This window comes from Ictalurus punctatus, chromosome 5 (genome assembly GCF_001660625.3).
Source record: "Ictalurus punctatus breed USDA103 chromosome 5, Coco_2.0, whole genome shotgun sequence".
NCBI classification, from domain to species: domain Eukaryota; kingdom Metazoa; phylum Chordata; class Actinopteri; order Siluriformes; family Ictaluridae; genus Ictalurus; species Ictalurus punctatus.
The window spans coordinates 27157065-27301243 of record NC_030420.2 but is presented as its reverse complement, the minus strand read 5'-3'; the positions used below and the strand labels follow the sequence as shown (position 1 = coordinate 27301243).

At 39.0% G+C, this 144179-nt stretch overlaps 7 protein-coding genes across 13 annotated transcripts; 2 read left to right on the top strand and 5 right to left on the bottom strand.

Annotated features, from left to right (window-relative positions):
- The first annotated feature begins 34455 nt into the window (after positions 1-34455).
- si:dkey-72l14.3 (Glyco_hydro_56 domain-containing protein) lies at positions 34456-38477 on the top strand. Its single transcript, XM_047155684.2, has 4 exons — positions 34456-35012; positions 35135-35530; positions 35707-35796; positions 36795-38477. The coding sequence occupies exons 1-4, from the start codon at positions 34512-34514 to the stop codon at positions 37347-37349; spliced, it is 1542 nt and encodes a 513-aa protein (XP_047011640.1). The 5' UTR covers positions 34456-34511; the 3' UTR covers positions 37350-38477.
- A 3834-nt stretch (positions 38478-42311) lies between these two features.
- Positions 42312-52821, bottom strand: borcs6 (BLOC-1 related complex subunit 6). 5 transcript variants are annotated; one of them, XM_017468305.3, is made up of 6 exons: positions 52737-52821; positions 49347-49849; positions 47119-47587; positions 46667-46830; positions 43771-43854; positions 42312-43658 (listed from the first exon to the last, which is right to left on the bottom strand). In XM_017468305.3, exons 2-6 carry the CDS (start codon positions 49836-49838, stop codon positions 43533-43535), a joined length of 1335 nt encoding a protein of 444 aa, XP_017323794.1. In that variant the 5' UTR covers positions 49839-49849; positions 52737-52821; the 3' UTR covers positions 42312-43532. The 5 variants fall into 5 exon arrangements, with proteins under 5 accessions (XP_017323794.1, XP_017323796.1, XP_047011641.1 ...); XM_017468307.3 differs by having other exon boundaries at positions 47119-47470; XM_047155685.2 differs by having other exon boundaries at positions 49347-49846; positions 52737-52765.
- A 3329-nt stretch (positions 52822-56150) lies between these two features.
- LOC108265189 (crooked neck-like protein 1) lies at positions 56151-61557 on the bottom strand. Its single transcript, XM_047155786.2, is given in 3 exon segments — positions 56151-56548; positions 56551-57182; positions 61547-61557. Coding segments are annotated over 3 exon segments (1041 nt in total).
- Positions 61237-90556, bottom strand: sema3h (sema domain, immunoglobulin domain (Ig), short basic domain, secreted, (semaphorin) 3H). Its single transcript, XM_017468304.3, has 17 exons — positions 90006-90556; positions 82310-82464; positions 81143-81205; positions 80931-81050; positions 79702-79795; positions 79451-79570; positions 78410-78555; positions 78049-78163; positions 71693-71762; positions 67496-67640; positions 66847-67066; positions 66665-66753; positions 66536-66577; positions 65945-66099; positions 65747-65808; positions 64584-64726; positions 61237-63364 (listed from the first exon to the last, which is right to left on the bottom strand). Exons 1-17 carry the CDS (start codon positions 90103-90105, stop codon positions 62945-62947), a joined length of 2259 nt encoding a protein of 752 aa, XP_017323793.1. The 5' UTR covers positions 90106-90556; the 3' UTR covers positions 61237-62944.
- A 13007-nt stretch (positions 90557-103563) lies between these two features.
- Positions 103564-112109, bottom strand: rhoab (ras homolog gene family, member Ab). Its single transcript, XM_017468690.2, has 5 exons — positions 111965-112109; positions 107239-107396; positions 105417-105537; positions 104675-104805; positions 103564-104351 (listed from the first exon to the last, which is right to left on the bottom strand). Exons 2-5 carry the CDS (start codon positions 107392-107394, stop codon positions 104178-104180), a joined length of 582 nt encoding a protein of 193 aa, XP_017324179.1. The 5' UTR covers positions 107395-107396; positions 111965-112109; the 3' UTR covers positions 103564-104177.
- A 3814-nt stretch (positions 112110-115923) lies between these two features.
- Positions 115924-121820, bottom strand: tmem115 (transmembrane protein 115). 3 transcript variants are annotated; one of them, XM_017468612.3, is made up of 3 exons: positions 121032-121820; positions 119747-120746; positions 115924-118144 (listed from the first exon to the last, which is right to left on the bottom strand). In XM_017468612.3, the coding sequence occupies exons 2-3, from the start codon at positions 120601-120603 to the stop codon at positions 117919-117921; spliced, it is 1083 nt and encodes a 360-aa protein (XP_017324101.1). In that variant the 5' UTR covers positions 120604-120746; positions 121032-121820; the 3' UTR covers positions 115924-117918. The 3 variants fall into 3 exon arrangements, with proteins under 3 accessions (XP_017324101.1, XP_017324102.1, XP_017324099.1); XM_017468613.3 differs by having other exon boundaries at positions 121104-121820; XM_017468610.3 differs by having other exon boundaries at positions 121447-121820.
- A 17163-nt stretch (positions 121821-138983) lies between these two features.
- LOC108265188 (transmembrane protein 26) lies at positions 138984-143120 on the top strand. Its single transcript, XM_047155321.2, has 3 exons — positions 138984-139177; positions 140678-140819; positions 141956-143120. The coding sequence occupies exons 1-3, from the start codon at positions 138984-138986 to the stop codon at positions 142628-142630; spliced, it is 1011 nt and encodes a 336-aa protein (XP_047011277.1). The 3' UTR covers positions 142631-143120.
- Positions 143121-144179: the final 1059 nt, after the last annotated feature.

Genomic DNA, 144179 nt, shown 5'->3' with positions numbered 1-144179 from the left:
TAGCAGTGGTTTTCACCTCACCACTCTTCCAGGGATGCCATTTTTACCCAGTGTCTTTCTGATAGTGCAGTCAAGAACAGTGACCTTTATTGGTGCAAGAGAGACCTGTAGGTCCTTGGCTCTTTTGTGACTTGTTGGATGAGTGGTTGCTGTGCTCTTGGAGGAATTTTGAAAGGTTGGCCAGGTTCACTACTGTGGTTGTTTGGAGTCCCAGAGCTTTTGAAATAGCTTTGTAACCCTTCCCAGACTGATGTATTTCAATCACCTTTTCCCTCATCATTTCTGGAATTTATTTTAACTTTGGCATAGTGTGTTACTGTGTAAGACCTTTTAACCAACTTCATGCTGTTGAAAAAGTTTTATTTAAGTGTAGATTTGATTGAACAGGGTTTGCAGTAATCAGGCCTGGTTGTGTCTCATGCAACTGAACCCCATTATATATGCAGTTTCATAGATTAGAGGAAATAGCATCTTGGGGGGTGGTGGTATATTTTCACACAGACCCAGTTGGTATTGAATAACTTTTTTTGCTTCAATAACTAACATTATCATTTAAAAACTGTATTTTCTGTTTACTCAGGCGGCCTTTGTTTTTATCTTAGATTTAGTTTTCATTTCTGAAATAATTTGGTATGGAATACACACAAAAACAGAAGAAATCATACTTTTTCACAGCACTGTACAACTTCCATTTACTTAATAATGAATGTGTAATTCAAATGATGAAACTAACATAGTTTTCTTTCTTGTATTCTGTCCATTCTAGCATTGAACTTAACTCAGTCCTTTCACACCAACTACATGTTGCCACATTTGCCAAGATAAAACTTCTGTGACGTGACAATGGATAAACTGTTTATAAAGCACAATTTACATATCTGCCAATAAAACAAACCAGCAGGAGAATCGCCAAGAGAAGAAAGTGTGAATGCCCACGCTTTTTTTTTTTTTTTTTTTGCCAAATTAACGAATATAATGCTGGAAAGTTGCAGGTCAGACCTTTGTAGCAAAAATAGATGTTAATAGCATACATCATTATTATGTAATATTCATTAAAAACTCCACAGTAAAATCCAGTGCACAGAATAAACTCAGATCTTGGTCCTTGTTGTGACATTGTGAAGTTGCTAGATCTAAAAGAAGACATGTAATAACAAGCAAGATCATGCACATATTAACCCCCAGCTTCAGTTGTGTTCGAGCTGCATTTTTATTCTGGATTGCCTTGTTAGTACATTTAATCTTGTCAGGTCTATTTACCTGCAGATGTCACTGAGAATTATATACCAATGATGAAGAAGTGATCTTAAAGGTTTTATATAGTTGTTCCCTCAACACGGACTAAACTGAAAAAGAAGTTAAACAAGATACATATGCAAATATTCAAAGCATTATGTACAGATGAAGAATACATACAGATCGCAGGCCTTTGTCATTGCAGATGAGTTTGTGTTTTTGGGCACAGGGAAGAATGCATTGTAAATCCAAGCATTAAAATGGAGACTTTCTATCCACAGTGACCCTTGCCCTTTCAGTTTAGCTGAAACTAAGGATATAAAATCAAAGTTCTCAGTAACGACGTATTCCCATCTTGTCCCCAATGTTTCCCAGAACTGGTTAAGCTGTAATGGACAATAAATAAATGGACGAATGTATATTCGATACACATAATATGGTGTATGTCACACAGTTATTTTTCTTTCATTAGGATTTAATTAGGAAAATGTAATAAATAAGGAATGAAACACAACAGGGAGTGCCATTATAGGAAAAGAATCTCATGTGATGAGACCTGACAAGAAACAAAATGGGCTATTTTCCAATAACAGCACATCCTGAAGTGTTTTATTCCTCTTATACCACAGCAATTTGCCAATGTTACATTTTTTATGTACTTAATAAAGGCCCCATTCTTTTTATCTGTTTATAGTTATGTTTCATGTGGAACGTCCATGAAACAAGATGTTATGACATGCATTATCAACTATAACTAGTCATTCTCTCATGTTTTTTCTTGCTTTTTTAGCTCTCTTTTGGTTAATAAGACAAAAAAAAAATGCATCGCGTAATGTTAATGAGACACTGCAAAGCACAAAGTTACAAATTAAAAAGATTTTTTTTAAAAATGTAAAGTTACAGCTTTTTATCTGACTGTTACAAAACTCCTTCCAAAAATGCTAAATAAATATCTTTATATATATAAATAAAAACATGTATAATAAACAATCATACATTTTTAAAAAAATCCCTTTACGTGAAAACTGCTATACAAGTCCATGTGAACACACTGTTACAACAGAAATGATAACGCATTAAACCAATGCATTAATATAAACCTGTGATTTGTCTTGCAGCTGGAACTAATGTCAGAGCTGCTGTTATAGAAAATTAAATAACACCTTCTGACCTGTCACATTTTTTGAATTCTTCAAAGATGAATAAAACATTCAGTCTTAAGGTGGTAAATAAATAACATGCACTTGTGCTCCAGGGGTAGTGAATCATACTACAGCAAGAAGGATTTGAAAGCATAAAGCATGTTTCCTGCCTGGTGCATAAACGAACATTTTACACCACTATGTTCTTTGAAAGATATTTCAGTGTTAGTTAAATGTCATAAAGTGTAAACATAAGCTTCAAGAACCCTCCCATTGTGCCTTAAAGTACTTGCTCTGAAATAATCCACCTGAACTGAGGAGTGGATGAATGTCATAAATTATGTGCAAATAAATTGAAATCCCCTGTTGCGGCTTTGGTGCTAAAAGCAGTGTCTCTGTCTGTTAAACTAACTCTCACTGACATGAATCAGCTCCCTGCAGGTTTGCTTCACTGAGCCCGAGGCTGCACCTTTACTCATTAAAAGCTCAGCAACAGCCTGTGAGGTCGATTAGAATTGGTGTGTGTGTGAGTGTGTGTGTGTGTGTGTGTACCTGGTGCCGCTTGATGCAAATGAACATCTGTCTTTGTGTGGCTCTGCAGCAGATGTCCGGCTCCTGAGAGTGTGTGGGTGTGTGTGTGTGTGTGTGTGTATTAGGAATACTTCAGAGAGCTGTCTGTAAACTCGACTGGCAGCACAGTTTCATACAGTCTCCCTGCAGCAAGGAGTGCCCGGTGGGCATCTGGACCCGGACTCGTGCCAGAACAAGCGTATGTGTGTGTGTGTGTGTGCCTTTTAGTTGACAGGTGAAGACAGTTGTTTGGCACAAGAGCCATCAGACTCAACGCTGGCCAGTCTCCATGACGACGTAGGCTCCCAGCCCTGCATGGCTTCCATCCCTATATGAAACTCGAACTATCAGATAGGAATAAAAAGCCATACAGGACAGAGAGCAAAACTGAGACTATGAGAGAGAGCGAGAGAGAGAGAGAGAGAGAGCGAGAGAGAGAGAGAGAGAGACATGCAAACACATATAGTCAGACATTTACTTACACACATAATTTATCCAAACTATCCAGATGTTTTTATTAGCCTTTGTAAACCTGCTATGACATACACAAAGATGTCTCATTTCACGACAGGCCTAAAAGGAGTGTGTTTTACCAAATGAAGACGAGACATATATGAATGAAGGACATTACCCTTGAAGACACTACCCTGCAGTGGATTTATCCTTCCTGGTCACACTGGTCTCGCACCTGAAATAAGCTTTGCCACACCGGTTATCAGTTACCACCCTAACACTGACCTCAAATCTCCTATACAATTCATATAGACAAGTATTACGAACTATACTGATATTATGGAGCCAATACAGTAGCCATTATGTTGCCATTCATTGCACCAACACACTCAAAAAATAATAATACTAAACTATGCTTTTCCTGCCTCTATGATGATGAAGATGATGATGATCCTCAAGAGTACATTTTGTACCTTTAATATTTGTCTTTCACCTGAAAACCTAGATATGCTGCACCTTTAAAATGGACTGTAAATAGATCTTATAGTAAAGCTTTAGATTTGAGAGCTCATTTAGCTGACACTGTTCTCCAAAGTGACTTACGGCCCAGTTGTAAATGCGGTTGAAATAATGTCAGTTATTATTTCAATGTTGAAATAACATTGAAACAACCTTTAATGCTAAATTGAAAATCTACCAGGATCTGTACACTGAATCAACATAATGTCTTCAACAACATACAAAGAAATGTCTGCCTTTTAAATGATTATTATTATTATGTTTTGAAGAGACAGTATACAACTAAGATGCTGACGGTGAAAGGTCTTGCTCAAGCAACCAACAGTGGCAGATGGTGATGCTGGGATTTGAACTCACAACCTTCTTATCAGTAGCCTTAAATACTGCTACAAATACAACTTTGCCCTATAGCTAGATTATTGCTTGGTGCCACTCCTTAATGCTCTCTTGTCCCATGTCTACAAACCTGGACGCGCCGCTGCCTCAAACCAGATGATGTTAATTCACCTGAACATGCGCTGTAACACCCCTAGCGGTGGAGTTTGGTATTACAACGCCTTCTGATGGTCCACATGGACAGAGAAACGAGACTGATCACAGACACACACACACACACACACACACACACACACACACACACAAATGGCCATGTCCGAAAAAGCACACTACCACACTGAACAAGATGGCCAAATAGCTTGCTATAATAAATCGTAAATAGACAAACATTTAAAATACGTCAACAAATGTCCTACAATACATGATATAATAGTATAGTAGTGCGGTTTTAGACGTCAGCATCCTCACCTGATTTTTCCCTTTCCTACTCACCGTAAATTATAAATGTCCTCGTAGTAAAGGCACGAATATAAACGCATAAATACAGCGAACATGCATGCATACAGTCGATGATATGCTGTGTCTAATGCGCAGGAACGCTGGACGCGACATTTCTGTAATAGAGACAGATGATGGAGCTCGTAAATTCATTCATTCATTGATTCATTCATTCATTCCTGCGCACGCAGCGCGCGAGTGAGCACCTGTTGTCTGTCTGTCTGTCTGTCTGTCTTTCTGTCTGCCTTTCTGTCTGTCTGTCTGTCTGTCTGTCTCGCCACGAACTCCGAATTCTAAAATGTCTCAAAGACAGGCTAATCATCAGACCAAAAACAGACAGCATTGTGAACCGGTCTCGTGCGTCTCGCAGTCCGTGCGCAAAAGGAGTTTTTGCGTGATCAAATTTGGAAAGTGTTTAAAAAAAAAAGAAGAAGAAAGCTGCACCTGACGGAATGAATGCTTTTGCCATTTTGCCAGGTGAAACACGCTACCTGAATAGGACAAAACAACAACAACAACAACAACAACAGGCGCGTGATATAGTCTAGTCTAGGGCTACACGGCTGGTTGAGTACCTGCTGCGTAACATCAGGTATAACGCGGGACAAGCACGAGGGAAAACCGCAAAATCGCGCATTCTGCATGTACAGGTTTAAAGACTCGAGTTGGACTGTGATAGAGGACAGGATGGTCAAAGTGGAGGTCCCTGTCCCGGTTACAGCAGTGACCGGTGGATAGAAGGAGACATGGCGCAGCCGAACAGTCCGTGATGGACTGATGACGGAAAGTGACGGATGAGTCACCCGGTCCGGACCCGCGGGATGCGGCGCGTAACTGGAAAAGCGCACCAAGTTGAAAGTTTGTCCAAAAACGGCTTTAGTGTCCTTGCAGTGCGCTAAAGGGTCCGGAGGACAGAATGAGTGCCGCGGGTGGATGCTTCACTTGTCCTCGTGTGAACAGGGTCAGGCACGGTGAAGCGGGCCAGCTGAAGATATAGATGGAGCTGCAGCTGCATGCGCCTCCGGTCCGTTCCCTCGCGCAGACAGAGAGGGGGCAGAGAGGAGGAAGGCTGAGGGAAAGGCAAGGCTAAACCCCCTCCCCGCCCCCTTCTGGACAACCAATAGCAGGCAGGCATTGGGCCAAGTTCCAAAACGTACACCGCCGTATAAAAAGTCGTGTCATATGTATGGCGTATATTATTTTGCTCGACACTCATTTTGGTCTCGGTCCCGAAACGCACGTGTTAATAAAAGACCGCTGAACGTGCGTTTTTTTTTTTTTTTTTTTTTTTGTATCACACACCCACCAGTTTCAAAATGCACACTGAAAGCACTTTCATTCTGCACAGCCAGTGAGAAGCACCTGCTACACCTTTCCATATTCAGCTCACTATTGTAGACACTCAGTAGCCACTTTGTTAGAAGTTCATAACTACATTAGATGCAGTTTGTAGGGTAACCCATCTGCACCATTTCTACCCCATGCTTCAGTGGAAAGAATCCTGAGATTATCTGGGTGATTGATCATTCTTAAACATTGATCCTGACATGGTAGGCCTGTTTTCATAGTGGTGTGCTGGCATGAGTGTATCAGGTGCAGAAGTAGGCTATATTTTAAGTGTGAACATTTAAGGTCTCAGCATACTTCATGATGACATTCAGCTGAATTGCATGGACGATATGGTGTAATCGTGTAGAGAACGGACATCATGTGGAGGTTTTACTTGCCAAGGTTTCACATGGCAGCTGGCAAACTCCATGAAAGAACACTCTGTACAACAAAGCCTGTGATTGGAGCTTTCATAGCCAACGGCAGTACAAACCCGCAGAGAGTTTGTAAACTTGTGAAGGGGACTTCATCTTTGCGCAAGCCTCACAGATGTCATCTCTGAATAATAATAATAATAATAATAATAATAATAATAATAATAATAAGTTTAATTTATATTGTGCCTTTCTCATACATAAGGTTGCTTTACAATAAAACAACAACAACAACAACAACAACAAATAAACAGTCACCGTGCAGCACCATTTGGAATGTTGTGCCATGGATACATTGCCACACAGAGTGCTGAGCAGTCCCAAGAATGAGCACTCAGAATGATTGTATACAATCAATGAGAGGAACAGGCACACCGTAGTCCATAGCGATCAGGCAGACACACATCACGTATGGTGGGTCAAGGCCTGCGGAAACCCGCTGCTCAAGATTGGGCAACCTGTGGACAAAAGGACAAAAACAGCAAAACATTCCAATAGAAAACAAACAACACATTTACAAATAGCAATGCAGAAAAAAGCAAAAAGAAAGAAAAGAAAAAGAAAAAAGCTCTGGTGAGCAGCAGTAGCCAAAACGCACACAGCGTACACACAACCCTCTCTCAAGTAATCAGTTCAATTCAGTTTTATTTGTATAGCGCTTTTAACAATGGACAATGTCCCAAAGCAGCTTTACAGAAATATAGACATTCAGGATATAGATTTTAAATGTATGAATTTATCCCTAATGAGTGAGCCAGAGGCGACGGTGGTGAGGAAAAACTCCCTGAGACGATATGAGGAAGAAACCTTGACAGGAACCAGAATCAAAAGGGAACCAATCCTCATCTGGGTAACAACGGATAGTGTGACTATAAATAAGTAAATCCCTTCTATAAATGTACTAATACTACATGGTCAAATAGTGCAGTTGTGTAACCAGGAAAATTCATTACAGTTTGTACATGAAGTATGACAAAGCAGAGGCCTTCCCTAGGTGCTTGTGTACAGTTAGACATTTTATTCCTTGCAGAATCTGTGTAAATCATTGTCTGACTACATTACTACTGTTGGCTGGATATTTCTGGCTGGTGGACTATTTTCAACCCTGTAGTGACACCGAGGTGTTTAAAAATGCACTAAGAGGAATTCATTCATTCATCCATCTTCATATTTGCTTTATCCTGGTTAGAGTCATGGTGGATCTCAAGAACACTGGGTGCAAAGCAGAAATACATGCTAGTCCATTGCAGGGCACGATACACACACATTCACACACTGATTCACTCCTAGGGACCAATTTAGAGTCTTCAGTCCACCTACTAGCATGTTTTTGAGCCTGAAGGAATCCCACATGAACACAGGGAAAACACGTACAGATCCACACAGGTGCTAAGATGGCATTGCAACATAATATCTGGTTAGAGGTGGGCCCTTTTCATTGATAGACAGAATAAAGTTCAAGGGAGGCAGATAAATTGTGTAAAAACATCAGATGGTCTACAGTAGTGCACTTATAGGATATGTCTGTGTGATATAAGGGGCAATCAATGATGGTATAAACAAGATGTGCCTAATTAAGTAGCAACAGAGTAAATATAGGAAATCAATATGTAGAAGCCGATGCATACTAGAGCGGTTGAGAGAAAGACAGCTATCTACAGCGAGAAGAAAAAACCCCACTGCAGAGCAGAACGAATCCCCTCCCCCTCCTTGGCACATTCCACAATGTTTCCTTGCGCCCCGTGTCCCTCTGTGCCCGGAGTTGCTAGGTGCTGAAAAGTTCAGCTCAAGCTCTCATACGTCTAATATCATCTTCGACTTTAGTGCAGATGATGGACAGCGCTAAATGAGTCTAACACTAAAATCAATACTCTAAATCTAAAATAACCTTTTGAAGGGATCATATGTATTGGACAGGTGAGTAATATGTGATTATGAAATACATGTGAAGATGAATTCAAGTAAATGTGACTAATATGTGATTCAATCCTATCGTATGTGGAAACAATACAAAACACACGCACCTCATGCAAAACGTCCACATGTGACAAATGTGTGAAACGTAACACGTGAAATGTCACAAAACTGTTTTCATGAATTCATTTTCATTGTGTAATTGTGCAAGATTAAATGTCGATATTAATATCCTCGGCCTACAGATTAACATTTTGCAGAAAGGAGGTATGGAAAAGAGGAGGCGGTGCAGGTCCATATGCAAAGGTTTAATTATTTTCTCCAGACATTTCAAGCAAATGTCAAATGATCTCACCCTTCTATCTGCCTCCCTCTGTCTGGTGGTTCTGGTCTCGTGCCAGCTCAAAGTAATTGTTTGGGCTCATAAAGGGAGCCGTGGAGGAGGCCGTGGTTGGCTTTATTAGTCATTTTTACTTCTCAAAGAGTCCGTACAAGGGTTCTTGTCAGCATTTCACATGGCCGGTATGTGTGTTTTCTCTGAAATAGGAATAGTTGTAGGGATCAATCATTTAATAATTTCACATCTTGTTGATGAGAAAAATATCTGCCATTCTGTGAACACTTCAGGTGAGGGGCATCGTTATGGCTCGGTTAGGACCAGTGGGCTGCCCTGAGGCTGGAAGACTGAGCTGGAGTGTGCATGTGTATGTAAATGTAACAGTATTTCACATTTAACACACACACACACACACACGCACACACACACACACACACACACACACACACTAAGCAGGTCTCTGGGGGCCTCTGGCAACTCAGGGCTGACCATTCATTGCATTGGAAATGATGTCACCTGCTCTTCCTGACCATGAAAAGGAACTACTGCAGAATGCTGAGAGAAATGTCTGGCGATTTAATGAAACCCTCAACCTCTCACACACATACACACACAGCGATGGATGAAATCCAGCTTACATGAACAAATAGAGGCACACTATAGGGCAGTCTACTTAAAGGAAAACTCAAATTTGCATAAGTTCCACTACGATCGGATGAATTGAAGCGGCAAATTGATTTAAAGGCAATGACTGAAATGAATCTCAATTAATCATAAATCAATTATTATCAATGATAAATGATTACAAGTAAATTATTATTAAAAAAAAAAAAGTCATATCTGCTGTGCAATTCAATTCAATTCAATTCTATTTTATTTGTATAGCACTTTTAACAATGGACATTGTCTTAAAGCAGCTTTACAGAAACATATAAACACAGGTTACAGATTTTAAGTGTGTGAATTTATCCCTAATGAGCAAGCCGGTGGTGATGGTGCAAAGGAAAAACTCCTTAAGATGAAATGAGGATGAAACCAAACAATTCATATTTTTTAAACTGATAAAAACTATAAATAGGCTAGCTGGTTGATTTGCCCGTAACTCTTAGGCGTAAACTAAATCAAACATGCTCTATAAGAAAGAATACGAATTAAATGTGCATAATTTCAAATTGTTTATATAATTTTCCATATGCAGCTGTGTACACAAACATCACTGGATGTGCTGGATTACTTTCATAATTTGCGCAGATCCGCAGCGACATCTAAAAAGACTAAAACACCGGAAAATAATCTTACAGAACAGTGATTATAGATGGTTTTACATAACATCTGCTAAATGAATAAACGTTACTGTATTAATTTAACCCTTGTGGGCAAAGGAGCAGTGCCTCAGGCCCTAGCCACCCAGAGCACGTACTAGTACTACAGTGGGATTTGAAGAGAAATGGATGAAGAGCGACATAAGCTGCGTCTTTCTACATTCGATAAGGAGGATCAGTGTAAATTATGAAAGTAATAAAAACAATTTGAAATTATGCACGTTTAATTCATATTCCTTATTATAGAATATGTTTGATTTAGTTTACCCCTACATGTCAATTAATACATTAACTAACAACCATGTACTAACATGTACTTAAGGTGGTCATTATTCATGTATGAATTCATAAGACTCACGTCATGTAGTTAAGTATAGCTCTTCATTAGTTCCTGATTAGTACATGGCTTAACTCATCATTAGTTCATATTTAAGTAAGTATTAATTCAGGTATTAGTGCATGTACTGCTATTGTAAAGTGGTACCATATATTCTTTACATACGTCATAATCATTGACGAATTAACAGTAGGCATACCCCAGATTCTGAACAAAGACCATCACATATTTATTGGAGATGACTAAATCGAATCATATAAGCAGATTCAGTGAAGTGTTTTCTTATGAACTGAAATTGTATCGTATTGTATTGTATGGTATGGTATGGAAGCCTGACGTTTACACCCCTAGTTCCTACTAACCTTAAATATAGTCAAGAAAGACATGTTGGCCAATGTCCCTGCTGAAAATTCAAAAATACAACAAACATCTGACATCAACATCTACTTATGCAACATTGTAGACAAGTTATTATTATTTTTAAGAACATACAGTAACACAACAGTAAGGTAATTACAAAATCTATTCAGAAGTTTAGTCAAACAGTAAGGAAACTGGAATATAACTTACCAGCTGACAAAGATTGTCTAACAGTATGGTAGCTGGTTAGACCAAGCTGGATTTTTTTCAGTGGGGAAAGTCAACAAGTAATGAAAGTTTCTCTCACGCTAAATCTTTTCTATAAATATCCACCATAGTTCTGCAGTTCTTCAGAGATGACACACAGAGATGACTCGCTGACGTGGTTTAGGAAGCAATGCGACTTACTGTGGTCTATAAACATGACAAATCTTCACCATGAAGCTGAGCACTGTAGTGTTATTGTTTGCAGGCCATCTTGACAACCAAAAGCACAATTTAGTGTTTGAAAGCACATTTTAGTGCTTGCAGGCAGAACTTCCTGAAACTTGGAAATTATGTGGATTAAAACAGAGTTCTACATTGAACTTTAATTTGCAAATATTGTCTATATTACGTCTGAGATTTATAATTATTTATTTAATTAAGAATGCAACTCCATAGTTTAACTATAATTTAATATAGCAAGATTTGTATTGCATTTATTTTAGCAATTTTTTTTTGTTATAGACTTTCCTTAGCCTTGTAGCTCACTGTAGCATTGTAACTAACCAGTGTCCTAAGTGACCTGGCTTATCATCTACTTTTGAAGTAAGTAAAAAATTGTGTAAATTCACTTATTCTTTTAATAATGAATACATATAGGTACAAACTCAGCTAATGCATTCAGAATGAAAAATTAAAAGTATGCCTTTGTTATAGTACAGTAATTCTTGCATATAAAGCATCAGTTTCATGGCATTTCAATTTGACCAAGATCAAATTGAAAGATTTGTCAGTCAGTGTTGTTAGCATGTAATATTTTCCATACCTCATTTCTGCAAAATGCTAAACTGAAATATTTGAGTGGTTCTACTAAATCATGCCATTTACAGTCAGGGATTAAAATTATATTCCCAGATAGAAAGAATGTAAGAGCTAAAGATAGCAATGCCTAGGAGCTGTACCCTCCGATATTAAGAAATTATACCTGTGTGCTTCCATGCATCCAAATATCTCAGGCAATCCCAGTGGCTTGATTTGGGATGCTGCATGACCCACCTAATCTTCTGACACACAGTGATTTGAACGAAATTCTTCACAGAGCTGTCGCATTTCACTTCCCAATATAATGTGAAGAATCCAATAACCTATGAATGTCTGGCACACTAAATATGTGCCATTTCGTATTCAACAAAATAGCAAGAGTAGACTCCAGGACATCACATCACATAATGTGTGGGTGAGCTTAATCGAATTTGTTACTTTACTTGTAGTGCCTTCTTTTACAATAATTTTGTAATGTAATTTATAATATACAGTACTGTGCAAAAGTCTTAGGCACCCTATTTTTTTAGTCCAAACTTTGTTAGAGATTTTTATTTTATGATTCTATTATGATTATTTATTTTTATTATTTTATTTTATGACTTTTTTATGATTATCGAGTCCCTACAAAAACATTTTAGATTCCCAAACATTAGTTTTCCAGCACAAAATGAAATGTTACAGAAAAATGTTTGTACGTCAGTAAAGAAAGAAGCATATTGAGTGGTAAGAGACACTTTTCAGACAAAAAACATAATGAAGGCTGATGGGTTTTGCTGCAAAAATAAGAAACAAGTGTGACAGTCAAAGTCTCCAGAAGAACCGTGGCTGGTTCTGCAAGATGCTCAATAAAACTTACAGCTCATTTAATTATAAAAGGATCGTCACACCAAATATTGCCTTTGTTTCATTTATTACTGTTTACTACTCTCTATAGTATTTTTTTTTAATGGAGAAACATTTAAATTCATTATTTTTGAAGGCACCTTTGCGCTACAGCATTTCTTTGCATGTGCCTAAGACTTTTGCACATTACTCTATGTTAATGTTCAGCTGTGTGAGAAGGCAGTGAGAGTGAAACCAGGAAGTGTAGTCCTGATGGGTGTCCGAAATAACCTAAGTAACAGGATGGTTTAATGAAACCGTGGCATGTGAGAAGAATTGAGGAAATAGCACGGGAAAGGTTTTAGGCCCAAACAGAAATAGAAGAATGTGATGTTAGAAAAGGAAGCTGAATGGAAATGAATATATATATATATATATATATATATATATATATATATATATATATATATATATATATATATATATATATATATATATAAAACACTGCCACTTATCATGATATAAATCTAGTCCTTTACTAACCTGGAAGCATTTTACAATAAGGTCCACAAATAAATAATGCTTTCATAATGATGATCTAATACGTGTAGTAATCAGGAAATAATGAAGGGTATTGTACTGTATATTTCATTCTGAGTCATACAGAAATAGCCATTGACAATGATAATAATCACATCTTGTGAACACTTTCTGTAAGTTAATGCAGTGACTTGCAGTATTAATAAAGATAACTTATACAGGGTGATTAAAAAAAGACACTATAACACTAACACTGTGATATTACATATAACACAATGAGGTTAGGTTACTAATTACAACATAATTTCAAAAATGTACATGTTCAACAGTACATGTAAAGAAAAATGTTGCCAGTAAGAGTTAGGATTTTTTTTTAATCAACCTGTATTATAAAGAGTGTATAATTTAACCTATATTATAGGCTATTATGTCATTTTGTTCAATTTCAGAAATTTTTTTCCTATCCCAGTAATGCTGGGCACGAGGCGGGCTACACCGTAGAAGGGATGCCAATCCGTTGCTTGGCACAATGCACACATCCATCCATCCATCCATCTTCTATACCACATATCCTGCACAGGGTCGTGGGGGAACCTGGAGCCTATCCCAGAGGGATTTTAGGAGTTTGCATGTTCTTCCAGTGCTTCGTGGGTTTCCTCTGGGTACTCCAGTTTCCTCCCCCTGTCCGAAGACATGCACTGTAGGCTGATTGGCATTTCCAAATTGTCTGTAGTGTGTGAATGGGTGTGTGATTGTGTCCCCCGCCTCATGCCCAGTGTTCCCTGTGATAGGCTCCAGGCTCCACCGTGACCTGTGTAGGATATGTGGTATTGAAAATGGATGGATGGATGGATATTGCAGTTCATGGTATTACTTGACAGAACAAGTTAACACAATGTTAATAATACATCATTATTAAATCATCGTCTGTTCATATACAGTTGTGCTCATAAATTTACATACCCCTTGCAGAATCTACAAAAATGTTAATAATTAAAAATAAACAAGAGGGATCATAAAAATAGCCTTTTGTTTATTTGTTTATTTAGCACTGCCCTGAACAAGCTATTTCACATAACAGATGTTTACATATAGTCCACAAGACACAATAATAACTGAATTTACACAAATTAACCAGTTCAAACGTTAAAAAAAAAAAAGAATATTTTTCAGATTCTGCAAGAGGGGACATAAATTTATGAGCACAACTGTATGACTCAGAGGGTGTTAATAGACTGTAAATGTTTCATTATTTCCTGATGCATTAAGGATTAGTGCATGTATTAGTTCATCATCATGAACGTATCAGTCACGCATTTGCTTATTTGAGGACGTTATATTAAAGTGTTATTACAAACCCGAAATATTGTCAGAGACAGAGAAAGTAAGCCCCCTGACTGATCCGAGTCAGACACGCTATGGGAGCTAGATTTAGACTCAGCACCTCTTTGATGACTGTGAGTGGAGGTACCTGTGTGTGTGAGGAAAACGGGGCGGAGGAATGAGTACCGGGCTGATCCAATGGCCAGAACAAAAAAAAAAAAAAAAAGAGAGGAGAAAAACGTGAACGTCATCTAGTCTAAAGCGGGGCACCGTGGCAGAATTCTGCACTCAGCTGTCTAAATGGCGCTTCAGCACAGGACCACAAAGAGAAGTGGAATCAACCGGGATTTAGACAACAAAAAGCCTACAGCCACCCTACTGCTGTGCTCTCTCTCATATGCACACACACACACACACACACACACACACACAGGTAATGAAATACATGCACACACACACATTCCAGAATTACTGATTCAGCAGCTAAAACATTTCTGGTGGAATGGCATACACACCTGAATTATATACTGTATAAAAACACACATACAAAGAATAAGCACACCATCATAAATAACTGCCTACATAAGATTAAATAAGACATTCTGTTCAATTCTCTCTCTCTCTCTCTCTCTCTCTCTCTCTCTCACACACACACACACACAAATATGCTCCTGCAGCATGGCTGATCAACACAAAGCACTTAAGAAATTATTATTCTATTAATATTCACTTGAAAGGTTAGCTGTTCTACCTGTTGCCATGTGAATTTTGCGCATGAGAATTTTAATAGTGATTACAGTTTCAAATTTCAGCCTCGGCTACTTCTACTTTGCCCTAGAAGAGCTTTCACAGGCAGCAACATTCAATAGATACTGTATGAAGTTCAGAATCATTAACCAGTGATGGGCTTCCAACCTCAATCCATCACTATCTCCAAAAAACAGCAATAGACCCACCTCTTCCATGAACACTTAATAAAACCCTAACCTTCCTCCACTCAAAAAAAAAACAAAAAAAAAAACCTGCACTTACACTGGCTCTTACACCTCTGTGCACTTTGCTCCTCTAGCACTCAATTATAAATCTTGTATAGTAGCACTACTTGGATTGTTCTCTGCTTGATATATCGCTTCACTTGTATTTCCTCATTTGTAAGTCGCTTTGGATAAAAGCGTCTGCTAAATGAATAAATGTAAAAGTAAATGTACCACAAGCGGTGGTAAAAGTACTCAAATTCTATTACTTATGTAAAAGTGCAATTATTCATCTAAATAAATGGTAGAAGTTGAAGTGAAGCATCAAGTTAAAGTAGAAAAGTATACATTTTATAAACAATAAATTGACTTAAATTATAAAAGTAAAAGCACCAGAAAGATGTACAAAGGAAAAAGATTTCTGTTTCAAATCACACACTGATTTCAGTAAATAAATCAGTGCCCCCTTCACCAAGGAACCAACATTTGCCAACGCTAACTAGCAGCAGCTGTATTGCTAATCTCACAAATGTGAGCTAGCATGAGAATACTACCTTGTTAAAGTATTAAGTGTACATAGCGGCAGATAGATGACAGTAATTAGGGTATTAGGTCTGATTCTCACTGTCACCTCTGTTAAAGTTAAATATTAAAGTTAAAGAATTTAGATCATTAGATAAACACCAATCAGCCATAATATTAAAACCACTGACAGGTGAAGTGAATAACATTGATTATCTCGTTACAATGGCACCTGTCAAGAGGTGGGATATATTAGGCAGCAAGTGAACAGTCAGTTCTCAAAGTTGATGTGTTGGAAGCAGGAAAAATGGGCAAGTGTAAGGATCTAAACGGCTTTGACAAGGGACAAATTGTGACATCTAGACGTCTGGGTCAGAGCATCTCCAAAACAGCAGGTCTTGTGGGGTGTTCTTGGTGGTTAGTACCTACCAGAATGGTCCAAGGAAGGACAAGTCATGGGTGCCCAAGGCTCAATGATGCGTGGAGCTAAGGCTAGTGTGGCCGTTGTGAATAAGTGTGTGATTGTGTGTGTGCCTGATGCTTTGTGGTAGACTGGTATCCCATCCAGGCTGTATTCCTGCGTCATGCCCAGTGTTCCCGGGATAGGCTCCAGAGCCACTGCAACCCTGAGCAGGATAAAGCAGTTACTGAAAGTCAGTGAGTGAGTGGCCTGTTCATGATGGTCTAATTATATATTTTTCTAATTTAGTCTTGGGTAATTCCCACCCACCAGCCCGCTTTTCCTTGTCATACGTCAGCCACCACATGCTGCCTCCGAGACACCAGGGAGCGAATCACCTGCAGCTTTTGAACTGCTGCTCATACTGCATCACACAGAGCAAAGAACTAGCTACCCTCTTCTACATATAGACAGCCATATAGAATGAGCTAGTATGCCATCTCTCTCAACCACCCAGAAAGCAAAGCCATTTTTTCTGTATTGGACTCAAATGGCTATGGCATCACTGGGATTCAAACTCATGATCTATGGGCGATAGGGCAAACTCTTTTCTGTTGTGCCTCTCAGTAACCCTGGCTAATTATATTCTGTCCTGTTTCTGTTGGTATTTAATAGAAACCAGAAAATCCCTAATGGAAACCTTCAGGAATCTGGTAGAACCCATTAAGCCTTTTATGTGAATGAAGGAATGGCATTTTCCTAATGGAATATAATGGTTTTTGTTTTTGCTTTTTTTTTTTTTTTCTTCAGCCGGTGATCCTTGGAATCGACTTCATTGTTTCCCGACACTTTGACACAAGATCCAAAATCTTTGGCGCCAAACGACCCAAACTGCTGCACTGTTCATAAACTGTTTACAAACACACCATCCTTTTTTATACACCGTCGGTTCAGCAGGGACTTTTTAACCTTGGATCAGGTCTAAAATGCAGCAAAATGCACAATGAAACTGAATACGGAACAAAAAGGGCATTTTGATATAAATCACACATCATTAAATATTCATGACCAAATATTATCTCTCATATATATCTCACATACGCGTGTAAAGAAATATTGCACGACCCTTTCCATCTTTGTATACTGCCACTAATTGCTGCCACTAATTGCGTGCGTGTCTGTGCGCGTTTTTATTTTTATTTATTTTTAAAATTTGCTATTCATCTGTGTAGATCCCTCTGAATAAAAGAGCCACATGGATGTGATGCCATATGTTTACCTTTGTGCTGTGACTGTATAATTAAGGTGTATGGCTCTGTGTGTGTGTATGTGTGTGTGTGTGTGTGGATTGGTAATGTGTATACCTCTTGCTGAGCACACACTCTTATTCAGCACTGAAGCCTGAGTGAAATGTAGCTGACGGTGAACATTCTGGGCTTAAAAACACTAATGGCACATGCTGATGACCCTGGGTGCATGTGACATTATGCGGAAAATGATCTGCAAACCAACATCAAACTAACTGATTTTAGCTCACAGGGCTGTTTGTGTGTGTGTGTGTGTGTGTGTGTGTGTGTGTATGGCTGGCGATTTGGCTGGAGATGGATTTTCTCTAGATGGATTTGCTGTAGATGAGAGGTGGTGTGGTAGGGGGTCCAGCAGTGCTTTGATCATTACCGCTTGTGGAAGAAGGGTTCTGACAGAGAAACGAGCCCCTTACTTACACACGCATAAACACATACACACATGCACACACCTCTAAGAAATATGATTATAGCAACTGTAGCAACTACCATAGCTCTTCAGAGATACAAAGACAAACGGTATGACATTCTGTCTCTCTGATGTCTCCAGTTCTTCCCACTCTTTTCTGTTTTCAGGTCTTCCGTTCGTCGGGTTCTGCTCTTCCCCATCAAAACAAGTCATATTTTTAGACACCTATAATGTAGAAAAGCTGCATGAGTTCACTTTCACTTTAATTATGTGCATTAATGGTATGAAAAGCAAACTGCTTACATAATTCAGGTATCGCTTTTTCTCTCACACACAATCTGTATAAGATAAATGCAGAGAAATAACATCCTCCTTCCTGTTCAAGACAGATCTTTGATTTAGACTGTGTGTGTGTTAGGAAGTCTGTACATAGTCAGGATATGTCTAAATGATGGATACTGATATATTTGTGGCTGTAAAAATTTACTTTAAAGAAATACTCCAGTGTATTTTTTTCTCCACAGCACATGTGGTGTGTGTGTTTTTACCACAGATGAGAATTTTCACATTTTTCTGTTCTATTTACTAAAACTTGCTTATAATAGAAGGAGTTGTTGAATACTGTTAACAAATGTGTGTATATAAAGAAAACTCGAAACTACAATCATTACACTCAAATAATACAGTTCTTATGGGTGAGACAGTCACCAGAGAACATGCTAATAAAGTTCTGTTGAATTCTCGAACCTGATTGATCAGAAGGTGTTGGTTCCTTTTCTATAACCGCAGCTGTAATTCAAATCAAAGGTTTATTTTAATGCTGTTGTTCTAAAATGTTACCATTTTATGGTAAAGGCTTACACAGGGACTTTTATGGCAGACTCACCACATAAGCTAAGATTAATAATAAACAGATTAAAGAACCTGTTGTAATAATTGAAATAGTAAAGCTTTATTTAAGGAGATTTTCATTAAAAAAAACAAAAAAAAACATTTTTTGGTAAGGAGTTTCCAGTGTCAGCGCTTTGTAACACTCAGAAGTAAAGCTTTGAAATTCTCTGCCATGGGAAAGTCTTCAGGACAGCTGCTGTTGCATTTTCTGGTTTCTCAGTAACCAGCGGTATTATTTATTAAAAAAAAAAAAAAAGAAAAGAAAGAGAGAGAGAGAGGAAAAAAGAGAGGTGTGAGGAGCATCTCATATTCATCTTCAATTCAAGTTCCACAAAAGTGAAAGTAAGTATAAATTGATCAAATGTATTGTTCTTTATAAAATAAAATAAAAATTTGACAAATAATTCATGCAAATAATTCCCTTCATTGCTCATTATTTTCCCATAACACCATATTCTGTTCCTTCTGTTATAACTATTAACTAATCCTTTAAAACAAACGAACAAACAAAAAAAAAACACTAGTTACAGTTTCCCTTCATTGGCTTTCAGTTAATATTAGGATTCAATATACAGTTTTATTCTTTATTTTTAAAGCCTCAGTCTCGACTGAAACAGAAAAGTGCATTTGTCGTCTTTGCACCAAGGCTCTATAACAGTCTACATTGTCAGTCATGCTTCTCCTGTGTATATTTTTAAATCAAAACTTTTATTCTTTTGTGAATGGTTGAATGCATGTTGTGTGTGTGTGTGTGTGTGTGTGCGCAATGTTGGTCAACAGCATTTAAAAAAAAAAGTGCTTTATAATTAAAATGTACATACTGTCTTACTACTTACTCGCTAACTACTTACTCGCTAACTACTTACTCACTCTCTCACTAACTACTTACTCGCTAACTACTTACTCGCTAACTACTTACTCACTCTCTTACTAACTACTTCCTCTCTTACTCACTTACTAACGACTTATTCACTTACTCTCTTAGTAACTACTTACTCGCTTTCTCTCTTGCTAACTACTTACTCGCTTTCTCTCTTGCTAACTACTTACTCGCTTTCTCTCTTGCTAACTACTTACTCGCTTTCTCTCTTGCTAACTACTTACTCGCTTTCTCTCTTGCTAACTACTTACTCGCTTTCTCTCTTGCTAACTACTTACTCGCTTTCTCTCTTGCTAACTACTTACTCGCTTTCTCTCTTGCTAACTACTTACTCGCTTTCTCTCTTGCTAACTACTTACTCGCTTTCTCTCTTGCTAACTACTTACTCGCTTTCTCTCTTGCTAACTACTTACTCGCTTTCTCTCTTGCTAACTACTTACTCGCTTTCTCTCTTGCTAACTACTTACTCGCTTTCTCTCTTGCTAACTACTTACTCGCTTTCTCTCTTGCTAACTACTTACTCGCTTTCTCTCTTGCTAACTACTTACTCGCTTTCTCTCTTGCTAACTACTTACTCGCTTACTCTCTTGCTAACTACTTACTTGCTAACTACTTACTTGCTAACTCACTAATTACTTACTCGCTAACTGCTTACTCGCTAACTCACTAACTACTTACTCGCTAACTACTTACTCGCTAACTACTTACTCACTTACTCTCTTACTAACTACTTACTCGCTAACTACTTACTCACTTACTCTCTTACTAACTACTTACTCGCTAACTACTTACTCGCTAACTACTTACTCGCTAACTACTTACTCGCTAACTCACTAACTACTTACTCGCTCTCTTACTAACTACTTATTAACTACTTACTCACTTACTCTCTTACTAACTACTTACTTGCTAACTACTTACTCACTAACTACTTACTTGCTAACTACTTACTAACTCACTAACTACTTACTTGCTAACTACTTACTAACTCACTAACTACTTACTCGCTCTCTTACTAACTACTTACTAACTACTTACTCGCTAACTCACTACTTACTCGCTCTCTTACTAACTACTTACTAACTCACTAACTACTTACTCACTCTCACTAACTACTTACTCTCTTACTAACGACTTACTCACCAACTACTTACTAACTACATACTCACTTATTCACCAATTACTTACTCACTAACTACTCACTCTCTTACTCTCTAACTACTTACTCTTTTACTCACTAACTACTCACTCACTTATTCTCTTACACACTTACTATCGACTTACTTACTCACCAACTACTTACTAACTACTTACTTTATTACTTACTACTCATTCAATTACTTACTCACTTACTGCCTACTTACTTGCTTACTTACTACTTTCTAACTACTTACTTACTCACTAACTACTCACTAACTACTTACATTCTTACTTACTACTTACTTACTTACTACGTACTCATTACTTACTACTTACTTACTACTCACTCACTCAATAGTAAAAATACTTGACTTCATGAACTAATTCAGGAAAACATACTACAAATGTTTATTGCCCATAGACTCCCATTATAAGTGAGGCTCAGTAAGTGCAGGGATTTCTGTCAACATTTTCATCCATAGTAATCACACACATGCTCCAAATAAGGTTGAAAAAGGTTGGAGTACACCTTTAACAGGAAGCTCCATAGTCTTGATTTGAAGGGCATTTTCAGTGGAGAATCACGTCAACGTGCAATTCAGTCAAGGACGAGACTAAATCCATGATCAGGAAAACACCCAAGAGTAACCCGCAGTGCCTCCACTCCTCTCCATTAACGTGCGGCTGATGCACACACACGTGTACCCTTGTGTGTGTGTATGTGCTGAAATGAAGCTCTGCCCACTGAGGGGTTGTCATGACTACAGAGAGGAAATGGAATGTGGTAAATATCTCAATTTGCCAATCAACCCCCTTCCACTGTCATCAAATACACACACACACACACACACACACACACACACACGGCTCCATGTACAAACAGTATACACCTATAAAGTATTTGACTTTTGGGTCACTTTATACCACACACAAAAAAGAAAAACAGAAAGAAGTTATATTTCACTCTGTGGCTATTACAAACTTTGTAATATTTGTGTGCACATTTCTTCAGAAATATTTTAGAACTGAAGATTGTAGAGAAATAAGTGATAACACAATAACCAAAAAACACACGTGTGAGAAACCTGCCTAATATTCACAAAACTTTTGCACACAGTTCCTGTGACAGTAACAGGAGAGAAAGAAACGAAAATGTAAAAAGTGTATGTGGGTGGTGATCAGGGTTGTTTGAGAAAAGAAGCTTCCCCTTCTCACACACACACACACACACACACACACACACACACACACACACACACACACACACACACACAGAAGCAGGAATGAGGTTTAAATGAGTAGAAAGAGACAAAAGAGGAAACAAAGACAGAAAGAAAAAAAAGAGAGACAGAGCACAAGGAGAGAGGCGGTCACCTGGAGATGCCGGCCTGGCCTGGGCCGAGCCGCACGGAGGGGGGAGCCGTCGCCATGGAGAGGGGCACTGGTCACCATGGCAACCGCTGGGCCGGGGGTCAGCGGCCACAGGAATGTGTTTGCACACAGAGGTGCATGCTGGGAGGAGAAACCTGCTGTGAATGTGTGTGTGAGTGTGTAAGTGCGCGAGTCACGATGTTGCCGTTACAATGAGGTGAAACGAGGGCCGGGACTGTGGGGTACTTACGGAGTGTTAGGAAGTCATTCGAAGAGAGGAAAAAAAAAAAGCTTTTATGCACATGTTAGATTAAAGCTCACATTAGTCTTTATTTACTACATGGCTCATCACACACACACACACACGCACACACACAGAGAAGTGAAGTTCACCAACCACTGTTTTCTTTTTCATTCTCAGAGTCACTAAGTGTTTTCACTACCCAAAATCTATCTACCACTTCTCACTTAAGCATACTGTTTAAACATTTTTTTATTTCTCTCTTTATTTTCTTTATGATACTCATTTCCAGTTGTTTATGCTTAGCACTATTAGACTCAGTGTTTTCACACCAACTGCACGTTGCCATATTGGCTGCGCTGAGCATCTGAGAGTGACGATGCATCAATCACAGTTTACTTATCTGGATATGAGATAAACCATCATGGAAAGTAAAGAAAGTAGGAAAACATACTAATACAAATACACCTCTTTTTAAAAAAAATAAATAAATACAATGTTGCAGGTACATTAGCAACACAATATAGCATATCATTTTGACCTTGGAGATTGACCCTGCATTCACACTAGCAAGGGACAAAATGGCAAGTGACTGCAACACAGATCTCATGATTCCAGCCCCTGCAGCAGGCAACATGCAAATCACATGATACACCAATCAGCCATAACATTAAAACCACCTGCCTAATATCATGTAGATTCCCCTTGTGCTCACAAAACAGCACTGATCCGTCGAGGCATGGACTCCACAAGACCTCTGAAGGTGTGCTGTGGTATCTGGCACCAAGACGTTAGCAGCAGATCCTTAAGTTCTGCAAGTTGCGATTTGGGGCCTCCATGGATTGGACTTGTTTGTCCAGCACATCCAACAGATGCTCGATCGGATAGAGATCTAGGGAATTTGGAGGCCAAGTTAACACCTTTGTCATATTCCTCAAACTATTCCTGAACAATTTGGCCAAAAGTATGTGGGCACCCATATGTGCTTGTGGACCATCCCATTCCATATTTATTCCCCTTTTTGCTGTTATAATAAGCTCCATTCTTCTGGGAAGGCTATCCACTAGATTTTGGAGCTTGACTGTGGGAAAAGACCAAGCTACATTTAGTCTTCATTCAATCGTATTTGGAACTTAAACACTGAACAGAAATCAGTGTCATAGAAAGCACTATGTACAGTCATGTGAAAAAAATAAGTGCACCCCATGGAAATGGTAAATTTGATCCTCTTTGAAACAGGGCCTAGTTCTATAAGGCCTTCAGAAAAAAAAGGTTATGGATTCCTATGAGTCTGGCAAGGGATTTAAAACGATCTCCAAATTATTTGAAATAAGTCATTCCACTGGAAAATATTCTACAAGTGGCACAGATTTCAAACGACTGCAAATTTATCCAGGACTGACCGTCCCGGCAAATTCAGCCCAAGAGCAGACCATCTGATGCAAAAATAATTCTCCAAGAACCATAAAATTTCATCACAGGATGTGATGCTTCTACAATCAGAAAAAGATTGCACAAATTTGACCTGCATGGGAGGTGTGCCAGGAAAAAGAATTTGCTGTCTAAAAAGAACATTAGAGCAAGACTACAGTTTGCCAGTGAGGGTATAGGCAAAGACCAGGCCTTTTGGAATAGTGTGCTCTGAGACATGTTTGGCAAAGACCAAAGACAGCTTTTCAGGAGAAGCACCTCACACCAACTGTGAAGCATGGTGGTGGGAATGTTATGGTTTGGGGTTGCTTCACTGCCTCAGAGACTGGACTCATTGATTCAACTATGAATTCTGCACCACATCAAAGAGTGCTTAAAGATAATGTGAGGCCATCTGTCCGAAGGTCTAAGTTGAACTGAAAGTGAACCTTTCAACAAGATAATGATTCTAAACGCACGTGCAAATCCACCATGGAATGGCTCAAAAAGAAGAAATGGAAAGGGGAAAAACTAGCTTCTGAAACCAAGAGTGTACTTTCTTTTTCCATAGAAGAATATCTATTGATATTTCTGTTGAATAAATGATTTAAAAAGCTAATTTTCCTTGTGGTTTTGTTCAAGTTGATCAATTTCATTAATAAGCACTGTTTCAAAGATGATTAAATGTCTGCTTGTCCAAATATGTCAAAAAAAAAAGCTAACAATTTCCATGGAGTGTACTTATTATTATTATTATTTTTTTTACATGACTGTATATAATACATTTCTAACAAAGATGACGTACACAGATTCACAGCACAACATATTTATTTTTGCTACCATCTCATATTAGAAGTTAAAAAAAGCCAGCCTGGCCACACCCACGACTGACAAGATCCCAAAGCTCTAATTAATGGCTCCTTAATTCCTTACACCTACATCTTTCAGACTGTGACCAGGAAACTGATTAACAGTTAAGGATGTAGAAATAATTCTATGTAATAATTCTATGTATTCTAATTCTATGAAATAATAAAAAATGCACTTGGTGGAATCAAGAAGACATCTATAAAAGATCACTGATGCTTCCTGCACAGGAAGTACATTTTAATGGAGATGTGAGTACATGGTTTGAACGCTCCATCTCTCCATACCCCCCCCCCCCCGCACCAAAGAAAACACAACAAAACTAATTCCAGTCAATGATATCATAGTAAGCATAATAAATACAAATTGTACAAAAATTTTAATTCATTAAATAAACAGAGTAAATACAAATAAAACTGCTGGATGAAAGTCAGTTAAAATGTACAGTGCTTTACAAATGGTCGTATGAGAAGTCAGAGAGTTTACGTGAAAACATCAGCATTTAACTGTGTGATGCACGTTTGTAATGTTTTGTATTAGGTTAACTCTCAGTATAATCACTGCAGTGTAAATGCAGATCTGGTCACAGTTGTCCTAACACAACTGGGCAAATGAGCGAATTCACTGAGGCTGCTTTGAAGTGATGCTTCAGTGAGCTTGGACGTTTTATTTGGCAAATCCGTTGGTTCTCTCCTTCTGCCCTTGTTTTCGTTTCTTGACCCTTTCCTGTCTTCCTCGGAGGGAAGAGCTACACAGCAAGGAAAGGAAACAAGAACAATTCACCCTAATCATCAACCAAGTCGAGCTGAACCAAACCAAACATCTAGAGAGACGCAATCTTGTGAAGACCTTCCATTGACATAATTATGCATACACCTTAATCTAACACTAACTGTATCCTCAGTAACCAAAAGGAAACACTTTGGGTGTTTTGTTTTAAATGAAAGCTGTAGTTTTCATTAAAAAAAAAAACCACACACACAAGAAGAAGAAAACAAAACAAAAAAGCACAAAAGAACCAACCCAGTTTTTTTTTCTTGTGGGAACCAAACAAATGTCTCCACAAATCTTAGCAAGTCAAAAGGTCTTGCATATAGGCAAACCTAACTAACATTTTTCTTCATTAGATTGTTTTTAAATTAATAGAAGATTACTAGGCTTATTTCTAGTTCAGGTTTGAAGTTTGAAATGTCTTATTTATTAAAGCAGACAACTGTGCTTATTTCAAATGTTTATTATGCCAGTAGAATAAAATAATTATGCGCATGAAATGAGTAAATATGTCTAATGGTCATATATTATACAGTAAAATAATCTCATAATGAGAAATAATAGATAACTTTTACTATATTCAAGAAATCGTCATTGAAAGTCATTCCTATCCTTGTGGGGACATTTGGATGGTCCCTGCAAGGGATATGAAACATAGAAACATAGAAACACACACACACAAAATGGCTAAACTACAAAAATATATATTAACCCTTGCTGGAGCTTGTGCTCGGTCACTTGTATATAGTGTAATTAATTGCTCTCAGCGTTGTGTAGTATGTGAGAGGAGTTGTCTCAGAGCAGCTGGAGAGGAGCGCAGATCAGCATATAATTAGCAATGACCAACAACCTCAAAGCAAAGGCCATATGCTGCTCCAGTCCCCCACACAGCCCCCCCCCCCCCCCCCCACACACACACGGGGAAGGTAGAACCACAATCATCTCCTCATGTTTTAATGATGAATTCAGAAATTAACAACTTTGTAAGTTCTATCTGAACTCATGCATACTTTGACACTTGGTTTAACAAGTTCAAATCTCTCTCTCTCTCTCTCTCTCTCTTTCTTTCTCTCTCTCTCTCTCTCTCTCTCTCTCGCTCACACACACACACACACACACTGTTCAGAGTTCAGATGATTGTCCACAAGAGATGCAGTGAGATGGAAACCTTTAATCGCATTAAAGCCAAAATCTTCTTTCATTTGGAAATTCCACAGTTTTCTCCTCCACTCTTCACCTCTCTCTCTCTCTCTCTCTCTCTCTCTCTCTCTCTCTCGCCATGGTCGATGTTCACAAACCAGGCTGATTCACCTGACCACCCCCTCCACCAACATCATGAAGGAATCCGTAGTTGCGCTCTCTCTCTCTCTCTCTCTCTCTCTCTATCCTGTGAACCTGCTCCTCCTCTTCCAGTAAGGGACAGATCAAAGCATCCCCCCTCCACCTCCTCCAGACGCTATGGTTCCCTTCACTCTGTCATTCGCGCTTTGTGTAACTCTTTCCGGTTTCATGCCAAACTCTCCTTTTGTCATCTGGCCCAGCATGCACGCGCGCACACACACACACACACACACACACACACACACACACACACACACACACAAACCACCTGAGGAGTATGGGGATTAGCAGCAGTACAGTTCAAAGGCTGAGTGAAGGAAACATTCAGGACTTCAATAGTAGTGAGTAAGTTTGACTGTATGACCACTGGTTTGGTTTCCATAAACATTTCTGAATACACTACAAAAAATGACATCTTAGCAAGTGAAAATATCTTGCAAGTAGTCAGATTTATGTAGTATTTCCTTTTATAGGATCACAATAAACCAAATATGAGATTAGTAAACCTATTTCTAGCCTTTTTTTTTTTTGACTAATGTCAAGTTTTAGATTTTCTTATTCTAATTTAGCTTCTTTCTAGTAATAAATCCTTAAAATAAGCTAAATTATCTGCCAATAAAACAAGACTTATAATGGAGGAAATTCACTTATAATGGAGGTCTAAGGGCAATAACCATTTAAAACATACAAATACAAGACACATTTAAAACTACAGCTTTAAACAGCCATTCATACCAAATTTGAAGCAACTCAACATCACAATTATTATTATTATTCAGTCGGTGCAGAATTTCACAGAAGAGTTTTTTTTTTTTTTGCGGCCAAAAATACTTGATCGCACTAAATTGTTTTGCCCGGTGTTTTGCAGTGCAGTTTGTTGATAAATGAGACCTTTTAGCCGTACTCACACTTGACACGTGAATCTAAGAGGGCTTTGGATGAATGTGTGTTGTGATGACGCCACATGATGCGTCTTGGCCCAAATTTGCAGAACATCTGCGATAATTTTTAAAAATGGCAAGCTCCTCTGAATATTGCAGAGTTTCCTCGATTTCACGTTAATATCTATGATCGCAAAATCACAAAATCCTGGAAGGACTGATTATTATTTTGCATCATGAACTTTCACACCAATTCCCAATGTTCCAGACAGCGTGAAACAGAACCACAAACTGAAAGTTTACAAGCAGTAACAATGTCTGGGTTTGTTCGCAAAAGGAAAGAAAAAGAAATGCCAACACTGGGTAATCCAATTTAGGAATACCTACACTGACTGGTTTCACCATCAGAATGACTGAGCACCACTGCCTACTGCTGCACCATCCATGAAAATACAACTGACAAGTTACCCATGAGTGTTATTTTTTTAACCACAGTGCTGTTGAATGCTCGATTCTGGTTAGTCAGAAGTTGTTGATCATTTTTTCTATAACAATAGCTCCAGCTGTATGATTTAGATTAATGTGTTCCTTCTAATAGGTTATTGTTTCTATAGCAACAATGGTCTCGGTCAATTCCGACCCACCAACCAGCTCTCCTATCATATGACAGCTACCAACCAGAGAGGGTTTTTTTCAAGACATATGAAGCCAACCAACCACATATTTTCACACTGCTGCTCATGCTGTGTCATATGGCAGCGTACAACACCAGGAAGAAAACACTATCCACCCTCTTCCTCATACATGAGCTCACAGATTCCCACAACTGGCTAGTGATTGGCGGGATTCAAACTCCCAACCCTGGAGGTGTGAGACAATAACCTCACATATAACCTTATATTTTTCTTTATGTCTATGTCACAGTCTGGTCACTATGTTGTGAAAAGGTTTTATGTTCTGCTTAGTATAGAACTGAGTCTGTGGTTGGCATGGTGGTCCAGTGGGTAGTGTTAGAACTGCACAGCTCTAGTGTCCCTGGTTCGAGCCTGAGCTCTGGTTACTGTTTGTGTTAGAATAAAATAAAATATCCATGATTGTACCTTCTACCACAATTTACACACTTGAATGGCCATGTAATACGAAGCAATGAGATAATATAACATTAAAAATGACCTTAAATGGCCATGGGCATTGTTTCGTCTCAGGATAGCTGTCAAGCAACTGAATGATGCTGTAAACAACAGTGCTTCACCTTCTCGGAGTAGGTCAATAGTTGCTGCAAGCCTTTTATAATCACCCAGTTGGTGTGCAAGAAGGTGGGAATTACAGAGCGGGGTTAAAGCAATGCAAATATATGCACACATGATGCAGTATTAGACCATAAGCACATCATAATGAAACTAGAGCCGAATCCTGAACATTTTCTCAAATTTAGAACTCCCGGCTGGACCAAAAAAAAGAATACATTAAATTGGGAAATACTGCACCTATAATCATAGTGGTGAACATTACACCTGATACATAAGAGTTCAATTCAGCAGAGAAGTGGCTTCCTAGCTCCAGGTGTGATGGTTGTTTCCACAAGAGGGTGGTGCTGAGCCTTTTATCGACCAGTCTCATGGTCGAATGGTATACATCTGTCCTTTAGAATTGGAAGAAACTAGTGAAAGCTAGGCTGTAATCCATGATTCCACAATTTAAATGGGTTAAAATGTGACAGAAGAAAATGTCTCGGAGTGCAGCAACAAAAAGTAGAACTTTTTAATAATAAAATAAAATAAAATAAAGATTGTGTGTGTGTGTATTATATATATATTTTATATACATATAAAAAAAAAATTATATTATATATATATATATATATATATATATATATATATATATATATATATATATATATATATATATATATAAAGCCATTTTCTGCTTGGAGTTTCTCACATTTCTGTTGTCTGTTGTTGATGGTCTAAAATAACCCAAAATGACACTCAGCTCCATAAAACACAAATCCTATCAGAAACACTCTCTTTCGGTTCTTAAGCAGACTGCCCTGAGATTATGAGTAACATGCCCAGCAAAAACACGTGTTTGTCTCACCAGAATGAGTGAGAGAGTGAGTTTTTGTTCTACAACATTTAAACATTCTTTGATGATCTGCTCATCAGTAAATGGGCCATTTGCAGTGACAGGGCTCAATTCAGAAGACGTTATATTGCAACAAAGAGTCCCATTTACCTTCATTGTACAAATCATTTGTCTTATCAGCTGTACCTGTTTGTATGGGCCCAATCTGCGCTCGCATCAGTCAGCGATGGTAAACCGCACGTCCATCTCCCGTACTGCTCTGCAATCATCACCCGTACCACAAATCCAAGATAAAAATGCATCATGTGTGCCTAAAGTGTACCAATGTTTGCCACATAACTGGGTGGTTCACGCTCACACACACTGTCCATCCTGTTTCGACATAACATCAGTCATGACATGCCCTACCACACACACACTCGCTCACCCTACCTTGTTCCTTAATGCTGTGTGGGCTTGGCTCATCTGAGCCATTTCTATGATGACCGTAACCAGATAATTGCAACTCTGTTCTCACATACACACATCGCTGTGGGGTATTTAAATCGACGTGCATTAATGTAGCTAAATAATACTGTGTGTAGCTAACATTAACTTCTGGAAATTAACCCAACATCATCGTCAGTGTACACCAGTAAATCTTTTCGGTCTTTCAGCCTTTAAAAGAAAAAGCTTTATAGAGACTGGCCACTAATATCAGAATTTTCATGTACTCCAATCTTAACAGGGACACACAAAGACCTAAAAGTCTAAAGAGGCTGTAAAAGGTGAAATACATACACAAATACAAAATATTCAAAATATACATACATACATACAAACAATAAGGCAATTAAAAACAGCAATTTATATATGATTGCAAAGAAAACACATTTTAGTGTTTACTATTAAAAAAAGTGTTTTTTGCATTTTTTTTTTTTAAATTGAGGCTAAATTCCTAAGTGTAGCAAATAATTCTAATTAAATCTAATATATTTCAGCAAACAAAAACAAAGTGTAGGTACAGATATTGTGTCGATGACGTACAAAACCTTTTCTATTGTAAGATACAGTATATTGCAAATACTGGGAGGGAACAGCGGATTAAGGAGTGGATAATGTCTGTACGTCAGAAATGTGTGCACACTACAGTGACCTTGTTTCCTATGCTGAGAGACTGAGAAATAGTAGAAAAAACATGTCTCCATTTTCAGGCTAGTCACAGACTAGTTTTAGGTATTTTGTGTGGTTTTTGAGATGTAGTTGGGTCATGAGCTGCTGCTGTCGAGGACAAACATAATTTTCAAGGGTTATTTTATATTGTGTTTTTTGTTGTTTTTTTTGGTAGAAAGAGATTCAAGTATGTGCATGTGTGTGATCTGTGCATTTGGCTATTTGCTGGATTATAGGATTACAATCAGACTGGTCATGTGACATGCAATGACCCTACTTATTACCCAGATTATGCAGGAGCAGAAGAGGCAACCTCTTCTATCTCTTCTTCCATCCATCCATCTGTATATGTACTTCACATGTTCTCTCCTGATATCTGCTCATATTTAACTACAGAAGCCTTCACACTCACCATCATCATCATCCTACTCCTTTTCCAGAGCCAAGTACTGACATGGAGGTAAGCTTGACTTTCAAACCTTGCAACATCCTTCACCATCCTCCTCCTTACAGGATTTTCACTAAAAACATTACTCATATAGTAAGACTGGATTCTGTGTGGTAATATTGTAAACAAAAAATAAATAAAAATAGCAAGTCATCCTGTCAGTTTGTGATGGAAAATGGAGAGCTTTGTAATAAAAGATTGTAATTTACAATGTGCAGTAAACTGATGTCAATCTAATTCAAAGGTTTAAGTCTGAGCTTGTATTAGCTTTTTTTGTTTCCTTATAGCAGAGGAGGGAAGTGACCTAAAACTATCACTAGCATCAACAGAAGCGAGTCTGGCTGCCAAGTTTAAAATGGGCTGAGAAAAACCATGACAGCTCACAGAGGCAATGTTTGGCCCACAGAGATCAAATCCTGTTCCCAATTCACATATCTTCCTCATTCAGCGACTGCACTCGGTTCATTAGGTTTGCTGGCACGAAAAGGCGCTGGCTCTATAACTGTTTCCTCATAAGACTTAAGCCTCCAGGCATACATTTAAAAAACTTACTTCAGCATAAAAACTTTGGTTCTGTGCGCCGAATTTAGCAATATTGTACGGTTTTTAGTTTCAGTCCTCTGCTCTAAACTCAGAAGTTTAGGTAGGCCTCTCCTCAGTCAGAGTGGGATTTAAAGGACGTGTTTGACAAGCAGAAAAATATCTACACTTACCTTCGTGGCATTATGCAGATCTGTGAATTCTTTATGCAAAGGCATCTTACATGGCCCAGAAATGTGGCATTCATGAAATGATGAATTCTACAATGACTTTTACAATAGGGTTTCCTCTGGGTTCTCCCAAAAACATTCAGGTAGATGGATTGACTATGCTAAATAGCTCCTAGATGTTAATGAGTATATGCTTATGTACACAACAAAGGACTTGCGTTGCATTCCGGAATGAATGATGATGTTTTATTTCTATTGGTTGTATAATTTGCTCCATCTGCATTTGTATAAACAACTTGTGAAATTTCATCATTTCAAATGCATACAAATTTTGCAGGAGATCAGGTTCCATTGTTATTGTTGTGGTGGGACAGTAGCGTTGTCACCTCACAGATGCAGGATCACCAGTTTGATCCTGATCTTGGGTTACTCTCTGTGAAGAGTTTTGCATGTTCTACTAGCATCCATGTGGTTTTCTTCTGATTCTTCAATTTCCTCCCACTTCCCAAAAACCTGCTGATAAGTAGTTTGGGTACTCTAAATTGCCGTATTCAGTGAATGTGTGTGTGTGTGTGTGTGTGTGTGTGTGTGTGTGTGTGTGTGTGTGTGCATGGGGACCTGCAATACACTGGAATCCCATCTTGCACTCAGTGTTCCTGGGATAAGCTCCGGATCCACTGTGACCCTGATGAAGATAGAATGGTTAGTGAACATGAGTAATACGAATGAGTGAGATTGTTTACGAATAATGGCGAAAAAACAAGTAAAAACCAAGAAGTTCAACCTTTTTTTGTGCTAAATTTAGTCATTTGTCTATGGTTTCAGACACTTTTTGAAAGAGAAGGTGATATTTAGTTTGGTAGGAGTGACGTTAATGTGCCAGAGAAATAAAAGTGACTAAATGTCTGAATTATCCACCAAACATTTACCAATTTGGATACATTTAAATTTTACTAAGCTGTTACAAAAACATAGTTTATATTGTATATCCAAATGTACACCATCAACTGTAGGTATAGTACAGAATTTCAGGAATAATTTGTGTGGCACATTGCTGCCCTCTATTGCTAGCTTGGGAACCAACACGAGAACATAAGTGGACATCTTTGTAGTCTTGACCTCCGAGTGTGAACAGCACTGACTAATCTCATTAGGGTACCACTAAATATCTTCATTGGTCTGTGTTTTGCTCCTTCTCCTGTGCTTTAAATATTTCCACATGACATTATTGAGAATTATTAGATGAAAATCCAAGTGAAGATGTTCCCAACTTTCAGATAAGACCATATCGAATGTGAATAAAGCATGCAGGTCTGAGACGTGCTGGTCCATCCACCTGCAGATTCTCACCTTTTTCAGCCAAAAGAAGCTATTCTTTCTCTGCAGGTACAGAACAGGACAAGCAAACCTCCATAATATGTATATTTCACATAATCTCAAAGTAAACCCTGGACTAGCTTAGAATGGTTTAACAGCTAGGTCCCGAAAAGTAACGGTTTATGCTCCCCAGCTTACTGTGTTTCTAGGGAGCACCCTTAGTGTTTTTCCAGATAGGGGCTGCAAAAATGTGAAAAGCCTTCCTGTAGCTGTCTGCATCAGATGGAAGACAGTTATGCTTGCTTACAAAGCCAAAAATGGACTGGCCCTCACCTTCCTGAAGACACCATTCACATACCACACTGCACCATGTTCCATTTGAGCAACAAACCAGGCTCGACCACCATGCCTCGATGTAGACATGCATCAAAACTTTTCTCTGTCAGGTGGTAGAATGAGCTCCCCCTGGTTGTCCAAACATCTGAGTCACTAGTTTTCTTTGAATAAAGATTGAAGAGTCAACCTATTCACCAAGTACTTAAATTAGCAGTGACTTGTAGTGTTTCTGTTGCTGTGCTACCTCAGTGTACTAATTTCCAACAGAGTTTTAGCTTGATAGTATTCCTTAGACCATGAGCATTAGAATACAGTATATTTTTTGCTGGAGACTACAACGCACTTATTAGTCCCTCAGGATAGGTAATCTGCTAAATGCTGTAAATGTAAATAGTCTGATGTAAATGTTGTTTTTTAAAAACTGAAAGATACTAGAAAGACTTGGACCAAAAATCAAGCATGAAACACAAGCTGAGTGTGTTATAACCCTTTCTCTGTCTCAGGTGGAGTTGGAGGGGGAGTGTGGATGAGGAGCTTGGTGACAATTCTCGATCACCTCCATGGATCATAGAAGAACCTCCAACCCCCTTTTCCCTCTCCTTCTGCTCCTCTTTGTCGCCTGTCCATGTCTGAGTGGGCCAGCACGCTCTCCTCTCCTGCCTGGTCAGCCCTTCCTGATTCTTTGGGCCGTACCAAACAAGGACTGTCTTGGTCGCCCTGATCCGTCAGCTTTCGGAATGGAGTGGGAGGGACGTGTTGCTGAATTTTATGAGGACTCACTGGGACTTTACCCATATTTCAATACAGAGGGAGAGCCTGTGAATGGCGGCCTGCCCCAGCACACCAGCCTGGAGCGCCACCTTCAGAAAGTGGAAGGGGACCTTACAGCAACTTTGCCACAGACAGGAATGCCTGGCCTCGGAGTGCTGAGGTGGAAGGAGTGGGAGCCACAGTGGAGCCGAAACCTGGGGAATCAGCGGAAGTATTTGCAGACATCGCGAGCATTGCTCCGGGGTTTTTTCCCAGGCTGGAGCACAGACGAGGTGGAGAAATGGGCTCAGGTGAAACTGCTACCACAAATAAAACACATAGGACTACATCTTATTCCCATATTTATCATTGAAATGGTGTACCCAATTTGTCTTAAGCAGAATGTCGACATACTGATGTCATTTCCTGCTAGGTGGACTTTGAAGCAGCAGCCCAATTCATACTCATGGAGACCCTGAGAGAGCTCAAGAGACTCCGCCCACAGAGACTGTGGGGCATGGCTCCATACCCAAGCTGCTACAACTCTGATCCCAATCAGATGCTGCTAGGCAATTACACGGGCCACTGCCCTGCTGCAGAGATGGCACTAAATGATGAGCTCATGTGGCTATGGAAGCGAAGTGATGCACTTTACCCCATCCTTGCACTGGAGAAACTCCCCGATGGAACTAAGGGTGCATGGCTGTATGCATCCAATCAGATCAGAGAGGCATTAAGAGTGGCAGCTCTAGCAGGGACAACATTTGAGCTTCCTGTTTTTCCACTGGTCAAGAGTATGTACATCTCTTCCAGTAGCTTTCTCTCCGAGGTAATAATTTAAGTGGGAGTTAATTCATCTGCTTTTTGTTTCAATGATTAGAAGTAACTTTGTAATTCTTTGTGTAACTGTGTATATGGTAGATGGGAATGTTTTGACATTGTGTATATGTTTTTGTGTGTGTATCCATTGTGTACATAACTGTGTACACTGTGTATGTGTGTCAGGCTAATTTGGTGAATACTGTGGGAGAGAGTGCTGCACTGGGTGCAGCAGGAGTCATTATCTGGGACAGATTCCTTACTACTAAAACACAGGTATTCATTCATCCATCAGCTCCATTAGTCAGCAATCCATCCATCAGCCCATAATCCATCTATCCATTAACTCACAATCCAACCATCCATCAATCCGTCAGCCCATAATCCATCAGCTCACAATCCAACCATCCACCAATTCATCCAACCATCCACCCATCATTATTCCAGGGAGTCTCAACTCCAGCCATAGACTGGAAGACAAGTTTCAAGGTTCTATTTTAAACACCACTTTACTCTAGCAGTATTCAAATCATTATATCAGTACATCAGTTTTAGCTTACACTACTATCACTATAAGTACACGTTCCATACGAGTTACAATGTATAAAATTTAGTGTTTTTGCTGAGTACATCTATTCACATTCATCATTTAAAGGAATACCTTGGTCAATAAAATTTCCCATGTACTCCAAACGTCCCTAAACAAATATGGCTACGTTCATGGTACAGAGTTTTTTGTGATTTTATATATATATATATATATATATATATATATATATATATATATATATATATATATATATATATATATATATATATATATATATAAATATATATAAAAATATAGTTTGAGGGCTATATTTATGGTGTGTGGGCATATATTTACAGAAAAATATTTTGGATTTCCATGAGCTGTAAGCCATAATCATCAAAATTAAAACAAAAAAAAAAGGTTTGATGTATTAAACTTTATGGGTAATGAACCTAGAATATATGAAAGTTCCACTTTTTGAATTAAATTATGGAAAGAAAAAAAAAAGAACTTTTCCACGATATTATGAGATGCACCTGTAGACTGCAAAAGAGTTGGACACAAAGATGTGACACTTGCAATTAATGACAAAGTGTGTAAATTTGATTGTTTGCCAAACTCATAGTTTAAGCTTGTATACAATATTACCACATTTATTCATATTACAGTTATTAGCTACTTTTTTAAATACCTAGTCATTTGTCCACACCCAATTCACATATGCATGTCTTTTGTCCACCAGAAGTTGTGCTCTGATCTTACCTCATACGTGCAAGAAGTCCTTGGCCCCTATGCTGTCAACGTAACCATGGCAACACGTCTTTGCAGCATGTCACTTTGCAAGGGCCTTGGCCGCTGTGTACGCAAGAAAGCAGAAGACCCTGTCTACCTGCACCTTCCTCCTGCCCACTTCCTGCTGCTACGCCGGGGAGCAGAGGGCATCCGAGCAACGGGGCAACTCCCCCAGTATTACCTGGATGGGTGGAGACGGGACTTTCACTGCCATTGGTTTGAGGCATTGGAAGGAGCAGCTGCTGATCAGGAGTCAGTTGGGATTGAGAGTGGTGGTCAGAGGTCACTGCCCACAATAAAGCCAAACAATATTGCTATTCATATTGTGGGCACATATGGTCAGAGTGAAGGGATTGAGAAGACATTTGGGCAAAGTGAGGAGACAGTGGCTCCCATGACGCCTGCTGAACAAGAACCGTCAAAAAGTGGCTGCCCCGCCCACTTTGTGACCATCATACTTCTCTGTGTTCCGACATTCTTCAGCTTCACAAACTTTAACTTCTAAATCTGTCTTCCTGACAGATGGGGCATACAAAAGGAACCATTTGGCCTTGATTTTATTTGTTTAGCTTGAATTGTCTATCAACACTAATGATAGCTACAACATAAGAGAAATTAATATTGTTTAATGGTAGCAGAGACAAAACTGTGGGAAGGTGAACTGGATTCTCAGCATAGTCAGTTTAAAGTAGTGAACATCTAGCTAGTCCATCTAGCTTGAGATCCATCAGCTTTACAAACTTTTCTTTGGCCATTTTTTGTCTAATTTAGCCATTACAAATCCCCACCCCTACCTAGATCTCCTCGATCACGTGACAGCTACCAATCTAGGAACATGAGGGCTAACATATGCTTCCTCTGAGATGCAAGAAAGCAGAAAGCCAGCAAACAGCTCCCTATGCAACGTCATAGAGAAGATGACAGCACTTACAAGACAACACTGGGTGCCCTTTTCTGTATGTTTGAGGAAAGCCATCTTTTTCATTCAATTATACTGTCTTGGACTCCCCAGTCAGCTATGACAATCAGGATGCAGAGCATCACAAACTTTGACCTTTAAGAAGACAAGCTTGCTAAGAAAGCCAGTGTGTGTTAAAGACAAAACACAGACACAAATGCAGGTATGCACTGAAAAACTCAACAATTTCTTATTGTTCTGCTCAGTGAGCAGTAAGTAATGGCCATTTAAATCTGCTTTTTGTAAGACATTGTCGTGGGCTTGTAAATATTTAAATTGATTAATAGTACTCATTTTCTGTAGGCATGTGACTATGATAATATAAAATAAAGGTTCAGTAATGTAGTCTCACACCATTTGTCTAACATTTCTGATGTAATTTACTGAGATACGAATGTGCACGCCACTCCTATGGAAATTTGCCTTAAAAGGTTAAAGTGGCATTTTCCTGGACAGGATTCAAATTATGCCAGAAGTAGACCGAAGAGATAATTAATGCATTATGAAAGAAAATGTAAGATTATTTACTTCCAGACTATGAAGGCCTGAACTAAATTAAACTAGCCTAAACTTGTACTACTGTGAATTAGTGAATCATAATATTATGTGGAATGGAAATTCAAATTCAGCTAAATTAATAGCCAAAAAAACCCAAAAGAAAAACAAACAAACAAACAAAAAAACACAATGGATGAAAAATCACTATTGGGAAACATATTACGCAAAAGATTTCAAAGCACCACATGACTGAAGACAAAAGACACATCAGCTGCAGAAGCCTGGATGTCAGTTTGAAATGAATTTAGCACTGATGAGCACAAATCTAAAAAGAACCATACAACAATTTAAGAACCTTAATCATTATTTGCCCTTTTGTGGGAGTACTTCAATGGCAATTGTACTTATTACGGAAAACAGATATTGTAAAAGAACATGAAGATACATTTAAGACCAAAATAAAGTCACTGACCAGCCAACAATCCAGATGATGATCAGACGAGAGGGACACTTACACTGGTTAAATAAACATTTGAAATGCTCATACATTAAATATGAGCTCTACTAGAACCCCAGTGCAAATATGAACCTGGTTGTAGTGCAGGTGTCTAAGGGTTGCTGGTTGTAAGCATGGTCTGAGCATCATCACGGTCATCAAACAAAATCCCACCATGCCGCCTTCTTTAAAACAAAGCACACAGAGACAAGTGTAGTAAATCATGAGTTTTAACTTGAAGATTTTGTTTAGTAGTGCACACACTGTACATTAATCGAGAACAAGTTCTCATATCTGAGAGAGAGTGAAAATATGGTGCAGGAGGACATTTGGGGATATGGCATCCATGTAAACAGTCTGCTTCCCCTGGGAAATTTCCATATTCATAGACACTTGTAGCTTGTGCTGCATCAGGGAACCAGCATTTTTTTAAAAAAAACAATTTTACATAATTTACATCATGATGAAAGGTGCCACATGTCAAAAACCTCCAAGATATGTACATTTGAGGACAAGGTCATATAAGTTTTTCTCTTCGGCTCACAGACGAGAGCTTTTGCACCAAAAGTAAGAAGATCGCTGCTTTTACTTTATATTTGCAAGCATAAAAGCATAATCGTAAATCATGTAGCGTCAACTGTCACTGCTACTGTATGTGCGACTGTATCGTCTTCGTATTTACTGATCTACTGCAAATAATCCATTTCCCACCTTTAACAGCATTAGACTGAAGTGAATCCTTTAGTTTACACCCAGATATACTCCTGGAGTAACTTCATTACTCATTTGGACTCCAAATGATGAGATGAATTATGATTTTCAATTTAATTGCGTTATTCCAGTTTAAAAGAGCAGTTTAATCTATGGCTAGGTCTGGGAAGCCGAACTAAAGAGCAATAAAACTGAACTGGTTGGAATAATAAACAATCTTGGCATGCCGTTCTGTATTATACGGATAGTGAAAATGGATATTATGACCTTGCTTAACTTAGTGTACGGCTGCAATGCAGATTTCAGCTAGATGAAAGTCATGTGATCACACGATAACGGTCATGGGTCATAAAATTCCATCTGCGCAAGATACACAAGGGCAATGCTCTGTGAAGGAAAACAAGTTTTGACATGATTTATGAAGGTTACACACAATAAAAACATCCCTAAAGGTGTTTGTGTAAACAAATATCACATAACTGAAGAATCCATATGCATGCACATACACTTACCCACCCCTCTCTCAATAGAATTTGATTTAAAAGATAAAAAGGGTTTATCGACCCGGGAAACTAAATGTACTTTTAATTTTGCACTATTATTGTGACCATTTTTTTTTTTTTTTTAAATGTTAGAACTGAATTGTAATTTTCCACTTCTTGAAACTTTAGTTCTTTCTTCTATGTGCAGCTGTTCTTCTTAACAGAAAGTAAGTGTAGGGACACATTTGCACATATGAATAACCAGCGTCTCCTCTTTGACGCATGTACACACGCGTGATCTAGTGTAAAACCCGTATTTGGTGGCTGATGGGTGATAAGTGCATCATCAGATTTACAGAATGCTGTAGATCCGGTCAGCCGGTCCCGTCACCTCTATCAGTCCATCTGTCCAAGCTGTCCAAACTAACCCTTAATCTCATGTTTAGTCTTCGTTTTATCGTCAATCTAGGACAGACACGCAGATCTAGCCATGTTTAAAGCAAATCGGAACCATCTGCTACACCACCACAAAAAAGCATGAAATGATACTGAACAATAGTAAACAATAAACAGCGGTTATAAAAGCAGAGGCTTACTGTAGTCTCTCACCCTTTCAAAGGCAAAATACTAATTGTTATAAAATGTTATAAATGTCAGGTTTAATTACAGGCTCTCAGGAAGTGAACTGAGTTGAAGTGAGTGGATGATGAACAGTGCCGTCGGCAACAATATGTAAGAAACACAATGATGTTTTCAGATTTAAACTCTTAATAACAAGTTTGTGCTCTCACTGGGAGTTTGTGGCCTTCCAAATGCCTTAAAGTCAGAGGCCAAGAGAGAATAAACACTCATTCACACACACATCTCTAGTTAAGACACTATAATGCAGAGCAGCACAAGGCAGAAGCAGTAGTCAGCTGATAGGAATGTGCTGAAGTTCACCATGAGTGTTTTGTCTGTCATCTCACTTCAGATTGTACCATCGTTTGAGCTGTAGTGCTTCATGCCACCTGACCAAGACTAGACACACAATGGGAGATTCGGCCAAGACGCATCATGTGACATCATAACAACACATATTTAGCCAAACCCTCTTTGACTCGAGTGCGTCGAACATGAGTACAGCTAAAAGGTCTTATTTACCAACAAACATCACGGCAAAAGACAATTTTGCCAATTCAAGTTGTAAAATCAAGCATTTTTGGCTGCAACAAACACAAAAAAACTTAGAGAAATCATGTATGCACTGCCTGGAAGATTTCATGCTTGTCGCTTGCCTATCTTATTTGACTACTCTGGATTTGCTCTTTGGTTCTGATATTACTGTGGGTTACGGAGTCGGTCATATTAATTCATGGACTGTTGTTAATAAATCTCCTGTATATGGATTCACAATACTCTCTTGAGTCCTGTTGGCTACAGTAAATCAGCTATACCATGAACAGGCTCGAACATTTACAAAGAAAATCAGCATTGGCAAAACAATCCTTTTAAATTTTTTTTTACTTCAATTGGCCCCACAAAAGCATTTACAAATAACTGCACTAAAAGCTTGATAAAAATTAAGCCCAATTATGTTTTTCCACTCAACTAAAAATATTGGCACCCTTCATCAAAATGAGCAAAAGTATACAACATGCCATGAGTAATCTTTCACAATATTTGAGTTCAAGCCTACTGTAAGGAGGCATTATACTGCTTTTATTTTATTCTTCAGAAACCAATTTAGCTTGGGTCACAGTGAACACTGAGCCTTTCCCAAGATCACGGTCACAAAGCAGAAATCCACCCTGCAGAAAACACTCCACTGCAGTGCTATAGTTTTATTTGAACTCTGTATTTTTCTAGTGTTTGGAGGTTAGCTAAGCTGGTTTGGTTGAGTCAGCTGCATGGCCAAATGGTCCAGTTGTGCTCTCATCTGACCACATCACATGATTCAAACTGAAGTTCCCATGAAACTGGTTCTTTCTTGCAACTCTCCAATGAGCTTATTGTTGTTATGGATGTGGTGATTTGTAGCTAAATTTAAAACTAGGCAACCCAAATTATCAACTGAATACTGCAAACAACAAAACAGTTCATAACACACCATTATCCTTACTGTGCACATAGAAAGTGTGCTCATGAATCCTGGCAAATAAGAATGCATGAAATGTCAACAAGAACCACGTAGGATAGATGACAGAGATTTTACAGGTGCATTATAGCAAGTATAGAAATGTTTTGCAGTGCCAAAAATTTTGCCAAACTATTAAAAAAAAAAAAAAAAAAAAAATTCTTATGAGAATTAATGCTCTTCAATGGACTAGCATCAAATCCAGGCATTTTTAATATTATGTTTATTTCCAATTCCAATTATTTTCCCCCATTCTGGATGTCAATATTTCTGGAATGAAATCAATGTGCTAAAAAGGTACAATTTATAAAAACAGCTCTAACTTATAAAGCATTATAGAAGAAGAATATCATTCACACTACAGTTTCCTATTAAAAAGTAAAGACTGTACTTTATCTCCAAATAAATGTTTGCTTTATATTCTCCAATCCTGTTTACCCATTTAGTTTCAAGCATCAATTATTTACTTTTCAGAGCTGAGCTGATGTATTTGCTTGAGGCTACCAAAGGTTTCATCTTAAATATGATAAGCATAATTCTAGATCGTTCTAGTAAATTTATTGTTATATTGCATTCTTTAAAACATACACATATGCCAGACAGTTTAATAAATTGCCGTACTGGAAGCAGACACGGAACGAGACGGACAAGGGCTGGCGATCAGGGACTGTCCCGCACTCCGCTTCATTCCCTGTCCATTTTTCATCTTATTTTACTCACACACCCGTCTTCAGTCCCAGGGTTTGTTTCAAAACGACAGCACGCATAGCCTCTATGATAATGTCCCTCATGAACATCACCGTGGCAACAGAAGGTCCAAAGCTCTCAGGACGATTAATAGGTCACACGTGTTAGAATTGATCAGTGGTCATGGTGGAAACAGGGGATACATAGCATCCAATCTGTAGACACACAAACACCCAGAGGGAGAAAAATACAAACAGAGAATGGCTTCTAGAACACGTTTCCATAGTGACAAATACAGATGTGACACATCTGACATAATTTAAGGATTTCAATGCCATTACCAACTCGTCTCTCAAAACACAGACACACACTATAAATAATCCCAGTACCATGTGTAGAGAAAGAGAGAGAGACAGAGAGAGAGAGAGAGAGACAGAGAGAGAGAGAGACAGAGAGACAGAGACAGAGACTCTTCTCATGGTCGTGACATCAATCTGTTGGACGGTGTGAGCTCACAGACTGGAGTCCATTGCTCTTTCCAATCATTCTAACGAAGTGGAGCCACAACAAAAGGATCATCACCACTGAGAGGCGATAGAGGGTAGGAGCGCAGCGCTCACGGAGCGTTTCTAGGAGACATGATCGTTAGCAGAGTGATTCGGTCGCATTATAATTAGCAGAGGGCGCAGTCGTTACAGAGCATCTCCTAGAGCTACATGGCGTAGTCACGCTCATGTATATTACTTGCAGATGGCTTCCAGAGTGTCCAATGTGCGCTTGATGTCTCTGATCTGAGCCGCGAGCGTCTGGATGGGCTGCATGGAGCGATCCAGTTCCTCACAACGTGCCATCAGTGTGTACATTCCCTACGTACACAGGCGTAGCAAAATATTTCATGAGGAAAAATAACAAAAAAACACAGATGATGAGATGAGTAATAAATAAAGATTTATAAAGATTAGTACAAATTTCCCTTACCTTTATGCTCATATCTACCGATTCCCCCAAACTGTCCACAGAGTCTCGGTATGTCTGAATATAACCCACACTCAATGCTGTCATCTATATAAGGAGAAAGAAAGTTTTAAACACTTGCAATTACCATAACATGTTCATAGCACTATAATTACGATAACAACATGCAAGGTGCCAGCCTGCCGTCGGGGTTCAGTGTCTTGAGCAAGGACACTTCGGCATGTGGGCCAGGAATTGAACTGTCAACTCTACGGTTAGTGGACAAACCACTCTACCACCTGAGCCACAGCAGCCCCAAGTAGGCTCCTTGGCTACTAGAACATTCCAAGCTGCACTTTTTTGTCGTATTAGAGAGAAAAAAAATGAGACCGGTGAGGAAAAAATGTGTACAGCTGCTATAATGTAAGTGATAACAGGAATGAACTTGTTTCTTGGACAACAATAAAAGTAACTATAAATGTTAGAGACATGCCATTCTTTGCCATTCTTTAGAGGAATAATAATAATAATAATAATAATAACAATAAAAGTCAGGACATGGTGCTATAGCAAAATAATCAAATTCATGGTAGTAACACCAGCCCATTATCATGTCCTGAAGTGTCTTATTCTTTACATATCTAGCATTATAGCAAATTCAAGAGGCCTGATTGAACCATGTTTGAGTACGAGTAATTAATAAAGAAACAATAGTGAATTTCTGACACTTAATGCAGCTTTACAACATATTAAAAAAAAAAAAAAAACAGGCACAAGGGAGAACACCAGCTAAGGCGAGAGGAACACTAAGACTTGAAGCAGGACAGAGAAACTGTCATGGTGATTCTGTGGGAAGGAATTCCAAAGTCACTGAACAATCGGCCTCCCACTATGGGTAGTCTCATCCTACAGAGCACCAGTAGCTCATACCGGACCTTAGAGGGCGAGCGGAGGGGGTAAAATACTCAAAAAGATAAAAGGGAAGGAGAGCATGCAGTGCTTTAAAATTACATGAATGACACTGGCAGCCAGGGTAACTGACTTGGCTACCATCAGGGTTTCTGGAGCAAACAAACAAAATTTTCTTAGGAACATTAAAGTTGAAACATTTTTAAATAGCAGACACAGTTAATGATGTAGTGAGCCTAATACAATAATCTGACCTAAGATCTGAATGTCACTAAATTATCTCAGCAAAGTGGAGGATATGATGAAGAGGAGCAGACCAAGATCTCAACCTTGAGGGACTCCTTGTGTAATGTGTGTGTCTGCTCACACATACAAAGTGAAGTTTCCCATAGAGATTTAAAATATGCTAGAGTTGTGTCTGACGTTCCGATGAAAAAGAAACAACAGATGAGAATGAGTCAGTGTCAAAGGCTGCACTAAAGGCATAAGGTCAACAGAATGAACTCAAATTGGCAAAGTAATTATTATACCACTCTTGCAAGCAGCTTGGATGAAAATGAAAACTGGATCTATTTTTCTTCAGACATTAACAGAATCAATGGGAAGTTTCTAATAGAACACAGAACTAAGCAAGAGGCTTATTAATTAAGTAAGAGACAGGGCATGAAATAGCAGATGAGCAGGTGATGGCAGATGAAGGGATTTGATTTAGTGAGCAGCACTTAGTGTACTTTATCAAAAGCTTGCAGTAGGCCTTGGCATAAACAGTAAGACCAGTGCTCAAGACGCCTACCTGCAGATTGAATGGAACAAAGTTCAGAGGTAAACCAAGGAAAGGTGTCAGCAGAGTCTTAACAAGAGGGCATAACAACAGGATTTGTGAGATTAGTGATGTCAGTAACGGGGGCCGACTGTGGTGCAGCCCAGAATGTGGAAGAATCAACAGATATAGTGTTGTGGGATGCTACATTGTGTAGGACGAAAATACTGTATTGTATGTTTCTGAGCTGTGAACAGCTCTATCAGTCATGTAATAGTAATTCAGCGCTATATCAATAGTGTCTGGTCAGAATTGCTGGGAAATATGTCATATGCCAGCTTAGATAGGTAATCATCATGCACGCCCCAACTACGTGACAAGAAATAAGTCTACAGAGTGACAGGCAAGAGCTGGCAGCTAATCAAGAGTGGGAGAGAGAGAGAGAGAGAGAGAGAGAGAGAGAGAGAGAGAGAGAGAGAGAACAACAGAGTGAAATGGTCAAATATAATCAAATTAGTGGAAAATGGTTTTTTGGCTTCTTTTATTTTTTTCCGAACAGATAAGGCTTCGGTAATTTGGTAGAAAGTTAGTGAATGATAATCATTTGTTACGTTCTCGCTGAGGAATTTATATCACCGCCTAGGTGCAAATTTTTTTCAGTTTAAGAGATCATGTTAGCAGGATAGTGGGCTTGTGTTTATGTGTATTTTTATATTTGGTCCACCAGTCTGTGTCTTTTAACAACTAGACGTGATGGTTTTGTTCTCTATACTGTATTTTATAGAATTAGAGAGCTTAATAATCAGTAAATGGGACAGACATGCTGAAGTTCTGCATTTCTAATACCATAATGAAAGTACATTACTTAAAGATTTGTGTACACTTGGACCCCATCCCAAACTGCATACTACAGTACTATATAGCATGTCTTTGGTGTCATTACTATTAGGAATCCTGTTTAGTGCACATTATGTGGTTTGTGATGCTTGACTTGAATGTGTAGTGATATTGAACTGGCAGCTGTGAGACTGAGCCACATTGTGGAGAATGGTCTATACTATATCTGTACTTGGTGCAAGTACTGACGTCATCTCACAAAGGTAGTGTAGCAATATTTTACTGGAAAACGACTGGTTTTCCTCTTGTCAAATTAGGTCAGTGACATATTGATTTGTATGTTTAAACAAATGTGAAAAGGATTTGTGTGTATATATAAGAGTTGTGTTAACGCTCTAGTGTGTTAGAGCTTACATTCTGGATGGTTCCATTGAGGCTGCGGAGCATCATCTCCACGCTCTGTGCAACCTCCTGAGTGTGTTTGTGTAGGTCCAGTAGCACACTGGGGTCTATGGGCGGGATGTCAGCTGGTCGACGCAACGAACCACGACCTCGCACCACTGGGCCTGAGCAGTCCGCTGTACACAACAAACACACACACATGCAGATATCTGACTGATCAGTACAGCTCGAGAGCGTGCTGCCTGCTCTCACAATCAGGTTAAAATGTCTACATTTAATTAATAAACTTTCTGCCATTACTTACTTTACGTTTTAAATGATAAAGGACTGTTTAGGATTGATGTAATTGCGCAACCTTACCAAAAGTTAAGTTACTGCAGTCATATGTTATTGCAGTCAGAATGTTTAATCAATAAGGATGACAGGAGAAAAATCGAAAGGAAAATGGACTGTCACACACTCACAGTCTGTGTCAAGGCTGGGGCGCGAACTCATTTTGATTTTCTGCTCCAAGTTCTTGGCAATGAAGTGGGTGAGATCTCCGTCACGGCTCACTGTTCCCTCCAGTTCCAGGGCGCTGGAGATAGTGGCCCTGCGACCCTCGCCTGCCGCCGCCCGCATGCCACTTCCGCACGCTTCACTGATGCCGTCCAGACTCTTACTGTCCTGCATACCACGCACAACCCGCTCTCGTCCAGGAGCAGAACGCACCCGCACCTCTGCCATCACGTGAGTCGGCCGTGGCCAATCATCAGGTGCTGGCAGCAGGGGAGGAGGGACTGAGCTCGGGGGAGGAGCTGGGACCAGAGGCGGGGCCTGGTCAGGGGGCGTGGAAGCAGACAAATGACCATCATCATAAGAGATACAGTTGACCGGTTCTGTAGGTGGCATTTGTGAAGTGGTTGAGTCTTCAGACGTGGTCTCTTTTACTGGCTGATGAGACAATGCAGTTCAAATGCACAGAACATCTACTTACACAGACTTTAGACATACCGACTATAAATACCAAGACTGCAATCTGATCAAGCTCTTGTTGTTAATGAGTATGGAGCTAAATAAAATTCAGGTTGTAAAAAGTTCACGAGATCCCAAACAATCCTGGAACTAAACGCAATCCTGGCCAATCACAAAGCATCTCAGAGGTGAAAGGTCTGCTGAAGCCAGCAGCAGTCACTTTTGTAACACTTTCCTCAGCCAATCAAATGTTAATTCTGTGCACAATAAATAAATGAATTAATAATCATAATTCCTCCTTATTTTTAAACACTATTCAATCAACATATTGTTTTAAGTGGGAGTAAATACATTCGCAAGAAGTTGTTTGAGATAAATGCAACGAGGTTGCATGCATTGTGTTTGACAAGTGCCCTAATTATGATCAGCTTAACTTTGTGGACTAATAAGTAAGCATGCTTCGAGGCAGTGAGGTTCTTACTCAAACTTTCTACTCTGTATGCTACTACCTCTGGTGCTGACACCTAGTATGCAAGAAGAGATAGTGCTCATAATGAATATTAAACCAAAATATCTCAGCACACCGCAGAGAAGAAAAATCTGTCTCACCAGTATTTTGTATCGTGATAGTTGAGACAGTGAATTTCTGTCTCATGCTTTGTAATTACGGTTGGAATTTGATTTTTTCAAGGTTAGCTTCTACATGATCATCAAAGGACTTTAATGCCATAGTGGCACCTACACAGAATTATGGCAAGTGAGTGCAAGACGGCCATTGTTTTACCTACACTACTGAAAAGTCAGTCCATACAGGATTCCACCGAGTTTTTAGTGATTATTGTGGCAAAAATACTTGATTATGCTGCTGCTTTTTTCAAAGTTTTTTGTGCTTTTTTGGTGGAAAACTATTAGAATTGCTGAAATTGCTATTCCACAAAATATTTTGCTATCACAGTGATGTCTGTTGGTAAATGAGTCCTTTTAGCTGTACTCATGTTCGACACACATGAATCCTAGAGGGCTTATGCCAAATGTGTGTTGTGATGACGTCACATGCCATGTCTTGGCCCAAATCTGCTGAAAATTTGCTGTAATTTTGAAAAACTGCAAGCTCCTATGAATACTGCAACATTTCCTTGAATTTGCAGTAATTTCTGTGATCGCAAAATCGTGAAATCCTGGAGGGACTGAAAAGTATCAATCAATCCATCCATCCATTTTCTGCCCTGTTTATCCTACACAGGGTCGTGGGGGAGCCTGGAGCCTATCCCAGGGGACTCGGGGCACAAGGCGGGACACACACACACACACACACAGTCACACACTACGGACAATTTGTAAATGAGCCTACAACACGTCTTTGGACTGTGGGAGGAAACCGGAGTACCCGGAGGAACCGAGCGAAGCATGGGGAGAACATGCGAACTCCGTGCACGCAGGGTGGAGGGAGGAATCACACCCCCAACCCTGGAAGTGCGAGGCAAATGTGCTAACCACTAAATCGCTGTGCCCACGCTTTAAATTTATATACATTTAAAATATAACAAAACGAGATACTTAAAGTTATATGCTTTTTGGAATAGTGTTTCTGAGTTTTGGAGACACTTCAGAGATACGAAGTTTTTTTTTTTTTACCTCAACAAATAAACCTCTGAACGTTGACAGTTGGGATTTATTTTGATTAGTTGGCTTTTTAAATAGGATCACATTCAGCAGACACATTTTGCTGAATTCTCACCTGCACAGTAAAGTCTGCTGTCTGCTGATTCTCCTCCCTGTTTTCCACTTCCTCACCATCTCTTTCATCATCCTGGCTTCTGACCTCCTCCTCCTCCTCCTCCTCCACTCCTCCCCACCCATCACTTGCTTGTGTGTGTGGCATGCTGGCAGTTTCCATGTATGGACTGTCTTTGGTTACGGTTTCTGAGTGAGGTGTGTATTCGTCTGTGTGTGTGGGGCCATCTTCGCAGGCGTACGTGTTGGTGTGAGGCGCTGAGTTTGTGTGTATTTGTCTGTACGCAGGGTCCATGCTGTGGCGTGGGTGTGCGTGAGTCTCAGGAGTTCCTTCCTGTTTGTCTTTCTCCAGGCAAGCTACTCCATCCCGACATTTCTGCATGTGGGAGGCGGAGCCATTAGCGGCTGTCCAATTGCAGACCTCTGGAGAGTCAGGACTGTCCGTCCCATCGGTCTCCTCCTGCACATCGTGGCCAATCCCAGAGGAGTGGCTCATCCCTCAACCTGCTACATAAAAAATATTATCAGTGCACCATCATCGTAAACTCCATCTCTCTATCTCCTGTGTCAGTTTACTTTTGCACGTCCACATTATCATTGTTTCTTCCTTGATAGGATGTTCGGAACAAATGTATGAAAACAATTCTAATCTTACTTATGCATGCCGCAAGATATGTGAAACAAGCAAACATTTTGTCTACGTAGAGTTGCCAGTTTATAAGGTACGCCTACCTTGAATCTATAGCTTCTGGGATTTTAAAAAATAATAATACAGGGTATCTCCATACATAGGGGAAATGAGCACTTCTTTCATACTTACTTTGTATTATACACTTTCGCTCATAAGTTAATAAAGGTGCCAACACTGATGGTCAAGAAGGCAACATGATACATTAAGAGCCAAGGGGGTGTAAACTTTTGAACAGGGTGATTGGTGTAAATTGTTATTTTATTTAAAGATCTTTTTTATTTTACTGCACTTAGAAGTTACATAAGATATTTACATGTTTCCCAGAAAACAAAATAATAACAATATACACTGATCATCCTGTTCAAAAGTTTACACCCCCGAGGCCCCCCCCCAGCTCTTAATGTATCGTGTTGTCTTCTTGGGCATCAGTGAATATTTGCACCTTTTGTAATAGTTGTTACAAGTCCCTCAGTTGTCCTCCGTGTGAAAATATACATCTCAACATCACATAGCCGCTGTTAGAAAGGGGTCTAATATGCAGAAGATGCTGGAAAAGTGAAGATTGTGCAGGACCTGGAGGATTATTCTGAAGAACGGGGCAGTTTAACTGCTCAGGACAAACAAGGGACTCATGAACAACTATCACAAAACATAAACACAGTCATAGATCATCCAGGTAACAACACACAGTATTAAAAATCAAGCGTATGTAAACTTTTGAACTGGTCCATTTGTGTAAATTCAGTCATTATTGTGTCTTGTACTACATGTAAACATCTGTTATGTGAATGTTTATTCATGGAAGGACTATCTATATCTATCTCTCGCTCTCGCTCTCTCTCACTCACTCACATATATATACACACACACACACACATACACACACACATATAAATATATATTTTTTTCAGACAGCTTTTAAGAACGCCTTTGACAAAACAAGAACATATTCAAATCATTCTCATGACTGGATCGGGAAGTTGTCGCAATGTTGCGATGGACAAATTCAAAAAGACTGGAAGTGTTACAGACCGACCGAGAAGTGAACGTCCACAAACATCCACTGACGAAGGCACAACCGACATGGTGCTGGCAAACATAATCCCCTACGTATGCAGACTTTTGGAACACCCTGTAGATACTCCCATCATATTTGTGCACAATTACTATAGACATCCTGCACAATACTCAGTCCCTCCAGCATTTCCCTATCGCAGAAATGAACACAAACTCCCGCAAACTCAGCAATATTCGGAGGAACTTGCAATTTTTCAAAATGGCTACAGATTTCCTGCAGATTTGGGCCAAGACGTGTCATGTCACGCCATCAGAACGCGTAATCATCGAAAGTCCTCTTCGATTCACGTGCGTCGAATATGAGTACAGTTAAAAGGGCTCATTTACCAACAAACAACACTGCGAAAGACCTTGCAAAACAATTTCGCCAATTCAAGTCGCTTCCCACAAAAAAAACCCTCTGCAAATTGTGTCGCAAATTTAGAAAATATAAATAAATAATCGAGCGTTTTTGTCTGCAACAAGAACAAATAAACGTTGCGAAATCCTGTATGGACTGAATATGTCAGACCCTTCTATCCCTGTACTAGAGAAAAGGGTCAGTAAGACGACCAGATCATATTTGGGTAGCGGACAATTCTCAGCACAGTGTTGACAGTCAAATGGTAGTGTGTGCCACACTGGCATGAGAATACAGTATAAGGTGTAATAATGGTGCTGGTATTTTGTTTGAACAGACACACTGCAGAGCTTCCCTTTTTTACATGTACAATGTGTGCACCATCATCCAGCCCTAGATCTACTGCTGGCTGGCATGCTGTACTCAATCCAAGGTGTCAACACTACTGTCCCTGATACATTTATACCAAGACTTGGTATAAATGTTATACCCCCATAGACACACCCATATCAGTGTCACACCCAAATCATATCTGTCCATACCCAATGATGGAAAGGTTAGAGAGTTGTTGACCTACAAAGTGCACCTCTATAGTAAGCATATACAGATAAACTGGCAATGTATGCGTGGTATGAAATCACTCAATGACACTGCACTATTACAGCCATAGCTGATCTATAATGAGTTCGTCAATCACATCACAGCTTTCATGACACATACACTAGTTCAACATTATCCACTACATCCAGCTCTTTAAATAAGGGCTAAATTTATCGTAAAATATTTCGTGAGTCCCCAGACAGCACGCATTTCACTGTATTTCACGTGACCGGATCTTCTTAATCAGCTACAGTTACCTAGATTGAGGAACTGAAATCATATGACGACATTAGCCAGCTAGCTAGCATTAGCAACCAGAATTAATTGCCTTAAGCAAACAAGCTAGATAACTGAATAGCTAAGAGAAACGCAATTGTATTCCTGAGCTGCAAAAATAACAAATAAATGCTAACAGAACTCACTCAGAGTTGAGTAGAGGTACTATTTCAGTGTTGTCACATAAGTCATCTGACGTTAAGTAACGCTTCCTGGCTGACGTGAGAAAGCAGTGGCGGCTGTGGAGCCTGTTAGCCAGCGTTAAGCTGAGCAGGCCTGTAACTTCTCTTCTCGCTAACTTAATGACAGGATCAACGGCTGTTAGGCTTTGGCCAGCTGAATTATTTAATCTGCCAGGAAAACGTGATATACACACAGTGTTGTGACAGACACACCAGATAAATATTTACCTCTTCGGTTCTTTCCGGAGGATGAATGTTGCCAGGAAACTTGGTCCGTTATAAATATCCGCCGAGTGAAAACCGCGGAATGAAAATTTGGTTCCGTATTAGTCACTTTCATGGAAGCAGTGACAAGTAGTTTCGTCACTTATACAATACATTTTTTAATATGCAAGTTGTGTCGTCTGGTGTATAAAATATATGTATATATATATATATATGTGTGTATAAATAAAATGTAATTTTCGACGCCACTCCTCAAAAAATATGTACTAGTTATGTAATGAATATGTAAATACGAATTGGGTCATAAAGAAAACAATAACAAAAATAAAGCTGTGTAACCAAAATGTCTTACAAATACATGATACATGAAAAAAACCTGCATGACAAAAAAAGAGATCAGTTTGGTTCTTCCCCAAACTGTTACCACAAAGTTGGAAGCACACAATTGTCTCAAATGTCCCTGTGCACAAAGCGAGATCCATGAAGACATGATTCGCCAAGTTTGGTGTGGAAGAACATGAGTGTCCAGCACAGAGCCTTGACCTCAACCCACTGAACAATTTCTGGATGATTTGGAACTCAAGCTCAAAATATATCAGAGCTGTGTTCTTTCCACCCTGCTGTATGGAGCAGAATGCTGGAGAATGACAGTAGGTGACCTGACTAAGCTGTCAGCATTTCTCACATAGAACCCTAACCAGGGTAAAGTAGCTACTGAAGATGAATGATGAATGAATTTATTAATATATTTTATATGTTGTCCTAAATGTACAGTATGCAAACTTTTGCACTTGGCTGTATTTTTTTTCTTAGGTATTCAAACATTTTTTTTTTTAGCAGAGTTGCTCATACATCAGCTAAACTTCATATACCAACCACCTATAACAGTACAAAATACAAGCGCATAAATGACAAAACACATATTTGGTGCAAATCACACAAAAGAACCAATCCCTTGTATTGACAATAATGAAAAAAGTAACGTTTCAAAAAGTAGAGTACATGTGAATTTTTCTGATTATAGCCCCATAAATTGTCTGTAGATCTCACTTTCCCATTGTGTCTGCTCAGTGTAAATGTACAATCTGGAATCAAATATATTATTCATTCATCCTCAGTAACTACTCTATCCTTGTCAGGGTCATGGTGGATCCTGGGTATAGCCTATCCTGTGAACATAGGGCACAAGGTAGAAATACACCCTGAATGGCACGCTAGTCCAGCCGGGCACACACACACATTCACACTTATTCATCTCTAGGGACACTTGAGAGTAGCAAATCTGACTACTGGACTGTTGAACAGTGATAGGAAGCCAGTGAACATGGAGAACCTCCACACAGACAGTAACCTGAGCTCAGGATCAAAACCGGGGACCCTGGAGCTGCTTCACCATGCTCCACTTGATGTTGGTCAATTATCAAACAACAAAAATACAGAATACAAAAATACCTCCAAAATACATTATTTGTTATATATTATGTTCTTTGCAGAAAGGGAACAGTACAGAGAATATTCCACCTGCCTGAAGTTGGCCCCCCACCCACCGCAAAACGTCAGCAAAATTGTCTCAATCGTTTGTGCTCCGTTTGTGCTGGTTTGTGCCATAAAAATTTTGTTTGTGCTGATTCGGTTCTGGAGATATTATAATAATATTTATAGGTCATTCTGGGGTCATTCAGCCCCCCACACGCTCCAACTTCATTCCAATTAGTCTCAATCGCTTGTGCCGGTTTGTGCCACTAAAAGTTTAGTTTGTGCTGCTTTCGTTTTTAAAATATTTGACATTGAATTATGTTGCGGTGACATCACCAGCCCCACATGCTCCAAGTTCACTCCAAATAGGCTCGTTTGTTTGTGCTCCGTTTGTGCTGGTTTGTGCCGATAAACGCTTCGTTTGTGCTGCTTCGGATTTGGAGATATTAAAAGAATATTTATATTCTTGGCTTGGCTCAGGATCTCCAAAATCAGCTTTGTTGCCTCTGATGCCCTCCATACATGGGGTTCCATTCTACCCTCACACAGTTCTTTGGCTATCTGCACACGCAAGTTACCAGACATTGCACGCTTGGAACAGTCAGTGTGCAGGGAGGCATCAGTGTTTTTAATTAAACAATTGAGCACCATTGGGCTGTTCATTTCAGGCTCTCTGTCACATTTTATGTGAATGTGGCCATGACATTCCTTACAGTTGCCTCTGATTTCTATGTATTTCTCTGTGGCTGATAGACCTTGGCTCTTTTAAAGGCAAATGTGCAGGGGCTTTTCACTTCTGGCCAAATGTGATGATTTATCACATGCATCCAGATGCTAGGCTTCAAAATAGTGAACAAAACCCTTTTTTGTGTTTTAGAGAACTTGTTTTTGTCTTGAACTGTTTCAGGCATGAATTCAATCCATTTCTGAAATGGAACTTGAAGATCAAAAGTCCAGCAATCTTTGGTCTGGGGGAAAGGGACCCTGGCTCAAAATCAGTGTCCTCACTACTGCCACTTGTTTCATGAGCACTTTGATAAATAAACCCTAAAGCAGTCCAGATGTTGTGTCTGTTCAATTTAACAAAAGTATATAGAGCCTTTGCAGTGATCTTGTTTTCAAGCTGCTCACTAAGCTCTATCCAGATGCTCTGATTAGGAGTAGCTATGTTGCCATTTTGGACTATGGCCTCTTTTGATGAACAGAGGACTGTGAAATGGAATCCTGTCTACTGCTGGTTTCTTTTGCATCTGGCATAAGCAAAACATAATTACCCACTGAAATATACCTGACTAAAACAATGTCATTTACAGTATAAACCTGTTTTCATGTATTACTGTATTTGTCAGAATACAAGGAAAATATATTATAGTAATAATAATATATAAGGATATTATATCTTATATTAGGACCAATATGGTAATGTTGACCCCTAGATGCACAACATATTCAAAAAACTAACATGGGTATCATGTGCAGCTGTAATTAGCATTTCATAGCTACATTAGCCATACTAGTATTAGCAATGAGTTTTCTGTTCAATAAACATTGTCAATCTTAGCTCTCTTGAATGTTGTACCATTATGATTGAAGTTAACTAATAATATTGTAACTGACAGTGTTAAAACATTGTACTTACACTGGCCAGAATTTTGATTTAGTAACTATATCGACTTTTTCCAAACTAACTTAACACTAATTTCCACAAGAGCATCGTGAACAGAAGTGTCACTTGCACCTAGTGGTGGCAGTGAAGTGTAGCAGATGATTCTCCTTGTGAATAAATGAAATGTTCAATCATGAGAGACCAGTGAATGAAGTAATGATAATTGTTTATTGAACAAATAAACATGAGGTTGGAGAATACATGACAGGGATTTGAGATTGTTCCTCCATACAGAATCTCTCCAAAAAGATCAAAAGTAAATAAGTAAATTTTATTTATAAAGCACATTCTGTCCCTCGTTCCTCCTGAGGCTGGTCCTGTTGCTGCTGCTGCTTCTTCCACATCTTGGCCATGGCCAGCAGTTTGAAGTTGGGCTGATTGGCAGCATCCTCCGGGAAGATGTAGTCGTAATATTCTTCCCATTCTGCGTCCGACCCATCCTCTACCGTGAGCTTCCTCCTCTTCTTCACCTTCTCGGGCATGAGCTTCCTTATTCTGTCCTTGTTGGCCAGGGTGCCGAACTCCTGCTCGAACTCATTCCATGCCTCGAGCAGCATGAGCCTCTCCTCCTTCTCCTCACACGTGCACAGGTCGCGGTTAGCTTCCTCGTATACCTGCCTGCACCGCTGCAGTTGCCCCTCTTCAATCGACAGCTCAAACTGTGCATAACTGACCATACCTTGACATGCTATGTGCGCTGCAAGAGCCTCTTATAAAGCCCACACGTGTTCTCATACTCCTTCTGCTCAATTCCAAAGTCGATATAAGATTTCCATAGCACCTCTGGCATGTCGAGGTAAGGCTGACTGATAGCCAACTCGAATATGGCCCGGACTCTTTCGATCTCTCCCAGGATCGTCTCCAGCTCGGCAAACTTGATCCAGGCGGTGCATTTCTCCGGGCTGAACTCCAGGTACTTCTCGTAGAGCTTCCTGCAACGGTCGAACTCTCTGAGCTGCAGCTCCAGCTCGATGTAGCCCTTAAACAGCTTGTTTTTTGGGTATTTCCCAATGCCTGTGCCCAGGCATCGTCTGGCATTCTGCAGGTTCTTCTGGCGGACTTCAAACTGGCCGTAGAGTAGCCAGATTTTAGCAAAGGTAAACTTTTGGTCTGGGATGAGCGCCAGACATGCCTGATACACCTTTCTTGTCCTTTCAGGGTCCTTGACCTCCAGCTCCTCAAAGAGAGCGTACTTGATCCACGAGTAAATGTAGCGTCTCCAGTGTCTCTTCTCCATGATGAGGAGAACGTTGGCGATGGCGATGGAACGTTGGCGATGGAGGTCAACTTCACACAGGTGGAATATCCTAAACCAGATTTCAGACTTGTAGTATCATCATTTCGCCAAAGATGGCGACAACCACTTGCATTATCCTAGGGCTCAGAACTAAAACCCAGTTTGCTTTAGCTTAATGTGTCTATCTATAAGTGTTAAAAAAAAAACCTTTTAGATCAGTTTTGGAGTTTTTGACAATGTTTGATAGGTAAAAGAACATTTCGAGGCGTACAGTGTCTTTCCAAGCCATAGGTCAGTTTCAGTTTTGGTCTAAAGCCCTGTGCCTGACATACTCTGAAATAAAAGTGTCTGTTATCACTAATCCTTGCTGCTATGAAGGCAGACGCTGACAGTGACCCATGGACCACACCTATGTTCGTCTCTATCCTTCTGAGGAACTTCAACTGATATAATTATTAATGCAGCTAATTAAGGCTATGCCTACATCTAAATCTAACCCTAACCTTAACCTCAGTAACCAAAAGGAAACCCTTTGGCTCTTTAAGTTTTTTGTTTGTTTGTTTTTAAAAAAAAATATTTATTTATTTATTTGTTTGTTTGTTTGTTTGTTTTTATGAAAGCTGCAATAGATGTTTTCTTAGTGGGGATCAGTCTAATATCCCCATAAATTCAAACAGTCAGAGATATCCACTGAGGGATATTTAGTCCACCAAGATACAAACACAAACACACACACACACACACACACACACACACACACACACACACGCTGTACTTAATAAACTGGAGCAGGGAGATGAAAGGAATGTTCATGTCTTTAGGTCCCTTTCATCCTTCTGCACCGTGTTCATGTTTAACTATAACGTTTCAGCTTGTAACATGTGTCAGCGTGGGCAGATGTGATGTTGTTATAATTAACATTGGATGAGGATAAAAAAGAGAAGGATCTACACATTTTTAAAAAACGTCTTTCCATTTATGTTTATTCCAACACTGTGTTGTTATTGTTGTTGATTGTTGTACATAATGTTGTATTATGTATGTTCAGCTGCAGTAACTCTAAACACACTCTCTCTCTCTCTCTCTCTCTCTCTCTCTCTCTCTCTTGTTGGCTCTACATTTAATATTCATCTGTGTGCATGCTCCTATAGAGTTCTTACGTATCCAAGGCAACACGCCTAGTTCATTTCACAGTCTCCTGTTTTGAAGGCGGGTAGAATATAATCTCACTGCAGCAAGCTGAGCCCACATCATATTCCAGCAGGTCACACAGAGTTCAAGGAAGTCTGCCTCCACAGGCGCAACCCGATCATTTACACACCACCACTGCAGATACTGTGGGTGATGCACAGTGATCCAGTCTGAGTAAACTGTGTGTGTGTGTGTGTGTGTGTGTGTGTGCTGCGGGAGGTCTTTGCCATTTTTGTTTATTGCATTGCCATAGTTGTTTGTGTGGGTTGAAGTACAATGATTAGTGCGAGTCATGTAGTATTTAAAAAAAATTATTTAGATGTGTGTTTAGTGTTTCAAGTTTATTTGTCATGTGCATAAAATGTCAGCGATCATTGTACATTGAAATGCTTGTTGTGAGGCTCAGGTAATCAACAGCTGTGCAGTACACACACACACACACACACACACACACACACACACATATATATATATATATATATATATATATATATATATATATATATATATATATATATATATATTTGGTACTAAATAGCTGAGGTGCGCACCTTTTGTTTGGCTGCTGGCCCCATTCTATGATTGTGTAGCATCTTGACATAAGTGTAATAGCAATTTGATGTAAAACTGTGTGTGAAACTGCTGCATGTTTTCCTCACAGTATGAACTATTACGCATGAGACACTGTGAGTTTGTTTTAATGACAGCATGTGCACACAAACAAACTCTGTTTGGTACGTGCTACACGCAAAACGACTAGTTATGTCATAGACTTAATCTAAATGTGAACATTTGGAAGTAAAATATTTACATTTTGGGTTCAGGAGAAGAACAAATAAAGACAACCACATGCAAAACAGTCAGACTGGAGACAGTACTGTGGTTGAAAGTCATTGAATGATCATTTTATCCATCCATCCATCCATCCATCCATCCATCCATCCACAATCGCTCTTAAACATTTGATATTAAAATAGTGGGTGTGGTAAGATTTAATTATGCCGATGGTTATGAATCATTCTTTCCTATGTAGCGAAGATTTGCATAAAAGTACAAAACCGACTTGTCAGGTTATAGAGGTGACTCAGACACTGAGTGTTTTTGTTAAGTGACTATAACTCATGGTTATTTAGTAACTGATATCTTTACTCATTTACTTCTCAAATCTGACACTTTATCTGTTGTCCTCATCAGTGTGCGTGTGATATTTTATATCTTGGTGGGGATCAAATGTTCCCACAAGGAAAGGAATATCTGACAGTTTTGAGTTTATGGAGACATTTTTTATGATATCCCCGAGAAAAACTCAATCAAAAACTACTGCTTTTATTTGAAAACAACAACAAATAAACAAACAAACCTAAAAGGGTCAAATGGTTTCCTTTTGGTTACTGAGAGATAGAGTTAGATGATTTAGATGTAGAATACCATTAATTAGCTGCATTAATAATTTTATCAGTGGAAGGTCCTCATAAAGATAATAAGGCAAATGTGTCTGTGCGCGTGCGTGTGTGCGTGCGTGCATGTGCGTGTGCCTGTGTGTGTGTGAGAGAGTTTAAAGGTTTAAAAGGACCATTTTTATTTGGACAAAACAGTTTTAGTAGGATTGCTCACATAATAAGTACTTCGTACTGAACATCCTACAAGGAAACAAGCCAAAGATCCCAGTTGCCATGTACAATAGGACATCATTTATTATTGAGGAAAGCTGCTTTAAATTAGTCTATAAAGATATTGGTTATCTAGTTATTGCTGTTATTTACCCTTTCTATTACTTCTCTTTCTGGTCACTAGGGCAACATTATACAAAAATTATCACACAAAATTCAGATACCACGTTGTTGTTATATATCATAGGGGGAAAAAGATAAAACATCTTTATTTCTACTTTATTGCAACATAAGTAACATCATGATATACCACTATTGGCATGAACTTCATGTCATTTTAAGTAAAGTTTACTTAAGGACAAGATCTGCATTCACTTTAATATTCTTCATTTACCCCACTCTCTCTCTCTCTCTCTCTCTCTCTCTCTTTCTCACTCACACACACACCCACCCACCACCCATAGATCCAGTATAATTGGAAGTTGTTGTGCTCTATCACCACATTTCCTCTGGACAATTGTGTGTTTTTTTACATATCAAAACTCATAACTCATTGTCTCTGTGATTGCCAGCCATGACTGTGTTTAAGGGTGTGCACATTTGTGTTAGCTGGCATCTTTGTACACACTTCACAATTCTCAACAAATTGAGATCGCATGCATGAAAGATTGAGTGATAGAAAGAAAAAGAGAGAACAAATGAATGAATGAATGAATGCCTATTCTGGCCTTGGCATTAAGAGCATGAGCATAAGCCCAGTTTTTGCCTTTTTCATGACCCAAGTGAAAACTGATCCGAAAATTGGTATTCTGACTCAGACACTTGATATACACACCACCCAACCCAAATGTACACAGAGGTTCAACCAAATCTACTTATAAATCCACACAACAGTTTATTGTACAAAGCAGTTCTACCTCAATGACGTTGGAGAATTCCAGTGTTGGGGAGCGGCTGAGTTGCAGATCGACCCACTTTTTCAAATGATTTCAATTTTGAAGAAATGAAAGGTTCTTTTCTTTTACCCAAGCAGTGATGTGGTTTGGTCAAAGCTGAGGGTGCTGTTTTGTTATTATGTTTAATATAAATTACAGATGAGAAACGTTACTCTTACAGTGGCTCAGTATGATCGTTACACGTTTTTGATATAGTTACAGGATGAAATGTTTGACTAAATATGATGAATCTAATAGCCAGTTGAAAATGTCTACAAGCTCATGTACTGTACATACTCTTAAAGATGTTCTAGTTGAAAAAACGTCCGTTAAAGGGTTCTACAGAGCCTTGAAGGGATTCCCACAAAACGACAAGCTGAAGAATACATAAGGAGTCTAGATTTAACCTTTATTTATTTATTACAGAACAGGCAGGTTTATACTCTCCTCCAAGTGTGTTTAGCTCTCTTATAATACAGTGATTGGACCATGTCTCACCATGTCCCATGTCTCAGTGTATGTTATCCCTCTCCCTTCCAGATTGTTACCTGTTGCTTGAAAGGTGAGAACTAACTAGCAGGCAGGAATTAGCAATGACAAAACCAAGAAGGTGTGGAGTTCCCAAAAACACATCAGTAGGTGGATCGGGGACTTTAAATTGTAAATGGATTGGTGTCTTATCCAGGATATACTCCCACCTTGCACCCATTGTTCTCTGGATAGACTCCAGATTGACCCTGACCTTGACCATGAAGATGAACGAATGAATAAACTGAGAGAAAATTGTGGAACAACTTCAGGAAATGCAGCTGATAAGTGCTCAACATAGGTGAGATGTTTGTTAAGAGCATTAGAAAGGTTGCTCCTTCATAAAGCTGGACGATCGCAGTTCCTTATGGTTAGTGTAAAGAATCTGAAATATAGCTTTTGAATGTCTTTACTGTTGTTTTAAAGTGTAAAAATAGTACAAATGAAGCCTCCTTTTATAAGCAGGTGAAGAAACACTTTCCACTGGTACTGTAGATGTGCAATGCAACAGTTAACTGCTTAGATTCAAATATTCATAAATTCATAAAATTCATAACAGTAGCCTGCACCTGGGTGAGGGGATCCTGCCTAACCTCTGTTACAGTAGGTAAAGGGTTCAGTTGCTGGCCCTGCTGTCATCATGAAGCTAGATGTTATCATGTACATCATGCGTGGTTGAAATCAGTTCTGTTTTGTTTTGCTTGAAGTGCTCCTATACCAAACAGTGCATGTCCGGTTAAGTAGAAAATGAATTTTGAGTTGTCTGTCCTTGTTTAGTCAAGTCCATTCTAAAGCAGTTCCCATTGCCAGGAACCGTTAAGCAAAACATCAAGCAAAAGTTTCCACATATATGTGCATATTGCAAGTCTCTTAATATTTAAAGGAGAGTCCTTCAACAGCAAAGATTTGCCTAAGTATTTAACCACCTAGAAAAGGTCATTGTAGGACTATTTTTTGTTCATTTGTAATGACTGAAGAAAATGTTCACAGCAAATATACAGCTTTTGTTTCTCTCAAAGGAAGTGAAAATAAATACAAAGATAAATAAGAACAAAGGGGAAAAAACATTCAGAACAATACATTTAGATGCAGCTAATATGCAATAACTGTCAAATTTGTGCTTCAAAGCCAGCAGTCTTTTTAAAACATAGAGCTTTTACAGGTGCTCCAGAAATAATGGAGTCTTTTTTTCTATTTACACAAACTACAAGAATGTCTGAGACATGTTGTATGTTTGTAAGGGGTTTCAGCTCTGCAAGGCTCTTGACCATAATCAGGATATGTCCATGTGTCTGTTGATTTCGAGATCATCCCTCATAAAAGCCACGCCCCTTGTCATTCATAAATCGCTGCTTACAAACAGTCCTCTCATTGAGCTTATTATTATTATTATTATTATTATTATTATTATTATTATTATTATTAACAAAACAATATTGTCACCAGTCTGTGTATGTTGATGTATATGCGAGTTCATGCTTAAGTTTGTGAAGGTGCTTGCTATTCAGTTTCGTATTGTATTTATGGTATTGTTGGTAGAGTTTCTTTTGTGTACAGTACGAACATTACTAGGTGCTTCTCGGAGACCTTAAGACAGAGCTCCCCATTTTGCTTCTGTTCTTTCTGCCTTTCCCCCGCTCCTTCTCTCCCCGCTCCCCTCCAGGCTTCTTTCTGTCTCCTCTCTTTCTCTCTTGTGCCTGCTGCTTTTCCCTGGACTTTTTGTGATCATGATGCTGTTTGCCCAGTTCTTTGCAGTAGTGCTCCAAGTCACTGTGGCGAATCAGAGTCAACGCATCCTGGTGCAAGGGCTGGGTGGAGTCTGCGATAGCGGGCTGGCTGGGATGCCACACACTCAATCGAATCGTTACGGCCGTCCAACGGAAGCCATGCTCTTCAAGCTGACAGTGATAAATCCCACCGTGGTTAAGCTCCGCCCTTGGAATGAGAATGCCCCTGTCAATCACTACCAGCTGATCCCTTGAGGTCACCTGAATAAGAGAAGGAGATATTGTTTATGTGTATTTATACATGTGTATTATGTCTGCCTAGATGTATAGAGTTGAGGCCAAATGTTTACATGCACCTAGGCTAAACATATTCAATCTCAGTTTTTACACAGTTTCACATGATCAAAAATGGACATATATTCTCTTCCCCTTCTATTACATCTGATGCTACATTTGATGTTACCATACATTTCTTTTGGCGAGTCCATTAGGGCATCTACTATGTTCACATCAGAGGGAATTTTAAAACAGTCAATTAAAGACAGATTTATTTCAGCTTTAATTCCCTAAAGTACCATAGGCATCTGTACAAACAATTGAATGCAAATATAAAAATCTTGTGACCACACATACACCTGCATTATTCAAGAAACAGACACAAAATAGCTCCCATGAATGAATGAACATTGTTTGAAAAGTTCAACCGAACCCACAAAACACCACCAAAGGAACTGGTGAAGGACTTGGAGGCATCAGCTGCCAAAGTATCCACTATTGAGAGAGCCCTACATCTCCCTGCTCTGAAAGACTGTTGCATAAGGGAGAAGCCCTTACTCTAAGACCAGCATAAAAAAAAAACATTCTGAGGTTTGCAAGTGATTACTAGCCTTTTGAAGGAGTGTTCTCTGGTCAGATGAAACAAAAATTGAATTGTTATAATGGCCATAATGATGAGCCTATGTATGAAGGAAAAAGGGTGAGGCTTTTAATCTGAAGAACACCATCCCAACTGTAAAGCACGGGAGTGGCAGCATTGCGTTGTGGGGCGGTTTGCTGGAATGAGGACTAATGCACTTCATGTCATCATGAAGAAGGAAGATTATCTAGAAATATTGAAGCAACACCTCAAGAAATCAAACAGGAAGTTAAAACTTAGTCACAACTGGGTCCAGGCCTAAGCATACCGCAAAGGTTTTAATATTAATTAGTAATCGAGTGGTCATTACAAAGCCCTGACCTGAATCCCATAGAAAATTTGTAAACTGAACTAAAAAATGTTTTTTGTAAACTCTTTACTCACTGAATATGTGATATAGTAAATTTAAAAAACTACAATGAATCCGTCTTTTAGCTATTATTTTGAAATGACCTGTTACAGAGATAAAGTATATACCATGTTTGACTTAATGCAATAAAAGTTGTTGTATGTAAGCACTTGCCCTCAAATGTATGCATGTACATGTATGGGTTGTGTTTGTACCTCGTATTGTTCCAGACTGTTCTCTCCGATCTGTTTAAACCAGGTAATTTTGGCATGGTGTGAATTAGGCAGACACTCCAAGTAGGTACTGTTCCCTACGGCCACCACTATTTCCTTCTCCTCTGACTGCACCTCTAGACCAGCTATGCAGACAGAAATGAAAATGAATAAATCTGTTTTTTCATCTAAATTATATATGTGTATACATATATATATATATATATACATATATATATATATATATATATATATATGTGTGTGTGTGTGTGTGTGTGTGTGTGTGTATATATATATATATATATATATATATATATATATAGAGAGAGAGAGAGAGAGAGAGAGAGAGAGAGAGAGAGAGAGAGAGAGAGAATCATACAAACCATTATATATCATAATTTATGAGAGTCAAAACAATACTGGAATAGTATCACAGTTATAATATTGTGTTATAATACCAGATGTAGGTTGAACTTTTATTATTTCATTATTGACCACTTAGTTTATTACATATGACAGTCTAATAACTTGTTGTGCCTGCTTTGGCTTTCAGAACAGCATGGATATGACTGGGCATGGATTCTCCATAACGATTGATGGTTTGTGCAGGAATATTATAACATGTGGATGTGATTGCTTTGCACAGTCACAGTGTGTTTCGGCAAACAGCCCTGTCCATCTCATTCCAAAGATTGACAGTCTGTTCAAGAGACCAGAAGTGTCCATCTTACACATGATAATCACTTACCATGCAACAATGTTCTGATAGCCAGTTCTGTATGAACACTATTTAGTAGGTATTAGCAGTATCCTATGTGCTATGTGCCCTATGACTTATATTCCTCATACAAAAATTCTGAAGCTTCCATCATCATGAAGCAACAGCAACCTGAATTTGTCTAGAAAAGTTTTGTCTGCTTGCTTTTTCTGTTCCCAGCACACAATGTGGTCTTAGGCTGTTGTCAATTTAATAAGTGGTGCATGCTGAGATTCTGCTTGTGGCGTTGGATATGATTTGTTAGGTTGCTTGCATTATTCATGCCGTTCTCCTTTGATGCACAAGCTGTTTTTGCCCACATGATCGATGTTAAGAAAATGAACTAGGAACTCGGCAACTGAGAACTGAGTATAAAATAAAACAACTTTTAGAACTTTCTGAATCTTACCTCCCTGTCTGACACATTCAGTTAAAGGATTTCCATAATCACCAACATGACGAGTGTTTCTCCTATAGAGAGACAGATAGACAGATAAATGGATAGATAGATAGATAGATAGGCAGACAGATACATAAACAGGAGCTGTGGATTATAATAAGAAAGCCAAATGTATGTACATGCATATGTATGTGTTCCGGTGCTTACCTGCGTGCAACTGGCATATAGGGGCTGCATGCATGGCCATCCCAGTTGCAGTATGGGTCTCTGGCCAGACAGCACTCTGCACACACCTGACCGTATAGGTCACACTGATACAAAGCCAACTGAGACACGCCCTCTGCAGATCCCACAAACAGCCACTGCTCAAGAGGAAACACACACATGAAAATATGCACATACATGGACATAATTTGCACATATATATGCTCTGTCACTCAAGCTTTCTGCTTTCATGCTGTGCCCACATATTTGGTTTGCAGTACACAACCTTAGAGAAATATTTCAGAGAATATAAGACTAGGAATTATATACCGAATATCTAAGACACACAAACTCAGGCATTCACTCCATGCTTTAGCCTTAACCAGTGAAAATGCCCTGCTGCTTTGTGTTGTCTCAAGTGCATTCGCCTGCATGTTGCCTTACTTAAATGTGTGAAAACTCACACTCCTGGAATTGATTCTCATCTGCCTAGTCTCAGGTTGCCATAGAAACACTGTATAAAAGATAGTGGGAATAGGATATTGCTGTTGCTTATGTGTATATGTGTTTGTCCACGTTCCACAGTAACCGTACCTTCTTCTTGGACAGTGTCAAGGCGGTGACTGGTGACTTGTGCTGCACGGACAGAGACAGATCAAAGGTCAAGAGTTTTATGTTACAGAGGGTATACAATCGCATTAGGAATGCAAACACACTCTGTACCTTAAAGACCTGCAGCTGTTCCAGGGTGACCTCTTCACTCCGTCCTTGCTCTTTGGGGAGGTGAATGGACTTCAGCACCAGGCCAGAATCTAGATAAGACACACACACACACAACAAGTGAATTTTTACAGTTTCTTACATAATAATATATGGAGCCTTCACACACACACACACACACACACCTGTCCCGATGAAGAGAACATCATATTGTCCATCCACAGCCTCCACTCTGTCCACAACGATGCGGGTCAATTTGTAGTCAACACCAACTCTAATTAGCAAAGGTCGGCTATCCACAGGACGCACCACTTCCTGCAGCAGTGGGTGGGTGCGGCTAAAGAAGATGACATCATCGGGATACTCCCGTGTGGAACGGAAACTTCCATAAGTGCTGCTTGGACACTAGGTGGCAACATGGAGAACACACGATGGTTAGCTACGTGTAAAGCTATCTGACACCTTCATAACATCTTCATTCAGAATAGATAGGATAGAACAGACAATTTATAGAGTTCAAATGCAGTATCTGTCGTTATAACCTAAAAAGCAACCTTCTTACATTGACTTATCATCCAGTAAGTACAAAGCAAAACAATTACGCTAATATAACACCGTAAAAGTGAGGTAAGAAATATGTCAAACCATTCACAGTTACTCAGAGTGAAGAATGGCGAGTGTTAAGAAAAGTACCAGACTCTGAGTCTCTCTTAATGAGGTGCAATCACATGCCACACATGACAAATTAAGAGTAAACCTCAAGGCCAATAAAGGCACATCATGGTCAAATTACGTCTCGCTATTCTAATCTTCAAAGAAAGAATAAGAACTTACTGTTCCAGGTCTGGGATAGGGCACTCTGCCCGTAAACTCCGCCCACTTATACTGTGGCCCCTCCCTGTGGTAGAAGTTTCCTTTGAAGGCACGAATGATGTCTTGCATGCGGTAGACACACACTGCTGATCCATTTAACACATCACTGCGTGTGAAATAGAGGACATATGCTTTAAAAGATGTTTTGAATGTTAATATTTACAGTATGCTTATACCTTGGATTTCAACCCCAAAAACTGATGGAACTACAGGCTATTAGTTTCAGTGTAGGTTCTGTATAATTCATAGCATTTACTAAAATGATGTGCTTTAAGATGAATAACTGAATAATAAGCTTGGATTCACTATATATCTAATACATCTTCATTATAATAGGTTTTTAATGGGCTAGCAATACACTATGTGGCCAAATGTATGTAGACACGCATCCTAATTATTTAGTTCAAGAGTTTTAGCTATGCCCATTGTTAACAGTTGCATAAAATCAAGCGCATAGTCATCTCAATAGACAAGCCTTGGCGGTAGAATGGATCATACTTTAGAGCTCAGTTACTTTAAACCTGGCACTGTCGTAAGATGTCAACTTTGCCACAAGTCAGTTCTGTCCTGCTAGATCTGCCCAGTCAACTGTGAGTGCTATTATTGCAAAATGAAAGCATCTATGAAACAGCTCAACCTCGAATCAGTAGATCATGCAAACTCACAGAGCAGGAACACTGAGTACTGAAGCCTATCCTCTGTCGTATCTCTCACTACAAAGTTCCAATCTGCCTCTCAAAGCAACATCAGCACAAGCAGTGTGCGACAGGAGCATCGTTAAATAAGTTTCCACAGCCAATAAAAATCCACACAAGCATAAGGTCACTATGTGCAATGCTAAGCACCAGTTTGAGTTGTGTTTAAGCATGCCACCACTGGACTTTGGAGCAGTAGAAATGTGTTCTCTGGAGTGCTGAATCATGCTTCACTATCTGACAGTCTCACTGATGAATCTGGATTAGTTGGATACCAGGAGAATACTACCTACTGAAATGTATAACGCTAACAGGAAATTTTGGCAGAGGAAAGATAATGGTCTGGGGCTGTTTTTCAGGGTTTGGGCTTCACTTAGATCCAGTGAAGGGTAATGTTAATTCTACAACATACAAGGACATTTTAGACAAATTGATTGAACAGTGATTGCGAGCCTGGCCTTCTCATCAAACATCATCATCCTCATCCTGACATCACTAATGCTTTTTTGACTGAATGGGCACAAATTCCCACAGATACACTGCAAAATCTTTTAGAAAGCTTTCCCAGAAAAGTGGAGGCTGTTATACCTGCAAAAGGAAAGCTGTAAGCGTGATGGTCAGGTGTCCACATACTTTAGGCCATATACTGTAGTGTATGATTTTATGAATCAGTACAAGTGCACCCGATAACAGAACTGTAGCTAGTGTAACTTTAATTCCTGCTGAAACTATGATCTGCATTGCATATCATTTGTTCTACTAAGACTGTATACATTTTAGAAATTGATTATTTTTGAATTCTAAAGTATTTCATCAATCTTATATTACAGCAATTTGACAAGGTTTTTTTTTTTTAATTAAAAATGTATTTCTTTTTTTTTATCCATTTATATTGTTACAAGTTAGTTCCTATTATTGCTTACATTGCAGCAGCTATAAACAGTCACTCTCTTGCCAGCTTTTCTTTTTTCTCTCTCTTGTTAATGAGTTAATAAAACAACAACAAAAAAAGTCACCTGGAAAGTCACCTCTCTTGAAAATTATCCCATGGCGGAAAATTTACTGACTGTGTCAAAGTTTGGACACTGGAGACTCCTTACATAAATGTTAAGTTTTTATAGACAACATCACCTCATCAATGATTCTATGTTTTTTTTTTCTTAAATAACAACACATTTATTATTAGCCTTAGATTTTGTGGAGCATCTGCCATACAAGCCCCTGTGATTAAGCTGTTACTATAGAAACAATAACGTATTAGAACAAGCATATTACTATAAACTTATGATTTGTCTTGCAACTGTAGTAAGTTGTTTCATCAGCTACTCTAGTCCAGTGTGTTTTAGTGTGTGAGCCTTGTAAAGACTTTACCATCAGTCTGACTACTACACTCACTGTTTCCATTTGCCTAAGTCTGAAGCTGTATTTTAGAACCTTACTCCACCCTTCTGCTTGATTCCGTTTCCTGATTTGGTTGTTCCAGCCAAACCGAAACACACACACACACACACACACACACACACACACACACACACACACAAAATTAATTCAAACAGATGTTGCCAGGCTCACATCTGTACAGACACACACACGCATACACGCACACGCACATATACACACACACACACACACACACACACACACACACACACACACACACACACACATACATGCACACACACACACAAACACACCCACACACACACAGTCCATCACAGTAAGTCAAAGTAGAATAAGTTGCCACACCCATACTCAAGTTTGATCACCAGTGTGATGCCCACAGGCAGGGTGTGTTATATGTTTTATATATTGGAAATATATGGAAATGACTTGTAACGGCTGGTTGGAAAATATGAATATGTGATTGATCTTTGCTACACACATGCACATATGAACTACACAAGCACATGTACTGTATCGCTGTCTGTCTCACACACAACTGCAGAAACCACAGTAACTCTAATAGTGCTGGAAAGAACAGATAATGTGTTCTAAACAGATACAAATATAGATAAAATCATTTCACATGGCATCTGTTTGAGACTAGAGGAGTATAACTAGTAAAGATGCTCGGATAGGATTTTTGCGGCCGATAACAATTACCGATTTCTTGTCATCATGATCGGCTGATACCGATACCGATCATTCGAGCTTTATATAAGTGACATGTAAGCTTTTTTTGACCGTCACTGTTAACCTTTTTTATTCTTCAGACAAAGTAATACCACAGATGTTGCCTTGGTTATATTATTTACATTAATGTTATTTACAGATTGTTGTTTTAATTGAGAATTAAATAAATAAGCACAACATATATTCATTTTACAGTGAACATTTCAGTAGGCCTTTAAAAATACACAGCAACTGGCGAATTTTTCTTTGTTTCCCGAGACCTCGTAATAATTCCACACAGGTGATCACATGACTGCAACGCTAAAGTTGAACGGCATCACGTGTTTTGTGTCCTCACATGTTTTACATCATCGAATTGCGATCAGTTCACGAGATCGGCCAAATTTAGAGACTATCCATAATTACTAGTTAGAAGTATTTACTTTTATGCATATGTGGACAAGTGGTCAGATATGAAGCTTGCAGGTCAATGACAATGTTATTAACGTGTATGTGCTCTGCTGTATAATGCATTTACAGAATCCTTAATAACCGCCATGGTCAGGGTTCCGGAGGTTTAAATGAGGCTAATACGTTATTTATCATTTGGGAAAAAGAATCAACTTAATCCATTATCATAGGTCGCACAAACTAAAATAACTGCATGAGTGGGATGTAACCCCCCCCCCACCAAAAAAAAAAAAAAAACAACAACCCAGTGTCATGCTCATCTCTAGTTGAGACCAACTAGAGTGACTTGAGTCATGTAGCTATGACTGAGAAACTGTCAGAACCAGAATGCCCCGACCATGCTGAAAGTGTTGGCATTTCCCCAGTGTTTTCAAGTGTTTCTGGAGGCATAGACGCAGGGTACATGTCAACAAAAAAAACTGGTATAGGCTGAAATACAGCTACAAATACACATATTTGAAGCACTGAACAGATACAGTTACAAATAATGCTATTGCTTTACACCCCCGCAGTAAACCTCTGACAGATTGAAGTAAAAAGCAGTTTTCAGGCTTCGCTTATGGTGTAAATAAGGGGTGAGTCAGAGGCTCCTCTTTTTGTATGTGGGCCACAAAAACACTGCCACCTGCTTCTCTGAATTAAGGGATTAGCAACCGTGTTCAAGCCGAGGAAATAAAAAAGCAAACATGGGCTCATGCTTACAAATGTCTCCGAATTTCAAACCCAGTTTGCATGAAAATTTAATACTGGTATTATGCGCAAGGTTAGCGGTCGCACTTTCCAATGTCATTCCTAATGGATCTAACATATTGTCATTGCTTAGCAAACTTTTCTGTATTTTGCATGAGCTCAGGTTTCTCGGGTGAGTGTGTGAGTTTACCTGGTGGTAGTAAAGAGGCCGTATATCAGCGGGTTCCTCTCGTCTTTGCCGTGCTGAATGAAGATGTCCTCTGTAGAGAGAAGTCAGTGCATTGTTAGAATAGTAAAAAGATCTTGCACTTTATAGCTTGATTTACGCCTTAATATGTATATTACTTTCAGGAAACATGTCTTTTATGTGCCATTGGATGACAAAAGATATATCCTGTGTTTAACAGAGGTATTGAGAGTGGAGAGGAAATGTGAGACGATGGAGGGAGTCAGTGAGAAAAAGACAGTAGGGGACAGGAGGAGGTGGCTGAATGTAAAAACATTTCTCCTGCATATACATGCAAAAGGAAAACAAAGCTTTCTCACCTCTGTCACACTCTCTTTCTTTGCAAATAAACTTGCACAATGTGACATACTTGTGGTTTCATGCATGCTTTCTGGCTCCCTCCCCCAACACACACCCGCGCACACACACACACACACGCACACGCACACACACACACACACACACACACATTCATATGATCAGAAGGCACGTTGGTACATATCCGCATTCTCATGGTCCTACCATTTCAGATATAATCAGACCTTCTCTCTCTCTCTCTCACACACACACAGACACACACACACCAGTGGAAACTGCAGAATAATCTGAAGAAGCTGTATGTACAGACTCTGCTCACAATGTTCTGTTATATATTCCATTGTATAATAATAATAATAATAATAATAATAATAATAATAATAATAATATGAAAAATAGATAAAACAATAAAAGTTCTAGTAGCTAAATATGTCAGGCTAAAAACTTTATTTATTTATGTATTTATTTATTTGACTATGGATTTAGAGAGGTTGTGTTTCTAATATTCTCTGTAAAACAATTCTGGAGTTTAGGGGTGATGTAGGGAAAACAGCAGGTGAGCACTAACTAACTGAAGTAGGTCTGTCTTAGATAAGTGCTCAGGTTGGACATGACTGCTTCAGGAGATCAGCTAAACCATTTATAGCTGTGTTAAGACTGTGAACTAAAAAAAAAAGTGACCCAGGCATGGTTCTGCTCTGAAATGAGACTGAAATGAATAGTGACAGATTTTCATCTGGGTGATCAGAATGGATTATAGTGCTTTTACACAGTGGTGCTTTGTGCCTAACTGACAAATATAAGACAGACCAAAGATAAAGACAGTGTTGATCCTCCTGATTTCTTCAGTCTCTCTGGGAAAAAAAAATCTTCAACCCCACTCTGCAATTTTCTCACCCCTTCTTTCCATACTCACTTTTCCCCTCTTCTATTTTTGTTTCCCACTTTTAATTACTTTCTCATATCAAAATAGTGGTGGCTTGGCAGTTAAAGGTTTGACCTTGTATTTCAAATCACAAGACTTGAGCAAAACCCTTCAAGTCTTCAGCTGTATGCTTTGACTGTAAATGAATAAACTCTACATCTTTTCTTTTGCTTCTCTCTCTTTCTCTTCTTCCCTTCTTTTGCCCCTCATTTCATTGGGAAACCATAGTGGTGGCAGATTCTCTAAGCAAAAAGCCCAGTTCTTCCTGAAAGTGAGATAGTTTTGTCTGACCCGCACTCATTCACCCTCCATCCTGCCCCTATTTTCTACCATCGCTGTAAACAACCCCCTCTCATCCCGTCACTCTCTCCACCGTTCCCTCCTTCCCGTCCCTGCTAATCTATCTGCCCCACATCCAGGCAAACTGGAGACAGGATGAGGGTGACACACACACACACACACACACACACACACACACACACACACATACACACATACACACATACACACACACACACACACACACACACACACACACACACACACACACACATGCACACAATAAAACAGTTGCAAAACCTTCACAATCGCGCACACACAAACACCTATGACAATACAGTAATCCCAGACATGCTTCAGACAAACAACTAAAATTCTCACCACTTCCAAACCACAAGCCACTAAAAGCCACTAAAATATCTGCTATCTCACACCACACATATTCAAATAAATACACAGTCAGTATAAACTCTGAACTTGGGCAATGGCAGATTTTCTTGCATCATACATACCAACACCTACACTCACACACAACAAACACAAAACCTTCAAATAAACATTTTCCTGAATGAGAATAAAATATTCTAGAAAATAAATAAATCCTAAACAGAGATATTAATTTTGAAATGAGCTGAGATTAAAATAAGGCAAATTCAATACTGTCATTTGTGTTGTTTGAGTTTTTTAAATTAACAAACAGCTGGTAAGCGCTGGTGTGCTATGGTAATATTTTCAAATAACTTTCTTAGCTGAAAAAGTATATAAACTAGGTTTCTAATCATAACCCATTGTATGGCACATTATGCAGAGTTGATATATTTTGTGCTAAAGCTAATTTTGTTAATGTCCTTGAAATATTCATTTATATTATGGACTTGAATGAAAACCTCAAATCCACCACAGGTCTCAGTCACCCTGACAGGGAACATACTTTTTAGGCCAATAATAATACCTTAAACATGTTTTGCACATTCCAAAGATGTTACACATATGCCCTGTAAAGCCACCTCCACAACTGTCACTGTTTCCGCTAACAGTAGATTTAGTACTAAAACTAAAACTGAAAACAAAATATAGAAAAAACTACCAAAAAAAATCAAATTATATATATATATATATATATATATATATATATATATATATATATATATATATATATATATATATAAAGCTTATAGTCACTTTTAATGTTGTGGAAGATCCACAAAATAAGTTCCTGTTATCACCGTTATAGCAACTATAAAGAGTCATTCCCTCACCAACCTCTCTTTTATCAATCTCTTGAAATTAATACAACAAAAAGTGCACCTTCGTCATAAAACCTCTCCCGTGTCAGAAACTTTACCGCTGACTGTTACAAATCACTTATACTGGAGATTCATCTATAAATTATAAATAAGTTTCTCCTCACAGAAAACCTCAGAGTTCTGTCGTTATAAAAACTAACCAACACTTTCTGCAGAATCGAGCATTCAGCAGTTCTGTAGTATAACACTGAAGTGCATACTGTACACTGAAGCACGCGCACTAAAGCATGGTTCTACTTTTAATAGCATCAACAGGCAGATGGCTATTCAAACTGGAGCAGAAATGAATCCACTCAATCATGACTTAATTAAAAATGTAAGTGAGGAATAATAAATCTATGTTACTAAATAAAGTAGGCACAATCTGTTGCAGTGGAAAAGTCATTATGAGAGAGACAGCCCACAGATGCCACATCACAGTCAAAGCAGGTTTGCTCTTAGTGAGGTTTTCACTAGTTGTGGTATAGGTTTGCTCCCCATTCTGGCAAAATCTTCCTTACAAGTATATAAACGGATGGAGCTTTTTGTGGTAAAGTTTTCAGTGATGGTTTTATAGCAAGCTAGGATCAACAATTACATTTGTAGCTCACATGCCAATTTTGGCTCTCTGATTTATAAATTCAGTTCTCACTAGACAAAACATCACCACCCCAACTCTAACTATACACATCTTCAAGGACTCTTTCAACCTTTAAACTTAATTTCTGTTTACTGCATCGATAGTGTATTTGATCTGCTTCCTTACACTGAGGAAATTGGTCTGATTAGCCTGTTTAGCCAAAACATACTTTATTTATTTTATTCAATGCTTAATCATGGATGTTTTAGGGCAGATGTTGACTTCTCCAACAATCGTTCCATTCTTTCTTAGTACAGGGGAAAAAAACCTTACATTTCTTGTCTGTGGTAAGACACTATGTTTAAAAATGCAGAAGTATTCCTTTACATTTCTAAAATGATTCAAAAGTGATTCAAAAGTGCCAGAAGGACATGCTTGTGTTTATGCGTTTATGAATGTGTGTGATTTTTAATCATGCTACGATGGATGTAAAATAAGTGAAAAAATGTGTGCTAAATTAATAAAAGAATAAACCTTATATGACCTTCGAATTGTCAAGCTGAGCACATAAATGCCTACAGACATGATGCAAGAGATATACGTTGTTGTTGTTCTTTCAGCTGCTCTTGTTAGGGGTCTCCACAGTGGATCACTGGTCTCCATATTTGATTTGGCACAGGTTTTACGCTGGATACCCGTCCTGATACAACCCTCCCATTTTATCCGGGCTTGAGACTGGCACTGAGTGCAACCCCCAGTGGCTAGGGTTCCCTACCTGGGAATCAAAACCAGGTCACAGTGAGAGTGTTGGATCCTTAGCCACTAGTCCACCAGGGAACTACTGCAAGTGCAAAATATAAACTATAATACTATACAGGACTTTTTTACTAGGTAAGCAGCACCATAACCCACCAAGTAGGCTGGTAAATTAAGTGAATTTTATATATGACAGATGGATGTTATTTATAATCCTTGGTTTTATTTATATGTGTTAAAATCCAGATTAAGATTTTTCATCTAGACCCTAGCTCTAGCAGCCTTTACAGTACCATTGGCCACACACTGAGTGTAGTGTGGTCTATCCATGCACCGCAAGCTCTGCATCATGAGGGCCCCAGAGCCACAAGAGCCTGCTGGGAGATGTAGTTGTTCCAGGCAACAGAGCATGGTGTAAATATCACACTGATGGAATTTTCACAGACACGCTGATGGCGCCGTAAGCACAAGATGGTTGTAATAATGTTGTCATGGCTATGTAAGATTAAGCGATTGGAAGCTGGGACTTGATTTTATTGGGTTATGTAGTCATGGAAACTTTAGTAAGCGTATGAGATATTATTTAGTCTTTATATTATCAATTGAAAGGGTGTATCAAGGCTGTTCAAACCTGCTCTGAGATCTTTAACACTGAAGAGTGTAGCTCAGGCTCAAAATAAACACACCTAATGCAAGCAACCAATGCCTTCAGGAGCATCTTAATTTAGAGACAGGTGTGTTTTAAGCAAAATCCACTAAAATTTAACATGCACCAAACAAGCTTAAAAAGCTAAAAAGATTAACACTACTTTGCACTATTGGCGGATAGTGGTAGTGAAAGTCCATACCACTTTACATAATCAACACTTAGTTAATACACAGCTAATACATAGCTAAATCATAGCTAATACACCACTAAAATTCACATCATCACTGCTGGCAGCCATTTCCTGTATTTAAAATGACATTTCCTTCCAGTGATTCATGAGTTTAAAAAAATACAGTCCTTCATGTAGTGACAATAACATTGTATGAACATTTAAAATGAATAACAATCATACAATGAATAACAAGTCTTGTTAGACAGTAAGGTTTCCAGATTTGCTAGTATTTTGGATTTCGTCAAATTGCTAACATTTAGCTATACATTTTGCATGTTGCATTTGCGACATTTCATGAAACGAGTGAATTTGTTTGTTCAACATGGGAGGTTGAACAAAATTGAACTCGCTCTTCAATTATAATATAATTATATAATGAAGTTATAAGAAAACCCAATGCTAGGCAGCTGGGAAATGAACAAGCTAGCTAGCAAGACTAAGGGTAATGATTTATAGCTAGCTCTTAAGTAGCTCTTAGCTGCTAAGTAAAGGTGAAATGACAATGAAAACAAGACAAAATACTTGGAAATATCACCATATTCCTCAAATGTGTTTGCAAGTTACTAAGAAAAGACTTTATACTGTATGACAAAAATAACACCATATTTACCATTTGCTTTGACTTTCATGGTTTCTGCCTTATTGTGAGCATTGTGCCACACCACTTAAACTTGAAACGGAAAAAAATAAACCTCCAAAGTTGCGAATACCACAAGACTGGGTTGTTCATATGGAATCTGTTAGAAAGTGGTCACATGCTTTTCTTTAATGCTAACCACTAACCACTATGCCTCTGCACGACTGGCATGATCCTTTTACATTTACATAGAAAAGATAGAGGGAGAGATTGTGTAGAAGCAGTTATGAGATGTGAAAACACCTTATACAGATATCAAACCAGAGCTTAAATGTTTGGTGAAGGTATAATAAAGGGTTTTTGTTGGAAGTGTATTTGTGTTGCGTATGTGTGAGTGTGTGTGTATGACTGTGTGTGTGCATGTTTGATATAGTTCATTTAGTCTAATCACAGAAGAATTGTTTATTCTACAGCTTTTGCTTACAGAGACTGAGTGATAAGAACCTGGTTTGTGTGAATGTGTGTATGTGTGTGTGTGTGTGTAAACACTGATCACGGAGCTTTGATATACCTTGGCATGTTTTCTAAGCGTTATCTGAAGCATAGGTATATCTTTCAGACCGAAAATACACTTGAACATTCATTATTTTATGCTTAACATTCATTTTATTTTTGTTTTAATTAGGAATTATTTTAATTATTAGTGTGCACTACTTACGCAGTTGGTCAAAGTGTGTCTGTAAGCCATCAGGTCCGGGTACAGAACAGATCATTCGAGCTTTCTGAAACGTACTCCACTTATTCACCAAACTGCGCTGGCCACCAATGTCATTCTACATAAACACATACACAAACACACAAACTTCACAAAACATACCAAAACTGCGGGCAGATGATCAGATGATCACATCAAAATGTAATCTGTGATTTCAGGTATTTGATTAAAGTACAGTGATGTACTACTCAAACATATGGGTCAGGCAGAAATGCAGACGGGCACGTCCACCTCCATGCATGTAGGTAGATATGCAAGTGCACAGTCCCAAAAGAGAAGGTATGCACAAACCACACACACACACCTTGCAGACGCGGGCGACTCGAGTGTACAGGACTTTGCCGGCGGGCCCCTCAGCCTCCTGAGCACGCTCAGTGAAGAACAAGTAGACCTTATCATCTTCCTCATTATCGCTCTCCTTCATCACGGCCACACGCACAAACTCAGCGTCTGAGACAGACAGAGAAAAACAGAAGGGAGAAAGAGAAAAAAGAAAGTGAAAAGGTTCATTGATTTAGAAGAAATGAGACTTTTGATACGGCCATTTCTTTGTATGTCAGAGTACTTACGCATGGATTAAACAAGACGGGCTATGCTGTTGTAGGAAAAAAATAATCAATGATGTGCGTGCTGCGATGTAGAATTACTTTTACCAGTCAAACGTGGATTATTTTCCTATCACAACACATCCCAAATTGTTGTATCCCTTTCGAACCATTCACAATTTTTGATTTGTTAAAGAACAACATTTCATAGTTACCATTAATGTGGTATGTCTCCCAAACAAGTTAGTTCCTGTTATCACTCACACTGTAACAGCTATAAACTGTCATTCCCTCACTTTCTCTTGAAACTTAAAGGAATAGTGTTCCGTCTACTGTTATGGAGCAAGGACACTCAGAATTGAGAATTAACAATATTAAAGTGTAGTTCATCTAATAATAAAATTTATACAACTTTCCACTTGCCACAAATGAATTTGTTCAAACAACAAATGACTGCCTCTTTATTTATACACTGGAGCTACAAGGCTAATGTAGCTAACAAGTAGGGGAAGCATAGCTTCCAGATCAGATTAGCACTGTGCAATAATTATCCTTGTTTAGCCTCGTAGAGCTGGTGCAAAAGCAAACTTCAGACATTAAACTAAACCACTACATTTGTGGTGAAAATGTGTAAATGTATTTTTTTTAAATGAGTCGTAACAGGCGAGTTTTGCCTTGTTGCGTCTCTGTTTTCAAGTGTTCCTTTCTCTGTGTTCCTTTCTATCCACCTGCTACTCTGTACTGATTTATATTGATCTATTTATTTTTCTGTACATGTGAAAGTGTGGGAGTGTGTGTACCCTGAAGCCAGGTTGGCTCATATTGCTCTGTGCGGATCACATGACGTTCTCCCAGACTACGAAAAAATGCAGAGTCGCGACTCATAAAGTCAGAAGTGATTCCAGCATACAGCTCTCCATCTGCAATGACACACACACAAGCACAAGCACAAACAGTAAGTTTAAAGGACATCAAACTTAAAAATGAAGATTAAAGGTTACACACACACACACACACACACACACACACACACACACACAAACTGCAGTACCAATGATGGCAGTAGCAGTCTTTTGGTGGGGGTCATAAGGACACTTTCCTTTTCCAGACTCTGTCTGTTCATACTGCAGCGTCTGATCCTCAGCCTGCAACACACACACACACACACGCACACACACACACACACACACACACACACACACGCACACACATACACATTATACTCATCACGTCTGTGCATTCACTACCATGGATTGCAAACATGGTTATACCACAGTTACTATGGTAATTACTACTTGTTATAATACTGTTACTATGGTAATTACTACCTGTCATAACACTGTTACTATGGTAATTACTACTTGTTATAACACTGTTACTATGGTAATTACTACTTGTTATAACACTGGTATTATGGTAGTTACCACTGGTTATAACACTGTTACTATAGTAGTTATAGCATACTAGTAATTACAATAGAGAGAATTCTTGAAATTCCTGGTTCACTGCTTTCATAGCCACAACACTGATTTTCAAAACTGTAATGGTTTAGCCTTGAAGGAAGTTCATGCATCACCAACTTTCTATGAGATTATGGCAACGCTCCCAAAATAGTACACTATATAGAAAATACAGTGCGTTTTCAGACACACTTAAAGTGAACGCATTACTAATGAGTGTGTGTTTTTTTTTACCATCTACATATTGTCTATTGCATGGCGAGGAGGGGAATGTCAGAAATATCATATCAGGATATATGGTATGCTAGCAAAATAGCAGTGCAGCATTTAAAAAAAAAAAAAAAAAAAAACTTCTAAGAAACAGAGTTCAATGTCCAACCAGCTTGTTGTGCAGCAAATGGAGTTGGTCAGGGTTATACTAGGACTGACAATACCCCAATCAAATAGTATTGTGACATCATTTATGTTGAATGCTTGATTCTGATTGGTCAAAAGGTATTGGAAGGTACTGCATTTTTGCCTTGTAAACTTATAAATGTGATAGAGAGAAAGAATATTTTGGTAAGGGAAGGACATAAAAGTAATAACAGTAACTAATTTGTGTCACAAACGTTCCACAACATAAAATATAACTATGAATACTTTAATAAAAATAGTTTGATGCACTGTTTTTTAATGAATAAAAACAGTAGTTGTCTGAAAATTACTCTGCTATAAGAGATAGCTTCGCCGATTACTTCGTTGATTACAACAGGACATCCTGAAGTGTTTAATTCCTTATATATCACCCATCTTACAGCCATAATATAGCATTCTGTACCATGAGGAAGAGGCGGGTGGGGATGTAGGCACAGCGAGGGTTGAAGGCTCCCGTTCCACAGGCGTACAGGTGCGTTTGGTTATAGGGCTCCAATACACGCAAGAAATTGGCACAGTCCAGCTAGACCGGGCACAACAAAACAGGAAATGAATATATGAATATATTACATGAATATGAAAGTCTATTTAAATAGTAAATAGTGTGTATTTTACCTTTAAGTCTTTTCCAGCCATCAGACAGTCCTGGATTCGATCTGGACTCGCAGGCCAGTAAATCTGAAACACAAACATAGAAGCAACAGAAGTCATAAAAAAGAAATGCACACAGTCAAATGTAGTAATAATAATAATAATGATAATAATAATAATAATAATAATAATAATAATTCTGTTAGTGTAAATGATTGTGTAAATGATTGTTGGCTAATGTATTAAAGATGGATGAGTCAGTGCATGAATAACAGCTCCCACTCCTGAGACCTTATTGAACTGGCATTCCTGTATCTTTCAGATTTAATCTGCATAAATGTACAGTTAGTCATGTAGGGTAGGGACACACACACACACACACACACACACACACACACACACACACACACACACACACACGGAGTTAGTCACTTAAATGGAAAGGGCTGGACTGAAATGGCAGTTTTGATAAGATAAGGCAGTTTCTGCTTCTGGATTCCTGCACATATTTTATAGATGTCTGTGTGTGTGTGTGTGTGTGTGTGTGTGTGTGTGTGTGTGTGTCTGTGCGCGCTTGTGTGCGCATGAACATGTTGCAACACAATGCTGCAGTATGACCTGCTGTTTAGGTCTTTATTCATATGTTATCTCACTTAAAATACTCAAATACGCCATTTTAACCTTTCAGATAAACATTATCTAACATAACATTTTACATTTATTCATTTAGCAGATGCTTTTATCCAAAGCGAGATACAAATGAGATATAAGCGAAGCGATATATCAAGTAGAGAACAATACAAGTAGTGCTACCATTCAAGATTTTTAATCTAGAGTTCTAGAGAATCAAAATGCAGAATGTTTAAAAAAAAATGTTTTCTTTTACGTCTTCAGACAAAGTGATGAGCATTAAACTCACAGCCTTGTGGTGACAGAACTTTAATGACCGAGCTCTTGCCCAAGTAAGCAGTACTATTTGCATAAATGGCACCTCATACTACATGGGTTCTTGCCTTTACTCGCACGCATGCACATACACATATACACACACACACACACACTCACAGAGCATAAGGTGGTGTCACTGATGTAATGCGACAGTGGCAATGCGGCAGGACTGAAGTCCTGCTCCTTTCATTATTGCTGTGAGCTGTGTGTGAGACAAAGTGAGGACTGAGAATGTGTGATCACCTTGCGATGGGGTTGTGTAACATCATCCAGGCTGGCTGACAGTAAATAGTCCTTCATGCTGATGTACAGGCTACGGCCATCTTCATCAGGGAGCAGAGAGTTCAGATCCCCCGCAGAGAGCGGCAAAGACATCAACCTGCCACTACGGACTAGCTCTGAGAGACACAGACAGATAGGGACAGACGTTATGAAACGTTTTCCAATAACGCTGTTTCACATCTGGGATAAAACCCCAGGACTACAATTGCTATGTTAGCTTTAGAACTGCAAACAGTTTCGCACTCAAGTTTCCATGAGTAAACAGTTGACAATGTCAACAAATTGTGAAAACTATAACGAATTTCCTGGTTACACATTTACACATTTTGACCATGTAGTACACAGTTACTGGGAATAACTGGGAATTATATATAATTGCACTATCCGGTGTCACCCAGATGAGGATGGGTTCTCTTTTGAGTCTGGTTCCTCTCAAGGTTTCTTCCTCATATCACCTCAGGGAGTTTTTCATCGCATCTGTAGCACACAATTACCACATACAGGAAATTCCACACATTTCCCTGAACTGAGAAAAGAGTGAAAAGCACGCTTATAATGGAAGACAAAAATTAAGGAATTAAGTATGGACCCACAGCCAGATGTTGGGAATGTAAAAATTTACATTTTAAACATGTAGAATATGCTCTTTCATTGAATTTTACAGAGGAAAGAATGGTTATGTGCTTAGATAGCAGATACAGTACCAGATAGCAGTAAACCTTTATGTGCATGAATACCAGAAAACCTTCAGGGAAGTGTGTGTTAACAAAATTATTTTGTACTACATTGCTCTAGTTGAATAAATGTACATGTTTGTTAAGACTTTATCTCATGTAAGCCTCATCATAATGCATTTATTGTTGTAGTGAAACAGTTTTGGGTTCAGATTTTTATAGTCATGTGTTTTATTTTATTAAAGGAATTCAACTGCCTTTAAACGTACAAACATTATAAACAGGGTTTGTCTATTTTTTGCAATACACGGAAATGTGTCAAAATTCTTGTCCATGGTAATTGCCCATACACTCCAGATGCATGTGTCATAAGCCAAGAAGCGGGAGAGGGAGAGGGAGTGATTTAACACATGTTTAATATAGCCAGCCCAATATTACATAATACAAATGGCATAAGCAAAGGAAATATTCCTGAAATATGAAAAGGATTTGAGTCAGAAAACTGTCCAAAATTAGAAGAGAAAGATAGACTAGTTGTAAAACACAGACTCTATGTCTTGGATCAATACACTCTAGAGTAGATCAGAACTGGAGAGAAGAATGCTGGGCTAAAATGACAGAAGAATCTGGATTTGTTTAGTCTGTATTATGGAGCAGATCTGAGAGAAGCACGTCCAAAACGTGCATTTTTCAAGCGCCCCGTCTCTCTCTGTAATATCGCATACATTTTTGAGGTTACTGGAAGACAACACTACCACACACAGACACACAAACAAACACACAAAAAATCAGACACATTCTAGGATGTCTAAGGACAAGAAGCTAGACAGCTGGACCAGAAAAACCAGCTCTGAAATCCAATAATCTACAGACTCATCCTGCCTGCTGATGACCGAAGGATGAACCAATGGGTCAAAAAGATAAAGATATGAAGCAATGAGGATATTACACACACACACACACCCACACCCACACACACACACACACACACACACACACACACACATACTAGTATCCCTGTGGTGAGTTTAGCAATTGAACACATCACTGTTAAAACCTGACAGCAGTAACGCAATCTACATGCATGCACACACACGTACAAAACACACACACAGAGTTTGTAGCTGCCTTGGATTTGTGGTCAGCTGACAAATATGACTTTTGCAGATTGTTTCATACACACACACACACACACACACACACACACACACACACACCACACACACACATACCTCTCTAAAGCGCAAAACATAGTTCCTTAATTAGAATTATTCACAGACTCTTCTTGTGTGCCCACAGAATAGTATTACCCTCACAACCTCTCCACACACACACACACACACACACACACACAGATTCCTGAGTCAGTGAGAGCAGCACCAGCTGCGCCCACCCCACCCTTGCCGGTGGTGGTGGTGGTGGTGGTGGTGGGGGGGGGTTCGGGGGGCCGGGTATGTGCAGTGTGTGTAAACTAAAAACCCCTCCAAAGGATTATGGCTGGTATTCCACCTGTCTCTCAGTGTGTGTGTGTGTGTGTGTGTGTGTGTGTGTGTGTGGCCTGGGTTCTGGGCTCAGTTTCATATGACCCCTTAATGACTAGTTACTAAAGCCAAGTAACCTTTGACCTCAAATGGCTTAATTTAAAAAAAAAAAAAAAAACTAAACTTTTTAACCTTTATCACATAATCAAACAAATACTCAGATACATTCATCCTTTCATCCATCTGACTGTCCATCCCTCCATCCACACATCCATCATTCCATCCATTTGTCTGTTCATCCATCTATTTCCATACACAATCTCTCTCTTCAATCATCCATCCATCCATCATCCATCCCTACACCACTTCTCCACCCATCCTTACATCCACCAACACGTCTTTCCATCCATCCATCCACCCACCTTTCCATTCATCCATCCACCAACCCATCCATCCATCTTTCATCCGTCAATCCATCCATCCATCCACTAACCTATCCATCCATCCCTCCATCCCTCCATCCATCCATCCATCCACTAACCCATCCATCCACCAACCCATCAATCCATCCTTCCATCCATCCATCCATCCACCACCCATGTAATCATCCATCTATACACCAATCATCCATCCATCCATTCATACACCACTTATCCATCCATCCATCCACCCATGACCTATTCATCCCTACACCACCCACACATCCATCCATCCATCCATCCATCCATCTGTCCACCACCCATTCATCCCTCCACCACCCATCCATTCATTTACCCATTTATCCATCCATCATCCAAAATGTCTGTCAATTTATCCATTCTCTTCAACAACCTGTCCATCCATCCATCCCACATCCATCTGCTTCCATCATTCCATCCTGTCTGATTCCATCACACAGCAGCCACCAATCTATCTATCCATTAATCCATCTGTCCCTATGCCACTCATCTATCCCTATCAGTTCATCTATTCAGTTCTTTCTTTGTTCAAACTTTTCACGCACTTGGTAAGAGGAAGCATTTCATATTCAAATCTGGGTGGGAACATCAGCAGAAGATATCCAGTATTTAACCTCTCTCTCTCTCTCTCTCTCTCTCTCTCTCTCTGTATGTGTGTATCAGATTACCTTAGTCATGGGGATGCTCATTGTAGAATATTTGATTATTGCAAATGTGTTCTGTGTGATACTGATAAAGATATTTTTATATCAGAGACAACACACACACACACACACACACACACACACACACACACACAACACAATACACACTTATTATTTGACCGAAAGGCCTTAGCGGTCTGATATCTTTCTTGTCTTCAGAAAAACTTGAGATGTAATGGTCACTGTAACTAAAATAACACCTACAAGCACATAAATTAAAATAAAATAAATAAAAATAAATAAATAAATCCTGTTGATGAGATGGAATGTTTGTTTCGAGTTTATCTAGTGGGAAAATATGCATGTGTACATGCATAAAAAAAAAATTTAAAAAAAAGTTTAACCTAATGAACTCCTCATATATCCATCTGTCAGTTAATTCAACCACTATTGTGCAGTCATGTCATCTGCTGGGCTAAATGACAGAGTAGCATGAAAAAAAAAACTGATGCAGGAGTCAGTTTGTGGCATAGTCGCTCTCAACCATGTCATTATGTGGAAATGGACTAGTGTGTCCGTTATGCGTGTGTAGGTGTGCGTGAGAGAGAGAGAGAGAGAAAAAGAAAGAGAGAGAGAGAGAGAGAGAGTGAGTATCTGAATGTATAGCCTGTCTGGGCAGTGTTCCCCTGGGGAAGAGTTTTCCTCCTGCGCTGTAGGGGACCGCTGGAAACGGGACACACTTCCTGTGGAAATGGGGTTATCATTTCCACAATTATGGCCTAATTAGAGAAAAGAGGTCTGGAGAGCAGGGCTGGGAAAGGCACACATTCATACACTCTCACCCACACACACACACACACACACACACACTTATAACTACATCCATGCATAAGCCACAGACACATACTGATATGCAAACACATATGTAAACATCATAACACACATTCCTCATGTCTGGAATTTGTCAAATGTCACTCAGAAACACCTTTTCAACATAACCTACAACCTTTCTTAAATATGAGCATACATCATAATTATAGTCCTCACACGCGCACACACACACACACACACACACACGTCTTATAATGAGGTCTCTGTTATTTTTCGCTGCCTGTCACACCCAAGTATTGCACTTACTTCTGAAACTGTAGATGGTTACACATTCTTATTACACAGTATTAGTTTAATCAACTTGCTTTATTTTTCAGATCGTTTCTGGAAGCTTGAGTGCAGTCGGATTTATAGGATATTTCGCATTTTCTCATTATTATGAGAAAAATATGAGATTATGAAAAATTAATTATAAGATTACGTACACTTTAAAAAAAATTAATTTCAAGCTTAAAATGGTCGTTTTTGTATACGCTTTGAATTATTTCTGGGAAGTTATCTGCCAATAGAACAATATTAAATTAAGAACAGATCATAATAAATGTACTACAATACTATATTAAATAAGAAGAGAAAATATTACATTTAGAACAATACATTTAGAGATTAAGTATACATAATTTACATTCAATTTATATTAAATAAGAACAAGTAATAAATCCCAAAGCTGAAATGATTAGAAATGTGTAGAAATAGGCATAAAAATCATGTGGTTTTTTTTTTTTTTTATCATACTTCATAATGAGAAATATCAGATAAATTCCACTATATTCAACATATATTCACAAGAATATAATATCAGGGATATAACAAAATATCAGGGATAATATAATATCAATTATCAATTATCATATTCTAAAATAATATGATAATAGAAATTCATTATAAAATACCAAACTATATTTTTAAACTGAATAAATGGCAATGAGAAGGAGCATAAACAAGTCAATATATGTACAGATTAATTTTCTTGAATATCATTATTTTGTTCTTTGCTCTCTTGCTATCACACGCTCATTTCATTCTCTCAGTGCTGCACTTTGTAAAAGCGCTGTTGTTGAACCCTGCAGCTGAAAAAGCAGAACTCAGCTTCTCACCAGCTGTCCAATAAACACTGGCAACCTGGCACTTTCGCCAATGACTTTGTCACATAGCAGTAGCAGTAAATCATCCATCTGCTGATTTACTGAGCTTTAACAGCTCACTGAGTGTGCTCAAACACTGCACAATGCTTGTAAATGGTGAAAACTCAAACACAAACTAATCAATAAGTTCATTACTGAAAGCAACCGGACGAGTCAAATCTATCATCCTCAGCTACTTAAGCAATCAGATACAGTGATTTAATGCTGATGGTCAACTAGACCCAGCAAAGCATTACTGAAATGTCTAGGGGGGCATTTAGTTGTGGGAATACGTCATGTCCAGTTTAGAATACGAAAGATTTTTGATGGATAATCTGTGCTGATTGCATGGATGAGTCAGAACAGAGGGTTACACTGTGCCTGGGAAAGCAGCTCAGAGCACTGAGCAGGATTGGGCAAAAATATATAGACATGTATTTTGATACAAATGACAAAATAGGTCAAATCAATAAAAATAATAAATACAGAAATACATTTTATTTGGAGGACATGACAGGAATTACTGCTACAGATAAATATCCATCAAAAAACACTGATACAAGTATTTTGGATCAGAGATGTTCACCTGTGGTTTTGGTGAGAGCATAATATAGTTACAAGATCTTAGCAGCTTCGCCTGCTAGTAAACATCTAGTAGACTACTATCTAGAAAAACGCATGGTGAATAATAAAGGAGATTACTGATAAGGTGGGGGGCATGGCGGCTTAGTGGTTAGCAAGTTTACTGTGTGCATGGAGTTTGCATGTTCTCCCTGTGCTTCGGGGGTTTCCTCTGGGTTCTCCAGTTTCCTCCCCAAGTCCAAAGACATGCGTTGTAGGTTGATTGGCATTTCCAAATAGTCTGTAGTGTGTGAATGGGTGTGTGATCCAGGGTGCCCCCCATCTTATGCCCCGAGTTTCCTGGGATAGGCTCCAGGCTCCCCTGTGACCCTGTGTAGGATAAGTAGTATAGAAATGGATGGATGGATAGTGATAATTCTTGAATCTGATTGGTCAGAAGGTGTTGATACATTTTCTATAACAGCAGCTCTGACAGCAGTGCCAGCTGCAAGGTTTATACGAATGTGCTTGTTCTAATACATGATCATTTCTATAGTAACAACTTACACAGGGACTTGTATGGCTGTGACAGCATACAAATGGATTTTTAAAAATCGGGTATAATTGTTTATATGTTTTCAGTGAGAAGATGTTTAATTAGCATTGTTGCAAGGAATATCCAGTGTCAGTGCTTTAGATAAAGATAAAGCTTTAACTTTAGGTTTTCCAACATGAGAATAAGAGAGAGCGAGAGAAAGAGAAGAAGAGAAGAGAAGCTAGTGAGGGAACTGTTTAAAGCTGCTATAACACAAGTGATAACAATAGTTCCTGATAACAGGAACTAACTTGTTTCGAGGACGTTCCAGAACATTAAACAGAACTATAAACAGATAAAACTTCTGACATGTCATTCTTTAACAAATAGAAACTGTAATCACTGGCAAATTGCTGTGGCATAGGAAAAATCAAACAGTATACTCTTATTGGAAAATAGGACGTCTCATGTCTTTTCCTACATGATGAATCCAATCAACACATTGCTATGTCTCCATTTGGCCAGCTGCGCTATTCATGAACACAAGGTGCCTTTGAGAAGATGGTGCTGCAGAGAATTTGCATGAGTATCTGCTCTACCAGAATCACATGAGAGTCAGTTTACACTGTTATGCAATGTATGTTGATAGTAATTACACTGTTTTGTTTTGCATGGACCAAATTCAAAAACGGTAAATAGTATTTTGGATTTCAAGCGTGTATTACAAGTGTATATATCAGAGGTACTGCTCATCCCTGTTGCTGAGAGAGAGAGACAACTGCATACAGTATTTAAATCCCTAATAACAGGCATGAGTTCCTGTGTGATTAGTCATAACAAAACCATGCGTCCTAATGCTGTCAGTATGAATGAGTGTTTCAAGCATATGTATGTGTGTGTGTGTGTGTGTGTGTGTGTGTGTGTGTCTGTGTGGCATAACACAAACCACCAGATGTCATTTATCAATTAGGAAATCAGGCCAAAATCCCCTGGATAATATACTAGAGCCCCACGTACACATGTGCACACAGACAAGCTCACGCTCACTCACTTACTCACTCACACACACATTCTCATGGAACAATGAGAGGGATCATCAAGTAATTAAGACCTTAAGGTCAGAAGTTGGAGTGCACTGATTATGTAATCTCTCTGTGATTAGCTCACATTAACACACACGCAAATACAAACACTTATATACGCTAAAAGTAAAAAAGGCTCCAATCAGCAGTGGTGCAGGGAGAGGGAGAGAGAGAGAGAGAGAGAGAGTGTTAAAGCTGTGCTCTTACCCGAGTATGTGAACTGCAGTCTGGGCTGAGATGATCTCCATGCTCCTGATAAAGTAATCACCAGCAGCAACACATAGGTGATAGATAATATCCTCCTCATGGCTATGACACACTGTACACTTTACGCCGTAAACAATCTGAACACAAACAAACAGCACACAGCTAACGCAGACGCTCAGGCAGGGTGCATCACACACTTCCCTGTGTGTGTGTGTGTGTGTGTGTGTGTTTCTCCACAGTGCAGAGAAATCTAATCCAGCCTGGTTTAATATCTCTCTGCTATTTCTTCTTGTTTGTCTTCTTGTCTGTCAACTAACAGTATCAACGGCTCCTTGGATAGTTCTCTCTCTCTCTCTCTCTCTCTCTCTCTCTCTCTCTCTCTCTCTCTCAGTCTCTTTTTCACACACGCACTCTTGGTCTCATTTTTTCCCTTTTGAATATCTAGTGGTGTTGGTTAATCCTCTATTTGCAGCTGATGCTTCTCTCTCTCTCTCTCTCTCTCCCTCTCTCTCTCTCCCTTGTTCCTCTTTTAGCCTTCCCTCTCTCCTTACATCCAAACACTCCTCTGTAAAGAAGGAGGGAACTATACCACGCCTCTCTCCCTCCTCAGTGTGCTCTCAAAAAGAGGGCTATGACAGTTGGTGTGTGCCTTTCATCTCATTAAACATCTCTCTTTCTCTCAGTCTGACTGTGCTCTGGACTCCTCACTGACTGATTATGTCTCTAAACCCTTTGCTCATTTTCTCTGTATTCTTATCTGGACTTTACAAACACTTATAAGCTGAGCACACAAAATCACTCCCTGATACAAACACAAAATTCCAGCTAACCCGTCTGCACCAACAATGAGAGCATTAATTAAATACGCAAACAGGTCCTGAATGAGAGATTAGAAAGGAGAAGTGAGCCACATGGCAGTGTGTGGTGCGGCTCCCGAAAGAGACTTAGAATGGGGGTCCAGCTGCGGATTAAACATTATCTCACACTAAAACGTCTCATTACTAGGAATTCACTACTGAAAATCTGCCCTGGGCTAAAACTAATCTCCACCTGTGGACAGTTTTAATGTTCAAACAGACAGACTAACTGCGGGGTAGTAATGGTGGGTATTAGAGTTAGGCTCACAAAGCCAGTTTTGATCAGAGAGAGATACTATTGATTAGAAACAGGGAAACTAAGAATCAGAATGGTGAAGGTAAATTATACAATTACTAACAAGACTAAAGAGGCTTGAGAGAAAGAGAAAAAGAGAGAGAGGGGGAGAGAGAGGAAGAGAATGAAAGAGAGAGAGAGAGAGAGAGAGAGAGAGAGAGAGAGAGAGAGAGAGAGAGAATATCAGGGAGATTGTTGAAAGGGAATCAGTGACTCTAGCCTGAGAGAGAGAGAGAGAGAGATGGAGAGAGAGAGATGGAGAGAGAGAGAGAATATCAGGGAGATTGTTGAAAGGGAATCATTGACTCTAGCCTGAGAAAGAGAGAGAGAGAGAGAGAGAGAGAGAGAGAGAGAGAGAGAGAGAGAGAATCAGGGAGATTGTTGAAAGGGAATCGGTGACTCTAGCCTGAGAGAGAGACAGTATTAATGTAAAACAGAAAGAGAATTTGAGAGAGACAACACCAGAGGTGGGCAGTAATGTGCTATATTTACTTTGTTACATTTACTTGAATAACTTTTTGGAAAAAAACAAATTATTTTAAAGAATAGGATTAACTGGCCATACTTATACTCTTACTCAAATTCATTTCTAATCACAGAAATGTATTTTTACTTCGCTACATTCAGTGCTGTTCCTCCACTATTGATAAATGGTAATGAATATATGTAGATTTAATAATTAGGTTATATCACATATAATGAGGTCGCGAGTCTTGTGATAAGCTGCAGTGGTCTGAATGATGACGCAACAACCGAGCGCTTTCACAAGCGGCTTAGTCCTGGAAGATAATGGCCAAAGACGTGGAAGAAGCAGGCAGGACACACACATGTGCCACACACACACACACACACACACACACACACACACACACACGTGTGCCACACACACAAACATACTAACATACAAACACACACGTGTGCCCCCCTCCACACACAAACTAACAGACACACACACACACAAACACAAACATACTAACACACACAAACACTCTCTCTCCCTACACACACTTTCTCTTCTGTTCCATAGTCTGTTCTTTTGTTCTCTGTCATCTTGTTTAAATGTAGATGCTGACAAGTCCATGTTGTTAACATGTTGTGAAAATAAAGACAGTCAACCGTTGGGAAAATGTTTGTTTTTTTGGGATGTGTGTGAGATTTTGTGTTGAAAATAACAAGTTGTGTGTTTTTGTACCCATCATAGGACTGGGATATGCTGCTTCATCTTGAACCCAGGTTTTATATCATATAAACAGAACAGACAGACTTTCCAGGAGATGTGCAACTTACAGTTCTACATGTAGTCTGAGATTCAGGATTTTCCCTTCATTTTAATCAGATCCGAAGTAACTAGTAACATACTACTTGAGTAGTCTTCTCACTGGATACTTTATTACTCTTACTCAAGTCATTATTAACATTATTACATTTTACTGTTACTTGAGTAATTGTTTTTATAAGCAGTTTTACTTGTGCTTGAGGAAAGTTGTTTGCTACTCTACCCACCTCTGGACAACACTGACCTGATTCACAAAGACTGGATCACGGGGTAATTTTTCATGAGGAATAAGAGAGAGTCTAGAAGAGACATATATAAGGGGAATGAGAGAGACAATCAGAGAGACAGGGAGTTACCTTTCAGAGGAATTACAGTAATGGGGGTAATAAACATTTTAGAGAAATTAATGAGAGTAACATCTCTGTCTTGAGAGAGACAATATTAATGTGCATTGGACAAACAGACAGTCTCATTGAGAGAGACCACTTCAGAGGAATCAGAGAGACAGAGGAATCTGAGGGAGAGACCTTTCCAGAAAAATTAGAGAGAGTCTGAGGGAGATACATTTTCAAAGGAATCAGAAAGACAGTCTGAAAGACCATTTTCAGAGTAATTAGTGAGAGTCTGAGAGAGACACTTTTCAGAGAAATTAGAGGGGAGTCTGAAGGAGAGATATGTTTAAAAAAAGAGAGAGACAGTCTGAGGGAGAGACTTTTTAGTGACATTAGCAAGACAGTCTGATTGAGAGAGAAACTTTTCAGAGGAATTGGAGAGACAGTCTGAGAGACAGACACTTGTCAGGACTTGTTCAGAAGAATTAGGGACACTGGTTGAGAGACACTATTAATGTGAAATTAGACTGTGTGATTGAGAGAGACACTTAGGGGAATTAGAAAGACAATCTGAGAGAGAGAGAGAGAGAGAGAGAGAGAGAGAGAGAGAGAGAGAGAGAGAGGAAAGAATAATTAGAGAATTTGAGTGAGAGATCTTTTTGAATAAATAAAGAAACAAGTTTAGAGAGAGATCTTTTTAACGGGACTCTTTAAGGGACAATCTGGAAAAGAGATAATTAGAGAGACACACTGAGAGATGGGTGCTCTAAAGAAGTAACCAGAAAGACTTGCTGTGCAATGCAGTTTGAGAGAATAAATTCACTAGAATCTGAGAGACAGAAAATTAATAGAAATCTAAGAGGCAATCTAAACAAGAGACACATTTCACATGAATCAGAGTGAGACTGTCTGTGAGAGAGACAGCACTATTAAGGAATACAGCACAATTAAACTGACTGTACGGCATAGCGTATCCATGTCGCCATCTAGTGGACAGGGCGGGGACACAACATGACAGTACACTCACTGAACACTTGATTGGGAACACCTGTACACCGAAGCAGTCATACAATTATCTATTCAATCATGTATATAGTATAATGCATAAAATCACGCAGATACGGGCCAGCCACTTCCGTTAATGTTCACATCAACCATCAGAATGGGGGAAAAATGTGATCTCAGTGGTTTTGACCATGGCATGATTGTTGCCCAGATAGAAAGGTGATATTGAGTCAATGTTGAAATTCCATCAGAATTGTCATTTTGATTGAGGTTGAATAGTCAATGCTAAATAATATTAAATCAATGTTGATAATTCATTGCTTTTCAGTGTTGAAAAGACAAACAGTGAATCAATGTTGATTTTTGGTCAGCTTCACTTCCCCATTGGTAGGGCTTAGATTTTATGTCAATCCCTCCGACCCCTCATTCAACACAATGCAAATCAATTGGGTGCATTTCTGTGACATTTAGTGAGCATATTCATGGTCCTTAGAGGGTTCTCTGGTGGTCCAGCAGCTAAGAATCCCACACTCCCACGGCCTGGGTTTGATTCCCGGGCAGGTACTCAGTGCCGGTCTCAAGCCCAGATAAAATGGGAGGGTTGTGTTAGGAAGGGCATCCAGCATAAAACCTGTGCCAAATCAAATATGTGGACCAGTGATCCTATTAAGTTTGTGACCTCACGACCCTTCCCTATAGTTGAAAAAATATTGATTTTTTGTCCATCTTGATCTATTTTTCATTGTTGAAATAACATTATTTCAGGATGCAAACTTGATGAAAAATCACTGTTAAATTTCAAATTTTAACATTGGTTCAGTGATATTTTGGTTGATGCATTAACATTGATTCAGTGTTGATTCAGTGTTGGTCTGCTATCTGGGTGGTGCCAGTTGGGCTGGTTTAAGTATTTCTATAACTGCTGATCTCCTGGGTTTTAGAGTTCATTCAGAATGGTGCAATAAAAAAAAAACTTCCAGTGAGCCAACACCATGAATCCATGGACCCAACACGCCAGCACACCAGTGATAATGTAACAGAGAGACAATGCAAAGAACAATACATTCGTTGCAAATTAGACACATCAAGGAGCAGCAGTGGCTTGGCGGTTAAGGCTCTGGGTTACTGAGCGGAATGTCAGGGGTTCAAGCCCCAGCACTGCCAAGCTGCCTCTGTTGGGCCCTTGATCAAGGCCCTTAACCCTCTCTGCTCCAGGGGTGCTGTATCATGGCTGACCCTGTGCTCTGACCCCAACTTCCTTACAGGCTAGGGTATGCAAAGAAAACAATTTCACTGTGCTCTAGTGTATATGTGACCAATAAAGACTCATTATCAAGGACACTGATTTTGAAACAAACAAACATAACCAGGGTCTATGATATTACAAATTTAACCTGAAAAATACTCAAACTTATCTGGTCCAATGAAACATGAACTCTTCTGAGAATTTCATTACTGTAAACACACACCAACATTTTCAAAGTATAAACAAATAGAGCAGGTAATACAATTTTTTAAATTACATTTTTACTTCTTAAATCAGTTATTTTCTAACTACTATAAATGTGAGCTTTAATGTTAGCACATTCTACATTACTTTACCTAATGGCTAATAGATAATAGCCAATAAAGATAACAACAAAGAACACTAACATGTAATATTATACATACTGTATACAGTATGCGTGTATATGCACATATGTAACTAAGGATTGATTAATTAATAACTTACTAAATGATCTACTGCTACTACTACTAATTAACTATGCAAGATAATAATACCTAAAAGTGACATTTGGTGAACGTCAGTTTTCACATAACTGTATAAAAAGAGAGAATATTTCAGGAACAGCACTGACCTTGTTAAACATCATAAAACATTCTTGCAACAGAAAGGGAAATTTCATATGTTTTTCTTTTTCATACCTTTTCTCTCTCTCATAGCCTGATGACATGGTGACAACATAAATACATGGTTTGTTTTTTAATAATATTAATTCTTAAATTCAGACAGATGTTTCTCATCCAGTCAGAGTCCATGGTGTTAGTCAAAATTGGTAACATGAAGCGGCACTGTGAAAAAAAAAAAAACCATTTCAGCGTATTTATAGTCATAAACGGTAATAAAACGTTAACGTGACTGTTGTCACTATTCAGTCATGTTATCTGCTTATAAGGAGTTTTCTGTAGCTGGACCTTTACATACACTATATGGCTAAAAGTTTGTGGACACCAGACCCTCACATCCATATGTGTTTCTTCCTCAATGTGTTGCCACAAAGCTGGAAACACACAGTTATATGATTGTCATTTATGTGATATATGTTGTGTCTTTATATGCTGTTGTAGCATTACAGTTTTCCTGAAGTTAAGAGACCCAAATCTGGTTCAGCATGACAATGTCCCTGTGCACAAAGCTCCATGAAGACATGGCGTGCCAAGATTTGTGTGGAAGAACATGAGTGTCCCAGAACCCTCACCTCAACCTCACTGAACACCTTTGAACATGATGAACTGGAACACTGACTACACCCAAGGCCTCCTCACCTGATATCAGTGCCTTACTAATCTTACTAATGTTCTTGTGGTTGACTGAGCACAAATCCCCAGAGCCACCATTTAAAAATCTAGTGCAAAGCCTTCCCAGAAGAGTGGAGGTTAGTCTAACAGCAAAGAGGACTAAATTTGGAATAGGATGTTCAAAAAGCACATATGGGTGTGATGGTCAGATGTCCACAAACTTTTTGCCATATCCTGTATCATAGTAATTGAACACACCTGACATGTTATGGACGAGGCTGAAATTTTAAACTCGACCGCCAGGTGTCGCTTTAGGATAAAACATGATGATCATGAAGAAAAAACAATGATCATAAGAGCTTGCTGGAATCGTTTTATATACTGTATTTAAGACGTGTTCGGCGTCCTTTCTGTGCTTTTCACATTAAAGAAATGGTTAAGAGATGGAGAACAGACTGTGCAGTGGACTGGGGAGATGTTAAACAAGTATCAGACCTACATATATGCCACAAACTGACAAACAGACCAAGCCAAAGACGAGTTTCCGCTGTCACGCGAAGAAAATCCGTGACGTCGACGAGAAGTCCGCGAGCCGTGCGCGCGCCCGCCGGCCCTCGCGCTCTCTACCAGCTGTCCGCTCATCTTTCTCTCTCTTTCGCTGTCGATTTCTCATAAACACGTGTTCTCTTCTCTGATTGGCCGCGACGGAAAACCATGAGCTCATTGGTTAAAAATAGTCCCACTAGCTGGTAGCTAAAAATAGCCGCGTATAAAAGGCTGGGAGTCTCGCAGAGGCTCGCTGCACTCCACCGTCGGAGCTAGTTGAGAGTGAAAAACGCCCCGGAGGACGAGAGAGAGAGCGACAGAAAGAAAGAAAGAGAGAGAAAGAGAGAGACTGTCCCGGTCTTTAGGAAAGACGCTGTGTGTAAACGCCTGCAGCTTTTTAACGCAGCTCGCGCAGGCGGCATCGTGACGAGTTCCTTCCTGAAGTGTTTTTTCCACCACTAAGAGCAGGTTCTGCCTGACTAAATCATAATACACTTTTGTAGGCCCTTACCCCATGTCATATTCACATTAAAATCAACTATATGTAAGAATAAAGTCTAAATATATTAATTATATACTGTATGTTACTTATTGAGACACGAGCAGAGTTTTCGTGGGTTTAGGTGTGGTCCTCTGCTCAAATAGTGTTTGCTGTTAGCTAACTTCTGAATCAAGGTGTTGGTTTGCAAGTTACCACTCTTGTTCTATTGTCACCTGCAGGTTTGAGAAGCAAATCCACCCCATTACTTTCAAGAAATGTCCTACCTTCATTCATTCATTTATTCATGCAGTCATTTTCAGTGCAAAACCTGTTTATTTTGGTCAGAGTCACTGTGGATCCACAACTTATCCCAGGAAATGCGGGCGTGAGATGAAAATACACCCTAGATTGGACATCAGTCCATTACAGTCCAACTGCAGAACCCGGAAAGAACCCATGCAAACACAGGGCGAACATGCAAAACTCCAATTGGAGCTCAAACCTTGTATACAAGGAATGTCTAACTTGTAGGTATACAAGGCATGGCTTTTGCTCTGCTTAATGACCACCATTGAACCAATATTTGGGTGGTGGTTCATTGTACATTGGTGTCACTGTTCCAGGATTTTAGGCATAGGAGTGTTGGTGTATAAGCAGCAAAAAGCTGTAGATTATTTTATTCCTTCCACATGTTAAAATACTCCTTAAGCCTTCGTAATCAGCTTCTGACCACAGGACTGCTGTTAAAAAGATATATTCTGTTGTGAACTCAGCAGTGACATTAAGGTGCTTCTAATCCCCAAAATTACTGCTGGGTCTGACACTAAGGCACCACATCAGTGTCACTGATATTCTGAGAATGATACATCACCCAAATAAAATGTGGTCCATGGTGGTTCTTTCCCACTGATCATCAGGGTGTATTGAGCAGACATCTTGTGCGGTGCAACAGATAGGCTACAGCCAGTTATTGTGCATCTATTGTATGCTAGGTTTAACTGATAAAATTATCAAGGAGTGTAGGTACACAGTAGGTAGTACCTAAACAGCTGGCAACATGGGGTATTATTCAGAGTGGGCAACTTATGGTGCATCCAGAAAGTATTCAAAGCACTTCACTTTTTCCACATTTTGTTATATTACAGCCTTATTCAAAAATGGATTAAATTCATTATATTCCTCAAAATTCTACAAACAATACCCCATAATGACAACATGAAAGAAGTTTGTTTGAAATCTTCACAAATTTATTTTAAAAAAAAGCAAATAATAATAATAATAATAAAAAGCACATGTACATAAGTATTCACAGCCTTTGCTCAAGACTTTGTTGCAGCACCTTTGGCACCAATTACAGCCTCAAGTCTTTTTGAGTATGATGCTACAATCTTGGCACACCTATTTTTGGGCAGTTTCTCCCATTCTTCTTTGCAGGACCTCTCAAGCTCCATCAGGTTGGATGGGGAGCGTCGGTGCACAGCCATTTTCAGATCTCTCCAGAGATGTTCAATCGGGTTGAAGTCTGGGCTCTGGCTGGGCCACTCAAGGACATTCACAGAATTGTCCTGTAGCCACTCCTTTGTTATCTTGGCTGTGTGCTTAGGGTCGTTGCCCTGTTGGAAGATGAAGCTTTGCCCTAGTCTGAGGTCCAGAGCACTCTGGAGCAGGTTTTCATCAAGGATGTCTCTGTACATTGCTGCATTCATCTTTCTCTCGATCCTGACTAGTCTCCCAGTTCCTGCTGCTGAAAAACATCCCCACAGCATGATGCTGCCACCCCCATGCTTTACTGTAGTGATGGTATTGGCCAGGTGATGAGTGGTGCCTGGTTTCCTCCAGATATGACGCTTGCCATTCAGGCCAAAGAGTTCAATCTCCGTTTCACCAGACCAGATAATTTTGTTTCTCATGGGCTGAGAGTCCTCCAGGCAGGCGGTCATATGCCTTTTACTGAGGATTGGCTTCCGTCTCACCACTTTACTATACAGGCCTGATTGGTGCAGTGCTGCAGAAATGGTTGTTCTTCCGGAAGGTTCTCCTATCTCCACAGAGACACGCTGGAGCTCTGTCAGAGTGACCATCGGGTTTTTGGTCACCTCCCTGACTAAGGCCCTTCTCCCCCGATCGCTCAGTTTGGCCGGGCGGCCAGCTCTAGGAAGAGTCCTGGTGGTTCCAAACTTCTTCCATTTACGGATGATGGAGGCCACTGTGCTCATTGGGACCTTCAATGCTGCAGAAATGTTTCTGTATCCTTCGCCAGATCTGTGCCTCGATACAATCCTGTCTCGGAGGTCTACAGACAATTCCTTGGACTTCATGGCTTGGTTTGTGCTCTTGTAGCCGGTCTGTCCTGCCTAGCCCGGCCACACTGCGTTGTGTTCTTGTGCACAATAAACACCGGCGTATCTTGTTGAAATCAGGTTTATTCGTCCTGCAGACAAGCTCAACGTCTATTTAGAGTTCAAAGAGAGCAAAACGTCATCATACAGGAGTTATCTTCACAACATACCTCTCGCAGTCAAACTCAACGCCGACTCACTATTTAGAGGAGACGAACTCAAAACGTGTTAATAAAACACAAAAGGATATAAATAACAAATGCCATTACTTTGTATCCTATTACCTTCAATTATATTGTTAATAACAAATAGCTTTTTAACTTTGTACACATTAACATGAAATATAGATCATATAGATGCACATTTATCATCAACTGGTGCATAACTTAAGTTTTATATATTCCATGAAATAAAGAAATACACAAGCACCACAGCAATCATGAAAAATGTCCTGCACCACAATAGCCTAATACAGTGAACTTGACTAAAATAACACATTTACTGAACATGGTAATGTGAGTATAGAACACATGCACATACCTGTTTAGAGTTCAAAGGGAGCAAAACATCGTCATACAGGATTTATCTTCATAACACACCTAACATGAGAAAATAACGTAAGTGTGTACCTCGACACGAAGATAAAATGGCGACAGCTAGCGCGCGCGCGCGCGCACACACACAGGGGCAAACGTGTCAATTTGTTCACTTTACAAGTAAAATAGACAGCAGAAACGACACAGTCCGTCTATCCTAACAATACTATAAATGACCAAACTGGTTTGTGTGCTTGACACGACTTCTAAAGTTTAAAATCCGGACTTTATAATCGCGCTGTCTTGAGTACCTACCTCTCTCAGGCAAACTCACCCCAGACTGACGAGAAACCGGGAATAACGCGATACGTCTGCTACCAATCAGCAAAGAGCTAAAACACCAATAAAGTACTCCCAACACCAAGAACAGCGAACTATTAAATAACCGCGAAGGATTTGGGCGAAATTAATACATCTTACTGCTCAAGACATGCCATGAGGGAGGGGGAATGTTATTTCCTATTTTCCTTATATCTGTTACACTCTGTCATACATTGTTAACTGTGGGACCTTATATAGACAGGTGTGTGCCTTTCCAAATCATGTCCAATCCACTGAATTTACCACAGGTGGACTCCAATCGAGTTGTAGAAACATCTCAAGGATGATCAGTGGGGATTGGCACCCTGTCCAGGGTGTACCCCGCCTTGTGCCCCATGCTCCCTGGGATAGGCTCCAGGTTCCCCGTGACCATGAAGAAAAGGATAAGCGGTATAGAAGATGGATGGATGGATGGATGATCAGTGGAAACAGGATGCACCTGAGCTCAATTTTGAGTGTGCCAAGCTTGGTGTGCCAAGCTTGTAGCATCATACTTTAAAAGACTTGAGGCTTTAATTGGTGCCAAAGGTGCTTCAACAAAGTATTGAGCAAAGGCTGTGAATACTTATGTACATGTGCTTTTTTTTTTTGCTTTTTATTTTTAATAAATTTGCAAAGATTTCAAACAAACTTCTTTCACGTTGTCATTATGGGGTATTGTTTGTAGAATTTTGAGGAAAATAATGAATTTAATCCATTTTGGAATAAGGCTGTAACATAACAAAATGTGGAAAAAGTGAAGCGCTTTGAATACTTTCCGGATGCATCCATCCATCTTCTATACTGCTTTATCCTTTTCAGGGTCACGGGGAACCTGGAGCTTATCCCAGGGAGCAGCGGGCACAAGGCAGGGTACACCCTGGACAGGGTGCCAATCCATCAGAGGGCACGATCACATACACATTCACACACCCATTCATACCCTGCAGACACTTTGGGCATGCCAATCAGCCTACCATACATGTCTTTGGACTGGGGGAGGAAACCGGAGTACCCGGAGGAAACCCCCACAGCACAGGGAGAACATGCAAACTCCGCACACACAGGGCCACGGTGGGAATCAAACTCCCAACTCTGGAGGTGTGAGGCGAACGTGCTAACCTCTAAGCCACCGTGCGCCCTGTTTTGAACTATTTCAATTGATTTTGTTTGAAATAAATCATTAATTTTGCATAATTGCCCACCAGGCTTGCTGGATTTTTTGAGCACTCTTCCATGCAATATTCTTTCAGTTGTAAGATGTTTGAGGGTTTTCTTGCGTATACCGCCACTTTCAAATCCCCGCACAATATTTCAGTGGGATTCAAATCAGGCTTTAACTAGGTCATTCCATAACTCTCCATTCCATTTCTTTTTGAGCCATTCCTTAGTGGATTTGCAAGTGTGCTTAGTATCATTATCCTGTTGAAAGGTCCACCTTTGGTTAAACTTCAACTTTTGGACAGATTACCTCACATTATCCTCAAGCACTCTTTGATATCATGCAGAATTCATAGTTGAATCAATGAATTCAAGCTGTCCAGTCTCTGAGGCAGTGAAGCAACCCCAAACCAAAACATTTCCTCCACCATGCTTCACAGTTGGTATGAGATGTTTCTCCTGAAAAGCTGTCTTTGGTCTGAACCAAACATGTCTGCTGTTACTGTGGCCAAACAACTCTACCTTTGATTCATCTGTCCAGAGCACATTATTACAAAAGGCCTGGTCTTTGCTCATTGGCAAACTGTAGTCTTACAAAGGCTTTTTCCTGGCACGCCTCCCATGCAGGTCAAATTTGTGCAATCTCTTTCTGATTGTAGAAGCATACACTTAGACACCAACAGTTGCAAGACTTACTAGCAGATCCTGTAATTAAATTTTGGAGTTCTTGGAGATTCCTTTTTGCATCAGACGGTCTGCTGTTGGGGTGAATTTGCTGAGACAGCCAGTCCTGGATAAATTGGCAGTCGTTTGAAATCTGTACCACTTGTATATTATTTCTCCTACAGGGGGAATGATGTATTTAAAATAATTTGGAGATCTTTTTAAATCCCTAACCAGACTCAGGCATCCAGACCTTTTTTCTGAAGGCCCTATAGATCTCTTCAGATCTTCGCATGATGACACCACACACCTCAATAACAAAGGGAACACCAAACACTAGACATGAGAGGGATATAAATACAGATTCCACCTGCACTCCCTAAGCAGGTTTTAATCACTGGCACCCAATCTTCAACACCTGATTCTAATTATATGCAATTGAAAGTGTGATAAATGTAGGGGTGTACTTACTTTTTCCATGTGACTGATCTGTTTTTGTTCATTTAAATTGAGAAAATTACTACAAAATGTCAAATGTGTTTCAGTTGATAGTGCATCACCTTTATTAATAGGCACCGTTTCAAGGATAAACAAATGTTTGTCCAAATATGTAAAAAAAAAATAAAAATAAAAAATTCCATGGGGTGTACTTTTATACAATCATGGTAACAGTTAATTGGAATTAACAGTTAATGAAACCACAGGGTACCACATCAAGGTCATGAAATCATAACATGGGCTCTATTTTATCTTGCTATTTAATAAAATGCTGCCAGTGATTTTGTTAATTTGATGCATGGTTTGAAAGATAAGCAATCCTCTGCTACAATCACATCTCACTTTAATTTACTTCTGTCTATGATTAAGACAGTCTCCTCTCACATCCTCTATACAGAAACAAAAGAACGTCAGAAATAACACTGGACTATACCATTAATTATTAGGACCATAAATTGATGGATATGATAGGGTCATTTCTTTATATAAAATAAATGTGTTTAATGTCAACATCAAATGGGATTCTATTCCACATTGTGTCCAAATATAACTTACACCTACAAATATGTGAGGTATGAACACAAATACTGCACAAATCTCCAAATACCACCATGCTACAAGAGCATAACTCGAAACCTGACTGCCTGTTGTACAAAATATTAAAACAAAACAAAATTAGACCCATGTACTTCCTTATAGAAAGTCTTTTATTACATAAGATTTACCAAGTCTAGTTTACAAATGGATTTCCAGTCATGTCTGTGTGCATCCACACACGCGTTACATATGTACATGTATACATATCTAACCCACCCGTCTTTTTTGCTTCCCAATAAAGTTGTTGGTGTTTAAATTCCTAATCTAAAACAAACCATAAAAATGACTCATACACACAGATTACAAATCATGTTCACTTTTCAGCCCTGTTTCATGGGGGAATGAATAAAAAAAAAATAAAAAAAAAATAAAAATCCCAGCAATTGTAGTGAGCACTTGATTGGCAGGCTTCTGAGTCACATGACAGCATTTGGCAGGTGGGTGTGGCTTTAATAACATCACAAAACTCGCAAAACATTAAAAACAAACAAAAAAGGCAAAAGTCCAAGTCCTTTGCAATTTCTTAAATACTGATAAAAACACTTCCATGACTAATCAAAGAATCAAAAATAAAATTAACAAAAACAAAACTACTTTCTGAGCAGTTACTTTTTCTTCCAAAACATTTGGCGAGTTTGAGGAATGAGTGTGTGACTCTACACACATTTTGCACCCCTATTCGGGGTTTCAGTCCAGTGCTGCGTGTTCAGAGGAGAAGGCATTTGTTGTTCTTTTTGCCCTTGCGGGCCTGCAGCGCGGCCCTGGTGGCCATCTCAAACACCTCCCGCACACCATCCTTCGTCTTCGCAGAGCATTCCATGTAGCCAAAAGCTCCGATCCGATTAGCCATGTCCCGTCCTTCTTCAGCTTTGACTGGCTCCTGTTTGAGAAGGAAGAGTTTTGAATATAGACATTACACTGCTGTTAATTGACTCGACATATAAAAAAAAATAATACAATAATCACAAATAGTTCCTTTCCATTCACTAATACCAAACTGACTACACAAGGAAGACATCAGGATAAACATTTACACAATACTAATGATTCACACCACTGCATCTACACAAAGGCTCTCAATAAAGACCAATTCTTTAATTTTTTTTTTTTTTTTACAATTCTGAAATGTACTTTAAAGCATGATAGTTTTTGGGAGTTTGGGTTACTATAGGGGCTGTAACCGACCAACAAGAGCAAGATTACCTGTTTCATCTTGGCCAGCTCTCTGCGTGTGTGCTCATCATTTCGTAAATCTTTTTTGTTGCCCACAAGGATGATGGGTACATTTGGGCAGAAGTGTTTGACCTCAGGTGTCCACTTTTCTGGAATGTTTTCTGTACGACAGAGGTCATAGGTGAGACACTGATTAAACAACCCATCATACTGAAATGTGGTTAGTTTGCTGGATGTAATGCTGAACACTGTCAATAAAGAAAACCTTTATTCAAATCAGTGACGTTAAACAGATACCTTAAGCAACTGAATTTGCTAAACAAATCTCTGACCTCATCACTGGCACATTTATCAGTAAATAAGCTACACAGTATTTTTCTTATGAAAGGTAAGATTCATAGGGAAATGTCTCACTACTTCTGTAATAAACATTCTCTCTCACTGGCCCTCTAAATAATTGCACTATGCCTTTCCCCCCTAGAATACCCATAATTAACAAATCCCTCAAAATGCTACACATGATAGCTGTATCAGCTTATTGTAATGCTGTGGAAAAATGGCAGTTCTTAAAAGGCATCAAGATCTGAATGCTGAGATATTTATAGGCAATTAACAGAACGACCATCGGGTCTACAAATCCCTTTCTGAAGTAACAGGATTCATAGTTTACTGTCTTTACTACACGAGTAGTAATAGGAAAGAAAACGAGTTAAAATAGGTATTAAAGTAATTCTAGATCAAGACTAAGGGGAGAAATAGAGAGCACAATCACCTAAACTGTCTGGACTGTCAATAGAGAAGCACATGAGAATGACATCAGTGTCTGGGTAGGAAAGTGGGCGGAGCCTGTCATAGTCCTCTTGCCCTGCCGTATCCCAAAGAGCGAGCTCGACCTGAAGCACAAAAACAGAATTTCAGTAAATCTATTGGCACGTTCCTCAGATCAGAACTAAAAACAGGACTCAAAACCATAGAACAAACAGAAGAATTGCTTAGTTAGAGCTAACTGCTACATTCTTTATACTTATCACTGATTATCATAACCAACACACAGCTGCTAATTAAATCTTTCATGAGTGTACGTGTGTGACATTAGTTTTGTAGTGTATTGCATCTTGGTCAAAACTTTTACAGGCCCATGCAGTATTAAATTCCATTGTTAAAGTGCTCCACGATGTTTTGCAATTGACAATGACGATTCTGTAGAATTAGTTTTTGTTACGATACGGAAATCGTGATGCTGTGAGAGAGTACACTAACCTTGTGCCTATCCTGTAAATCTAAATTGATACAAGCAAAGGCTGCCCAAAGTGATGATCTATAGTACTGACAAATGTGATCAATTGTGTCAATATGCTTGAGATCACGAGTTTAGTTTTAATAACCATTACAATAATAAACTTTCAAACAGCAGATTAGATGTTAGATTATTATTATTATTTTTTTAATCTATATAATGTTAAGTCTTACAGAACTTTTAAAAAAAAAAAAAAACTGGAACACTACTGATTTGCTGATAGTGTGCTACACTATAAGGCCAAAAGTTTGTGGACACCTGACCATCACACCCGTAAGTGCTTTGGAACATCCCTTTCCAGATTTAGTCCCCTCTTTGCTGTTATAATAACCTCCACTCTTCTGGGAATGCTTTCCACTAGATCAGAGCTTGGCAGTGGGGATCTGCCCATTCAGCCACAAGAGCATTAATGAGGTCACGCACTGCTGTCGGGTGAGGAGGCTTGGTGCACAGTCAGCGTCCCAGTTCAACACAAATGTTTTCAGTGGAGTTGACGTCAGGGCTCTGTGCAGGACACTCGAGTTCTTCCACATCAAACTTGACAAACCATGTTTTCATAGAGCTCGGTTTGTGTACAGGCGCACTGTCATGCTGGAACAGCTTTGGGCCTCTTTCTTCAACTGAAGGGAAATTGTAATGCTACAGCATACAACTCTGCGCTTCCACATGGGTGTGATGGTCAGGTGTCCACAAACATTTGGCTAAATAGTGTACATCATGACACACTGTGCATGAGACAAATATCTGAGTATCGGTCATATCGCTCATCCATGATACAAGCTCATAAGACAAGCTGGTAACTTGTAGCAAGAGAAATGAGGAAATCATTCTGAACAGGGACATTAAACCAGGGAAGCACAACTGAAAAATCTCACATCAAAGTGCTCCAGAGGACTGTTGTGCTGTTGGTTAATTAAACTAAGTTTTTTGGGTCAGAACACAGAACTTTAATCCCACAACCACTACCAGTTCGATCCACTCCGAACATTAATGCAAGACGAGACTTTTATTAAACCAGTGTGCTTCTTTTCTCTGTACTTTGACCTGTGACACATCCATTGTAAATTAGTCTTCGGTTTACAGTAACATGACATTAACCGAAAATGCAATAAACACTGATTAATACTTCCGGTGAGCGCACATGGAGTGTAACGACAGACCACACACCTGGCCTTAATAACCGGAAAGGCGCAATATTGAGTGGAACCGTTGGTCATGTTCAGCAGCGTTTGTTCTGAATACATTTTGTGGCAGGAAGTAAAGTCAAATAAAGATAATGCTCGAGTTCATGCATTACCTGTTTGCTATCCACTTCAATGTCTGCTACATAGTTCTCAAACACGGTGGGGACGTAGACTTCAGGGAACTGGTCCTTACTGAAGACGATCAGCAAACAGGTTTTACCGCACGCTCCATCACCAACGATAACCAGCTTCTTACGAATCGCTGCCATGCCTACAACACACACACACACACACACACACAAATGGGTCACAGGTTAGACACACATGCTGCAGCATCAGCTTACAGTAGATAGTTGCTATGGTCACATACAACACACACACACACACACACACACACCACTATCTATGATCTTACAGTGAAGACTGCATCATTCAGCATGTGATCTGTGAATCTCACACCCACGCTGACCTTTACCATGGTAAACCTATACTGCACACGATGCTTTTGGAAATTCACTTTTGCAGAATCACACTGATTTGTCAAATTCTGTATAAACCATTCAGATTACCTTGAAGATCACAATGGAGATCAATCGCTGTTTAAAAACAAAAAGGAGAAAGCTGTTTCTAAATTATTATATTTATAGGTCTAACTGACTGGTCACTTGTTTTGAATGGGTTTAATTGAAAAAATGCTAACCTTTAACAACAATAATCAAAAAAAAAAATACTCAAGAATGATATGCATGATTTATCTTATAAGCATAATCCAACTCTTCATACTCTAAGCAGTCAGTGGGTAATGAGTTATTTTTTTCATTATAATAAATTACCTAATTAATGAAAGAAATATTTTTGCACATTCATTAGAATGTAAATTGGTTAACAATATTAAAAATGTAAAACTCTATCCTCTAATTACAGCATAAAACCTTCAAAGTTGTTTCAGGGAAGCATATCATATTACTTCAATGATCAACCATGTGGAAATGTGGATGAAACAGAGACTTTCGAATATTATTAGAGGAACACGAGTATGCTTTATAATACAGGGACCATGGAGCAACAACACCGTTCCTTGACCAGAACCAATTTTTACACAACACTGACATTAACTAAAGTAATTATAAACAAACAACTTCCTAGACCCCAAAGCGCAAACAGGAAACTCTGGAACTTCCCTTTTGGAAGACAAGATAACACACACAGCAAGTTAGTCAGCTACTCTTTACAGGCAATAACAACAGACTTACAAAAGCACCGAGGGCCAACTTACACTTTAATCCACACAGGCTTCCTTCGGTGCAGTCTAGCAGACCACAGCAGTGTGAAAAAGTGAAGCGGAAGTCGTCATAGTCGGGTAAATGCAGCTACAGCTTCCGCCTAGGTGTATGTGTTTTCACAGTCCCTAAAAGATTTGCCCACCTTTACACTTGGAGACGGTGAACGCCTGGTCCAAATGAATTCACCAACTGTTAAAACAAAACTTGACGTAGTTCAAGTTCTTTATCGAGAGTTATGTGTAAAAATACGTAAGGTCTTGATAAAATGCATTATTGTTGCAATGGCTAGCTGTACACCAACTCCTTTGGCTTTCTTGGCATAGCACTTGACGTGATGAATATGAGAATAAAAGCTAGAGCTCGATGCTTCAGGTCAATGTGGAAAAGGTTTCCTCGTTTAATAATAAAGTTATGGCTTTCTTTGCATTTAACTGCTTGAACCCACCTCCTACAAAGTTCAGCATCTTTTGGAAATCCATGGAAAGACAAAACACTGCGGTGGCCATTACTGGTCTTCACGGTTGCCGCCATAGTTTACCCAACTACGACGACTTCCGGTTCGCAAATGCGGAAGTATGAAAAAGGACTATTCTACTGCGACTAGCTACTAGAGCTATGTAGATTAAAGGGAAGTAGAAATCAGCAGGATCTTCAACATCATCTCACATCCTCTTCACACAGTGCTGGCTGTAGCAAACATACTAGTTTAAGCTGACTTCCCATGGCTAAATGAATGTTGTTCCTTTTAAAGAAAGCAGCTACTAAATATTGAACTTTTTATTAACTGAGTTGCTGAGATGAGTGATGCAGCATCCCATTTTCTTAGGCCATGGACTATAATGACTCTACAAATGAAACGATAATGTCTTTAAAATGATCTGACCAGATGGTTGGCTGGAGACACTTTTCTCTTCCAAATCAACACAGCAGCCATTTACAAGGCTTCAGCTGATGATCGAGATGTAAAAGAAACTGTACTTTAACCATTGACTACACATTTAAAATTAGGCTGGCCGTTACCGTCCGATAAAAACATCATACAAGCACCCGACTTTAATCGAGGCCCGAGAAAAGCTCAACGCCTTAAATCATCCTTTCAATAAAAGTCTTTGGGTGATGGGATTGATTCTCATTCCTCAAAAATCACAACATACTCAGAGCCGAAGCAAGCCACCATTTAATTTGATTCGACAACAATAAAACATGCACTTTCACATATCACTCCTTGCTGTTTACCAACAGCCTCCACGTTTAATACACAACTGAGATCCGTGTACCGTCTTGAAGTTTGTTTGTTTCACTTTTAGAAGCAGTCTGACACACAGATACTGATATCACAAAAAGAACCACAATACTCAGAAATGCATTATATCAGCGTATCTAAAATACTCGCTCATATCACCTAACCTAAGGTTGGGCGATATATCGATATAATATCTACATCGTGATAAATGATTATACAACACACATTTCTGAAATTTTGTTGGAATTGTGAAGCATTTTTTAAACGGTTTAAAATAATTACAAATTAAACAGTACTGAAAGGACGGCGTTGATTTGACGCATTAAAAAAAAATCCCAAAAACATAATCTCTGTCTTTGTAGGCATTAAAGACGAGAATGGTCGAATTCACTTTAACGCTTTTTGTTTATTTGACTACTTCACGGGTTGTTTGATAAATTATTTATAGTTCTATCCACTCTATCGTAGAAATGTCCTCAAGTATTGTGATTCATCATATCGCCCAGCCCTAAACCTGCTTTATTATCTAAAGCGCTAGATATCTACTGTACTAATAAGTTACGTCAACATGTAGTTAGATGGCTTCCCCCCCTCTGCTTATACAGTCATTAAAAAAAACAAAACTTCTCCTCAAATGACATCATGGTACTTTTACTGTACAAAACAAAAGTGTACTTGCCAGTGTATTTTTAGAGGGTATCTGTGGTTCCCCTACTCTCCCACCGCAGAAGTACACCTACACTACTTCCTACAAGTTTTCCCTGTTTAAAAGCTACATTCGGAGGGGGGATTTAGGGTTCAACAGCTTTAGTATACTATTAGGAATAAATGTCAACTTCCAAGGAGTGTGCAATGTGAGCTGGGAGAAACTGAGCAGGGTTTCTTCTCTGAGTTGTCACAGGACATTTGAAAGGAAATCCAGCAACGTTTAGTTTCATATAGTAAGAGCAATGTTGACTACTTCAACACTAATGTGTCTGTAAGCTTACTTAATGGTTTGGAGAATTAACAGTGTGCGTGTGTCTATCTGACGCTGAGAAGTCGGAAAAATAAATCGACTCTGAGGCGTTCAACACACACTGGGTGGGACTTAGAAACCCCTCCGGCTTTAAGATGGCGTCCAGGCGCAACAGATGGCTGTACACGCTGTCCTACATGTTACTGCTAACCCATTACACACAGGTTTAACCAGCCTTCATTAGTCATTAATGAGCGGAAACTGTCGTTAACATGATGGTTGATAAGGTTGATAGTGGACAAATCATTACCATTTATTTATACACAAACATCAATCGGGCAGCTTCGTCTCTGGTACGATATCTAATACGGGAAACTGCAGCTAAACCTAAAATAAACCGGAGTGCTCATTATTCCAGACTTGTAATGATCTAGTTTAAACTGTGGTGCGTTTGTACAAAATTCTGACACTATAAAATCTCACGATCACAATAACTAAAACCCAATAAAAGAAGTTAAATCAAGAGTTCTACATCTCAAACATTTCCCGCACTGCCATGCAGCTTCACAAACAGGAAAACTTTCATCACTTTTATTCATGTCAACAGCTAGTTAACATTCAGCAAACTAATCAATCCTCGCTACATTTCTCCTCTATTATTGTAATACTCCGATAGAAATTTAATAGAAATAAGTGACAGACACATGACAGAATAATGGAGTAACTTCCTGGATTAATTAATCCGGATTTGGGTCTGGTTAAAATAGCGTTATTACACTACCCGTAACTGGCTCGTTTTTATTTACTTACCAGGTTAACTTTGGGAAATGGAAATCGTTTGATATACACACGTGTACACTAGAGTTGGTAATATAATAATAATAATAATAATAATAATAATAATAATAATAATAATAAATACAGCTCTCTCTCAAAAAGCGAAAACAATAGTGAGGCGTTACTGTTGCATCCAACTACTTTCATGATGAACTAACCTTTAGTTAGCTAGCCAGCTAGCAAACCCTTCCTACAGACAATAACGAACCCCTTTTCTAGTCACTTTCTGGCTTGTTTTTTTTTACGAACTAATCGAAGAAAACATCCGACGAAAACAATGCGATGTAAAAAGGCTGACTGACCAGGTAGTTATTTTTAGCCGGTAAATTATCGTTAGCTACTTAGCGTATCAGCGAAGGCAGGCTAACGTTCCTGCGGTCTGGCTCTCTGAAAGAAGTCTCGCCTCAGCTCACAAATAAGAAGTTTAAAACCACCATCGAAACAGGAAACAAAATAATTAAAAAAAACAAACTTCGTCTTAGACCGATATTAGTGAGAATTTTTTTAAAAAGTCTTACTTAAAGGTTAAGTTTTTATCCGTCGTTTTTTTCCCCAGCAGTTGTGCACCAGCCTCTTCTCCTACCACATACAATGAATTAGTCACGAACGCGCGCACAGGGCGGGCACTCATAGACGGGGCAAAGGGACACGTGCACGTGCGCGGGCCACGCCTGCGCGTGCACGCGAAGTGATTACCTCATTTAACCCTTTTTTATACCGCAGAGAACACGAGCAGAACTTTATATGCACACCTAAAGGCATTTTCCCCCTTTTATTATCATGAATTACTGATTGCAGTCTATCTTTTACTGCATTCTCTAGCCCGTTCATTAAAAGACCGTCACTGGCTAGATGTTATTCGTATACTGTAGCGATGTAGCTGGTAGGTGTGTCTGATAAATTGAAATAGACTCACAAGTTGTCTGAATATAGCAACGTGGGTTTATCTACAGAAAGTGTAAATTGATCAACAGTATTATCAAATTAACTTCCAAACATACGAAACTACATTTTAAGTTAAGACCCCATCCCAAAACAAACATACAGTAGTAGCGGTCTGAGGACACAGCTTTGTATTTTATCCCCTTCAACCAATAGGCATGTTACTGGTGCCATCTAGTGGTTAAGGTGAGACACTACACTCTCAAACAGACATCACTTCAAATTTAAGAAAACAGAAGGGCAGAGTTTACCCCAATACCCTTTAAACTAAATTCCTCATCTGTACACGTTTATTTTATGAACACAATTCATCTGTTCAAATATGGGGCTCATATTTAAACGTGTAAGGTAATATTTTTACTATTTATTTGAGCCATACAGACTTTTAATCTAATTGTCAAGTATTCACTGTACACACTAGGTCCAAGTTTACTGTATATATCACAATATTTATAGGCTTACTTCTTTTTGAGTTATTGAGGTTTGGATTAAACCCATTCATTTTAAGTGACTAATCAGGCAGGATAATAACTCAGCAGGGGTGCTCAATACTTGAGTAGTTGTACTTAGTTACTATACTTAAGAATTATCTTGGCATATTTATACTTGAGTATTATTGAAAATGAATAGTTGTTAGAAAAAAAAAATCCTTTTTACTCCTTACATTATTTATTCATGTATACTATACAGCAACCGAATAGGCTCAGTTTAGCATCCAGTCATTTCAGTTTAACATCTAATCATATTAATCAATTTACAGTGAGGTCCAAAAGTCTGAGTGCACTAGTGAAAATGCTTCTATTTTGCATTCTTTTATAATTTAATACAAAATTTTCATTACAAATTATATTATTGACAACCGCCTGAGTGGAAAGTGTTTGAAATCTTTGAAATTTTACATGAATTTCAGAATTTCTTAGTGTATATTATGTCCCTTTTTGCTTTAATGACTGAGTGCATTCGAGCAGGCACAGACTCCACAAGTTTGTACAAAACCTTATGATCCCATTTGAGATCAAATCAATTGAAGTGTCGTCTGAACGCATACATTAATAGAAGAGACTAGGCATGAGAAAATCTGAGCTTTTGTACAAAGCAGTTAAAATGATAAATATCACAAATTTGCTTACATTTAAATAGTGACCTAGAAAGAGTACAGAATCTTGAATATTAAATATTCAAGATATTTAACATTTACTGTTTTTGTTTTAAATAAGTAAAATTCTAAACCCTTGTGTGTATTTCCAATTTTAAATGGAAAAAAAAAAAAAATCCCAGCTTTCCAGTGTGGTCTCAGACCCCACTGGACAGAACTGTATATATCAAGAATCATGCCAATGCTTCACCGGCCCTGGCCTTATGCTAAATAATGTAATTGAAATTGAAGATGAGCACCCCTGACCCTTCCTCAGTAAAACGTTTCAGTATGCTAGAGTAAGCATAGACTTGTAGATTTGTATATAATAGAGGTGTACACTTTTGCCTCTTAAAAGAACTCTATGTAATTTGAAACAGCATGATGAGGTACGTTTCAATAACAGAATGAATGACTGAATGAATGATATTTTGAATGAGTTTTTTTTTTTTTTTTAGGGGGGGGATTAGTGGCTAGCATGTTTACCCTGCACCTCGAGGGTAGGGGGCTCAACTCTCACCTCTGTCCTGTGTGCATGGAGCTTGCATGTTCTCCCCGTGCTTTGGGGGCCTCCTCCTACAAGTATCTCTGTGATTCATGCATGCAAACTCATTTCCAAACCACGATGGGCTTTTGTTTTCCAAGGGCAGTAGAAGGAAAATAGTACTAGTACTATCCATCCATCCATCCATCCATTTTCTGTACCGATTATCCTACACAGAGTCACGGGGAACCTGGAGCCTATCCCAGGGAACTCGGGACACACAGTGGGGGTCACCCATCCAGGGTGTATATATGAGGACCCATCCCCATATATATACGTGGTTTTCCAAGAAAATCCAACCATGTTTATTTCAGGATTCACAACGCAATGATAGTGTTGCATATAATAAGCAACTGTTGGGACAGTATGGAAAACACAAAAAAAAGAGTAATTTGAAATTTCAATTCACCCTGTACTATATTGAAAACTTTATTTGATGTTTTACTTTGTGAATTTAATTTATTTTTGAAAATATACACTCATTTAAAATCTGATGACTGCAACACACTCCAAAAAAGTTGGGACAGTCGACTGTTCACTGTACACTGTGTAACATCACCTTTTCTTTTAATATCACTGATTAAATGTTTGGACATTGAAGACACCAGTTGGTTAACTTTAGCAAGCAGAATTTTCCCCATTCATCCATTATGCATTTCTTCAGCTACGCAACTGTATGGGGCCTTCGTTGCCTTATTTTGCACTTGCTAGCACCCGCACTCTCTGCTTACACAACCATGAGATTGTAATCTGGGCAGAATGTGGTTTGGTGTTGTCTTGGTCTGGGTGGCAGCATATGTTGCTCCAAAATGTGTACATATTTTTCTGCATTAATGGTGCCCTCACAGATGTGCAAGATACCCATGCAATGGGCACTGACACACCCCATACCATGACAGACACTGGCTTTTGGACCAGACGCTGATAACAGCTTGAATGATCCTTTTCCTCTTTGGCCCAGAGAACACGATGGCTGTTTTGTCCAAAAACTATTTGAAACGTTGACTCGTCGGACAACAAAACACAATTCCACTGTGCTACTGTCCATCTCAGATAAGACCAAGCCTAGGGAAGTCAGTGGCGCTTCTGGACAGTGTTGATGTATGGTTTCTGCTTTGCATATTAAAGCCTTAACTTGCCTCTGTGGATGCAGCGGCGAATGGTGTTGACAAAAGATTTACCAAAGTATACCCAAACCTATGTCAGGATCTCCATTATTCAGATTCATGGCGGTTAAGATTGTGATGGTGATAGTGGTTTTCAGCCTTGCCCTTTACACACCGAAGTTTGACTGGAATCCTCGAATCTTTTAATTATATTGCACACTGTAGAAGGTGAAATGCCCCAAATCCTACAGATTTGTCTTTGGGGAATTTTGTTTTCAAAGTGTTGGATTATTCGCTGATGCAGTTGTTGGCAGGTTGGCGAGCCTCGACCCATCCTTGCTCTTAAAGGACTAGGCCTGTTTTGGAGGCTCCTTATAAACTATGATTAAACGATTGCCTCACCTGTTTCACATCACCTTTTTATTTCAACTTGTCACCTCACCGTTAGTCCTAAATTGTCCCTGTCCCAACTTTTTTTGGAATGTGTTGTATGCATCAATTTCAAAATACACGTTCACCTTCAAAAAACTATGCAGTCGATTAGGTAAAATATCAAATACCTTGTCTTTATACTAATTTTTTGTTTAAATACAAGTCAAAGTACATTTACAAATCACCCCTCTTTGTTTCTATTAGCGATTTCCAACTTTTTCAGAATTGGGGTTGTATAATATAATAAATAGAATATATAATTAATAAAGTGTATAAAAATGAAAACATACATTGCTTGTGTATAATGACATGACAAGATTGAGGTGTCCTCCATATAACCTTTTATTGGAGACAGAGAGAGAATTGAAGTGGAACTCAGGAGACATGACTTTGAGCCACAGAGTAAAGAAAAGAGTTGAGACTTAGAGCAGGAAGGGGGGGGGGGGGGGGGGGGGGGGGGATTAACAGCAGAAAATAAACAACCTGAACACACAAGCAAAAAAAATTATTAGTGAGCAAACACATCCAGCTACTAAAAAAAGTTCCCTCTGTCTCTGAACATCAGCCAAATCTGTACAGAAAAAAATCTGCTTTATAAAAACAGCCCCAATTTTCTCTTCTTTTGCTCTAATACATTCACTCTTATACCAACGTACACAATGTCTTCCCCACAAACAGAATGACAGAGCAGGTAAGTTGAATTTTTAAACATGAATGATGGGTTTTAAAAAGAAATACTGAAGAAAAAAAAAATCACAGATCAACAGAGGAAATGAAGTCAACACACATTACACATTATAGTGTGCATGACTGATTCAGGATCAGCTTCACACCATGTAGATTTTTTTTAAACTTAGCATTTAGAAGTGATAAACTGATTCCTTAGTGATTCCTTAGATCTTGAAGCTTCATAGATAATGACAGATAAGGAAGGTGGTGTGTACAGTAAGACTGGAGTATGCGGCTGTATTGCTGTCATTAGTTTAAACAATCCGGCTTACGCACACACCCACCCAAAAAGTAAATGTATGATAATCATAGTTATAGCCTAGAGGTGCATCTTGTACAAACGTGTGCATGGACCATAGCATGTTTCTTTCCCAAGGATGATCAAGCAAAGGGCCTCAAGACACATAACACCACAGACATGGGACATAAACAGCAAAATGCCTTACTCATTTCTCACATTACACCATATTACACATGATTTAAACTGTTGTTTACTTGTTCCAGTCACAATCATTGCACCTATATTTAAGGCTTTTGGATTGCTGGTGGCTTCAAAATAGTCCGTTTTGGAAATTCAGCCCCTCATAATATCACAATAAAATGCAAACTCATTTTATTGTTTTTTTCCCCTTCATCCACACTTCAGGATTGTGAGGAACCACAACACTGCAGGGTGTAGTGCTTAAAAATAAAAAGAAAAAAGGAAAAAAAATCCTTGGTCTTATATAGAATTTTCTGCATCCTTAATATTTTATTGCATCCGCAATATTTTCATACAGCTCCTTACCTCTTAATGCAGTTTTGATTACACTTAGACATCATCTTAAATTATGGCTAGTTTTAATTTGTGTGGTTGTGAGCAAATAATTATATATGGGAAAAGATGCCTCTGTGGTTAATAACTTAATGTAAGCAATCGACCAACATTACTGTAACATGGAGCTTGTTTTTATCATTTCTTTCCTCAGACGTTGTTAAGTCTCCAACTGTCCACCTTTGGCAAACCAGCTAATGTCTGAAATGAGTTCTGAAATTCTCGTCAGTGATAAACAGGCACAAATAGCATTTAAACCCAATTTCCCAGCAAAAAACGGTGTATGCATTTAAAAAAAAGGGCTGCTTTGTTACCTGCTGCTGGGGTGAGGCGAAAAAGTTTAAAAAGTCTAGGAGTTACCCATAAGCCATCTGAAAAGCCTGTACCTAATAAAGTAGAAGTAATATGTCCCAGCAGCAGCTGAAGCATTTATTCCGAACAAACACACATACAAATACAAACACACACACAGAAGTGAATATCTTGTTTGTACACTGCAGAAAAAAAAAGTGCCACAGATGCACACTTTCAGAAAAGTTCATCTGTACAACGTCTAAACTCAACATATCAGTGTACCTGTAAGCTTGTTTGTAGAAGAGCGTTTATTAGAACTGATCAAGATTTATAAACTATCTACGGCGAGCCGTCTTGCTCTCGAGGGTAAATCATCACCGCCTCTTCAGCAGGTGTTGTGATCATGTCTCAGACTCAGAGGGGCTGAACTCAACGGTTCATGTACTCATGTACACGTGTGTTTGTGTGCGTGTGTGTTAGGAGTGAGTGGGGGCGTCTTCAAAGCTTATGATGCTCGACTCTTGCCCTGTGGAATTCTGGGTAGTGCTGGAAGCTGGCGGCGAGGAGTCACGGGTCGGGAGCAAGGGCGCGTCTGTCCGAACTTCGTCTTCGTCGTTGTCTTCCTCGTCCTCCATGCTGGGCCAAGCAGACTGGTCCTCCACTCGCTTTAGACGTTCATTCAGAGCTTTCAGAGCCAGCTGCCTGCAGGGCAACCACAACCAGGAAACATTAAAAAATTTATAAGATCTTTATAAGCCAAAGTTTTTTCAATGTGGTTTTGATTCATTTCCAGTTCCACGGGTTCATATTAGTGCACTTTTTCTTAAGATAGTCATTTCTATAGTAACAGCTCATTCACAGGGGCTTGTATGGCAGACAAAATCTCTGCACAATTTCAGGCTAACAATAAATCAACTTAAAAAAAAAATTACTGTTAGATATATATTATATATATATAAAAAACAAATAAAATGTCAAATCATTGATATAATCACGTTTTTGGTAAGGAGGTGTTTATTAAACGTTTTTGGAGTCTCCAGGGTCAGCACTTGTCCTTTGTGCTTTGACAGAAACAAGACAAGCTGTACTTTCAGTCTTATCAGCTTCAAGACAGATCAAAAGGAAGAGGCTGGTTAATGAACATTCACGGCTGTTTATGGCTGGTGCAGTGTGAGTGAAATTTAGGCCTGGACATTAAATGCATCAAACACAAAGAATGTTGTGTAATTATTTAATGAAACTTGTAGAACAACTTTTATTAGTTTCCGAACAGCAGGTTTGTGTCATTTTTCTATTCCTAACTTATTGTATATGATTTGAAATAAGAAGGTGAAAAGGAAGTAAGAAGAAAGTATGTCAGTTAAGGACTCCTCAATTGATTTACTGTTGTATTTAAGGATAGTCAATTACAATTACCAGCTTAACAGGTTTCAACTTAATTACATCCTTTATGAGCATAATGTTAAAATACTGCTGTGTAGGCTTGCTGTGATAGGCGGTGTTCCCGGTGTTGGGGCTGCACACTGATTACATCACTTGCCCACCGCGGCACAGCCCCCACCATCGTTTTGCCTTTTTATAGTAATAAAAATCATTTAGTTCAGTTAGAGGATGGACGCTACAATTAAAAACTGAACGTGTCTGCTCAATTCAGCATGAGCCGATTGAGTCAGAGTCACAGCACAGATCAGCAGGAGTCAGACCTCATTTATCATGTGACGAGAGTGAGGTGAGCTGACTGACAACACGATGGCGGGAGTTCTATGTTAAATATAAGCAAGTTTGTCATTGTGCTGTTTTTTAGTTGTGTTTTTCATTAAGAATAATATATAATGAACCCACGATTCAAGCAATTGCTGCTAATTAAAACGTGCAGTGCGCACAGCCGCACAGGCATTCATAAGTGAGGGGTAAAATACACTATTGGTCGATCTCTACTAGCAATCACTCTGAAAGTGACTGGACCCCTCTATGAACAAAAATGTTTCTGTTTGTTTGAGCTTTTCTGTTTGTCTAGGCTGCACTGGTGCCCTGAAAAACTTACCAATGAACAAAATTTATTTTTGTGTTTGTGTGTATGTTGTCACACATTGTGACAGAGCTAATTGTACCAAAGATCATAAACTACAAAAAGTACAGATCCAGTTCTAAGGTGCCAAACGTTCTGGTACATTTTGCAGAGGAAGTTTTTCTTGACTGTTGTGTTACGGACTCTTGTTGCCCCTACTTTCAGAAATCTGTATTATTTGCACCGATTGGCAGCATATGGCATTGCTCAAGTGCGACATTATTTCAGCCTCTTACCGTCTCCTCTCAGCGTCCTGTGGGTCTGTGCCAGGCAGGCTGATCGTGATGGATGACGGTGCGCCGACATCGTAGCGCTTCACCATCTTGCGACACACCTTAAGCTTGACAAGGGCAGCATGCACCAGGCTGGCGATGAGGCCCACTGCCGGCTGAATTGCCTCTGGGAAGAAGGAGGCGAAGGCAAAGTGGTCCGACATGTCACCGCGCCCACGACTGTGCCTTTGGTAGAAGCGCAAGTATACCCAGCCTGCTAATGCACCAAAGCTGCACCCCACTAATGGTGCGGAGCTTTCCAGCAACCCAGCTAGCCGCAAGATAGCTAATGCTAGCAGAACCAGTGCTGGAGCTGCCTTCAGACGAATCTGAGGCACTCGAAGCACAGTTGTGTCGCCTGATGTCTGCTTTAGTGCCACCAGGACGGCACCGAGAAATGTGGGCGCACCGCTGATGTGTACAGCAAACAGGTAGCCTAGGTCAAAGGTGGCAGCGTAGGCGAAAACGTAGGAGAGGCCTGAAAGCAATCCAGCAGCAACGTTCACCACTAAGAAGAAGACAAGTAACTCCAGGGCACCCCACAGAGGCTCCAGCATTCTCCCCGCAATGATCACTGTGGCCACATTCAGTGCTACGTCCCACACATGCTGCTCCACCACGCAGTGTGTCAACAGAGTCCAGATCCAAAAGTTAGGAGGAAAAAGGTATCCAGGGGTGATTCCGAGAGCCACGCGTGTGTCCGCCAGCCACGAGATGAGGTAAAGCACAAACACGGTGACACATATACATTTCACCACCACACTCGTGCTGGCTAGAGCAGTCAGGAAGTGCTGCCGTGCCACCGGCAGATATCGGTTCATGTCTGGCAGGTTTGACTCGATTTCAGTCGTAAGCGTGTGTCGATCAGAGCCTCAGGTGCAACAGGGATCAACAGGGCTGGGAGGAAATAGCAGTGACATCCATAAACAGCAGGGCAGCCTCATCAGAAACCCACGTATGTTTCCTGTATCGAGAAGATAAAGCAGAATTACATCTCTATTTGACATTCAGAGGGCCTTGTATGGCAGGTGCGCGTGCTACATAACCTAAGACTAATCATAAACAGATAAAACGTGTAGTAATTTAAAAAAGAAATAAGCTGTATAATGGTTGATATGGTATAGAGACAATTATTAACATTTATGGAAGGAGTCTCCAGTGTCAGTGCTTTCTGACAGTCAGTAAGTAATCTGTAATGGGAGAGTCGTCATGACAGGACTTCTCAGTAACACGACAAGATGTGTCTTACCTTATTAATTAGAGAGAAAAAACCCAATACAAAAAGATGTAAAAATACTAATGACGTCACGAGCTTGCTTACCTAACTAAAACTAATGTTAGCTAACAATTTGAAGCTGTTGGGGGCTTCGGTCCTCCTGTATTAATTACTCGTTGGTTTAGCATCTCTTAATGAAAGGCTTGTACGAGAGAAACGTAATATAGTTACGGAACACACACACCCCTTTAAAAAAACAAAAAAAAAAAACAAACAAAAAAAAACCAACAACAACAAAAAACGGTCATTTCTGGCTATGACTCAAGCCACTTTTTAGCCTGCTAACTTGGTTAGCCAGCTAGCTAACAAGAACTTTGCCCCTCAGTGTGTTTCCTAAAATGTTGTTTAATTCTTTTATCAGATGACAATCGATCAGTTTTTAAGCAACCTCTCGGAGTTCAGGTGCTTGCCCTCTTGTGGGCAAGATTAACGTAAGACATCAGCAGTTCTCCCCGGCAGCATGTCCTATCATCCCGGTCAGAGTGCGCAGCTTAGCCCGAGGATCCACTTCTTCCACTAGGCCCCGAGAAGGAATTTTGATCGATTCGAAGACGCGTGAAACTCGAAACAGTCCAGTGTACCAACGGTTATATATCCGTTTCTGCAGGTTACACGTTTACGTGTACTGAGAATACACTTGCTAAAATCCACTCCCATTAAAGGCACTCCCAGCTAAATCCAACACTGCGATAAGCACAAACGCCAGATTTGCAAACGTCACCGTCGGACCATAACAGCGTCGCTTTGCGGCAGCTCGGCGCAAAGACTGTCGGGAAACGTAGTAAGAGAACTGGACGCGATTCTCCTGTAACTACGCACGTAGTGCAAAAGGGCTATTTATTTATGTAACATTTCACCCTCCATTACTCAGCTGCGTTTCTAAAGTCTCAAAAGCATATGGAATAAATTTGTGGCAAAAGTATTGAATGTAACTTTTCACAAACAAAAACATACAATGAGAAAGAAGTAAAAACCCCTGAAACTGAAAACATTGAACTCAATGGCAAAAAACAAAAACAAAATAATGAACATGCTCTTCATATAAACAGCATTCTTTGTTAACAGTTTTCTAAGCTTCGTTTTCACTAATCATGGTTTATGAATGCGCTGCCAGAGTTTTCATTTACGCTTTCAAACTTTTTTGTTTACACTCCACAAGTTTACGTTTGCCATTCTGGTGCAAATCTCATGCATGTGCGGGGCTTAACAGCGATTTACAATTATTGGCTAGTGAGATTTGGATCGACAGCTCGAGTGTCCAGCTGAGGAGGAGGAGGAGGTGGAGGATGACGTTGATGATGATGACGACCCTTCGTGTCGCTCCTGAGATCTTTTAAAAAAATAGTCGTTTGAGACCCAAACCTACGAACTAATATCCTGACTTAGTAAGTAAGTAATTTCCACTAGAAAGTACAAACACTATAACTATACAGAGAACCGAATCCTGAATGTTCTACAAAATCCACAACACTAAAGTCTCTACTTTTCCTGGTCAGAGAGCTGTTGATCCAAATCTCACTAGCCAGTGAGAGTAAATAGCTGTTAAGCCTGTCCACATGTGAGATTTTTGCCAGTGTGGCGAACGTAAACTTGCGGAGCATAAATGAAAAGTTTGAAAGCGTAAATGAAAACTCTGGCAGCGCATTCATAAACTATAATTAGTGAAAAAGAAGCTTAGAAAACTGTTAACAAAGAATGCTGTTTATTTGAAGACCATGCAAAATGTTTGCCACTGAGTTAACTGTTTTCAGTTTCAGAGTGTTTTTCTTCTTTCTCCTTGTATATTTTTCTTAATTTCTTGGAATGTTACGTTCAATACTTTTGGCACCAATTTATTTCCGTAAAACCACACAAAGTTAACACAAAAGGTCACAGCACTATTTGAATAGTCACTGTTTTTTCATTCAAAGTGCAAAAACCAATGCACATTTTTGCAAACACTAAATACAATAGTACAACGCTCTGCTTGTGACATCCTTTTTTAATAATAAATAAAGCATTAGCACATGGGAATTGGATGCTAATGTGTGGCCATTACTTAGTTAGGCATGGGAATGAAATCATTAAGTCATGGTCATGATTTAGTAACACGAGGGAACAAGGTAATTAAATGGTCGCCACAGCTTAATAAGGCATGATCATTGTATTTTGCCCACAAGAACATCACATGTGGTATCAAAGGCTACACTGCACTGTCCATTTAAAATACACTCTTTGGCAAACGACATTGTGGTTTGAATATACTGGTAAAATACACTGTAAGCAAGGACCTTAACCCTATCTGCTCCAAGGGTTCCATATCATGGCTGACTCTGCACTCTGACACCAACTTCCTGGGATATGCGAAGAGAAGAATTTCACTGTGCTGTAATGCACAGTGCCTCTAGAAAATATGAATCACCTACTGAATATTTCTCTTTATGTTGTATTGCAACATCAAATTTAAATTTTGTTATGCTCCTCTCTGCTCTCTCTACAGAAATAACTAAATAAATTAGCGTGTTTGCCTCGCACCTCCAGGATTGGGGGTTCTGCCCTCTGTGCACAAAGTTAGCATGTTCTCCTCTGGGTGCTCTGGTTTACTCCCCCAGTCCAAAGGCATGTGTTGTAGGCTGATTGGTATCTCTAAATTGTCCATAGTCTGTAAACGTGTGTCCGATTGTGCCCTGCAATGGGTTGGCACACCATCCAGGGTGTCCCCCGTCTTTTCCCCTGAGTACCCTGGGATAGGTTCCAGGCTCCCCGTGACCGTGTGTAGGACAAATGGCACAGAAAATGAATTAATTTCCTCAGAAATATTTTTCAAAAATCTAAAAACTGCTTAATTAATAATTATTCACTCCATTTCTTTTGACAGTCTAAATTAAGAGTAGTATTTAATATTCTTTATGCATGCTCCTTAATTATATTAAACAAGGTTCACCTGTGTTCATTTGAAATCCACGTGTCCTATTGTACAGCTGTACAATTAATTACACAGTAAATACCACTGACTTTGGAAGGTCACACAGCTAAAATGGCAGATTAGTCCTGCTGTCATGTGGACTAAGGAACTGCCTGTGAAGCTTTGAGATTAAGTTGTTAGGAAGAAAAAGTTGGAGAAGGTTATAAAAAGATTAGCAAAGCTTTGAACCTTCCTAGGTGCACTGTGACAATATGGCACAACCCAGATACTACAAAGATCAGGCTGTCCTTCCAAAGTGAACATATGGGCAAGAAGGGAAATTATCAGATAAGTGTCCAACAGGCTAGCTACAACACTGAAGGAGTTACAGGGCTCAATGGTTGAAATAAGAGAGCCTGTGCAGACATCAACAATATCATCAGCTCTTAACAGATCTGGGCTTTATGAGTGAGTGGCCAGAAGAACCCCATAAAGGCATGTCTGAATTTGCGAGAAGACATGTGACTAAATTTGACACGTTTTACAAAAAGATTTTGAGCCATTTGGTCTAAAAGCAAAGCATTATGTTTAGCGCAGGCCAAGTACAGCTCAATACCCAGGCAACACCATTCCTACCATCAAGGACCGTGGTGGTAGCATCATGCTCTGGGGTTGCTTTTCAGCTGGAGGAACTGGAAATCTCGCTGCCATCAAGGATGGAGCCAAATACAAGCTCCAGTCAGCCAGAAATCTGTGTCTAGGGCGAAAATTTGCATCCTCAAAGATTATATCGCCAAAGCACATGGTAAAAACTACAAATGAATGGCTTGAGAAAAAAAAAGAAGGTTTGCATTCTGGAATGGCAGAGTCAAAGCCCAGACTTAAATCCAACAGAATAGCTGTGGCTTGAGCTGAAACTTGTTGTCCACCAACAATCTCCATAAAATATGTCATACTCGAGACAACTCAAAGCTGTAATTGCTGCAAAAGGACAATGCAAAGTATTGAATCTGGGGGGTGAATACTTATCCCTTAAACAGTATTTAGATTTTAAATTTTTTAAAAATAATTCCGAGGACAATTAAATCATTCATGTAATTTTATTTCTGTAGAGAGTCATTCCAAAAGAAGAAAAAAATTCCCATTCTAATACAATTAAATTTGACCACAAAAAGAGAAATAATCACTAGGGGTCAGTACTTTCTAGAGGCACTATATATTTGACTAATTAGAAAAGTTTTTTTTTCCAATCTATTCTTTCTTTACCACCACAACCCTTACCCTTACTTCAAGATCCCAATCCCGATGCACAGCTCTAGTCTCACCCAGATGCCTTGTGGACCTTCCTGGCAAGCTTTCTAAAACAATAAAACAAAACCGAATGGTGTGCCTCTTATTTGTATCTGTATTTGTATCCGTTTATGACAAATAATGTATTCATATTTGTTCACATCCTATTTCTCATAACATTTGCAGATGCACAAGCATTTCTCAAATTCCCTTCAGGTTTGTTAAAATTAGTCTATTTGATCCCCTTCACATCCACCTAACCATTATTCAATCATTTTATAGATGCAGTGGCTATGAAAAAAATAATAACATAAAAAACATTTACAGAATAAGATTATCTACTCACACACTGAACAAATTCCACTGCTTCACTGATAACACAGGCACAATAAAGCTGATTTAGTAACTCTGAAATTACCGTTCATTAGTGTTCAACCCTTTATTAAATCAAAACTTAATAGCAGGCTTTGATCACAAAATCACAGCATTATTAAAAGATACTAGATAATAATACAGATTGAATATAATGGCTGAGCTATGTGCTTATTAACAACTTCTCTCTCTCTCTCCCTCCCCCTCTCATTCACTCACATACAGGGGTCAGAGATTTTTATGGCACAACACTTGGATGAATTCTCCTCCTAGATGTCAATAAGATATCTGTTCTGAGGTAAAACTTCGATCTCTGTGGCCACACAGGCTCTGTAAACAGAAGGAAAAATATTAAACCACTTCTCTCTATCTATATTTATTCTGACCTTGGTATTAAAATTTAAAACAATATCTACCTTAGTGAAGAGATATTTTGAGATATAAGGCATTAAAGTTTTGACATTCCCCCAAGCAAAACTCTAAGGTAATGTAATATACATTTACAGCTCTACAAGGCCTACACTTTAACAACTTCAAATTTCATGAAATGCATAAAAAGAAACACTTACAGTAAAGTTCTACATTACTGCTTACTCAAGACCACTAACAAGCTCTCTGCACCCCTTTAGTAGGTTATAATCAATTTTAAATGACTAATGGACGCTTTTTCACTTACATGCTTGAGCCATTGATATGCATATTTAAAATGTATCTTGTAATCTCAGACCCTCCTTGAGAAATGCTCATACCCCACAGGTTTAATACCCCACAGCTAATAAAAGACATTAATAATAAAAAAATGTACTCAACAGATCATTTCCCCAGCAATGTTAACATGAACAAAGATCACTTGAGTAAAGAGACAACAACAAAGCACACACATTTATAGCATTTTGGAATACGCCCTTATCCAGAGCAATTTACAGCTGAGCAGTTGAAGATTAAGGGCCTTGTTCAAGTTAAGGGCATCAGGGTTGCAGCCCTGAAGATTTTTTCTTTAGCCCTTAACAATTATCCTCTTGGAGCGGTTTGTCACTACATAACTGAACATCAGTAAAAGAAGACGCTGGTGTTGTAATTTTATATCTCCAGTGAACAGAAGCGAGGCTAATCAGACAGGGTTTACAGGAAAATACGTGGAAATACTCGTGTCTTATTGGCTGACAGCTCTCAATTCTGCCCAACACCAGCTCGTATAGTCAGTGTGAGGAAAATGGATATACGCCATTTTATTTATTTTTTATTTAAACCAGTAAAGGGGTTGAAACTGAAACAGTAACATCCTCTCATGCTGAGCAGGAAAACGAGGTGTGTAAATGAATATATAAGTTCCAGGTTACATGAACATGATATGAGTAGAGCATAAGGAAAGATAATGTACTTTGCATGGCACTGTAGCAGCTAAAACCTTGGCTAGTGACACCAAAGCCTAGTTAAAAAAGTTTTATATTTTATTGGTCTGGTAGTCCTACAAACAGTGATAACACCCGAGTCAAGTTTTACGATAAATCCAACTTTTTCTGATCATGTCATACGTTGACAGCTAAGCTACCTCAGCTTAAAACAAAACTTAGGTTACTAGCTGAGCTGGAAAAAATGCATGAAGAAGAACCTGGGTTCAGCCCGAGATGATTAACAGTCCAGCTAACGCTCCTGATGGTCAGCAATCAAACCAAAACAAAAACACAGAAGTGCTGATTCACGCTGATGCTTGCGCTGAAGGGGGAATGGCATGAAAACTTATTTCCATTCATCCATTTTCTGTATCACTACACAGAGTCACCTATCCCAGGAAGCTTGGCACACAAGGTGGGGGACACCCTGAAAGAGGTGCCAACTGCACACACACTCACACACTATGGACAATTTGGAAATGCTATTCAGCCTACAATGCATGTCTTTGGACTGGGGGAGAAAACCAGAGTACCCGGAGGAAGCCCCAGAAGCACAGGGAGAATATGCAGGCTCTGTGCACACAGGGTGGAGGTAGGATTTGAGCCCCCGCCCCCGAGGATGCGAGGCAAACCTGCAAACCACTAAGCCACTGTGCCCCCAGGTTTTTTTTTTTTATTGTAAACTTAAAATTCTTTACATTTTGACAGTAATGCTGTTTTCCCATAAATCTATTAGCACCTTTCAATAGACTTAAATCATTTAATTAACTATATATGGTATAAAAATGTAAATATTTGATAATGTGCAGGGCTTTCCCAGGCCACCACACATTTTTGCTAAATTTAATCATCAAAGCACAACGATTATTTGATTGAAATGCTTTATTCCTGTCATCCAGCTCAGCTGTATATAATGTACTATAGCATTGCAGCGAGTCTTATTTTTCTGGCAAAAAAAGTGTGTATTTGCTTTGGTGGACTGCTCTGTCCTGCTCATGCAGACATACAGCTGCTGTGATAGTGCCTGTCAAATAATTTAATCCTCTATCGTTCTCTCATTTCCTCCCTCTTTCATTATCTCATTCCCTCCCTCCCTCCCTCCCCCATCTATCCAATTGTCTCATTGGGGCTCTAATTCATCTTGCTCATTTGTTCTTCAAATGGCCATGACCTAGAGCAATAGCATAGCATCCTGATTCTCTCCACTTCCTCCTGTGGTGTTGATTGATGGAGATGGATGACTGTGTCACAAAAAGAGGCAGAAAGACAGAAAGAGTGAGACAAGAGCAAAATGAGAGAAGGAATACCTCAATATGAGAAGGATATCTTACTCAAAGCTTATGTGAAACAGGTACAAGTAGACAGATGTAATCCAAGTCAGTGGATCAGTGTGAATGGAGTTCCTCTGAATAAGGCAAATGAATACACCTGTAATATATTGCTCTCAGGTAGCTCTAAGCTAGCACTATAATCAAGTCTCTTAAGACTGAGCCATCCTCCACAGAATGTATATATATTTGTCATCTTTACTCTTTTCCACCTCTTCTGTTCCATATCCCAGCTAATAAGAGCTCTGTAAAGAATTCAAATGCACACAAAGTGGAGACAGGGGATCTTAAATCCCAGGACTGTCTCAGGCAGGGATGAGCAGTATTTCCCACACATGTGTTTGAGATTTGCAATTTGGATTTGATGATCACAGAAAAACATTGGCACACATTTTTTGTATTTTCATACCTTGCATGGTACATCATATAAAACGATCTACACATTATTATAATGGATTTTAGGGCTGAAATTCTCTGTAAGCACCAAGAATGTTAGTGATCACTGCATGAACACAACAGCAGCTACCAGTTCAGCTAGGTTCATGCAAGCAAGCACTAGCAGGTTGCTTTGTCATAGACACTGCTACTTTTATCAGTTGTGGCCATGCATTAGCTTTTTTGTTTTTAGTTCAGTTGGAAAAAGGTACTAAGTATACAAGCTATACAAGCTAACTACTGAAAATTAGTTGCTCAATTTATATATTACATGCTAGGTTTGTACTAGCTTTGTTAGCTGATTAGCAAAAAAAGCTATATCTACTAGCTAAATAGACTCACCAGAGGCACGAACGATCTCTACTACTTCCCTACAAGCTTTATTTTTCTTCATAATACAAACAGTAAATGGAAACTAACTGCATGTAGGAACTTAAGTTGTGAGTGGTAAACAGAAGAAACACTGGACAGCATGTGCCATAGGATTGGTCAGAGGAATCATTTGTTTCGATTTTTTTTGCTTTATTGCATCTTACCTAACCTTTATAGAATTGTAAAAATCTCAGCTCAAATGATGCTAATTGATTTGTTGTTTGCCACTGTCATGCATGAACACTAGCCAAGAAAAAAGGCTGCTCACTCTAACATTTCATTGTACCACAGCACATATTCATTACAGCACGCATTCATCGTGGAATTGTTTCGACAACCTTGTGCAACGTGGCATCATTTATTTCCATCCAGAGTTGCATTTATTTTGGGCCGAGATCTTGTATTGAGGTTGTATTGAAGTCTTCTCCAGCACATCCCAAAGACTTTCAGTGGGGTTAAGGTCAGGACTCTGTGGGGGCCAATTCATGTGTGAAAATGATTCCCCATGCTCCCTGAACCTCTCTTTCACAATTTGAGCCCAATGAATTTTGGCATTGTCATCCTGGAATATGCCTGTGCTGTCAGGGAAGAAAAAAAATCCATTGATGGGATAACCTGCTCATTCAGTACATTCAGGAATCAGCTGACTTCACTTTATTGCCACATAATGTTGCTGAGCCTAGACCTGACCAACTGAAGTAACCCCGGATCATAACACTGCCTCCAGAGGCTTATACACTAGGCACTATGCATGATGGGTGCATCACTTCATGCACTTCCCTTCTTACCCTGATGCACCATCACTTTGGTATAGATTAATTCTCATCAGACCACATGACCTTTTTCCATTGCTCCACAGTCCAATATTTATGCTCCTTAGCAAATTGAAGTCATTTTTATCTGATTAGCCTCACACTGATTAGGCCACACAGCTGTTTAGTCTCAATCCTGTAAATTCTCATCACAAGAGATTTTTATTTGCTTGATAAAAGAAGCAAATATATGTTTTGTGGGAAGTATGAAGTCTGTTTATGAAGAGTAAGCTAGAAGTAAGTTTTCTAATTAGGTAGTAAACTCTTGACAGCATTTTAGTTACATAATGTGCAGCAGAGAAATATTTTTGGTGTGATTATTGACTCCAGTCTTTGGTTTGAATCTAATTATATGACTACAGTAGCCTTTTTTACTCTCATAAGCATTAGGTCATGGCCTTGCCTTGTGTTTGATACTTAAATGTAATACTAAAAAAATCTGATCACACATTCAGCACTTTTACTGCAGATCTAGTGTTCTTCCACTCTATGCTCTGGCACAGTAAAATCCATGTTCATTATTTCCTTCTGCTTCGTCTCTAAGGGCCAACTTGGTTGTTAATTATATTTTACACCTGCTCCTTATTTGCAATACAAACGTGGGAAGACTGACTGCTTCCTTTAGTGGTGTGCACAAATAAGCTGCATTGTCCAAAGTTAATTGAACATATTACACAGAAGTGCAAACGCTGCTGTCGTGCGTGCCTTGTCTTTTGTCTGTCTGACCCTGGCGCATTCGCTCATGCTGGAGCAGGGAGCTCAGTCTAATGAGCGTGAATTAAAGAGGAAGCAGGACCGAGGAGAAAATTGGAAATTAACTTGCACTGCTGTCAGGGCACTGAAGCTGAGCATGGGTTGTAGGAATTTATCCAGTCCCCTGGGCCCAATCAGAGAGCCTGGCAAAATCGCAGTCTTTCCCATCCTTGTCCTCTAGAGGCCCTCCCATTTCCTCTGTTATTTTCTTAAATCTGTGTTTAGACATGTGCTCCTAGGTTTATCATGTGACTGCTTAATTCCTTTTGGATTTTATTTCCAGAGTGTGACCCTGTCCTCTATCGGTTGTCATGTGTTATTACACAGGTGATTAGTGATATTTTTAGGAACAGATTCCTGATTCCACGAATCCCACGAATTAAATGACCAGTTACTGAGTCACATTATATGAGCTATAGGGAAAATAGAGTTTATGCAACTTTCAACTGGACCATTTTTCCTTGTCACCATACATAGATAATGGCTGCATCCGAAACAGCATACGTACCTACTATACAGTAGGCAAAAAGCAGTACGCCAAAGAGGTAGTACGTCCGAATTCTCAGTAAGCGAGAAACAGTTGGTGAGAAATACCCGGATGACGTACTGCTTCCGGTGGGATATTGCATTATGCAACCGATGCTCACTACGCGAGTCAAACAATCCCATAATGCAAAGGGACTGGTGTGAACGAGCTCAGAAAAACAATCACGGAAGACAGCGTTGCCTCTTTTTACGTATTAAACCTTGGTTAAACAGGACTTTTTTTTTTTTTTTTTTTAACAATACCCGAATAAACTGTTAACTTGTTTAATTTTTTTGTGTTTGTGATGACTTTGGAGGTCACACAACAATGCTAACATGGGGGATGTAGAATGTCCGGGATTGTAGTCATAATACACACACATACAGATTAGTACGTACTGTTTTGATGGCCGTACAATGCATCCGTACTGCATCAAATTCAGTACATACTGTCACAGTACGCAATTTCGGACGCAGCCAATGTCTTTGTTGGCAATGGGATATTACATTCACCATCCACTTTATTAGGAACACCTGTGCATCTGCTAATTCAGGCAATTATCCAGTCAGACTCTTGTCAGTGAGTCAGATTATTTGGTTCAATAAGATGATCAATACGTGTTGACTCTTTCTGCTCTCAGATATCACCTTGACATTTTTTCTAGGACAAACCTAGTTAGCAGTAAGGTTGCTTGTTTTCTAACTATATTCTCCAGTAGCCAAAGGAAGCATGTAAATATTATTGTCAGTGATCAGTCTTGTACAAAACATCTGGATAAGCATCACATTGTATACAAAGACTCGCCAATCTACAAAACATTTTAGGCATAGCTGATTTGCCACATCTGGTGTTTTCTCAGTGAATTATCTATTGGGAATTATAAATGTGCAAATGGTAAACAGTGTAACAACTGATATTTTGTGGGGTGACACAGTGGATAGTGTTGCCATTTCACAGCTCCAGGATCCTTGGTTTGATTCTGAGCTCAGCATACTGGATGTGTGTTTGCTCTCTTCATCTCCATGTGGGTTTTTCCGGGTTCTTTGGATTGGCATGTCCAAAGTGTCCGTAGTGTATGAATGGGTGTGTGAATGTGTATGTGATTGTGCCCTGCCATGGATTGGCACCCCCGTCCAGGGTTTACCCCACCTTGTACCACATGCTCCCTGGGATAGGCTCCAGGTTCCCCACGACCCTGTAGGATAAGCGATATAGAAAATGGATGGATGGGTGGACACACTAGCACTGAGGGGTTTTAATGAAGGCATGGACATTTTAATGTTTCTTTGATAAAGTGCCTGTTGAGTGCCTGATGTTTGATATAAATCAAAATTACTTTTGTTTTACTACCTATTGCCATCACTACAATGTTATAGTATGATGATATTTACTGTTTTTCTTTCACAATCATTATTTGCCTCAAGTTTGTGTCATAATTTAGGATCTGTAATTCCAATGGTCTTTAATATGAATGTGTACATACTGCATTTGTATTTTAAAGGGAGATATCCATTGGATCTCTGTCCTGAATCTGTGATTTATAATATTTTGGGTTAGCATGTTTTGGTTATTTTTGCATTATTTAAGTATGGAGAATATGCACAGCCCAAAAAACAAAAGCAGTTTAAGCAGATTTATACTAAACAAACAATTTTGTCTCATATGACCCATTTGCACTGGGTGAAATTTATTTTAAAACCACTTACAACCGATTCTTGAAGACAAATGTGTGCAAATATCCATTAAAATGCATACCCTTGGACTTTTACCTCACATGTGGAGAAAACTCTTCAAAGATGATCCAGTGATTGTAGAAAGGCCAATTTAAGCACCACCTCAAAGCTGTAGAGAGATATCTGCCAGTCTGCTATAACGACGTTGCCATTTCCGATTCTCCTACCTCATAAAAATGCTGATGACTCCATCCATGATGCGACTGCCCCATTCTAGACAGAGCCTGTTAACGGCAGAGGCAGTTGGAGGTGACTGGGTGGGAAAGCAAAGGGCTTCTTAATGGACAGAATTAATGGCCACTCAAACTGCTGCACAAACACCATTTGTCCTCTCTTGAAATCTAACCTGACAGTCAGTCTTTTCCTGAACTAATGTTCCCATGTGAAGCCCGCAGCACTACAGATTCCTAAACTCAAATGTACCTCTCACTCCTGTAGATGGTACAGTATCAGAATGCTCAATTTACAAGTAAATTAAGGTTGTTTACTTTTTTATGGCTGAATTACTGAGAAAGGAATACACCAGCATTTTTAAACTTAATTTCTATTCACCACCTCTGTTTGCGCATGGATGAATACCATGAACAGGAATTTCTACATGGTTGAAATGCACTTACAAAGGAGGTGTAAAGGCATTTATTACATTTGGCATTTTGGTGATGTGATAGATTGGCCCTTATCTATCTTGGCCCCTTAATAATCTCCATTCCTGAATTGGCAACATTACTCTCCTCTCCTCTCCACCAATAGCTGGTGTGTGGTGGGTGTTCTGGTGCACTATGGCTGCCATTGCATCATCAAGGTGGATGCTACACACTGGTGGTGGTTGAGGAGATTTCCCCCCCATACAATGTAAAGCGCTTTGAGTGCCTAGAAAAGCGCTATATAAATCTAAGGAATTATTATTATTATTATTATTATTATTATTATTATTATTATTATTATTATTATTATTATTATTATTATTATTATGTGTTTGTGCTGTTCAGCATGCTCTGTCATTAATTATTGTTGTGATTGTCCTAAATTCCTTGCACCCCAAAAATTGGTCTTTGACTATACGCCGGTCATTTTGGGAACTGATTTATTTAACAGTTGGATTATTAATCTACACTTACATGGTTATTGTTAAAGGCATTCTCTGCATTTAGCATTTTCTTAGTTCGGTGGCTACACATACATCAAACTGTGCTTTCGGCTTTGTATCTTTGTGCACGTTTGAGTATTAGACGCTCTCTCATTCTTAAGAGATTTTACATCGTCCTTTGGATCTATTCTGTCTCTCTTGTTGTGCTTTTGAAGCCAGGCTAACATAATCAGAGTCAGAGATGGGTGATTAGGCTACAATTAGGCTAGATGCCTAGTTATTTGGATATACATACAGGCAGCGAAGTAGATGATAAGCAGATTTGGTGGCATATCACCTTAAGATTAAAGAATTATTAGGTGAATAGCCCATGTATCTCTACAGTAAAGTACTGGGAGCTTATCAGATAAAGGTTGTGTGGTCTCAAGTTAAGAACAGATCCACACAACTACAATGCACAAGCACAGACTCTTCCCTGTGAACAAGTAGTGCCATGTCTGAAAGAAGGGTTTACTCAAGCATTCTATAAAGCATACTTTTTGACAGACAATTATTGAATGAATTCAGAAATGTCCATTTTTCCATTCCACAAATGAGATTTCCATTATTTTCTCAGTACATGGGAAAATGTTGGCATTACTTCTTGCTGTAATTGAACATTCACTACAGAGATTAGGCTGAAAGGAATGCTAGAGTGTTCCTTTATAAACAAGAACTTATTGAAAAAGCTTATCTTCCCTCAGTTAATCATTTAATGAATTCCTCGTTTGTTCTAAAATGCTATTTCACACTGACACAGAACAAGGTCATTTGATAACATCCATAAAAAGAGAATTGTGATTCTGAGAAGCTCTAAAAAGGACATTGTTTTATTTCAAATAAAGTAATATTTAGCATATTTAATTGGACACCCTATACAACAGAAGTTGTCAACTGGTGGACTGCAGTCTGGATGTCAACCCAGCAGATTATTTCACCTGAAAAAAATACTGTAGCAGAACCAATAAACATATGACCAAAAATAGGCATAGTTCAACAACTAAATATAGTTCTAAACATGAACCATTGCAGCTTCTGTAGCAGATCGTCTGTTTAACTTATCCAATCACATGCATTTATTTAAAATATTTAGCTAAAAGGAACTCATCGCACCACAGTCTAGCTGCAGAGAAAGAGAGCTAAAGCTAGGATTTATTATTTTTTTCTTTCTTTTTCATTTTCCCTTTCTGGTCTGATCAATGAAATCACAACATGACTTGTTAAAAAAGGTTCAGGATGAAAAAAGAATGTTTAAAAATGAATGCACAGAGTTCAAAATAGACTTATCTGTCTCATCTCTTCAGTAGAGCTGTGTATTGAGACAAAAAACAGTCTCAGGAGTGGGCGGTTTTTAATTTAAGTTAGATATGAGGCACAAACCAAGGCTATGTTCATTAACATGGGAATATATGGATCTGTGCAACTCAATTACAACATTTATTCATTCAGCTTCTGGCTACAAAATGTGTTTTTTCCTGCTCACAGCAAGTCATGGTGGTTTAAATGAATAATTTGTTATATTTGGGGAAATAGAGCCAACCAAGTTTGTTAGAAAATATCATGGCCAGGTGCAATCAAATATAATAACTGCAGGAGTGGGTAGGATTGGTCAAACTTTCTGTGGGAAAGGGTTTAAGTGGAATTAAAAAAAGAAAACAGTCATGTGCATTCTATGGTGCTAGTTGAAATGGTAACATGAATTGTCACTGCGAAACAAAACATAACTATTAAAAATGTCCTATTTATAGCTATGAACGAATCATTAATAATTAAGAATTAAAATGTAACTCTTGTGGGAATTCAGCCGGGTTACTATAGTTGCTTATCGGAACCTTTAGGAATAGTTTCTTCCCGAAAGCTATTACCATGATAAACAAACATGTACTGAGTCCACAGCATATGTCTATAATGTCTCAAAACTGTGCATTTCATAGTACCTCCCCCATCCACCCCAATATCTATCTTGCATATCTATCTTGCATATCTTGTATATCTTGTTTATTTATTTTGTTTATTTATCTTGTTTATTTATCTGTGTATTATCTGTTTATTCTTCTTGTGTATTGAATGTACATGTTTGCACGGAACAAAAAGGAGTGGCTCTTCATTTCATTGTACATATGTATAGTGACAATAAAAGGCATTCATTCATTCATTCTTTCTAAGAAAGACATTTTATGTAACTGGACCATCACAAATTTGAGTTAAATACACCTGATCTAAATGTACACACTATACACATATTACAAAGCTGTTACATTGTAAAATCTGATAGGAAATCACACCAGCAGCCTGGAACAGATAATAAGGGTGTATAGCTTTAACTTCACTACAACTCTCCTCCTTTTTCCTTCTCTTTTAAGTCCTCCACCCGTTTTTCCACTGCGTTTGAGGGCTGAATGCAGAGCATGTTATCACATCCTGCCAGTTGTGCCTGCCTGTAGATTACTCAAAACAACTTTCAAATGCATTACTCTGTCCTGTCCACCTGAACGGACATCAATTTTTCATAATACACCACATAAATATGGTTAGATTTGTAAACAAACATTAAAATTACACAGCACATATACCAGTCTAATCCTGAGGTTCACATTAGTGCAAGTTAAGTTCTGTTAAATCCAGATGTGTAAGTAAAATCACTCACTCTATATACAGACAATATCACCTTATACAAGTACAATTTGAAAAAAGCTGTATGTTATAATGCATTATAACTTGTAGCATACATACTGTATAACCACAGTCTGTTTTTACAAGGCATTACAACATTACTATGTACAATGTATTTATGAATAGATATTATGACATCATCAAATCATAAACTCATGATTTATGAAATGGCATTCATATAACTATAACTTTGAGCAGAATATACAGATTATATATTTTATACAGAATAATGAATAATACATTATAATGTGTCTATGCTATATAACATGTTATAAAAGCTTTTACAATGCATTATGCACAATGAATTCATAGGAAGTGCTACTACACTTGATTTATGTAAAGAATAAAACAGGAGATGCTGTTATAAGAAAATAATCAACAGTGGAGTGGTGTGATGCAGCCAAAGACAAAAGAAGTTTTTTGTTTTCCTGTAAAAGTACGCTCCAGTGTTTTATTCTTATCATGCCACAGCTATTCACCAAGGATTATATTTCTGCGTTAATTAAAGGATAACACATAATACTTTTTTCTCAGTTTATAACTACATTTAACATTGTGCAACAAAGTCAGTTCTTGTTATCCCTTACATAATAGCAGCCTCTCCAATAGGTCATAATTATATTTGTCTGGTACATATATTGCATGCTGGATATTCAAAAATGTTAATAATATGTGCTAAATCATAACTGGTATTTTTCAGATTAGTGTCTGTATATTTAATGCACATATTCATAAAGTATTACATAGGAATTTCTTTCTTTCTTTCTTTCTTTCTTTCTTTCTTTCTTTTTTTCTTTCTTTCTTTCTTTTTTAGCACCTATTTTGTTCTCGAGGCCCTTAAAGATGACATCATGACTGATGCTCATAAAGCAACAGGAAATTTTATCAGCAGCACAATAATGATAATGCACACACACACACACACACACACACACACACACACACACACACACACACACACACTCACACACACACACACACACACACACACACACACACACACACACACACACACAGACACACACGCACACACGCACTCCTGGGGGGTTGATAGGGGATGTTGTTTTAAAGCTAGACAGATGTAAGAGAGAGAGACTTTATCAGAGGGACATTCACTTGAGTTCTGAACTTTGTTCCTTGGTTTTAGTATTCACTGGGTGAGTATTCAATCTTACCTATATTGACGTAATCTTATAATTTAATTGATATATCTTCTGATAGCTACATTTTGAACAGTGCTGACCTTGACCTTGCACGTCTCAATTGGTTAATAAATTAAAAACAAAAACACTGTGTAAAAAATGCATCTGTCATTACTTCATGGCATTCCTAAGATAATGCTCTGATTGTCTAGTGTTAGAATATGTTTAATTATTAAATACAGTTATTCTATTTTATTCTATTCTATTTCTTTTTCTTCTTTGTCCTCTTCTTCCTTCTTATATTCTATTCCTTTCTCTCCTTCAACTAATTTTTCTATTTTTCTTCTTCTTCTTCTTCTTCTTCTTCTTCTTCTTCTTCTTCTTCTTCTTCTTCCTCTTCTTCTTCTTCTATCTGTATTGCACTGTATTCCTTCCTCTTCTTGTTCTTCTTCTTCTCATTTTGTTTTCTTCATTGTCATTCTCTTTTCCTTCTTCTATTTCTTCTTCTTCTTCTTCTTTCATGCATCTCAGGAATGATCACTGTATTGTTAATGTGCATAAGTTGTCCAGTCAAGGACAATTAATCAGTGATCCAATTATTTAAATATTTAGATTACATATTTTAATGTGGTTTGTATGATTTTCAATGTTGTGTTAAATGTCTTTATGTTCTGATATAAACTTCTTGCATTCAATAGTTTGCCTTTACTATGATACAATATACATTATTTATTTGAGTTTTTATTTATTTAAACTGTTTAGAAATGAGTAAAAAGGGTATCCGTGAACAGAAAAGGACCTGCTTTTAATACAGCACTAATTTAAAGCCCCATTAGGATCTGAGAGTGGACCGTTACTCTTGAAATTCAAAGACTGAGGTGTTTGGCTGAACATTTATTTAATATATTCATTGCCTTATTTAACTGCCATTCCGCAACCTTTTTGTTTTATATGTGGCACTAATAATGATAAAACTGTAATAAAACTGTTGAAAAACCTCCTTGCTGGAAGTGTATTTACTAGACATAATGACTCTCAGAGAGAATAATGTATTCCCCCTCTTCCCAGAGTGCAAAGACGGGACAATGCGCAGAGTTATGGATGTCCTTTTGGCTCTGCTAAGTCGTTTCCTGTTCGCAGTGCATGGCATCGTGACGGTGTGGCGTGTTGTGGTGGTGAAGGGTGAGCCCTGCTATTGGCTGCTGCTGATGGGCGTGGCACTGCTGGGAGTAGAGATGGCTGTTACAATCAAATGCACCCGCAACGCAGAGTGGAAATGGTGACATTTGATTTGGATTTGGTGTTATTTCTAAGCAGGATGTTGGACTGTTACGTTTATTAAAGAAACTCTACCTTTAGAAACAGCTAATGATACATTAATCTGTTGAGCACTTCACATCACATAGTGTCAGATCAACTAGCCTGTCCATACCAAATCCTTTAACCTATATCACATACAGTATAAGCTTTTTCTTCTTGACTGGATGTCAGAAATGGCTTAGTGTTCAGGAGTTCATGATTTCAAATTCATAACTATCTGTGGCCGGGAATCCAAGAGATTAAAATAGGCCATGCTGTCTGGGTAGGAGGAGCATTACTATCTCCCTGTCAATCAGAGTGACACTAGCCAATCATGGGCATCTCTGAGCTTGTGTATATGGAAGAGGGTAGATAACGCTTTCCTCTGGGTGTGCTCATGTGCCTAATGACATAGCCCTGGGAGAGCAGCACTTTGAGATGCACTGGCTGGCTTCTCATGCCTCAGAGGACGCACAATGACCTTTAGCCTCCCCGGTTGGTAGATGTTGTCTGATAGGGGAGCGCTGAGTGGTAGGTGGGAAGTTCCCAAGATTAAATTAGGGAGAAAATGGGGGAAAAAAAGTAAAAATTCTAGTTTAATTGAGGCACCCCAAAATCACAGTACCATGGTATACTGATTTTCTTTTCTTGTGACAGTAGAGCACACATCTCTCCTCTGTAACTTCTTTGTGTCCAAGTGATGCTTCTATTAATACTGCTGTTAATATTTCAGCTCACAGTGTTTTTATAATGTCTACATTTACATAATGAACTCATGATCGCATCTCAATCACTTTTTAAAAACTTGTCAAGCAAAATCATATCACTGGAGATTTCAATGTTGAATATCTCTAGCTCCTGACCGCCTCCACTGTCTTTGGACCTGTAACCAACTCAGAGCTCATGATGTTTCTGGCCTTCATTTGCTCCCATTTTCCTACTCATTTTCTCTTTTTTTCACATTCTAGTTTCTTGACACTGTGCTCTCTTCATTTTCTCTCGCTCACACACACTTTGAAGTCTCACTTCTCTTCTCCAGAGAGGCTTGGATGTATCTAAAGGGATTTGCATAGCTGATGGGAATAATTTGCAGTCTGAATTGAGTCCCTTCTGGCAGCAGTAAGAGCCTCCGTGGTCTAGATCATTGTTAATCCTAAACCAAATCACTTATCAATCAATCTATCTATCTATCTATCTATCTATCTATCTATCTATCTATCTATCTATCTATCTATCTATCTATCTATCTATCCAACATTATAATTGGAAGATTAAGTACTATAAATCCTGAAATTAACATTTAGATAAAATAACCCGCCTCCACTCCAGGCAATAAACAATGAAAGAATGAAAAACAAAATCTGGGAATTTGCCTGCAAGCTTTGTGAAAAGAAGCATAGATCAATACATGTCTAAATCTGAAAGATTGTGCTGAAAATCCCCCACTGACTCTCTCTCTCTCTGATGTTCCTCTGTGCAGGTTCTCTCCTATGGTTTTCCTTTATCTCAGTACTGTGATTCCCTCCATCTGGTTCCTGGAGCTGAACCTGCTGCAGTTCAATCTGCCAATCAACTCATCTTCACCTGATTTTCTCCTCCTGTCTCATCTCCCCATAGCAGCGGTGGGTCTCGTCAAGTTTCTCAGAGTGAAACATCAGTTTTCTGTATCATAAGCAATGTACTGTATGAGCCTGGGATTTCAGAGTGCTTACCCAGCATCATGTGTACTCTTATTGGCCTGCATATGAAAGGCAAAGTGGCATTTTTTTTTTTTGTACAAAAGTCTGCCTGATCTTTTTTTCCCCTATCATCAAAAAAAGTGCAGTTGATACAGGTGCAGGTGGATATTTGGTGTTGTTTGTCAGCTGTGACACTTGAGTCATTCAACCATATACAGTATATGTGTATCTGGATTGTCAACACTGCAGTCTGACTCGAGCTAAGGTGATGATTTCACCTCATTTCCATGACCACCTATTGATCTTTTTTTTTTTTTTTTTTTTTTAAATCTTTCTAGAAGGATTAGCAATTTGTCTGACTAACCTGTAGGCTGCTTGTAGCCTGCATCATCCTCAGAAGCAGCTAATAATCACTTTAGCTGCTGATATCTTCACGCAGCAGAGCTCCCAACCCCAGAATCCTTCCTCTGATCTGTTTTCAGAAGCTGAGAGATCTGAAACTGTCACAGTGAGATTAAATGAGAGGCATCACAGGCTTTTGGCTCTTGCTCTCTGATGGGGTTACCATGTTGCTGCTGATATGTTGAAAGCAACGGCCAAACAGCCCTCCTAGCACGAACTAAGCCCTGTAGATGTAAATCAAGGATTTATGAATCCGGGGATTTACACTGGACTAGACATTTGAGTAAATGCAATGAGAAGAAGTTAAAGGAAAAGCATTTAATATGATTGTATTGTAGTATTTGCGATGTGTTTATTAATGAGAAAGCCAATGTAGAATTAGTGGAGACAGCAAGAATGCAATGCAGGTACACCATGCAGTTACATAAAGTTACACCAAAGATTGAGTCAGCAGTCTATAAGATAACAAGCAAGATGACATTCATGATGATATTAGCATGAAAGTCGAAACTTTGCAACGTTGAAGCTGTTCAGAGTGTTTGGTATTTCCTATCTCTATGTATATGGCTTGTATGTGAGAATTTCATAACAGCATTGGAAAAGTGTATTTACTTCTTCAGTTGTGTTTCTTGCCAGATTTTGGGTTATAATTGTGCTCTCATGTATATCTTTCTTAGGGATTAGCAGATCTGGAACCTGAGAACTGGGTGGCCGGTTTGGAGCAGACCATGCTTATCATACTGGTACTAGGCCGCTGGCTCATGCCCAAAGGTGACATGTCACGTGACCAGCTCTCACAACTCCTCATGGTCTACGTAGGCCTAGGCGCAGACATCCTGGACATCTTTGACACTTTCAAGGAGCCTCAAGTTAAAACCAACCATGCTGTAATTATTGTGGGGCTGAGCCTCTTCTCCTGGGCCTTAATGCAATTCCCTTTGGTTTTGACACAAACAAATCCCCCTAAACTCCACACAAAGCTCCATCTTAAACCCATCAGACCTGGGTTACTGCCCTGCTCATATACCTCCTGCTGCTCCAGTGAGATCTGGAGCCTTCTTCTTACTGTTGGACTCCAGGACGGCCCGTTCCTCATGTACCGCCTCTACCTGATGCTCAGAGAAAATGTTCTGAACCAATTGATGATCTTCTTCACATGTAAGAACATCCTCATTGTTATGCTGGAGCTGTACAGGATTGGCGTGGTCCACTTTGAGCTTCACAGGCCTGGGGGGAGAGAAAGATCACTTGATGAACCTCAAAGACAGACTGAAAGAGCTGAAGGTGAAAGATTTGAAGTTTTAGAGTCTAGTGGCCAAGCGGTAAATGAAAGTATTAATGAAAGTTTTTGATGTAAAATTCAGGTTAAGATTAGGTAAGAATCTATAGTACTGTGAGTAAACAGATTTTCAACAGTAAGTTGAAAGCCATGGTTAAACAAATTCACTTAAAATCAAGAGTTAAAGAGGCTATGTGTTATCATTGTATCCTCACATTGTTTCACATCATCTCACATGGCTTCTGCATCACTAAAATATTACGACATCAAATATTCATGGAGATATTTCAGTTTACCACATCACAATACAAGTTCATTCATCTCCAGGAACTGCGTTACCTTGGTCAGGGTTGAGATCAATCCAGTGCAATCACAGGAATACTTGGCACAAGAAGAGAATAGACCTTGGATGGGATGCCAGTCAGACACTCATTCACACTGAGGGGAAATTTATAGTAGCCATTCTTGTCATCGTGTCCTCACGTTGTATTATGTACATCACTAAATATCTCAGACATTCCAGTTTTCACCATGATATTCCAAGTTATAATTACAACTTTCAATATTCCTTTGTTCCTGCCTGCTGTTCTAACTTGATATAATGATATAATGCAGACTGAACCAATTTTAAAAAAGTTTAAAATAAATCCTTTCATGGGACTTTCCATTTTTGTGCCATTTTAGTTCTGTATGGTTTGGCTGTGTTATTCATTATACACTGCCTGGAGTTTTATTACAGAATAAGCAATATTAGTGCTGGAGACAAACAAAAAAGCTACAGAGTGCCAATTAAATTAGGAAAATAGCAAACAAATGTTCTATTAAAGGACCAAATCTTTCTATTTAAGTTCCTACTAACTGGCTCCTTTTATTTAATTATAGGCAGGCTAAAGCAGTTAAGTCTATAGATAAAAGATTCATAGCTAGTGCTAATATCAATTGTAAGACAACTATATCTTGTGTACTGTAAATGCCTAATAGAGAGAACAAGATCTTGGTTGCTTCCAATGAGATGTAGACCATTTCCAATAAAATAAAATGTCACTAAGTATTCCTTTATTATACAGTTTAAAACAAGCCATTGCTTAAAGTTGAACCAGAAAGCCCAACATAGTTTGCTTTGACTTTATGAGTTTTCATAAGAAAATCCTTTATATTATTTAACCTTTATAATTATCTATTAATATTTTAAATAATGACAATGTTCACTTAGACAATATATATATATATATATATATATATATATATATATATATATATATATATATATATATATTAAACACTATCAAAAACTTATTTCTAACATTCTTGAAAACACTCGTTTGGAACAGTGTGAATTGGATAGTAGCCTTAAGAACCATGAGATGGCAGTGTTCACATATTGTTTAAGCCACCGTAACAAAGACAGACATGGCACAACTACATGCTTGCTAACATCAAATGAATCATTTTTGTGTGTGTCTAGGGTTGATTAAAGAGCTGCAAAAACCCTCTGTTCATACAGCTTTTATGAACAACACGAATCAGGCAGATTGTGCTTTTCTGAAGATGCTCATTCGATGTCAGGTCTTGTGAACATGGTCTCAGTCTCAGTTACTGCATCGTTTCCATGATATAGAGTA

What these genes read in the sequence shown, in the direction of transcription:
- si:dkey-72l14.3 (XM_047155684.2), top strand. Translation starts at nt 34,512, where the DNA reads ATGGATCATAGAAGAACCTCCAACCCCCTTTTCCCTCTCCTTCTGCTC. An exon ending in AGGTGGAGAAATGGGCTCAG is followed by an intron (nt 35,013 to 35,134) that starts GTGAAACTGCTA and finishes ATTTCCTGCTAG; the next exon opens with GTGGACTTTGAAGCAGCAGC. An exon ending in CCAGTAGCTTTCTCTCCGAG is followed by an intron (nt 35,531 to 35,706) that starts GTAATAATTTAA and finishes TATGTGTGTCAG; the next exon opens with GCTAATTTGGTGAATACTGT.
- borcs6 (XM_017468305.3), bottom strand. Translation starts at nt 49,838, where the DNA reads ATGAGCCACTCCTCTGGGATTGGCCACGATGTGCAGGAGGAGACCGAT. An exon ending in CAGCAGACTTTACTGTGCAG is followed by an intron (nt 47,588 to 49,346) that starts GTGAGAATTCAG and finishes TTGTCTCATCAG; the next exon opens with CCAGTAAAAGAGACCACGTC. An exon ending in CCCCAGCCTTGACACAGACT is followed by an intron (nt 46,831 to 47,118) that starts GTGAGTGTGTGA and finishes TGTTGTGTACAG; the next exon opens with CGGACTGCTCAGGCCCAGTG.
- sema3h (XM_017468304.3), bottom strand. Translation starts at nt 90,105, where the DNA reads ATGAGGAGGATATTATCTATCACCTATGTGTTGCTGCTGGTGATTACT. An exon ending in TGAGCCAACCTGGCTTCAGG is followed by an intron (nt 78,556 to 79,450) that starts GTACACACACTC and finishes TGTCTGTCTCAG; the next exon opens with ACGCTGAGTTTGTGCGTGTG. An exon ending in CCTATCCCAGACCTGGAACA is followed by an intron (nt 67,067 to 67,495) that starts GTAAGTTCTTAT and finishes GTTGCCACCTAG; the next exon opens with TGTCCAAGCAGCACTTATGG.
- rhoab (XM_017468690.2), bottom strand. Translation starts at nt 107,394, where the DNA reads ATGGCAGCGATTCGTAAGAAGCTGGTTATCGTTGGTGATGGAGCGTGC. An exon ending in TTGAAGTGGATAGCAAACAG is followed by an intron (nt 105,538 to 107,238) that starts GTAATGCATGAA and finishes TTTGTGCTTCAG; the next exon opens with GTCGAGCTCGCTCTTTGGGA. An exon ending in AGCTGGCCAAGATGAAACAG is followed by an intron (nt 104,352 to 104,674) that starts GTAATCTTGCTC and finishes CTTCTCAAACAG; the next exon opens with GAGCCAGTCAAAGCTGAAGA.
- tmem115 (XM_017468612.3), bottom strand. Translation starts at nt 120,603, where the DNA reads ATGAACCGATATCTGCCGGTGGCACGGCAGCACTTCCTGACTGCTCTA. An exon ending in CAGGACGCTGAGAGGAGACG is followed by an intron (nt 118,145 to 119,746) that starts GTAAGAGGCTGA and finishes GTTGCCCTGCAG; the next exon opens with GCAGCTGGCTCTGAAAGCTC.
- LOC108265188 (XM_047155321.2), top strand. Translation starts at nt 138,984, where the DNA reads ATGCGCAGAGTTATGGATGTCCTTTTGGCTCTGCTAAGTCGTTTCCTG. An exon ending in CGCAACGCAGAGTGGAAATG is followed by an intron (nt 139,178 to 140,677) that starts GTGACATTTGAT and finishes TCCTCTGTGCAG; the next exon opens with GTTCTCTCCTATGGTTTTCC. An exon ending in CTCATCTCCCCATAGCAGCG is followed by an intron (nt 140,820 to 141,955) that starts GTGGGTCTCGTC and finishes TATCTTTCTTAG; the next exon opens with GGATTAGCAGATCTGGAACC.